Here is a 110,050-nt window from a genome sequence, read left to right as displayed (position 1 = left end):
TTTTACTCAAGTATGACAATTCCACCACTGCATAGGTCAAAAAGACCTAGCCCAGGGTGCCATCTTCAAGTCCAAGAAACTGATCCAATAGGTTTCGGTCGGTTGGGGCATCCTCTGGGCTGTGCTGCTGAAGCCTGCAATTTAGTTCCCTTAAACGTAATACGTATGCTTTTAGTCCCATCAGTCTTTTGCTTGCAACTATAAAACTGATCTTACTGTAAAGGGAATCTAAATGCATAAATATCTTGGTGGCTGTGTCGCGGTCCCCCTCTTACAGTACCTGTTGCTTAGCTTCCCTAATTAAGGTCCTCATTCGGATTTTTGTTCCTGTAAATTCTTGAATGCCTAAAAGCGCCTGAATCGGCTCTTTCCGTTCACCATACTTCAAATGACCATTAGGGCCTTTACATTTTCCTCCTTTGGCCGCCTTTCCTTCCAGTTCTCTGCTGCCATTGACTGGAACGAATGGCAAAAATCACTGATGCTGGACACTCATATCTCCCTCACTAACTTTAAGCACCAGCTGCCAGAGCAGCTCACAGATCACTGCGCCTGTACATAGCCCATCTGTAAATAGCCCATCCAACTACCTCATCCCCATACTGTTTATTTTTTTTGCTCCTTTGCACCCCAGTATCTCTACTTGCACATTCATCTTCTGCACGTCTATCACTCCAGTGTTTAATTGCTAAATTGTAATTATTTCACCACTATGGCCTATTTATTGCCTTACCTCCCTTAACTTACCTCATTTGCACACACTGTATATATACTTTTTTTTCTATTGTGTTATTGACTGTATGTTTGTTTATTCCATGTGTATTTATTCCAACTCTGTGTCGCACTGCTTTGCTTTATCTTGGCCAGGTTGCAGTTGTAAATGAGAACTTGTTCTCAACTAGCCTACCTGGTTAAATAAAGGTAAAATAAAAATATGGGCACCCAGGGTGCATCGGGGTATATTAGCATCATGTTTGTTTAGCTTAAAGCTGTCCATTGGTCAACTGCACACTGCTCCCAAAAACCCCATTCTGACGACTATGCCAAATGTCAGGCAGCCAAGGGTGGAATGTAGCCGTACTTCGCCACCTAGGTGTGATATGAGCCCAAGAAACTGAATGTAATAGGTTCTTGGTTTGGTTCTGGGTCACTGTTACACTGCTTCCTCCCCAAACCAAGAACCTGTTATTTTATAGTTATTCAATTGAGTTCCTAGGGCTCATATCACACCTAGTGGCGTAGTACGGCTAGATTCTAGCCTCGACTGTTTGACAGTAACACTTAACTTTGAGAATCCAGGTATAATACAACCTTTTATATACCTTGTAATCATGTCATCATTATACTTGGATGTAAGTGTTACTGGACAAGCTTCTATTTGAGTCACTAAATATGATAAAATAGTCTGGTAAAAAGTTTGCATTACCAGGTAAAAATAGACCTGAGCCACTAGGTTGTGGTCTGGCAGTGGGGCCTCATCACCTGTTGGAGAAAGTTACAGTAGATCTGTGAAAATGAACCTGTTGGGACTTGGGTCATTATCCACTGGGCACACCATGTCATTTCAGCTTGGATAATTGGGTAAAAGTCACCTTGTCCTAGAGAGATTTACACGGTTATCAAAACGTCACGCCAGGGTAAGCCTACACGAAACACAGCCCTTATTTGAATTATTTCTAAAATCCTTATGGGGAAAAAATGTATGGTGGAAAAATGATTAGAACTATTTCCCTGTTTGACCGCTGGGTTTTATGGATATTATGAATCATACTGTTGTACTCTGAGTGAAAAGTGCTTATCTCACACAGACAGATTAGTAAATCCTCTTGCTTCACCTCTTCTTCTCTGGCTATGTAGCCTACATTTTTGCGCATATGAATGTATTTCAAACAAAACAGTATTGTTTTGAATAGTATAGGATGTAGCTAACTTCATGCATGTTCCATCACTCCAGAAAACGCATTTCCACCACTTCAGAGTCCAATGGCGGCGAGCTTTACACTAGTCCAGCCGACACTTGGCATTGTGCATGGTGATCTTAGGTGTGTGTGCGGCTGCTCGGCCATGGAACAGTACTTGTGCTGACGTTGCTTCCAGAGGCAGTTTGGAACTCAATAGTGATTGTTGCAAGACGAGGACAGGGGAGTTTTATGCGCTTCAGCACTCGGCGGTCCTGTGGGTTTGTATGGCCTACCACTTCGCGGCTGAGCCGTTTTTGCTCCTGGACGTTTCCACATCACAATAACAGCCCTTACAGTTGACTGGGCAGCTCTAGCATGGCCAGAATTTGAGAACTAACTTGTTAGAAAAGTGGTATCCTATGATGGTGCCATGTTGAAAGTCACTGAGCTCTCCAGTAAGGCCGTTGTACTGCCAATGTTTGTCTATGGCGATTATACACCTGTCAGCAACGGGTATGGCTGAAATAGCCAAATCTACTAATTTGAAGGGGTGTCCACATACTTTTTTATATATAGTGTATATTCACATCATCATTATTAGCCTAATCATAATCACCAATAAACTGACGACTCCAATGACTGCGATGTGCGCTTTGGATGATGCTTGCAGTGAGATGACACATGCACAACGTCTCGAGCATAATGATGCTCTTGGGTGTCTAGTCGCACACATGCACTCAAGGATGCTCAACAATGGAACGACGTTGAATAATTAGCCTATATAGCTGCTTCCTTGTTTTCCAAATAATTAAACAATATTTTTGTGATGGATGCAGTCTTTTTGGGCGCTTGGAATAAGGATGCACGACAGAGTGCAACAATTGTTTTGAAACATTGTTATAAAAGTGTACATTTGAGATCTGGATCGAGCTTTTGTTTCAACTGATGTAGCTACAGCTAAGGAGAAAGAACTATGGTTGATTTGGAGAGCGAAGTACCCTGTCTTCCCCCGAGGTATAGATTCAGGGACTTACTTCTCGGGGACCAGAATTTACTAAATGATGACAGGTAGGTTGAGTTTGTTTGACGTGTTGGCTACAATTTAAAAAAGACATAATTATCATGTGGTTTAACATAGTTGTATATTATTTAAGCGTTTGCATCTGTGGAATCCTTGCACTTGTTTAATATCCAGCCTTACCCATGTGAAAATGCTTAGTAAATATGACATTATTCATTTTATTTATAGAAACTATTTATATTTCTCTTTAAGGGTGCAAGTCGAATTTTATGCCAATGAAAGTACTTTCAAAGAGACACTTAAACTGTTCTTCATCAAAAACCAAAGATCAAGTAAGTAATGTTTTTTAACTGTGTAGTCACAGTTGAAGTACACTATATGCTGTTACTATCTATCTAATAAATCTTATTTGTACTTTATTTTAAAGATATAGTAAAAATACACCCGTTGTATCAGTAACAAATAGCAAACTGTTGAACCAGTTATAGCAAAGGGGCCCAGAGATGTTCCTGGTCAGGTCACATGGTGAGGAAGTACTGACCCTAGGTATGACATTATAACCTCTCTGTCTTTGTCTCCCAGGCCTGAGAATACAAGTGTTTGACTTCTCCCTAAAGATCCTGAGCTGTGTCTTATACATGTGTCGCGTATTGACAGATGACCCATCCAAAGGACATGGCTGGTAAGGATAGTAATTGACTGTCTCGTAGGTACATGTAGATACCACCTGGTGTTCACTGAATTGTCACAGAAATGTTGCATTTTTATGACTACAATTTGACAACCGCCTCTAAAGATGGCCCTCAAGGTATAGTAATTCTCAGAGAAGAAACAAGGGATAATTAGTAGAGAATGTGGAAACTATTAGCCATTAACAGTACCAAAACCATGAAATGGAAAATGTTTTACTAACCAGGTTTCCATCCAGCCATTTCATGCGGCTGAATTACCTGTTGCATGAAAAAAATCACAATCGGGCTGATGGAAACAGAAAATGCCGGTTCACCTTTATAATGTCGACAGACAATTAGTTAATTCGACATAGTGGGATCTTTTTGTGTCGGTATAATTAATTATGCAAAGTTCCAAATACAGTAGGAATCCAATGTCAGATATTTTGTTTATTTATACAACTGAATAATGTGTTATTACTGTGCTTCATCGAATGGCAGAACTAAATGACCTGGATTGCAGTTGAGATTACATTAAAGTACATGGTGCAGGTGATCAATGCCATTTGAGGTTCTGCTCAGATTATTATAGCAATTGTGGAAATCACCACAGACCTGAGACATCCTATGCATGCTATCTTGAACATGATTACATAAAAATGTATTAATAGTTACAGTAACCTCAATGTGGCCATGTATGTGTCACACATTCTAAGGTTAAATATTACATTCGTTTGTAAGATAACTTTAGGCTATTTGCTGTATTACAAAGGTAATATTGAATTGTGTTCAGTTGGCAACGCAATGCAACCAAATATCAACATTTAAAGGAGTTGTATCTACAGCTTGAGTAGTTCCATCTGAGCCACTGGCTTAATCCCATTCTTTAACTTTTATTTTTTGAGTTTAAGTGGCGAATTCAGCATATAATTGGTTAACTTGTTGCCAAGTTAATAGGCTATTTATTGTATTTCAAAAGAGATATTGAATTGTGTTTGGTTGTCAATGCAACCAAATATAAACATTTAAAGGGGATTTATATTCTGCTTGGATAGTTCCATCTGTGCCACTGACTTAGTCTGGCTTTAATTCCAGTTTGTCTACAAATTAATAATTGATATGCTGGATTCATGTTGGAAACCCAAGGCCTATTGTATTGTATATTTGATGAATTCTGGGTTGAAATTAAACAATAGCTGTTGATGACTTTGCAAATGCTATATAGGCCTAAATGGCATCATTGATTTATGAGTGATCAAGTATGGTTACATTTCATTTGCTCTTAAATCTACCCTTTTGGAATGATATCAATAGCAACAGGGAATCTATTTAGTTTTTACGTGGCGATCTCTCAACAATCATTCTCACAATAGCTCATCGGTAATAGTCAGTGACAAATATCATACATAGCTAAGAAGGGCTGAACTTGGTTAAAACCCTGAATAGGAGACCAAAGGGTAGGTGTAGATAGATCAACTCTCCAGTAGGACGTTCTGTCCTGTGTTTTTTTTCTGATAGTGAATATAATGTTGAAGATCTGACATTGTTTTAAAGGTGCAAATTCAACATATTTCATACAAGGTTTGTCTATGTTGAAATTTGGTTACCATGATGACGTAATCCTGTGGCTGAAATGTCACCCTCAAAACAACAGTTTACATTGATTACTTTTTTCAAATCCAATGTATTCCCCACTTAGATTCCACGCCACAATATGTTGACAAATGATGTTGAACCAACGTTGATTCAACCAGTTTGTGCCCAATGGGATCAGTAGAGTTGAAGATTCTATGGAAACCCATTTAACTTGTACCTTTTATTCGGTACATGGGAATTTAACCACAGTTATTTTTATGTGCACTATGTCATCATGCACAGCCTTTTACCGCAATAAGTCAGTTTGATGGAAACACATCTCTGGTGGGAAAATGTCCGTATTTTTTAAATATTCACATGAAAATCTGTCGCCAATTGGATGGAAACCTAGCTAACGACAATGATTCTAATACTTTCATTTCTATGCCTGGAAACAGAGGAAGTGAATGCACTTGAACATGTACGGAATCATTAAATTCACTGTCTATCATTCTTTCTAGACTCTAGCTCAGTGTTTCCCAACTCCAGTCAAAACAGCAGTGAAAATACAAAAAACTGAAACACATTTTTGTTGTAGTCCCAGACAAAATGACCTGATTCATGTCTGGGACTACAACAAAAATGTGTTGCATTTTTTTTTTTTTTTTTATACATTTGCAAAAATGTCTAAAAACCTGTTTTCACTTCGTCATTATGGGGTATTGTGTGTAGATTGATTAAGAAAACATAATTGAATCAACTTTAGAACAAGGTTGTTTACGTAACAAAACATGGGAAAGGGGAAGGGGTCTGAATACTTTCCAAATGCACTGTATATCAGTACACTCGTAACAACCTAAGCATTAAGAAACTTCTATTAGATCAAATAAGTCTCGTATCAAAATAGCAATACATTTTTATATTGTCTAAATTCGACAGTTGTTGTCCCCCAGGCAAAAACTGGCTTAATAATTAATGATCTGCTTAATGTTGATAGATTTTAGGATTTTGATTAAACCCTCTTGCTGTGCCTCTTCCTCTCTGGCCATGTCTGTGTGGGTGGACTTTATAATGCTGGTGGACAGAAAGCATTGTAACCTACATCTGAGTCGCTTTTTGATCTGAGCTATTACATTTTTGTCAGCGTAGCTTCAATTGGGTTACTTTATGTAAGCTTTGTAAATCGAAATGCTTTTACAATACATAATTTTCATCTGGAAACATAAGAAAATAAGAGTTGGGTCACGTTGTACTCAGTTTTGATAAAATTATGAGGTGGGTACAGTCAGTTTCCTTGTCGTTGTCCTTGTTTTGAAATGGCTGTAGAATTTAATTTTCTTCAATATTATTGTTAAATATTTTGACATATTTTTTCTCTCTACAGCTGGGGATGCCCCAATCAAACATACATATTTTTAAAGATTGACTGGTGAGTGTTTACTCTATCTACTCTGTTAAATAAAAGAGAAGCATATCCAGACCTAATAATATCAATATTACCCGGTAACAATGCATCGAGACACACTCACTTAGAGAGGAAACATAGCAAAACAACGTGGTTCTGACCAAAAAAAATCGCCCGCCATTTTCCAGTTATTTCCCAACAATTCTACATGTTGAATTGGCACAAACAGCCACCGGAAGCCAGCAGGTGGTCGCTATAACACACCACGATGACTGCAAGCAATAGGACAGCCATCCACTGCTTTAGCTGTTCGCCTTTTCTAAAGCCTTGTCAGATGTTTGTAGTGGTTTCATGTCTCAACCCTACACCAGTGTCCCTAAATCCACTCTCATACTAGGGTACCATCCTGAACAGAAACATTGTCCTACTTAGTCTAAGTTTGGGGAAACTCCTGGACAATTTATTGTCTTTAATCCAACATCAAGCACAACCAATTAGTTATTCCCTACACACCGCTGATGGCTAGTCAATCTCTGGACATGATTCAAATATCTCTCTTCATCTCAATCTCCAGTTGTGAACTAACACACAGCTTTTTTCCCCACCAGGTCTCCCATAATGTGGGTCGAACGAAGTCTTCTAATATGGCCGTTACAGGTGAAATTTCTGCCAACAAATTGTCTTCATCATTTATTCAATTGTAGTTGTTTGCTAACTACTGTATACATGGGCACTAGGAAATTACTACTGTTTGTCGTTTATTTTCTCCGTTAACCTGCTTCCCAATAATTTTTTATAAGACTCGATGAAAACAAAGAGTCCATGCTTCTATTTCTTCAACAGGTGTCTGTGGCAGTTATCTGTCTTTTTGAAACTATTCTATTGACTTACCTGAGTTACAAGGTAAGTACCATCCCACTCCATAGGATGTCACTCAGTCTAAGGAAACATTCATTGTAATGTCTACTCTACAGTCATATCAATATCTATATACAAAGACAATAGATTGTGAAACAGATTAACTGTGATTTTTTTTTAACATAACCTTTATTTAACTAGGCAAGACAGTTAAGAACAAATTATTATTTACAATGACAGCCTACTGGGGAACAGTGGGTTAACTGCCTTGTTCAGGGGTAGAACGACAGATTTTTACCTTGTCAGCTCGGGGATTCGATCCAGCAACCTTTCGGTTACTGGACCAACACTCTAACCATTAGGCTAGCTGCAGCCCCAAAGGGAAGCAGAAGATAAACCCCCAAAAGGGCTAAAAGAGATATAAAGAAAGAAACATGACTGCTCTCTACTTTGTCCTCAGGGCAACATTTGGGAGCAGATCATTCGGCTGACGTTTATCCTGGAGATGGTGAACACAGTGCCTTTCCTGCTCACCGTAAGAGTTAACACACTCTAACAGGGCCTAGGATCAGATTTTCCATTTAAATAATAATTAAGAGGGGGGACCTGATCCTAGATCAGCACTCCCACTCTGAGACGTGAATATGGGCCCTGGACTCTAGCAAAACACAATGCTATAGCAGGGCTATAATGGTCTCATCCTATAGTCACAGCTAACACAGCTACAATGCTGAAACATTGTGATAACCTATCTCTTTGTATCTGGAAACATTGTCAGGAACGTTTTGGGCTTCTGTAGATGGGATGGCCTATAACGATCTCTGTGCTCTTTCAGATCATGTGGCTCCCTCTGCGGAACCTTTTCATCCCTGTGTTCCTGAACTGCTGGTTGGCCAAGCACGCCTTGGAGAATATGATTGTGAGTGTTAACCTGCCTCAACTCAGATACAGCTGAATCAGCATGTCGCTGCTGCCTCTGGACTGCTGCCTCTGGACCACACATTACATCTGGGAGGCAGTGGTTTGATCCCTGGTCCTGCCACTGCTCTATCCCTCTGTTCTGTCTCCCCATCTCAACTATGTGTATCTACCTTATTTAGCAATGGGGGAAAAAATTCAAAATCCTTTACAAAAATGCAGGTAAGAGGTTTACCAACCATCCATAACCTCTCCCTCCTAGAATGACCTGCATCGTGCCATACAGCGAACACAGTCTGCCATCTTCAACCAGGTGCTCATCCTCATCTCCACCCTCTTCTGCCTCATATTCACTTGGTGAGTGTGTGAGTGTGTGCTTGAATGTGTGTGCGCTGGTAAATTGCAGTCTGCATCCCAAACATGGGCACTTCGAAAACCAATTTTAAATTAAGCAAACAATTAGTTTCAGAAACGACGATAAACAACAACAAAAAAGATGTTAGCACTTAGACTGAGAGGACATGCTAAATTGCTAACTCAATAAGTGGATGGAGGAGGCAAAGCACCCTGCTTTGGACCATCTCTCCCACATCCAATAGGATCTTACGGGGTCAGCCCAGATTGAATTGCTGGCCATTATCTGTGGTTTTCCACCTCAGAGCTTCAAGCACTTACAGTCATTTGCCACTAATGCACCACGTCTGACATCATATTTCTGGGTTACCAAGTGTACAGCTCTGGGACCTATTTTCTTCAGTGCACTCTGTGTAAATGGCATTACAATGTCAATTACCTCGGAACAATTCCCTCAATATCTGGCTTCCTGTTGACTGCCACAAGACCATTAATGTAATGTGTGCTATGCCACAAAAGCAAGGTAGTGGCAGCAATTACTACTAGATCCTGGAAAATGTATTTTTAAGGAAGGTTGAAGGCACATATTCCAAAGAACCAACCCTGCACTCAACAGACAGTATTTCACTGTGTTTATTCACATTGCCTAGAACATTAAATATCCCACTGGGCACAGATGTCAATTCAACGTCTATCCACGTTGGTTCAACGTCATTTTGTTGAAATTACGTTTTAAAAAACATTGACTGAACTAGTGTGTGCCCAGTGAGATCATGGTTTATTTTGTTTTTAAGGTATAATGCTAGCACGATGTTGCCGTTGCTTTTCGTGACGGTAATAGAATGATGTCACAATACTGAATTGGTTTGTTATTGGTCAATAGACAGCTAGTCAGTAGACAGGTAGTCGAATGACCAGATGGAAGTGAAATGGAAGGACAGTGATTAGCTATGTTATCTAAGGTAGGGGTCACCAATCTAGGGGCAACATTTCGTGTAGGGGCGTGGGACCTTCCTTGATTTGAGGGATAAAAAATATATATATATTTTTTACAATTTGCAATTGTTTATACCTAAAACACTCAAATCTGCTATGCTTTAGGCTAGGAACAAGTGATAACATGCCCGAGGATGACTCGACTCTGATGCACATGGGAATATCTTTGTTTTGTCTCTATGGCATTGCAAAGAAATTGAGATGGCAAAGAAATTAGACTTTGCTTGGGAAGTAATCTTATACAATGTGTGAATCTGTCATTATCAATTGATCTTTCAAATGTGAAATAAAGTCATCCCATATGAAAAAAGCAATATATTAAAAGTCACATGTAGTACATTTGCATCTTTTCTCAAATGCAGGTAATGCCTTAAAATGTATTCTGAGGACTATATTAGTCATGAATGTGTGTTTTTTATGGAAGTGTTTCTGCTTGCATTTTGTATTTACAGTACCTTTTGGAAAGTTTTCAGACCCCTTGACTTTTTCCACATTTTGTTACGTTACAGCCTTATTCTAAAATTGATTCAATAAAAACAATTCCTCAGCAATCTATACACAATAGCCCACAATGACGAAGTGAAAACAGGTTTTCAGACATTTTTGCACATTTATTAAAAAATAAACAGAAATACCTTATTTACATAAGTATTCAGACCCTTTGCTATGAGACTCGAAATTGAGCTCAAGTGCATTCTGTTTCCATTGCTCATCCTTGAGATGTTTCTACAACTTGATCGGTGTCTACCTGTGGTAAATTCAACTGATTGGACATGATTTGGAAAGGCACACACCTGTCTATATAAGGTCCCACAGTTGACAGTGCATGTCAGAGCAAAAACGAAGCCATGAGGTCGGAGGAACTGTCCTTGGATCTCTGAGACAGGATTGTGTCGAGGAACAGATCTGGGGAAGGGTACCAAAAAATGTCTGCAGCATTGAAGGTCCCCAAGAACTCAGTGGCCTCCATCATTCTTAAATGGAAAAAGTCCAACAGGACAACGACCCTAAGAACAGAGCCAAGACAATGCTGGAGTGGCTTTGGTATATGTTTTTGAATGTCCTTGAGTCCATGCACTGTGTCATGGAAATTCAGTACTGAGAGAGACTTGGTCATTTCTTCAAACAACCATCTTTATTTAATAGTGATTAATTATTGCAATAATGAGTCTGGTCGTCCCCACAACCTTGAGTGTTGGACCGAGTAACCTAACCTTTACACAAATGCAGAGTACTATATATAGTGGACACTAACAATGCTCAGTCATGGTTGGTTCAACTCGCCTCATGCAGACCAAGGGGCATCATAAGCCACTCTGGGTTCATCCTGTCATTATCTGCACGTGGGTTGTTGTCTTAACTTGTTATGGATTGGGGGCAGTATTTTCACGGCCGGATAAAACACGTACCCGATTTAATCTGGTTATTACTCCTGCCCAGAAACTAGAATATGCATATAATTAGTAGCTTTGGATAGAAAATACTCCAAAGTTTCTAAAACCGTTTGAATGGTGTCTGTGAGTATAACAGAACTCAAATGGCAGGCCAAAACCTGAGAAGATTCTGTACAGGAAGTACCCTGTCTGACCATTTCTTGGACTTCTTTGTCATCTCTATCGAAAATAGAGGATCTCTGCTGTAACGTGACACTTTCTAAGGCTCCCATAGGCTCTCAGAAGGCGCCAGAACGGGGAATGATGACTCTGCAGTCCCTGGCTGAAAAACAGTAGCGCATTTGGATAGTGGTCGATCTGAGAACAATGAAACGGGTGCGCGCGTGCACGTGAAGGGTCCATTTTACATTTTCAGTCTTTGAACGAAAACGACGTCTCCCGGTCGGAATATTATCGCTATTTTACGAGAAAAATCGCATAAAAATTGATTTTAAACAGCGTTTGACATGCTTCGAAGTACGGTAATGGAATATTTTGAATTTTTTTGTCACGATATGCGCGTCACCCTTCGGATAGTGTCTTGAACGCAAGAACAAAACGCCGTATTTGGATATAACTATGGATTATTTGGAACCAAAACAACATTGGGTGTAAACTAGAAGTCCTGGGAGTGCATTCTGACGAAGAACAGCAAAGGTAATCCAATTTTTCTTATAGTAAATCTGAGTTTGGTGAGTGCCAAACTTGGTGGGTGTCAAAATAGCTAGCCATGATGGCCGGGCTATCTACTCAGAATATTGCAAAATGTGCTTTCACCGAAAAGCTATTTTAAAATCGGACATAGCGATTGCATAAAGCAGTTCTGTATCTATAATTCTTAAAATAATTATGTTTTTTGTGAACGTTTATCGTGAGTAATTTAGTAAATTCACCGGAAGTTTCGGTGGGTATGCTAGTTCTGAACGTCACATGCTAATGTAATAAGCTGTTTTTTGATATAAATATGAACTTGATTGAACAAAACATGCATGTATTGTATAACATAATGTCCTAGGAGTGTCATCTGATGAAGATCATCAAAGGTTAGTGCTGCATTTAGCTGTGGTTTTGGTTTTTGTGACATTATATGCTAGCTTGAAAAATGGGTGTGTGATTATTTCTGGCTGGGTACTCTCCTGACATAATCTAATGTTTTGCTTTCGTTGTAAAGCCTTTTTGAAATCGGACAATGTGGTTAGATAAAGGAGAGTCTTGTCTTTAAAATGGTGTAAAATAGTAATATGTTTGAAAAATTGAAGTTTTGGGATTTCTGAGGTGTTTGTAATTCGCGCCACGCCCTATCATTGGATATTGGAGCGGTGTTCCGCTAGCGGAACACCTAGATGTAAGAGGTTAACCCCACCCGCGCTTAGTTTCCCAGATGCAAGCATGATTTTGAGACAATGAGGGATTGTTCTACTCCTAAGCTATCTCTAGTAAAACACATTCTTGTCTATGCGATGCAGTCTTTAACTCATTTGTAAGCTTAAGCCATCTCCAGTGATCATACTGTACGCCCAAATTAGCTACAGGGAACGAGAGTGGAGCCCATGAAAACACAGACACTAGTAGGACAGAAATCTCTTACTATTAGTTAAATATGAATTGTTAACCATTAATACCAAATAGATCAGTTAAATACAGTTGAAGTCGGAAGTTGACATACACTTAGGTTGGAGTCATTAAAACTCGTTTTTCAACACCTCCACAAATTTGTTGTTATGCATCTAGACGTTCCACTAGCGGAACGCCTCACCAAATATCCAATGGAAGAACGTGGCGCGAAATACAAATACCTCAAAAATGCAATAATTTCAATTTTTCAACCATAAGACTATTTTACACCATTTGAAAGATAAGACTCTCGTTAATCCAACCACATTGTCCGATTTCAAAAAGGCTTTACAGCGAAAGCAAAACATTAGATTATGTTAGGAGAGTACACAGCCAAAAATAATCACACATAATCACACGCATATTTGTCACCAAAACCCCAAACACAGCTAAATGCAGCACTAACCTTTGATGATCTTCATCAGATGACACTCCTAGGACATTATGTTATACAATACATGCATGTTTTGTTCAATCAAATTCATATTTATATCAAAAAACAGCTTTTTACATTAGCATGTGATGTTCAGAACTAGCATTCCCACCCAAAACTTCCGGTGAATTTACTAAATTACTCATCATAAACGTTGACAAAATACATAACAATTATTTTAAGAATTATAGATACAGAAAGCGAAAGCACATTCTGCAGTATTCTGAGTACATAGCTCAGCCATCACAGGCTAGCTATTCAGATACCCGCCAACTTCGGGGCTCACTAAACTCAGAATTACTATTAGAAAAATGGTATTACCGTTGCTGCTGTTCATCAGAATGCACTCCCAGGACTGCTACTTCCACAACAAATGTTGTTTTTGTTCCAAATAATCCATAGTTATGTCCAAATACCCCCGTTTCGTTCATGCGTTCAGGTCACTATCCAAAGGGTAACGCGCGAGCGCATTTCCAGACAATTTTTTTTAAAACGTTCCATTACCGTACTTAGAAGCATGTCAAACGCTGTTTAAAATCAATTGTTATGCTATTTTTCTCATAAAATAGAGATAATATTCCAACCGGACAATGCTGTATTCATTCAAAGAGGAAAAGAAAAAATGGCGTGATCTTCTGAACGCGCATCTTCAATCTCTTTGTCACCAGGCAGTCCACTAACAAACTGTGCTCCTGTTATCTGCCCAGAGACAGGAGACGCCTCAATCCGGTTTCTGAAGGCTTTAGAGAGCCAATGGAAGCTTTAGAAAGTGTCACGTAACAGCTCAGATACTGTAGTTTTGATAGAGAAGCAACAGAAGGACTACAAATTCGCAGACAGGCCACTTCCTGCTTGGACTCTTCTCAGGTTTTTGCCTGCCATATGAGTTCTGTTATACTCACAGACACCATTCAAACAGTTTTAGAAACTTTAGAGTGTTTTCTATCCAAATCTACTAATAATATGCATATTCTCGTTTCTGGGCAAGAGTAGTAACCCGTTTAAATCTTGTACGTTTTTATCCGGCCGTGAAAATACTGCCCCCTATCCCAGACAGGTTAACAAGCTATAGTTTTGGCAAGACGGTTAGGACATCTACTTTGTGCATTACACAAGTAATTTTTCCAACAATTGTTTACAGACAGATTATTTCACTTATAATTCACTGTATCACAATTCCAGTGGGTCAGAAGTTTACATACACTAAGTTGACTGTGCCTTTTAAACAGCTTGGAAAATTCCAGAAAATGTCATGGCTTTAGAAGCTTCTGATAGGCTAATTGACATCATTTGAGTCAATTGGAGGTGTACCTGTGGATGTATTTCAAGGCCTACCTTCAAACTCAGTGCCTCTTTGCTTGACATCATGGGAAAATCAAAAGAAATCAGCCAAGACCTCAGAAAATAAATTGTAGACCTGGTTCATCCTTGGGAGCAATTTCCAAATGCTTGAAGGCACCACGTTCATCTGTACAAACAATCGTATGCAAGTATAAACACCATGGGACTACGCAGCTATCATACCGCTCAGGAAGGAGATGCGTTCTGTCTCCGAGAGATGCATGTACTTTGGTGCGAAAAGTGCAAATCAATCCCAGAACAACAGCAAAGGCCCTTGTTAAGATGCTGGAGGAAACAGGTACAAAAGTATCTATATCCACAGTAAAACGAGTCCTATATCGTCATAACCTGAAAGGCCGCTCAGCAAGGAAGAAGCCACTGCTCCAAAACCGCCATAAAAAGCCAGACTACGGTTTGCAACTGCACATGGGAACAAAGATCGTACTTTTTGGAGAAATGTCCTCTGGTCTGATGAAACAAAAATAGAACTGTTTGGCCATAATAACCATTGTTATGTTTGGAGGAAGAAGGCTGAGGCTTGCAAGCCGAAGAACACCATCCCAACCATGAATCACGGGGCTGGCAGCATCATGTTGTGGGGGTGCTTTGCTGCAGGAGGGACTGGTGGACTTCACAAAATAGATGGCATCATGAGGAAGTAAAATCATGTGGATATATTGAAGCAACATCTCAAGACATCAGTCAGGAAGTTAAAGCTTGGTCGCAAATGGGTCTTCCAAATTAACAATGACCCCAAGCATACTTCCAAAGTTGTGGCAAAATGGCTTAAAAAGTCAAGGTATTGGAGTGGCCATCACAAAGCCCTGACCTCAATCCTATAGAAAATCTGTGGGCAGAGCTGAAAAAGTGTGTGCGAGCAAGGAGGCCTACAAACCTGACTCAGTTACACCAGCTCTGTGAGAAGGAATGGGCCACAATTCACCCAACTTATGGAAGGCTTATGGAAGGCTACCCAAAACGTTTGACCCAAGTTAAACAATTTAAAGGCAATGCTACCAAATACCAGTTGAGTGTATGTAAACTTCTGACCCACTGGGAATGTGATGAAAGAAATAAAAGCTGAAATAAATCATTCTCTCTACTATTATTCTGACATTTCACATTCTTAAAATAAAGTGGTGATCCTAACTGACCTAAGACAGGGAATTTGTACTAGGATTAAATGTCAGGAATTGTGAAAAACTGAGTTTAAATGTATTTGGCTAAGGTGTATGTAAACTTCCGACTTCAACTGTACGTACTGTTTCTATCACAACTGTCAACTGTGGGACCTTAAATAGACACGTGTGTGCCTTTCCAAATCATGTCCAATCAATTGAATTTACCACAGGTGAACTCCAATCAGGTTGTAGAAACATCTCAAGGATGATCAATGGAACAGGATGCACCTGAGCTCAATTTTGAGTCTCATTGCAAAGGGTCTGAATACTTATGTAAATAAGGTATTTGTGTTTTTTATTTGTAATACCTTTGCAAAAAATTCTAAAAACTTGTTTTCACTTTGTCATTATGGGATATTGTGTGTAGTTTGATGAGAAGTAAAAAAAAAAATGTATAATCAATTTTAAAATAAGTTTGTAACGTAACAAAATGTGGGAAAAGTCAAGGGGTATGAATACTTTCTGAATGCAATATATGTATATATACGCTTTAAATACATTCCATAATATATTTTGGAATGTATTTCAAATCTATTAAATATACAGTACCTGTCAAAAGTTTGGACACTTACTCATTGAATGTTTTTTCTTTATTTTTACTATTTTCTACATTGTAGAATAATAGTGAAGGGATCAACATTATGAAACAACACCTATGATATCATGTAGTAACCAAAAAAGTGTTAAACAAATCAAAATATATGTTATATTTGAGATTCTTCAAAGGAGCTACGCTTTGCCTTGATGACACGTTTTCACACTCATGGCATTCTCTCAACCAGCTTCATGAGGTAGTCACCTGGAATGCATTTCAATTAACAGGTGTGCCATGTTAAAGTTAATTTGAGGAATTTCTTTCATTTTCAATGCGTTTGAAGCAATCACTTGTGTTGTGACATGGTGGGGGTAGTATACAGATGATTGCCCTATTTGGTAAAAGACCAAGTCCATATTAATGCAAGAACAGCTCAAATAATCAAAGAGAAACGACAGTCCATCATTACTTTAAGACGTGAAGGTCAGTCATTTCGGAAAATTTCAAGTTTCTTCAAGTGCAGTCGCAAAAACCATTAAGGGCTATGATGAAACTGGCTCTCATGAGGACCGCCACAGGAAAGGAAGACCCAGAGTTACCTCTGCTGCAGAGGATAAGGGGAGGCAGGTAGCCTAGTGGTTAGAGCGTTGGGCCAGTAACCGAAAGGTTGGTGGATTGAATCCCTGAGGTGACAAGGTAAATATCTGTCGTTCTGCCCCTGAACAAGGCAGTTAACCCACTGTTCCTAGGCTGTCATTGCAAATAAGAATTTGTTCTTATCTGACTTGACTAGAGTTAACTGCACCTTAGATTGCAGCCAAAATAAATGCATCACAGAGTTCAAGTAACAGACACATTTCAACATCAACTGTTCAGAGGAGACTATGTGAATCAGGCCTTCATGGTTGAATTGCTGCAAAGAAACCACTACTAAAGGACACCAATAATAAGAGACTTGCTTGGACTAAGACACACGAGCAATGGACATTAGACCAGTGGAAATCTGTCTGATGAGTCCAATTTTTTGATTTTTGGTTCCAACCACTTTGTCTTTGTGAGACGCAGAGTAGGCGAACAGATGTTCTCCGCATATGTGGTTCCCACCGTGAAGCATGGAGGATGTGGTGTGATGGTGTGGGGGTGCTTTACTGGTGACACTGTCGCTGATTTATTTAGAATTCAAGGCACACTTAACCAGCATGGCTACCACAGCATTCTGCAGTGATACGCCATACCATCTGGTGTGTGCTTAGTGGGACTATCACCTCCAGGCTGTGTAAGGGCTATTTCACCAAGGAGAGTGATGGAGTGCTGAATCAGATGACCCTGCCTCCGCAATCACTCGACCCCAACCTAATTGAGATGGTTTGGGATGAGTTGGACCGCAGAGTGAAGGAAAAGCAACCAACAAGTGCTCAGCATACGTGGGAACTCCAAGACTATTGAAAAAGCATTCCAGGTGAAGCTGGTTGAGAGAATGCCAAGAGTGTGCAAAGTTGTCATCAAGGCAAAGGGTGGCTACTTTGAAGAATCTAAAATATAAAATATATGTTGATTTGTTAAACACTTTTTTGGTTACTATATGATTCCATATGTGTTTCATAGTTTTGATGTCTTCACTATTATTCTTCAATGTAGAAAGTAGTAAAATAAAGAAAAACCCTGGAATGAGTAGGTAATGGCCTTGGGGGTAATGGCCGCTAAGTGATCTCAGTTCTGCCTTTTGCTGCCCTGCCCATAATGTGTGTGTGTGTGTGTGTGTGTGTGTGTGTACATAGTGTGTTTTTTTCTCTGTCCCTGTATGGTCATAAAGTGATACTCATGATGATGGTCACACACGCACCCTTGATGGTCACGCACCCTTGATGGTCACACACGCACCCTTGATGGTCACACATGCACCCTTGATGGTCACACACGCATGATGGTCACACACACACCCTTGTCTGGTAGTCCGTCAGTTATCATTTCTCAAAACAACATATATGTTAGAGATGATATTTAGATGTATAGGATGTAAAAAAATGTAAAACGGATATTAAATGAAATCACGTTGAGACACACTTATGTCTGTTTAGACAGAATATTCCTCTTAAGGTCTGTTTGTCCAGGCTGGTAAATGCAGGTTTACTGGAATGACGACATTGCTCCATGTAATCATTCCTCTAAAAAATACAATAAGTCCAAAGACTTATTCAGTTGGCCAAGTTTTACTAATCGATGTATTGGACCAGTGGGATCACAGGTTAAGCTACTTCCAATGTCAATACGACTGACCACAACATTCAACAAAAAAAACGATAGGATGGATACTATGTATTCATTGAAGGATTGAAAAAATACGTTTCCACAAAATGCAGAGCATTTTTACATAAGATTCATAAGGTGAATGCACCAATTTGTAAGTCGCTCTGGATAAGAGCGTCTGCTAAATGACTTAAATGTAAATGTAAATGTAAATTTTTGTTAATAAATACATCCTCGGATATATTTGAGGGCATACAGTATATCGATCATCATTAACAATAAAAAAAATCTAAACAAATCACATTTATTTGATCACATAAACATGGTTAGCAGATGTTAATGCGACTGTAGCGAAATGCTTGTGCTCCTAGTTCCAACAGTGCAGTAATATCTAACAAGTAATCTAACAATTCCACAACAACTACCTAATACACACAAATCTAGTAAAGGGATAGAATAAGAATATGTACATATAAATATATCGATGAGCGATATATGTTACAAAGAGATTTCAGGATATATGCCTGGCTTTGGGGAGTTCAGATGAAAGTCTTGTAGGTTTATGTTTCTTCTCAACTAAAACCTTATGGGCCGGTTTCCCGGAGACAGATTAAGTTTAGTCCCGGTCCAAAAAGCTCAATGAGAATTTCAATTGAAAGTGCTTTTTAGTCAAGGAGTAACATTCAAGGAGTAACAGTAACAACTGTCCGGAAAACTGGCCCTATGTGCAGTACCAATAGTTTTTCTTGACCATCTGTCTTAGTTAAAGGTTAAAGACCCAGTGTTTTTCCTGGTTTGGTCATGTGGTCTGGAAAAAGTCTCGGCCCTACTTCATATGTTTCAGTGTAGACACCAAGGGCCGATTTCTCCAACACAGATTAAGTCTAGCCCTGGACTAAAACACAAACTCAATGTAGAACCTCAAATGAAAATCCTTATAAATCAAAGACTTGGCTTAATCTGTGTCTGGTAAACTGTCCCCAAATGATGCAATGACACCACTCCATTCACAACCTCTGTGTTACTGCTTCCCTGTATCTCTGGTAGTATCTGTGGAATCCAGCACCTGGAGCGGGCGGGCAAGAATCTGACGTTGTTCGACTCCTGGTACTTCTGTGTTGTCACGTTCTCCACAGTGGGTTACGGCGACGTCACGCCCAACGTGTGGCCCTCCAAACTGCTGGTGATCATCATGATCTCAGTGGCCCTTGTGGTGCTGCCCATTCAGGTGAGAGAGTTGGCCAAAAACACACACACACACACACACACACACACACACACACACACACACACACACACACACACACACACATTGCACCGCACATACAGACAGACACACACAAAATTACCACACGGTTTGCTAAAGGGAAATCAACTGGACTCATTTTTGGACATCTAGGAAATGCCAAATCGATAGAACACATGCGAGTAGGGAGTCAGCTGAACCAGATGGTGCATAATCATGCTCGAGGCATTGGTAGGCCAAAAGTATCCCTACTGCTGCTGTTCTGCCATTCTCCCTGTAAACATATTGCCTTAATGAAGACAAAAACAGGCATTTACTGCCGCCTTTTTTATGGACACAATTTCAATGTTCTGTTGAAGCAGCTTTTTTCTAGTACTAGTCCTGGAGACCCAAAGGGTATGCAGGCTTTTGTACCAGCTAGCTGTAATAACACACCTGACTTGATGATTAGTTGACTGTATGAATCAGGTGTGTTGGTACTGGGCTGGAGAAAATAATAGCTCAATAAGACCAGGATGGAAGAACCCAGCGATAAAAGATAAATGCTTTACTCTATATTCTGAAATGTGTTGGATTGGGTGAACTGTATGCATTTAGCCATGTATTTAGCCTATTTGATTGATTTGAGCATTTGTTTTGCACAACATGAGCAGTATTATTAGTAAGGTGTGCCTGTGCTGGGCGCTGTTGGTCAGTTTGAGCAGCTAGCCTACCTGTGGATGGAGAGACAGAAGTCGGGGGGGAACTACAGCCGTCACCGGGCCCAGACGGAGAAACATGTGGTGCTGTGTGTCAGCTCCCTCAAGATAGACCTCCTGATGGACTTCCTCAATGAGTTCTACGCCCACCCCGGACTGCAGGTGTGTGTGTTTGTATGTGCGTGCATGCATGCGTGTGGGTTGGTGATTAAGTTGGTGTGTGTGTGCGTGCGTGTATGCTTGGGTCTTGTTCATTCAGGCACATAACAGGAAAGGTTTTAAAACACTTGGCAACAGAAATGTGCATTACTTATTGGACAAGTCCAGGTAGTCCCTCCCTGTTTAAGTCCATTTTTGTCTATTTGGTGTCTAATGAACACGACCCAGGCTGTTCCTCTGTGTTCCTCCCCATTCAGGACCACTACGTCATCATCCTGTGTCCGACAGAGATGGACCCCCAGGTTCGTCGGGTCCTCCAGATCCCCCTGTGGTCCCAGCGTGTCATCTACCTCCAGGGTTCAGCCCTCAAAGACCAGGACCTCATACGGGCCAAGTGAGTCACCAACACTAAGGGCTGTGTCTCATTTCGCTAAAATTGTTTCCTCTCTTTGGATCTTTGGTCTCCTTTCCTTCAACTGCACTGATGTGAAGAGCTGGACTGGTAAAAACCAATAGTGAATAGGCAATAGGCATCCACCATATTGCTTTCCTTTCACCTCTCCTATGTTTAAGATAGAGTGTGGGTAGGTATACAGTTGGAGATGAGAGGAAGCCACTGTAGAGTATTGAGATGTTACCTCTTAGTATTGAATGGCTGTCCTTCTTTTCCAGACTGGACAATGCCGAGGCTTGTTTCATCCTAAGCAGTCGCTGTGAGGTCGACCGCACTGCCGCAGTACGTACACTTGCTAATATTACCACTAGAACAAGTGTTAAATCAGTGGCAGACTGGGACCAAGAGACCAGCCCACTGGCCTAAGGAGTGACCAGCCCACCAGGCATTTGTCCAAACTATCAGAACTCAGGATAAGATCCAGATGCAGACAGCTAGAGTCACAGATGTTTATTGACCCAAAACAGGGGGCAGGCAAAAGACAAGTCAAAGGCAGGTAGAGGTCCGTAATCCAGGGCAGAGTCAATAAGGTACAGAACAGCAGGCAGGCTCGGGGTCAGGACAGGCAGAGGTTCATAAACAGGTCAGAGTCAGGCAGGTACAGAATGGCAGGTAGGCTCGGGGTCAGGGCAGGCAGAATGGTCAGAACTGGGGAAACTAGGGAACAGAACTTGAGCAAGCAGGGAGATGGGAAAACACACTGGTAGGCCCTGACAAGATGAACTGGCAACAGACAGAGAACACAGGTATAAATACACAGGGGATAATGAGGAAGATGGGCGACACCTGGAGAGGGGTGGAGACAAGCACAAAGGCAGATGAAACAGATCAGGGTGTGACACAGACTTTTTGTGTTAGATTGAGGTTAAATTCATATTTTGTTCATTGCTGAATATTCGTAAACAAAACTTGCTGATACCCAAGGCATTTTAGCCAGTGTACAGTAATATTATTAGATCATTTTAGTTTCAGCTAGTCTGATTATTAAAGAACAGATAGTTTCCTCTATTTGCCCACACCAGTAGACCATTTGTCTGTTGTTCTCTCTGGCAGAGTTCAGTCAGAACTGTACTTCTAGTGAGTGTAGGGCATATAAACTGAAAGAAATACATGAAGTGGCTTATAAGACCAGGCTAGAGTGGAGTTGTATTGTACTACTGAAACTAAAGACTAAGTCATAGTGCAAATTATACTGTGACATTCAGGAGGTGTCCTAAGCATACTAAGCATAAATGAACATTAGTGGCTTATGTAGCATTTGCATTTTATTTTTTATTTAACTAGGCAAGTCAGTTAAGAACAAATTCTTAATTTACAATGACGGCCTACCCCAGCCAAACCCTCCACTAACCCGGAAGACGCTGGGTCAATTGTGCGCCGCCCTATGGGACTCCCGATCACGGCCGGTTGTGATACAGCCCAGGATCAAACCAGGGTCTGTAGTGACTCCTCTAGCGCTGAGATGTAGTGCCTTAGACCCCTGCGCCACTTGGGAGCATTAGCATAATGTGAATAAACAACATGTGGTCATTAGGTCAATACAGACCTGAATGGGCACTAGCAAACCATATGTTAAAGGTAACTACTAGTTAGCATAGTTATAATATATATATATTTTTTTTATTGCAATAGCCCTCTGTGACTTTAAATAATATTTATCTCAAAACTGTGATTCATAAAAGATGTGTCTATAGACTTGATGAACTATGTCAAATTTGTCTAAAATCATAAATTAATCCGGAATAGGCAATGTCAGCTATACCACCCCGATGACACTGGGCCAATTGTGCGCCGCCCTATGGGACTCTCGATCATGGCCGGTTGTGATACAGCCCGGGATCAAACCCGGGTCTGTAGTGATGCCATTAGACTGCTGCTCCACTCGGGAGGCCCGTCAATATTCTGAAATAATATTTTGATCACTGTTCTGCAACATATGCTTAAACAATTAAAGTATTTGCTGTGCTAGACCTAATAGATAAGGTTTTATGTTCTACACTGAACAAAAATAAAAACTCAACATGCAAAAATGTCAATGATTTTACTGAGTTGCAGTTCATATAAGGAAATCAGTCAATTGAAATAAATTCATTAGGCCTTAATCTTTGGATTTCAAATGACTGGGAATACACATATGCATCTGTTGGTCACAGATACCTTAAAAAAAAGGTATGGGTGTGGATCAGAAAACCAGTCAGTATCTGGTGTGACAACCATTTTCCTCATGCATCGCGGCCCATCTCCTTCGCATAGAGTTGATCAGGCTATGAATTGTGGCCTGTGGAATGTTGTTCCACTCCTCTTCAATGGCTGTGTGAAGTTACTGGATATTGGTGGGAACTGGAACACGCTGTCATACACATCAATCCAGAGCATCCTAAACATGCTGAATGGGTGACATGTCTGGTGAGTATGCAGGCCATGGAAGAACTGGAACATTTTCAGGTTCAAGGCATTGTGTACATATCCTTCAGACATAGGGCTGTGCATTATCAATCAATCAAATGTATTTATAAAGCCCTCCTTACATCAGCTGATGTCACAAAGTGCTGTACAGAAACCCAGCCTAAAACCCCAAACAGCAAGCAATGCAGGTGTAGAAGCATGGTGGCTAGGAAAAACCCCCAAGAAAGAACGGAACCTAGGAAGAAACCTAGAGAGGAACCAGGCTATGAGGGGTGGCTAGTCCTCTTCTGGCTGTGCCGGGTGGAGTTTATAACAGAACATAGCCAAGATGTTCAAATGTTCATAGATGACCAGCAGTGTCAATTAATAATAATCACAGTGGTTGTAGAGAGTGCAACAGGTCAGCACCTCAGGAGTAAACGTCAGTTGGCTTTTCATAGCTGATCATTCAGAGTATCTCTACCGCTCCTGCTGTCTCTAGAGAGTTGAAAACAGCAGATCTGAGTCAAGGTAGCAGGTCCGGTAAACAGATCAGGGTTCCATAGCCGCAGGCAGAACAGTTGAAACTGGAGCACCAGCACGACCAGGTGGACTGGGGACAGCAAGGAGTCATCAGGCCAGGTAGTCCTGAGGTATGGTCCTAGGGCTCAGGTCCTCTGAGAGAGAGAAAGAAAGAGAGAGAAAGAGAGAGAGAATTAGAGAGATACTTAAATTCACACAGGACACTGGATAAGACAGGAGAAATACTCCAAATATAACAGACTGACCCTAGTCCCCCGACACATACGCTATTACAGCATAAATACCAGAGACAGGAGGGGTGCGCAGACACTGTGGCCCCATCCGACGATACCCCTGGACAGGGCCAAACAGACAGGATATAACCCCACCCACTTTGCCAAAGCACAGCCCCACACCACTAGAGGGATATCTACAACCACCAACTTACTATCCTGAGACAAGGCCGAGTATAGCCCACGAAGATCTCCCCCATGGCACGAACCCAAGGGGGGCGTCAACACGGACAGGAAGATCACGTTAGTGACTCAACCCACTCAAGTGACGCACCCCTCCTAGGGACGGCATGGAAGAGCACCAGTAAGCCAGTGACTCAGCCCCTGTAATAGGCAGAGAATCCCAGTGGAGAGTGGAGAGAATCCTAGTGGAGAGTGGAGAGAATCCCAGTGGAGAGAGGGGAACCGGCCAGGCAGAGACAGCAAGGGTGGTTCGTTGCTCCAGTGCCTTTCCATTCACCTTCACACTCCTGGGCCAGACTACACTTTACATAGGCACTACTGAAGAGATTAGTCTTCAATAAAGACTTAAAGGTTGTGACCGAGTCTCTGTCTCTCACATGGATAGACAGACCATTCCATAAAAATTGAGCTCTATAGGAGAAAGCCCTGCCTCCAGCTATTTGCTTAGAAATTCTAGGGACAGTAAGGAGGCCTACATCTTGTGACCAAAGCGTACATGTAGATATGTAAAGCAGGACCAAATCATAAAGATAGGTAGGAGCAAGCCCATGTAATGCTTTGTAGGTTAGCTTAAAACCTTGAAATCAGCCCTAGCCTTAACAGAAAGCCAGTGTAGAGAGGCTGGCACTGGAGAAAAATGATCAAATGTTTTGGTTCTAGTCAAGATTCTAGCAGCCATATTTAGCACTAACTGTATTTTATTTAGTGCTTTATCCAGGTAGCCGGAAAGTAGAGCATTGCAGTAGTCTAACCTAGAAGTGACAAAAGCATAGATACATTTTTCTGCATCATTTTTGGACAGAACGTTTCTGATTTTTGCAATGTTACATAGATGGAAAAAAAATCTGTCCTTGAAACAGTCTTGATATGTTCGTCAAAAGAGTGATCAGGGTCCAGAGTAACGCCGAGCTCCTTCACAGTTTTATTTGAGACAACTGTACAACCATCAAGATGAATTGTCAGATTCAACAGAAGATCTCTTTGTTTCTTGGGACCTAGAACTAGCATCTCTGTTTGTCCGAGTTTAAAAGTAGAACATTTGCCGCCATCCACTTCCTTACATCTGAAACACAGGCTTCCAGGGAGAAGAATTTTGGGCTTCACCATGTACAGTGGTGTGTCGTCCGCATAGCAGTGAAAGTTAACATTATGTTTCCGAATGACATCACCAATAGGTAGGATATATAGTGAAAACAATAGTGGTCCTAAAACAGAGCCTTGAGGAACACCAAAATGTACAGTTGATTTGTCAGAGTACAAACCATCTACAGAGACAAACTGATATCTTTTTGTCAGATAAGCTCTAAACCAGTCCAGAACCTGTCCGTGTAGACCAATTTGGGTTTCCAATCTCACCAAAAGAATGTGGTGATCGATGGTATCAAAACCAGCATTAAGGTCTAGGAGCATGAGGACAGACGCAGAGCCTCGGTCTGATGCAATTAAAGGTAATTTACCACCTTCACAAGTGCAGTCTCAGTGCTATGATGGGGTCTAAAACCAGACTGAATTGTTTCGTATACATTGTTTGTCTTCAGGAAGGCAGTGAGTTGCTGCGCATCAGCTTTTTCAAAATGTTTTGAGAGGAATGGGAGATTCGATATAGGCCGATAGTTTTTTATATTTTCTTGGTCAAGGTTTGGCTTTTTCAAGAGAGGCTTTATTACTGCCACTTTTAGTGAGTTTGGTACACATCCAGTGGATAGAGAGCCGTTTATTATGTGCAACATAGGAGGGCCAAGCACAGGAAGCAGCTCTTTCAGTAGTTTAGTTGGAATAGGGTCCAGTATGCAGCTTGAAGGTTTAGAGGCCATGATTATTTTCATCATTGTGTCAAGAGATGGAGTACTAAAACACTTGAGTGTCTCCCTTGATCCTAGGTCCTGGCAGTGTTGTGCAGACTCAGGACAACTGAGCTTTGGAGGAATACACAGATTTAAAGAGGAGTCCATAATTTGCTTTCTAATGATCATGATCTTTTCGTCCAAGATATTCAGGAATTTATCACTGCTGAAGTGAAAGACATCCTCTCTTGGGGAATGCTGCTTTTTAGTTAGCTTTGCGACAGTATCAAAAAGAAATGTTGGATTGTTCTTATTTTCCTCAATTAAGTTGGAAAAATAGGATGATCGAGCAGCAGTGAGGGCTCTTCGATACTGCACGGTACTGTCTTTCCAAGCTAGTCGGAAGACTTCCAGTTTGGTGTGGCGCCATTTCCGTTCCAATTTTCTGGAAGCTTGCTTCAGAGCTCGGGTATTTTATGTATACCAGGGAGCTAGATTCTTATGACAAATGTTTTTTGTTTTTAGGGTTAAGACTGCATCTAGGGTATTACGCAAGGTTAAATTGAGTTCCTCAGTTAGGTGGTTAACTGATTTTTGTACTCTGACGTCCTTGGGTAGGTGGAGGGAGTCTGGAAGGGCATCTAGGAATCTTAGGGTTGTCCGAGAATTTATAGCACGGCTTTTGATGCTCCTTGGTTAGGGTCTGAGCAGATTATTTGTTGGATTGCAAACGTAATAAAATGGTGGTCCGATTGTCCAGGATTATGAAGAAAAACATTAAGTTCCACAACATTTATTCCACGGGACAAAATTAGGTCCAGAGTATGACTGTGGCAATGAGTAGGTCCGGAGACATGTTGGACAAAACCCACTGAGTCGATGATGGCTCCGAAAGCCTTTTGGAGTGGGTCTGAGGACTTTTCCATGTGAATATTAAAGTTTAAAAAAAGGAAAATTATCTGCCATGACTACAATGTCCGATAGGAATTCAGGGAACTCAGTGAGGAATGCTGTTTATGGCCGAGGAGGCCTGTAAACAGTAGCTATAAAAAGTGATTGAGTAGGCTGCATAGATTTCATGACTAGAAGTTCAAAACACAGCTGTTTTTTTTGTAAATTGAAATTTGCTATCGTAAATGTTAGCAACACCTCCAGCTTTGCGGGGGATATGGTCACTAGTTTTTTTGTTTGTTGACATTTTAGTCATTTAGCAGACGCTCTTATCCAGAGCGACTTACAGTAGTAAATGCATACATTTCATGCATTTTTTTTTTGTACTGGCCCCCCGTGTGAATTGAACCCACAACCCTGGCATTGCAAACACCATGCTCTACCAACTGAGCCACAGGGAAGACTAGTGTAACCAGGAGGTGAGGCCTCATTTAACACAGTAAATTCATCAGGCTTAAGCCATGTTTCAGTCAGGCCAATCACATCAAGATTATGATCAGTGATTAGTTCATTGACTATAACTGCCTTGGAAGTGAGGGATCTAACATTAAGTATCCCTATTTTGAGATGTGAGATATCACAATCTCTTTCAATAATGACAGGAATGGAGGAGGTCTTTATTCCAGTGAGATTGCTAAGGTGAACACCACCATGTTTACTTTTGCCCAACCTAGGTCGAGGCACAGACACGGTCTCAATGGGGATAGCTGAGCTGACTACACTGACTGTGCTAGTGGCAGACTCCACTAAGCTGACAGGCTGGCTAACAGCCTGCTGCCTGGCCTGCACCCTATCTCATTAAGGAGCTAGGGGACTTAGAGCCCTGTCTATGTTCGTAGATAAGATGAGAGCACCCCTCCAGCTAGGATGGAGTCTGTCACTCCTCAGCAGGCCAGGCTTGGTCCTGTTTGTGGGTGAGTCCCAGAAAGAGGGCCAATTATCTATACATTTTATCTTTTGGGAGGGGCAGAAAACAGTTTTCAACCAGCGATTGAGTTGTGCGACTCTGCTCATCACTCACCCTAACTGGGAGGGGGCCAGAGACAATTACTCAATGCAGACACATCTTTCTAGCTGATTTACACGCTGAAGCTATGTTGAGCTTGGTGACTTCTGACTGTTTCATCCTAACATCGTTGGTGCCGACATGGATAACAATATCCTTATACTCTCTACACTCACCAGTTTTAGCCTTAGCCAGCACCATCTTCAGATTAGCCTTAAACGTTGGTAGCCCTGCCCCCTGGTAAACAGTGTATGATCGCTGGATGATTCGTTTTAAGTCTAGTACTGCGTGTAATGTAGTCGCTAGTGACTAGGGTTTTCAATACGGCGTCTCAGACCCCGTAACGGGAGGAGGAGAGACCAGAGAAGGCTCGGCCTCTGACTTCGACCCGTTGCTTAAATGGGGAGAACCGGTTGAAAGTTTCTGTCGGCTGAATGAGCAACACCGGTTGAGCATTCCTACCAGAAGCCATAAGAAAATTGTCTGGCTGCGGGGACTATGCGAGGGGATTTATACTACTATCTGTACTTATTGGTGGCACAGACGCTGTTTCATCCTTTCCTCCACTTAAATTACCCTTGCCTAACGATTGCGTCTGAATCTGGGCTTGCAGCACAGCTATCCTCGCCATAAGGCAATCGTTCCCCTGTAAATTAGGAGTACAGCAACTGCAATTAGAAGGCATAATGTTATTGTTACTACTTAGCTTTGGCTGGTGGACGTCCTAACGAACCACGTCCAGATAAAGCATTCGTGGTGAAAAAGTTGAATGAAAGAAGTCGAGCGAGGGAATAAATAAAAATATAAAACGGTAATTAAAAAATAAAAACCGTAAAGTTGGCAGGTAGCAAAGTAAGGTTAGCAACAAACCGCGCAGCAGCACGTAAACAAGTCTACAAGTTGAAACATGCTGAAACATGAGGTGATGGCAGCGAATGAATGGCATGACAATGGGCCTCAGGATCTTGTCACGGTATGTCTCTGCATTCAAATTTCCATAGATAAAATGCAATTGTGTTCATTGTCCGTAGCTTATGCCTGCCCATACCATAACCCCACCGTCAACATGGGGTACTCTGTTCACAATGTTGACATCAGCAAACCACTCTCCCACACGCTGTCTGCCATCTGCACCGTACAGTTGAAACCGGGATTCATCTGTGAAGAGCACACTTCTCCAGCATGCCAGTGGCCATCGAAAGTGAGCATTTCACCACTGAATTTGGTTACGACGCCGGTGAAGACAATGAACATGCAGATGAGCTTCCCTGAGACAGTTTCTGACAGTTTGTGCAGAAATTCTTCGGTTGAGCAAACCCACAGTTTCATCAGCTGTCCGGGTGGCTGGTCTCAGATGATCCCGCATGTGAAGTAGCCGGATGTGGAGGTCCTGGGCTTGTGTGGTTAATCGTGGTTTGCGGTTGTGAGGCCGGCTGAACTTCCTTCCAAATTCTATAAAATTATGTTGGAGGTGGCTTACGGTAGAGAAATTAACATTAAATTATCTGGTAACAGCTCTGGTAGACATTCCTGCAGTCTGCATGGCAATTGCACGCTCACTCAAAACTTGAGAAATCTGTGGCATTGTGTTCTTTGACAAAACTGCACATTCTAGAGTAGCCTTTTATTGTCCCCAACACAAGGTGCACCTGTGTAAAGACCATGCTGTTTAATCAGCTTGTTGATATGCCGCACCTGTCAGGTTGATGGATTATCTTGGCAAAGGAGAAATGCTCACTAACAGGTATGTAAACATATTTGTGCACAACATTTGAGAGAAATAAGCTTTTTGTGCGTATGGAAAATGTCTGTGATCTTTTATTCAGCGCTTTTATTTTCAGCTCATGAAACATGAAACCAACACATTTATATTTTTGTTCAGTATAAATCGAGAAACACATCCCAAAATGCTAAATTAGCCCTTGACCATTTAATAGTACTATAAAACAAAGCAAAAAGAAGTTTGGAGATTTGTATTACATATTTCAGTAATCTAAAGTTCGAATTAAACAATTAAGTCGTTTAAACACTTGTTGGATAATAACTGTAAAAATGAAATGCCTTTTATGGTGTCTGATGGAAATGACATAAATCCAGTTAGTTGCATGTTATGATAAAAAATAACAAAACAAATTTGGTTGTTCATTGTGTGATAGCTGAAACTTTAATGTTAAGACAAATATTTGTGGGGAAAAAGTTCATTTGAGTACCGTCTTTCAAGAATCCCTGGGCTCAGGGATTAGCGCAGCAAAACTGCGCTATGAAACTGTTCTGAACATGTCATTATGAGTAGATTCGCATTGAAGAATTCATGAAACCATGCCTCTAATTTCTGATACAGCAGTTTATTCAGTTTAGTAGTGTTCAAGCTCTGCCTGATCTGACTGGTTATAGCATGGTGGAGTTAAAATAAGTGTTTATTGCAAATTAAGTTGACAATACTATGATACACACCGGCAAGAGTATCACTTATACAAGGTAGACAGAGGGACTTTTGTATTGCACAAGCTTTGTATGACATCTGACATAAACATACCTCTAATAACAATAATACATTGCATTTGTAGAGCGCTTTTCATTTATTGAAGTAAATTCCAAAGCTCTTTACATTAAAATCAACCATTAAAAGAAAAAAGATTTAATAAAAGGGCTAAAAACATTAGGCGAGAAATTGAAAGATAGCTAGTAGCACAGTACTATACAAGATACACAAAATAATGAGGCGACAAGGACAAAACAATAGAACTTAAAACTAACGTATAAGACCAACAAAAGAGACCACAAAATGTATCACAATTAGCGAAAGCCAGTTTGAAGACGTATTTCTTGAGCTCAGACTTAAAGGCAGTGGTGGTCTGAGGCATGCGGAGGTGGAGTGTGAGCTCGTTCCAGAGCCAGGTCCCGAGACCCCAGAATGCTCGCTCACACATTGTTTTTAGGCGCCAATGTTATAACCACACTGCAGTGCATAAAGCAATGTAACTTTAAACAGCTCTAACAAATGTACCTCTGATGTGTTTTTGTTGTCTTGTTTGCCTCTAAGGACCATCAGACAATTCTGCGAGCTTGGGCTGTGAAGGATTTCGCTCCAAAGTGCCCCATTTATGTCCAGATTCTAAAGCCAGAGAATAAATTCCATGTGAAATTTGCAGGTAAAGACGGATGAATGTATTGTTAAGAAACGTTTGTTTAGATGATATGGGACCTTGGCATAGATTTTTTGGGAATATCCTGAATTGTGGCCCCAATAATGGGTTAACCCTTCCTTCTATAGTTTTGTATTTATATTTTCTCTATGTATTCAGGTTAGTCTCATTCAGTCCCATCCCAGTAATACTCTTTTTAAAACGTAGTCAAATTTTATTATTCTCCTTTGCCTTAGATCATGTTGTGTGTGAGGAGGAATTCAAGTACGCCATGTTGGCCCTGAACTGCATCTGTCCAGCGACCTCCACCCTCATAACCCTACTGGTCCACACTTCACAGGGCCTGTAAGTACACATCCACACTCATATCTAGTCAACACTTCAATGGTGTACACTCCATAAGATCTGCAAAGTACAGTAGGCAACCCACCAAGTCTCTACCCAAGTCTTTACTCTACCCACCAAGTCTACGAAAGGAAAAAACGCTACAGACCCTCATGTGATACCTGTTCAATTGTCTGCAGCGAAAGCCTAAACTAAACCCAACTAAACGGTTACACTTCATATGAATACCCTCTTCATTACTCTATGTGCTTCAGGGAGGGGCAGCAGTCTCCAGAGCATTGGCACAGGACCTATGGCAAGTGTTCCGGGAACGAGGTTTACAACATCGCCATGAGAGACAGCATCATCTTCTCGGAATACATGGGGAAAAGCTTCACCTACACCTCCTTCAAATCGCATAAGAAGTAAGTAGAAAACACCAATACGTTTGGGGGGGGGTTCCTAGGGTCAAGGGTCACAGACTTGCCATTAAACAGCCCTATTGACAAATGACCATATTTTCTTGTGATCCTGGTTCTAATGGTTAGATTTACTGTGCTATTTAATTTGTATCCATGGATGAGGACGGATATGTGGGCTTAAATGCTCAAGAAACACTTTTCACCAACAAATGTTATTTTATTCATCACATGCTTCTTAATCAACAGCTGTAGACTAACAGTGAAATGCTTACTTATGGGCCCTTCCCAACAATGCAGAGAGAAAGAAAATAGAGAAATAATAGAAAAGTAATAACATCTAATAATAAAAGTAATAATAAATACATAATGAGTAACGATAACTTGGCTATATAGACGGGGTACCAGTACCGAATCGATGTGCAGGGGTACGTGGTAATTAAGGTAGATACAGTTGAAGTCGGACGTTTGCATTAGAGGTCGACCGATTATGATTTTTCAACGCCGATGCCGATTATTGGAGGGCCAAAAAAAGGCCGGTGCCGATTAATCGGCCGATTAATTTTTTTTAGCTTTTTGTAATAATGACAATTACAACAATACTGAATGAACAGTTATTTAAACTTAATATAATACATCAATAAAATCAATTTAGCCTCAAATAAATAATGAAACATGTTCAATTTGGTTTAAATAATGCAAAACAAAGTGTTGGAGAAGAAAGTAAAAGTGCAATATGTGCCATGTAAGAAAGCTAATGTTTAAGTGCCTTGCTCAGAACATGGGAACATATGAAAGCTGGTGGTTCCTTTTAACATGAGTCTTCAATATTCCCAGGTAAGAAGTTTTAGGTTGTAGTTATTATAGGAATTATAGGACTATTTCTCTCTATACGATTTGTATTTCATATACCTTTGACTATTGGATGTTCTTATAAGCACTTTAGTATTGCCAGTGTAACAGTATAGCTTCCGTCCCTCTCCTCGCTCCTACATGGGCTCAAACCAGGAACACATCGACAACAGCCACCCTCGAAGCAGCGTTACCCATGCAGAGGAAGGGAAACAACTACTCCAAGTCTCAGAGCGAGTGACGTTTGAAACGCTATTAGCGTGCACCCGGCTAACTAGCTAGCCATTTCACATTGGTTACACCAGCCTAATCTTGGGAGTTGATAGGCTTGAAGGGGTGGGTATAATTTGTGGAACGTTCCAACAGGAATCTGTTCCAAAAAACGTAAAGTTAAAGGTTGCCTACCAACATCGCATACAAAGTAGCAACGCATACAAACCTAGCTAACTAGCTGCCGAATAGGCATCAACTCACCACGTAGCTTATTCTTAATGTTTGTCCATAGGCAACCAGAGTGAGGACAGACATTTTTCGGAATAAATGTGATGAGTGAAAAACGCAATGAAATAGACCACTCCCTACCCGGTATCTTATTCTGCCGCTATACAACTTTGTATGCGTTGTTTTTTGGAAACCTTGTTATTTACGAAGTTTTTGGAATAGATTCCTGTTGGAACGTTCCAGAAATTATACCCACCCAGGCTGAAGTCATAAACAGCGCAATGCTTGAAGCACAGCGAAGGGCTGTTTGAATGAATGCTTACGAGCCTGCTGCTGCCTACCACCGCTCAGTCAGACTGCTCTATCAAATCATAGACTTAATTATAATATAATAAACACACAGAAATACGAGACTTAGGTCATTAATATGGTCGAATCCGGAAACTATCATCTCGAAAACAAACGTTTTTTTCTTTCAATGACATACGGAACCGTTCCGTATTTAATCTAACGGGTGGCTAAGGCTAAATATTCCTGTTAGGCATTGATGTTTATGGTTAGGTACATTGGTGCAACGACAGTACTTTTTTCGCAAATGCGCTTGTTAAATCAACACCCGTTTGTCGAAGTAGGCTGTGATTCAATGAAAATTAACAGGCACCGCATCGATTATATGCAACACAGGACACGTTAGATAAACTAGTAATATCATCAACCATGTGTAGTTAACAAGTGATTATGTTAAGATTGATAGTTTTTTATAAGTCTAATGCTAGCTAGCAACTTACCTTTGCTTCTTGCTGCCCTCGCGTGACAGGTAGTCAGCCTGTTAATCCTTGTGGAGTGCAATGTAAGGCAGGTGGTTAGAGCGTTGGACTGGTAACCGAAGGTTGCAAAAACGAATCCCCCCTGAACAAGGCAGTTAACCCCCGTTTCTAGGCCGTCATGGTAAATAAGAATGTGTTCTTAATCTGACTTGCCTAGTTAAATAAAGGTGTAAACATTTTAAAAAATAATAATAATTATAAAAATAAAAAATAAAAATCGCCAAATCGGTGGCCAAAAATACCGATTACCAATTGTTATGAAAACTTGAAATCAGCCCTAATTAAACGGCCATTCCGATTAATCGGTCGACCTCTAGTTTACATACACCTTAGCCAAATACATTTAAACTCAGTTTTTCACAATTCCTGACATTTAATCCTAGTAAAGTTTCCCAGTCTTAGGTCAGTTAGGATCACCACATTATTTAAAGAATGTGAAATGTCAGAATAATAGTCGAGAGAATGATTTATTTCAGCTTTTATTTCTTTCATCACATTCCCAGTGGGTCAGAAGTTTACATACACTCAATTAGTATTTGGTAGCATTACCTTTAAATTGTTTAACTTGGGTCAACCGATTTGGGTAGCCTTCCAGAAGCTTCCCACAATAAGTTGGGTGAATTTTGTCCCATTCCTCCTGACAGAGCTGGTGTAACTGAGTCAGGTTTGTAGGCCTCTTTGCTCGCACACACGTTTTCAGTTCTGCCCACACATTTTCTATAGGATTGAGGTCAGGGCTTTGTGATGGCCACTCCAATACCTTGACTTTGTTGTCCTTAAGCCATTTTGCCACAACTTTGGAAGTATGCTTGGGGTCATTGTCCATTTGGAAGACCCATTTGCAACCAAGCTTTAACTTCCTGACTGATGTCTTGAGATGTTGCTTCAATATATCCACATAATTTTCCTACCTCATGATGCCATCTATTTTGTGAAGTGCACCAGTCCCTCCTGCAGCAAAGCATCCCCACAACATGATGCTGCCACCCCCGTGCTTCACGGTTGGGATGGTGTTCTTCAGCTTATAAGCCTCACCCTTTTCCCTCCAAACATAACAATGGTCATTATGGCCAAACAGTTCTATTTTTGTTTCATCAGACCAGAGGACATTTCTCCAAAAAGTTTGATCTTTGTCCCCATGTGCAGTTGTAAACCGTAGTCTGTCTTTTTTTATGGCGGTTTTGGAGCAGTGGCTTATTCCTTGCTGATCGGCCTTTCAGGTTATGTTGATATAGGACTCATTTTACTGTGGATATAAATACTTTTGTACCTGTTTCCTCCAGCATTTCCTCCACAAGGTCATTTGCTGTTGTTCTGGGATTGATTTGCACATTTCGCACCAATGTAGTTCATCTCTAGGAGACAGAACGCATCTCCTTCCTGAGCGGTATGATGGCTGCGTGGTCCTATGGTGTTTATACTTGCGTACTATTGTTTGTACAGATGAACATAGTACCTTCAGGCATTTGGAAATTGCTCCCAAGGATGAACCAGACTTGTGGAAGTCTACATTTTGTTTTCTGAGGTCTTGGCTGATTTCTTTTGATTTTCCAATGGTGTCAAGCAAAGAGACACTGAGTTTGAAGGTAGGCCTTGAAATACATCCACAGGTTTATTTTTTTTACATTTTTTTTTATTTCACCTTTATTTAACCAGGTAGGCCAGTTGAGAACAAGTTGCCATTTACAACTGCGACCTGGCCAAGATAAAGCAAAGAAGTTCGACACATACAACAACACAGAGTTACACATGGAATAAACAAACATACAGTCAATAATACAGTAGAAAAAAAAGTATATATACATTGTGTGCAAATGAGGTAAGATAAGGGAGGTAAGGCAATAAATAGGCCATGGTGGCGAAGTAATTACAAGATAGCAATTAAACAATGGAATGGTAGATGTGCAGAATATGAATGTGCAAGTAGAGATACTGGGGTGCAAAGGAGCAAGATAAATAAATAAATACAGTATGGGGATGAGGTAGTTGGATGGGCTATTTACAGATGGGCTATGTACAGGTGCAGTGATCTGTGAGCTGCTCTGACAGCTGGTGCTTAATGCTAGTGAGGGAGATATGTGTCTCCAGCTTCAGTGATTTTTGCAGTTCTTTCCAGTCATTGGCAGCAGAGAACTGGAAGGAAAGGCAGCCAAAGGAGGAATTGGCTTTGGGGGTGACAAGTGAGATATACCTGCTGGAGCGCGTGCTATGCGTGGGTGCTGCTATGGTGACCAGTAAGCTGAGATAAGGTGGGGCTTTACCTAGCAAAGACTTGTAGATGACCTGGAGCCAGTGGGTTTGGTGACGAGTATGAAGTGAGGGCCAGCCAACGAGAGCTAACAGGTCGCAGTGGTGGGTAGTATATGGGGATTTGGTGACAAAACAGATGGCACTGTGATAGACTGCATCCAATTTGTTGAGTAGAGTGTTGGAGACTATTTTGTAAATGACATCGCCGAAGTCGAGGATCGGTAGGATGCTCAGTTTTACAAAGGTACGTTTGGCAGCATGAGTGAAGGATGCTTTGTTGCAAAATAGGAAGCCGATTCTAGATTTAATTTTGGATTGGAGATGTTTAATGTGAGTCTGGAAGGAGAGTTTACAGTCTAACCAGACACCTAGGTATTTGTAGTTATGTCAATTAACCTATCAGAAGCTTCTAAAGCCATGACATCATTTTCTGGAATTTTCCAAGCTGTTTAAAGGCACAGTTAACTTAATGTCCTAACCGACTCGCCAAAACTATAGTTTGTTAACAATAAATATGTGGAGTGGTTGAAAAACGAGATTTAATGACTCCAACCTAAGTGCATGTAAACCTCCGACTACTTTATGTACATAAACTCAGCAAAAAAGAAACGTCCCTTTTTCAGGACCCTGTCTTTCAAAGATAATTCATAAAAATCCAAATAACTTCACAGACCTTCATTGCAAAGGGTTTAAACACTGTTTCCCATGCTTGTTCAATTAACCATAAACAATTAATGAACATGCACCTGTGGAATGGTCGTTAAGACTCTAACAGCTTCCAGACGGTAGGCAGTTAAGGTCCCAGTTATGAAAACTTAGGACACAAAAGAGGCCTTTCTACTGACTCTGAAAAACACCAAAATAGAGATGCCCAGGGTCCCTGCTCATCTGCGTGGACGTGGCTTAGGCATGCTGTAAAGAGGCATGAGGACGGCAGATGTGGCCAGGGCAATAATTTGCAATGTCCATACTGTGAGACACCTACGACAGGGCTACAGGGAAACAGGATGGACAGCTGATCGCCCTCGCAGTGGCAGACCACGTGTAACAACACCTGCACAGGATCGGTAAATCCGAACATCACACCTGCGGGACTGGTACAGGATGGCAACAACAACTGCCCGAGTTACACCAGGAACGCACAGTCCCTCCCATCAGTGCTCAGACTGTCCGCAATAGGCTGAGAGAGGATGGGCTGAGGGCTTGTAGGGCTGTTGTAAGGCAGGTCCTCACCAGACATCACCGGCAACAACGCCACTTATGGGCACAAACCCACCGTCGCTGGACCAGACAGGACTGGCAAAAAGTGCTCTTCTCTGACGAGTCGCGGTTTTGTCTCACCAGGGGTGATGGTCGGATTCGTGTTTATCGCTGAAGGAATGAGCGATACACCGAGGCCTGTACTCTGGAGCGGGATCGATTTGGAGGTGGAGGGTCCGTCATGGTCTGGGGCAGTGTGTCACAGCATCATCAAACTGAGCTTGTTGTCATTGCAGGCAATCTCAACGCTGTGCATTACAGGGAAGATATCCTCCTCCCTCATGTGGTACCCTTCCTGGCGGCTCATCCTGACATGACCCTCCAGCAGCCATACTGCTCGTTCTGTGAGTGATTGCCATGGCCAGCGAAGAGCCCGCATCTCAATCCCATTGAGCATGTCTGGGACCTGTTGGATCGGAGGGTGAGGGCTAGGGCCATTCCCCCCAGAAATGTCCAGGAACTTGCAGGGGCCTTGGTGGAAGAGTGGGGTAACATCTCACAGCAAGAACTGGCAAATCTGGTGCAGTCCATGAGGAGGAGATGCACTGCAGTACTTAATGCAGCTGGTGGCCACACTGTTACTTTTGATTTTCACCCCCCCTTTGTTCAGGGACACATTATTCCATTTCTGTTAGTCACATGTCTGTGGAACTTGTTCAGTTTATGTCTCAGTTGTTGAATCTTATGTTCATACAAATATTTACACATGTTAAGTTTGCTGAAAATAAACGCAGTTGACAGTGAGAGGACGTTTCTGTTTTTGCTGAAATTAGGACTGATCCTACATATTTAAAACCAGTCATATTTATGAGTATTCTAATACAGGTGACAAAATGTAGATCAAAGGGCAAGAGTAGGGCCTTGACCACAATAATAATAACAATAATAATAATAATAATGGATTAAACTTCTATAGAACTTTTCATAACAGAAATCCAAAGCACTTCATAAGCACAAAACAAACAAACAAGCAATATATCATGACAGGTCAACCAATAGATGTCAAGTCTTTGAAAGCTGTTCAGAGGATTAATTAATCATATAGCCACTGGACTTCCACTCTGTGAAGCACCCATTTGGGTGATGCGTCGGCAGCTCCGGGCAATAGAAAGCTCACCACAATGTTCAGAATAGTAGCCTGTCGTTCTCTCTACGAGCCCTCTGCCTCAGCACTCTATTCCTCCATCTCCAATTCCTCTTACGCTTCAAGCGACTCCTCATGACCATACCTGGAAAAACCTAGGGCCTTAGCAAACACTCTGGTCTCATCATGTGGTCAGGAAAAACTCAGGCGCCCAGTCAAATAGGCTTTGAATAGGCTTTCTCTCCCTCTGTTATTTTCCTCTGTATCTCCACTTTGTATAATCTAACACTTGCCCTATATCTCTATCTCTGTCCTCAGGTATGGTGTGTGTCTGATCGGGGTGTGCCGGGAGGACAGTAAGAGCATCCTGCTGAATCCCGGGCCCCAGTTCCGAATGAGCCCCAATGACACCTGCTTCTACATCAACATCACCAAGGAGGAGTATTCTACCTTTAAGACCCAGAGGGAGAGGATGGTCAGCCGGCCTAGCCTGCCAGTACCCAGTGTCATCGCCAGCATGGGTCAGTAATATGAGCTCTATTTCAATATCAAAATGTATGTATGTACTACGTAGTATGAAGTGATGTACACTAACAAGTGAGTAATGTATTGGACAAGTATAGTGTGCTAGTGTGGATATTGGTATATATTAACATGGATTATTCTGCGTTATTAAACTACAATTGGTATTTTTCTGAAATATTATGAATGAATTCACTTGTAAGACAGACACAGAAAAAATGCCAACAATTAATAGCATGTTGTAAATGTTGTGCTACTTTGTATCCTTGTTCAGGCACTGTGGCCATAGACCTCCAGGACGCAGGCAGCAAGCCCCGCTGTGGGCCCACTCTCTGTCTCCCCCCAGAGGACGTTAAGGGTAACAGCAGGAGGCCCAGCATCAGCCCCGTGCTAGAGGTGCCAGACACTTCCTATCTGCACACAGGTGACCTCTGTAGCGACCAATCAGAGGACGAGAACCTACCCTCTGACGAGGACCTATCAACTGAGGAGTATGTTTTATATTATTTCTATAAGAGGATGTAAGCCAAACTTTGCGCAAAAAAAAATATATATATATATTTTGGGAAACATTGATACCATGCAATATGTCTTACTTTTTATTCTCCAATTTAAAAAAAAAATGGGGTAAAAAAATAGTATGTAAGCCTTTTGGTTATTTCAGTTAGGGGTCTCCAACTTTGGTCCTGGAGTGCTACAGTGTGCACTTGATTCAATTAACTACAGATATAGGATCTTAATATGACCTATTTTGTCACAGCACAATAATCCTGCAGCAACAGGATTTGAACGTTTAGTCCAGTGGAGGCTGGTGAGGGGAGAACGGCTCATAGTAATGGCTGGAATGGACTTTATGGAATGGAAGGTGTTTAATTCCATTCCATCTACGCCATGCCAGCCATTACTATGAGCCATCCTCCCCTCACCAGCCTCCACTGGTTTAGTCCATAATGTCACTTGATCAGTGGTTAGGCTATTAGCTGGCCAAAAGTAAGTTACATATCCAATCATTTTAATATAAATGTGTGTTAGTGTCGGTTTTCAGTGAATTTATGTAAATCACAAAGCTCATCTGCATTTCCTGTGGTGCAAGAAAATTCTCAGCAACAAAAGAGTGATCAAATTAAGACCCTACACCTGTATGTTCTAGACTGAAGACCATGCATAGTTGATTGATTCAGGTAGGTTAGTGCTGGAACGAAAACTTGCACACCAGGTAGCTCTCGCCGAGACTGGAATTGGAGAACACCTGCAGTAGATGATGATTTGTGAGACAATAATGACATTTGTTTGGCTATGAATTTGAATGGGAGATCCATACTCATAAAATATGAATTGTGTGTCTGTTTATTTGAAGCTATGTGAAAGGCTATTCTCCCAACCTGCCCTACATCGGTAGTTCTCCAACACTTTGCCATCTACTGAAGGAGAAAGTACCATACTGTTGCCTCAGACTGGAAGGGGTAAATAATGCAAGTTACTTAATCAGTTCAAGCAATATAAGTAGTATTAAGTGATGTTAAACATTGGCACTATTGATGCTTGTTTCCAGACACAGATTAAGTCTAGACCTGAACTAAAATGCATGCACAATGCTTGTTTCCAGACACAGATTAAGTCTAGACCTGAACTAAAATGCATGCACAATGGGGAATCTGCTTTTTAGTCCAAGACTAGGCTTAATCTGTGTCCGGGAAACCGGACCACAAAGTATAGCCTATGCTATTTTAATTCAAATACATATTTGTTTATGTATTTGAATTAATACATAAAAAACAACAACATAAACATGTATGTTATTTTCCCCATAGGGTTGTCAGCATAACAACTTTGAGGATGCCAAAGTGTATAGCTTTAAGAACAAGCTGATCATTGTGTCGGCTGAGACGGCGGGGAATGGACTGTACAACTTCATCGTCCCACTTAGAGCTTCCTACAGACTAAAGAAAGAGCTGAACCCGATTGTGCTGCTCCTGGATAATCAGTAAGAACAGCGTTTTATTTGATCTTCTTACCCTTTTTATTGTGCTGCCCTCTTGGTCAGATCGCCATTGTAAAAGCGTTACAGATTTTCGTCGCAGGATGAAAATAATCCTGCATCAGCAAGATTTGAATATCTGAAGGAATATTTAGAATCGCCGCCAGGGTGCAGCTGGAAGCAGTGTTTGTATACAATGCAGTACCATAGCTACCTACGTTGTACCTTAGACTGCAGGTCTACTGGGTGCCAGTTCAAGTAGCCTATGTAGTTTTATTATATGTTCAAGGCAAGCAATAAGCAGAATAAATTAGTGGTGGAGTCAGTGTGGTCCAGTGGTTACAGTAGGCCTGTACTACTGTAGCCGGTGTATAACAGTTTAGCAATGTAAGGGCCATCCACGCCAAAGACCATAACTACTGTATATTGACAAATTATACATAGCCTAGCTATAAAACGTGGGCGAGCATCCACACTTAAGGTAAGTGTATTGTTCTACAGTAAGCCTATATCTGCCAATCAACTGATGGCCCAAATCAGCAGTGGTGGAAAAAGTACCCAACTGTCATACTTGAGTAAAAGTAACAACGCCTTTTTTTTTCCATTTTTTTTTTACAGAAATCCAGGGGCACATTCCAACATTTAGACATTATTTACAAACGAAGCATGTGTTTAGTGAGTCTGCCAGATCAGAGGCAGTAGGGATGACCAGGAATGTTCGGTTGATAAGTGCGGGAATTTATACTTTTGGTTTCATGAACAATTATGGAGTAAAAAGTCCAATATTTTCTTAAGGAATGTAGTGAAGTAAAAGTTGTCAAAAATATAAATGCAACTTAACTACTACTTTAAAGTATTTTTACTTAAATACTTTACACCATTGCAAATCAACTCATCCACAGAAACACAAACAGTAGGCTATTATCGGGTTTCACACCTTATGTGACAGTGGATGGGCTAACTGGTAGCCTACAGAATGTATTGGAATATAATCAAATAACAAGGGGCATATTGCAACCATCGATGGCACTAGATTATCGCCAGCTGATATCTCGTTAGACCGTCAATACGCGCACAGCTGAATTGCAACCATTATTGGTCACCTCATTATCGCTCCCTAAAAGATGATGTCAGTGTTACTTTAGTCTGGCCTGACGACTCACACTAAATTATTCCGGTGCTCTGTCGTTTGCTACAAACTTTAGTCTGAGACTGCCATCATTGAAATCGTTTGTGGTGATGAGGGGCGTAGCCTAGACTTGCTACTAAACTACAAAACATTTTGAGTGCAACATACAGCAATGCTGCATTCATTATTTATTTTGTAAGCTGAAAACACAGAGCCTAACGTTAGCTGGCTAGCTACTATGAGCATGTCATTGGAGGAATGGATGAGTGACTGACTTTTTCCCCTCATATCGTTTTTGATGGCTACTGCTAGAAATGCAAGTGTCATTTGGTTAGCTAGCAAGAAATGTGAATCAATTTCCTAGCTAGCTATGCTGAACTTGAACAACTCTTAGCGACAGTAAGCATATGTCTTTTTTTCCCTTACATTTATAAAACATACAATCTAACTGCAGTGAAGCCGCTCAACATTTACATTACATTCAGTCGTCTAGCAGACACTCCAATCCAGAGTGACCCAAGGGCACATTGACAGATTTCCCACCAAGCCAAATCGGGGACCTGCACCAGCTCCCAACTGCCAGGACACCAACCATCCAAGATCCCCCAACTGTTCCCCCGAGAGCCGCTCCTCAACCATCCGACCCCCTCCACCCCCCACAGTAATGAAATACCAAGGAATGTAGTGAAGTTGTCAAGTTCCTTAAATGTGCTGAGAATGTTCCAAAGGCAAGCAACTATCTGGCACCAATCCCAGAAAGTTGTGGGAAGGTTGTATTAAAAAAATAACCATAGGACAACCACTCGCTCACCAAGCTCTAAGAAACATATGTTTCTCAAAACGTTATGTGCTAGCTGCTAAGTGAATGTCAAATGAGATTGAATGGCTATAGTTTATCTTGAATTCAGCAAGATACCAATGAGCGCCCTTTTTGGTACTTTAACCGCAAGCAAATCAGCACTTCCTACCATATTTTCTCTATTTTATAAAAGCGACTGTCTCTTTTGGATATGTTGGGGTTGGGTACTGTGACAACAAAAATAACAATATCTGTTTATATGGACAATGAAGATCTATTCAATTTAAGTATATTCCATTCTATTCTATTATTTTCTATGTTGTGATGTGTTATGTTGTCTCACCAGGCCTGACACACAGTTCCTGGAGGCTATCTGTTCGTTCCCCATGGTGTTCTACATGGTCGGCTCCATCGATAAGTATGTGACGCACAACATCACCTTATAACCTTATCAATTATCTAATGTAGTGCATGTACTGCATTTGTATGCTATTAGTCTCCCTATCAAGAATACATCTAAAGGAAATGGACTGAGTGAACCGAAGTATCAATTTCTCAAAAAGGTCCTTTGTCCAAATCACCTTTCTAGACAGCCACTGAGAAACTATTAGTTACAATTCTCTCTCCACAGCGAATCTTTCAAAATATAGCTAGCTCATATGCAGGGCCCAGAGGTTTTCCTGACAGTTTATAACTACGGTCTGGAATTTTTCCTGATCTTTTCAAGTCAAGAAGTCAAATTCAAGTGAAGTGTGTGTGTGTGTGTGTGTCTCGCATAGCCTGGATGACCTCCTGCGCTGCGGTGTGTCCTTTGCGGCCAACATGGTGGTGGTGGACAAGGAGAGCACCATGAGTGCAGAGGAGGACTACATGGCTGACGCCAAAACCATCGTCAATGTGCAGACACTGTTCAGGTACCGGAACCATCGTCAATGTGCAGACACTGTTCAGGTACCGGAACCATCGTCAATGTGCAGACACTGTTCAGGTACCGGAACCATCGTCAATGTGCAGACACTGTTCAGGTACCGGAACCATCGTCAATCTGCTGCCACTGTTTAGATACCAAAACCATCATCATTGTGCAGACACTGTTCAGGTATCGCAACCATTGTCATTGTGCAGACACTGTTCAGGTATCGCAACCATTGTTAGTGTTTAGGTAGCGAAACCCTTGTTAGTGCTCAGACACTGTTCAGGTAGCACAACTATCGTCAATATGCAAACACTGTTCAAGAAACTGGACTGACCATTTCTTTTTCATCTGTTTCATCGGTCTCCCATCTTCATCTTTCAGTGGAACATCTTGGCTGGCATTTTTGTCTCGTGAATTTCTTTGTGATTTTGTACACTTACCTCATGTCATTCCTTCTAACTGCCATCTCTGCTCCAGAGGCAAGTCTTTCTACATTTTTAGGCATTCACAGCAAAGGTCTAGGTCTGTCTGTAATAAAGCCCTTTTGTGGGGAAAAACGAATTCTGGCTCCCCATTAGGTCGGCCTGGCTCCCAAGTGGGTGGGTTTATGCCCTCCCAGGCCCACCCATGGCTGCGCCCCTGCCCAGTCGTGAAATCCATAGATTAGGGCCTAATGAATTTATTTCAATTGACTGATTTCCTTACATGAACTGTAACTCAGCAAAATCTTTGAAATTGTTGCGTTAATACTTTTGTTCAGTATATGTAGGTGTCGTTCCTCATGCTGAACACATTTTCCTCAAGGACCCATAAGGTCCGTCAGGATACATTTTTATCAATCTTGGAAATTTTGGACAACCTTTGAAAATCGTACAGTATTCTCATGAACCATATGTTCGAAATTCTGTATGTAGGCCCATGGTACAGTTGAAGTCAGAAGTTTACATACACTTAGTTGGAGTCATTTAAAACTTGTTTTACAACCACTCCACAAATTTCTTGCTAACAAACTATAGTTTTGGCAAGTTGGTTAGGACATCTACTTTGTGCATGACACACGTAATTTTTCCAACAATTGTCTACAGACAGATTATTTCACTTATAATTCACTGTTTCACAATTCCAGTGGATCAGAAGTTTACATACACTAAGTTGACTATGCCTTTAAACAGCTTGGAAAATTCCAGAAAATGTCATGGCTTTAGAAGCTTCTGAAAGGCTAATTGACATCATTTGAGTCAATTGGAGGTGTACCTGTGGATGTATTTCAAGGCCTACCTTCAAACTCAGTGCCTCTTTGCTTGACATGGGAAAATCAAAAGAAATCAGCCAAGACCCCAGAAAAAAAATTGTAGACCTCCACAAGTCTGGTTCATCCTTGGGAGCAATTTCCAAACACCTGAAGGTACCACGTTCATCTGTACAAACAAAGAATGAGTTAATCGTTTCCTTGTTTTTTTATATCAATACCAAATTCAGTGTAGTTCACCTTAGGGACATCCATGCTAGTGATGACAAGTTGATAGGCCACTGTGGAGTGGATTTACAGTGGTTTAAATGGGCACGTAAAATCTGATTTTTGATTTGTCAATAACTCAACCTTCTTTTCACCAATAACTTAGTTTGAGAAAAACTAAGGGAACTTCTTTGGGATAGGGGGCGGTATTTTGACGTCCGGATGAAAAACGTGCCCAAAGTAAACTGCCGGCTACTCAGGCCCAGAAGCTAGGATATGCATATAAATTGGTAGATTTGGATAGAAAACACTCTAAAGTTTCTAAAACTCTTAAAATAATGTCTGTGAGTATAACAGAACTGAAATGGAGGAAAAAACATAAAAAATAAATCAGCATACCACTGATTTCAATGGCTGGCACTTTTATAATAGGGCGAAATCGACCCAGATTGCAGTTCCTAGGGCTTCCACTAGATGTCAACAGTCTTTAGAAAGAGTTTCAGCCTGGTTTTTGGAAAAATGAGGGAGAAGTTGTAGTTTTTCTAAGTGGCTCCCATTTTGGCTGTAGTGTTTCCAAGCACATGGCCAAGAGAGCGCGTTCTTTTTGTTTATCTCCGGTAAAGACAATAACGATTCTTCGTCTTAAATTGTATTGTTTATTTGCGTATTAGGGTACCTAAGGATTGATTATAAACGTTGATTGACATGTTTGGATAAGTTTATTGGTAACATTTGGGATTCATTTTGTATGCATTTTGAAGGAGGGAAACCGAGTGGATTATTGACTGAAGCGCACCCGCTAAACTGAGTTTTTATGAATATAAAGAAGGACTTTATCGAACAAAAGGACCATTTGTAATGTAACTGGGCCCTTTTGGAGTGCAAACAGAAGATCTTCAAAAGGTAAGTCATATTATATCGCTATTTCTGACTTTTGTGTCGCAACTCCCTGGTTGAAAATGATTTGTTATGCATTTGTGTGTTGGGCGCTGTCCTCAGATAATCGCATGTTTTGCTTTCACCGTAAAACCTTTTTGAAATCTGACACGGCGGCTGGATTAACAACAAGTTAAGCTTTATTTTGATTTATTGCACTTGTGATTTCATGAAAGTTAAATATTTATAGTAATTTAATTTGAATTTCGCACTCTGCAATATCCTCGGATGTTGGCCAGATGGGACGCTAGCATCCTAAAGATCCGCAAGAAGTTAAGACATGTACCTTGGGCCAAATTTGGTGTCCTTTGGTCCTATGGTTCATAAAAAGAAAATGTTTGCATATTAACGTACGTGGTAATATGCATCTGCTGGTATAGTGTGGCCATCTTTGAATGCATCAATGTTATTTTCTCAAACTAAAGACCAAATCTGACTTTTGGTCCATGAGATAAATATATTTGTATGATTATTCTAAGCATTAGTGTTACAAAGTCAAAACAGATGCATATTACCACATACGTTAATATGCAAACATTTTATTTTATGAACCATAGGACACCAAATTTGGCCCAAGGTACTTTTCACTTTGTCATTATGGGGTATAGTGTGTAGATGGGTGAAAAAAAGTTAATTTAATCCATTTTGAATTCAGGCTGTAACAACAAAATGTGGAATAAGTCAAGGGGTAGGAATACTTTCTGAAGGCATTGTACACCATAAATGATTTCAGACCATTTGATTTGCCTTAGTTTATCTTCAAAAAGATCCAAATCTCTTTTAGGAATGCGACTGATGTTACTTTTGGTCCTGTTTGGTGAGTTTTGTTGCAACCAAAGTAAGATTGTGGTTAGATAAACCAGAAATTAAGTTGCATGATTTTTTATTCAGTCAGACTTATTGGAGAAAATGAAGTCCAGTTGTGTCTTTGTGGATTTTGTTATCCTAGTCGGGCCTTCAATCAGTTGGGTTAGCTAGAGTTTCCTTGTTATGTCTCTCAGTTATCTTTCGTAGACCCTCTGGATGAAGGGGAAGGGTCGACGTGGCTCCTCTGGATGAAGGGTCGACGTGGCTCCTCTGCATGAAGGGGGAAGGGTCGACGTGGCTCCTCTGCATGAAGGGGGAAGGGTCGACGTGGCTCCTCCGGATGAAGGGGAAGGGTCGACGTGGCTCCTCCGGATGAAGGGGGAAGGGTCGACGTGGCTCCTCCGGATGAAGGGGAAGGGTCGACGTGGCTCCTCCGGATGAAGGGGGAAGGGTCGACGTGGCTCCTCCGGATGAAGGGGAAGGGTCGACGTGGCTCCTCTGGATGAAGGGGGAAGGGTCGACGTGGCTCCTCTGCATGAAGGGGGAAGGGTCGACGTGGCTCCTCTGCATGAAGGGGGAAGGGTCGACGTGGCTCCTCTGGATGAAGGGGAAGGGTCGACGTGGCTCCTCTGGATGAAGGGGGAAGGGTCGACGTGGCTCCTCTGGATGAAGGGGAAGGGTCGACGTGGCTCCTCTGGATGAAGGGGGAAGGGTCGACGTGGCTCCTCTGGATGAAGGGGGAAGGGTCGACGTGGCTCCTCTGGATGATGGGGGAAGGGTCGACGTGGCTCCTCTGGATGATGGGGGAAGGGTCGACGTGGCTCCTCTGGATGATGAAGGGTCGACGTGACACCTGAAAGTGGAAAGGTTGACGTGATCTTCTTCTTCATTACTGTGGGACAGTTCCACTGTCATAAATGTCCATGGTTAATTTGGGAATATCAAGTTCTGCGTCCTTATTTATAATAATCATTAATATCCTGTTCTCTTACATAGGGATAGGATCTGCACAGCACTGTCTTCAATATGGCTGATCTATCATTGTGGAAAATAATATACTGCTCAAAAAAATAAAGGGAACACTTAAACAACACAATGTAACTCCAAGTCAATCACACTTCTGTGAAATCAAACTGTCCACTTAGGAAGCAACACTGATTGACAATACATTTCCCATGCTGTTGTGCAAATGGAATAGACAACAGGTGGAAATTATAGGCAATTAGCAAGACACCCCCAATAAAGGAGTGGTTCTGCAGGTGGGGACCACAGACCACTTCTCAGTTCCTATGCTTCCTAGCTGATGTTTTGGTCACTTTTGAATGCTGGCGGTGCTTTCACTCTAGTGGTAGCATGAGACGGAGTCTACAACCCACACAAGTGGCTCAGGTAGTGCAGCTCATCCAGGATGGCACATCAATGCGAGCTGTGGCAAGAAGGTTTGCTGTGTCTGTCAGCGTAGTGTCCAGAGCATGGAGGCGCTACCAGGAGACAGGCCAGTACATCAGGAGACGTGGAGGAGGCCGTAGGAGGACAAAAACCCAGCAGCAGGAGGAGGAGCAGGAGGAGCACTGCCAGAGCCCTGCAAAGTGACCTCCAGCAGGCCACAAATGTGCATGTGTCTGCTCAAACGGTCAGAAACAGACTCCATGAGGGTGGTATGAGGGCCCGACGTCCACAGGTGGGGGTTGTGCTTACAGCCCAACACCGCCGTGCAGGACGTTTAGCATTTGCCAGAGAACACCAAGATTGGCAAATTCGCCACTGGCGCCCTGTGCTCTTCACAGATGAAAGCAGGTTCACACTGAGCACGTGACAGAGTCTGGAGACGCCGTGGAGAACGTTCTGCTGCCTGCAACAACCTCCAGCATGACCGGTTTGGCGGTGGGTCGACGTGTGGGGTGGCATTTCTTTGGGGGCCACACAGCCCTCCATGTGCTCGCCAGAGGTAGCCTTACTGCCATTAGGTACCGAGATGAGATCCTCAGACCCCTTGTGAGACCATATGCTGGTGCGGTTGGCCCTGGGTTCCTCCTAATGCAAGACAAATCTAGACCTCATGTGGCTGGAGTGTGTCAGCAGTTCCTGCAAGAGGAAGGCATTGATGCTATGGACTGGCCCGCCCGCACCACAGACTGTCCAGGAGTTGGCGGATGCTTTAGTCCAGGTCTTGGAGGAGATCCCTCAGGAGACCATCCGCCACCTCATCAGAAGCATGCCCAGGCGTTGTAGGGAGGTCATACAGGCACGTGGAGGTCACACACACTACTGAGCCTCCTTTTGACTTGTTTTAAGGACATTACATCAAAGTTGGATCAGCCTGTAGTGTGGTTTTCCACTTTAATTTTGAGTGTGACTCCAAATCCAGACCTCCATGGGTTGATAAATTGGATTTCCATTGATTATTTTTGTGTGATTTTTGTTGTCAGCACATTCAACTATGTAAAGAAAAAAGTATTTAATAAGATTATTTCATTCATTCAGATCTAGGATGTGTTCTTTTAGTGTTCCCTTTATTTTTTTGAGCAGTGTATATTAGTCCATTTGTTTTTTGTCTTGGTAAAATCCGCATAAATGGACATAGTGGTTTTAAAGCACAGATACTTTGATTCTTGGCATCTGTGCTTTGTAATTATTCAGGGTAAACAATCTCCATGACAAGTTCTTGGACAATGTTTCTCTTGAACAATGCTGGGATTATTTTTTTTTTATAATGACTTTTGTTTGGTTTTTTGAAATATTTCAATTGAGGTTTATACAATTATTGAAATAATAAAATATTCTTAAATATAAGTAATAATAATGACTTATAGTAAGATACAATTATGCTCAGTCCAGTATCATTAAAGGAGTAGGCCCACCTCCCCTTTAAGTGTCTCAAGTTTACTCACAGGTTTACTGATTGTTAGTTTATTATCCTCCGGATATGTAATACTCTTGTAATTTCTTTTTGCACTTGTTTGTCAATACTTTAGTCCTGAGGACATTGAAATGTGTTTTTCCGACATAGTTGTTCTCAGAAGATTTCAGTGGCTTTCTAGCTTTTCCTGAAGCTGATAAATCCTGTAATTGGTCCTGTTGTTGGAAAAAGTGCACTTCCTTTGAATAAAAAAAAATATACATTCGAAGCTTTTGAAAAGGACATTTTAAAAATATAGCACATTAGAGTGCATTCTGTCTGCTTAGAAATTTCTAGCAGGAGCTTAACTGCTGCGGTTTGTGCTCAAAATCATCTGCAATCATCTTTTCCACATGAACCATACGCCAAATTCACTCCAGATTTTGTATTTAGACTCATCATTGCACATAAAGGAAGATGGATAACAAAGCAAGCACTCTAACTGACCTTGTGTCCCTTCTGTCGTCCTGTGAACCATGTTCATTGCTGCTCGCAGCTATATTCTCGTCTTTCCTTGCTCCTTTCTTGACCTCTGTCCTTTGCTGAGTATTATTTTTCTACCCTTTCCTTCAGTAGAGTAGATATGGCATCAAGCAGACGTTTTCGTATGTGTTTCCAATCTTCCATTTTTCTCCAGGTGGATTGGGATATCCATTCCTCTGCTCTGGATTTCTTGTGACCAAGCACTTTTCCCCCCCCTCCTTCTTCCATAGCTTTGTTGAAGCTTTCTATGGTTAACTCCGTATCATCTTCTAGGATAGTAAACCTGTTATTTAGGATGACGTTGAAATCCTTCTTCACGTCTGGGTGTTCCAACTTGGATAGATCAAAACGATGTTTCCAGTTTGGCCCTCCTCAGCTTCATTCATATTTTTTCCAATCGGCATATTGTGCTCGCTGCTGATGTCTGCCATTCTTTTGACTCATACATCCTGCAGAGATATTCACTTGCTGTTTATCAGAATGTGGTCAATCTGACTTTCTGTCTTGCCATCTGGTGATTTACATGCAAGCTTGTGTATCCTTTTATGCTCGAACAGGGTGCCACCTATGACCGAGTTCATTTCTTCACACAAACTGCACAGACGTTCACCATTTTCATTTCTTGCACCGATGCCATATTTCCCCATTAACTATTTCTCTTGCATGATTGTCTTCTCCAACTCCTATTATGAGTAGGACATCATGCTTGGGTACTTCTATTTGTGCTTGACAAATTAAGAATGGAGTCCCCACTTGCCAGTCTCCTTTTTCCTTCAGCTGGCCATATTTCTTCTGTAACTCCTAACAGAGTTTGTATTTGTGCATCTGTTGTATTGCTTGAGCAAGGCGCCCCATTTGAAACAGTGTTCTGACATTCCAAACATCCAACTTTCATTTTGGATAGTCTCAATGACCTTGCGTTGCAATCCTGTCGTATTCAAATGTATCCACTCACAGGCCAGGCCCAGAGGGCCATGGCTTCTGGGTGAGAGTAGAAAATCCCCTTGTTCACTTGGGTCAAAAGATCCCTGCGTAAATGGTAGCTGCCAGGGCTGGTTGTAAAGCAGGAGAGTGATCTCTGTAAACCAGAGCTTCCCTGGCTGTAGAGGGACTCTAAGATGAGGAATGAGCCTTGTTTCCTCACTATGTTTACCAGAGTGGGGAGTGTCAGGCATAGAGAAGGAAAAAGCATAAGGCATCACCCTTGCCATTGGTGTGCTGGCATCACCCCCTCCCTCCCCCTGTGGTGCATTTTCACTACTTGGCGATGGAGTCGGCAAAAAAACCCTCAGGGTTGTCACTTCTAGCAGCGGGCTCTCTAGAGGTTGGAATACGCGTGTCATGCGCACCCATGAGTGCAACAACGCTGCCAAAGGGGCAGAGAGTGTGTCCCAGTAACTGGGATACCTCACAATGTGTACAAGGCATATGAGCAGTGTTATTTTCTGAAAAACATACTTGATCCTCTTAGACTGTGCCCCTAGTGAGCAGCAACAGGTTTGCAGCAATAGGTTTGGCTATACGGTGTCACCAAGCGGTGATATCGGCAAGACAGAGCAGCCGGCGGAATAACATAAGCCATCAAACAGTGTAGCTAAAAAGGAAGAAGGAAACATATTGGTTACCCAGACGTCCTAATCCTAAGCAGTAGAGTAGCAATGTGTCTGGTCTTTCTTGTCCCTACTCCTAAAATGAAGATTAACAACAGCAAAAGTATACCCAGCTGCTCACTCCTGTAAAGGGAGGTACAGATAGCTGTATGGGGCTCTGTCGCCTGATAAAGGTGCCCTAAGAGAGTGGGCTAAGGGAGTTAGCCAAGAAAACCTGTTCCTCACCTAGAGTGATGGTTCCCCCTCATGGCGTTCTGAGGTGTATTCGTGAACCTATTCAACTGTGTTCGCTTGCACAGAATGGACCGTTTTTAGGCAGAATGTGCAGGGCATAAGAGAAGGACCAAAACAGATGGCAACTGGCAATCCGTCATCCTGCTCTGTTAGTCTGAGACCGGAGGGAGAGCATTCCTTTTCAGGTTCCTGGCTGGAACCTGAAAAGGTGTTGAAGTGAGAGTCTAGGGGAGGGAGGGCACTTGGGAATGCAGCTCCTCTATTTTTCCATGTGAGCAAGACCATGAACGTGAGCTGCTGCACATGGAATCTTATTTATTTTTTCATAGACGTGCCTCCCACTGCCACATTTTAGTCATTTAGCAGACGGTCAATTTTCACCTAAAATGACATACCCAAATCTAACTGCTTGTAGCTCAGGCCCTGAAGCAAGGATATGCATAATCTTGGTACCATTTGAAATGAAACACTTTGAAGTGTGTGGAAAAGGAATGTAGGATAATAGATCTGGTAAAAGATAATACAAAGAAAACTTTGAAATGCAAGAGAAAGGCCATAATGTATTATTTCAGCCTAGGTGCAATTTAGATTGGCCACTAGATGGCAGCAGTGTATGTGCAAAGTGTTAGACTGATCCAATGAACCATTGCATTTATGTTCAAACTGTTGTATCAAGACTGCCCAAATGTGCCTAATTTGTTTATTAATAACTTTTAATGTTCAAAATTGTGCACTCTCCTCAAACAATAGCATGGTATTATTTCACTGTAATAGCTACAGTAAATTGGACAGTGCAGTTAGATTAAATCATTTATGCTTTCTGCCCATATCAGATATGTCTATGTCCTGGGAAATGTTCTTGTTACTTACAACCTCATGCTAATCGCATTAGCCTACGTTAGCTCAACCATCCAGCGGACGGGACACCGATCCCAATTAAGATGGCTAGGTGGGACAACCACGTATCACAGGCATAGTAAGGGGGGGTCAAGTGCAATTTTGTTGGTTCAGGATTTCTTTTTTTTGGGGGGGGGGCGGGGTGTCAAGGTGAGGAAGGTTATTATTTAAGATGCTCTTTGAAGAGGTAGGGTTTCAGGTGCTTTCGGGAGATGGGCAGGGACTCTGCTGTCCTAGCTTCAGGGGGAAGCTGGTTCCACAATTTGGGTACCAACACAGAAAAGAGCTTGGACTGGGCTGAGCGCGAGCTGCCCTCGCGTAGGGGTTGGAGGGCCAAGAGACTAGAGGTGGTAGAACGGAGTGCTTGGGTTGGGGTGTAAGTTTTGAGCATGGGCTGTTCCTCTTGCTGCTCTGTAGGCAAACAGCTTGGTCTTGTAGTGGAGTGCACCATAGAGCGGGGTAGCAATGGAGAACTTGGCAAGTTTGAAAACCAGGCGGGCTGCAGCTTTCTGGATAAGTTGTAGAGGTTTTATGGCACAAGCGGGGAACCCAGCCAACAACGAGTTGCAGTAATCCAGACGGGAGATGACAAGTGCCTGGATTAGGACTTCCGCCAATTCCTGTGTGAGGTAGGGTTGTACTCTACGGATGTTTTAGAGCATGAACCTGCAGGAGTGAGTCACTGCTTTGATGTTTGCAGAGAACGTCAGGGTGTTGTCCAGGGTCACGCCAAGGTTCTTTGCACTCTGGGAACACTGTGGAGTTGTCAACCATGGTGGAGAGGTCATTGAGTGGGCAGGCCTTAGCTTGAGGTGGTGGGCCGACATCCAAGCTACGATATCTGCCAGGCACGCAGGGTGTCAGAATGGGGGAAAGAGAAAAGTAGTTGAGTGTCATCCGCATAGCAATGATAGGAGAGACCATGTGAGGATGACGGAGCCGAGTGACTTGGTGTATAGAGGGCCAAGATCCGAGCCCTGGGGACAGCAGTAGTGAGCGTATGTGGTGCAGACATACAGTGCGTTGACTCCCTGACTTTTTCCACATTTTGTTACGTTACAGCCTTATTATAAAATTTATTAAATTGTTAGTTTTTTTCTCAATCTACACACAATACTCCATAATGACAAAGCAAAAACAGTTTTTTTCAAATGTGTATATATAAAAAAGAAAACGGAAATAACACATTTAAATAAGTATTCAGAGTCTTTACTCAGTACTTTGTTGAAGCGGCTTTGGCAGAAATTACAGCCTTGAGTCTTCTTGGGTATGACACTCAAGGACATTCAGAGACTTGTCCCGAAGCCACTCCTGCATTGTGTTGACTGTGTGCTTAAGGTCATTGTCCTGTTGGAAGGTGAACCTTCACCCCAGTCTGAGGTCCGGAGCGCTCTGGAGCATGTTTTCGTCAAGGATCTCTCTGTACTTTGCTCCGTTCATCTTTCCCCTCGATCCAGACTAGTCTCCCAGTCCCTGCCGCTAAAAATCCACACAGCATGATGCTGCCACCATGCTTCACCGCAGGGATGGTGCCAGGTTTCCTCCAGACGTGATGCTTGGCTTTCAGGCCAAAGAGTTCAATCTTGGTTTCATCAGACCAGAGAATCTTGTTTCTCATGGTCTGAGAGTCCTTTAGGTGCATTTGGCAAACTCCAAGTGGGCTGTCATGTACCTTTTACTGAGGAGTGGCTTCCATCTGGCCACTCTACCATTAAGGCCTGATTGGTGGAGTGCTGTAGAGTGACCGACACAATCCTGTCTCGGACCTCTATGGACAATTCCTTCGACATCATGGCTTGGTTTTTGCTCTGACATGCACTGTCAACTGTGGGACCTTATATAGACAGGTGTGTGCCTTTCCAAATCCTGTCCAATCAATCGAATTGTAGAAACATCTCAAGGATGATCAATGGAAACAGGATGAATACTTTAGTAAAAAGGTATCGGTGTTATATTATTTATAAATTTGCAAACATTTCTAAAAACATTTTAGCTTTTCAATATAGGGCATTGTTTGTAGATTGAGGAAAATCCTTTTTTTAAATCCATTTTAGAATAAGGCTGTAATGTAACAAAATGTGGAAAAAGTGAAGGGGTCTAAATAATTTCCGAATGCACTGTAGATCTTCTCCACAACACATAATAGGAGCGGCCAGCCAGGTAGGATGCAATCCAGGAGTGTGCAGAGCCTGAGACGCCCAGCCCGTCGAGGGTGGAGAGTAGGATCGGATGGTTCACTGTGTCAAAGGCAGCAGATATAGCTAGGAGGATGAGAACAGAGGAGAGAGTCAGCTTTGGCCATGCGGAGAGCCTCCATGACACAGAAAAGAGCAGTCTCGGTTGAGTGGCCCGTCTTGAAGCCTGACTGTTTAGGGTCAAGAAAATCGTTCTGAGAGAGACAACAAGACAGTTGGTCAGAGACAGCGCGCTCAAGTGTTTTGAAAATAAAAGAATGGATACAGGTCTATAGTTTTTGACGTCAGATGAGTCGAATGTTGGCTTCTTCAGAAGGGGAGCAACTCAGGCCATTTTGAAGTCAGAGGGGATGCAGCCAGTGGTCAGGGAAGTAAGGAATGGGAGGTCTCCAGAAGGGAGGAGGGAATGGGGTCAAGCTGGCAGGTTTGTTTGGCAGCCAAACCTCACTAGTCTCAAGATTTCATCTGGAGAGTGAAGGGAGAAAGAGGTTAATGCGTAGGGTAGTTCTGTGTGAGTGGGACCAGTGAACTCAATTGGCGGAGGAGCAGATGTCAACCTTCTTTTCAAAGTGGTTGACAAAGTCGTCTGCAGAGAGGGAGGAGGGAGGGTGTGCAGGATTAAGGAGAGAGAAGGTGGAAATAGTTTAGGGTTAGAGTGATAGAGTGGCTTTAGCAGCAAATACAGAGGAAGAGAAGGTAGAGAGGATGGAGTGAAAGGATGATAAGGAAGTTTAGTTTTCCTCCATTTTTGCTCAGCTGCCCGCAGTCATGTTCTATAAGCTCGCAATTAGTCACTGCCATGGAGCAGGAGGGGAGGGCCTAGCCGGCAAGGAGGAAAGGGAACAGTGCGAGTCATAGGGGGAGGAGAGTAGGGTTGAAGAGGCAGAATCAGGAGACAGAAGAATTTAGCAGAAGGGAGAGATGATAGGATAGAAGAGGAGCAAAGATTGCGACGGCACATGATCATCTGTGTAGGGGCTGAGTGGTTAGGGTTGGAGGAAAAGGAGACCGAAGGAAACAAAATAGTGATCAGAGACCTGGAGGGGAGTTGCAGTGAGATTAGTGGGCAAACAGCCTCTAGTAAAGATGAGGTCAAGCGTGTTGCCTGCCTTGTGAGTTGGAGGGGATTGGGAAAGGGTGAGGTCAAAAGAGGCAAGGAGGGAACAGAGAGAGTTGGAAAGAAATTAATCGAAGGCAGACGTCGAGAGGTTGAAGTTGCCAAATACGAAGAGCAGTGAGCCATCATTAGGAAATGAGCTTATCAAGGTGTCAAGCTCATTGAGAAACTCTCCAAAGGCACCTGGTGGGCGATAGATGACAAATGTTAAGCTTGAGTGGACAATTGACAGTGACAGCATTGAATTCAAATGAGATGGACAGGTGGGAGAGGGAAAAATAGAAAAATCTCCAGTTAGGAGAAGTGAGTAGCCCTGTGCCACCACCGGGACGACCAGATGCTCTTGGACTATGAGAGAAAATGTAGTCAGATGAAGAGAGACCAGCTGGAGTAGCAGTGTTCTCTGGGGTGATCCATGTCTCCAATGGTGCCTAAAAGGGACTGAAGAGCAGCATAGGCTGAGATTAAGTCTGCGTTCTTGAATGCTGATCGACAGTTCCAAACACTTTCAGATACCAGGATTTCCACACATGGGTTGTGCGTGCAGGATACTCTAAATTAGAAGGGTTGCAGCCAAGGGGTGGGGCGAGTCTGTAAAGCCTACAGAGAGGAGCGAACAAGTATAGAAAACACACACAGAGTTGCCAAAGTCACAAATGAGATCATCAGAAAATAACTAGGTAAGATACTAAAGTGAGAGTGGTGTGGAGCCTTCCTCTCTTTCCTTCCACGAACAACTCTACAGAAACATCTTAGTTTTGCCAACGAAACTGCCGCTGACACGAACTCCGCTGAGAAACCAGGGGAAACTGTACTAACACATTGTTTATTGCCTAGCAGAGGTGAAGAGCACACCTCCTTGTACTAATTGCCTAGGAGAGGTAAACCACTCCCCCTCCAATACAGCCACTGATTAACAAAACAAGTCACAAATGACCCCTTAATCCTGGTTGATGTGTCAACAATCATTTGCAAGTTATGAGCAATCAGCAGTTCACACACCCAGTAGGCTACTGGGAAGACAGGCAGCACTTAAAATAGATGGCCCTAGCTTGCAAAAAGACAGTACTAGACAGATAAAGACCAAAAATATACTTTACTAATTTTGCTATTTGATTTTGAATTTTAAGACCCCTTGAAGTATAAAAAAAAATATTGCAAAAAATGTATTTGATGAAAATTACTTTTTGGCTTTACTGTTATTAGCCCATACAAACGCATTGAATAACAGATTCACCACATGGAACAACAGATACTCGGGATGTCTCATGGTCTGACAAACACCACTCTAGCTCTGTCACCTTTCACCGCAGATGCGGAAGTGCGACATAGGCGGATGCGGAGGATCAATGCAAAAACAGATATCTAGCTTAAACTAACAGATTTTTATGGGGATTTTGAATTATGCTAATTAGATTTCCATGGGGGCGCGGACGTCGACCATAGGGTGTTAAGAGGGCGGAACCTTGCTGCGGCTGCCACAAAGGACTGTTTACCTCCAGGTTTGCCCTGGTTGAAGGGTCTAACCTGGGTATTGGCAGTCTGCTACGTCACCAGGGGTTTTGGTCCCCCAGAGTCAGCTTTTTGGATAGTTCCAGGAACCAATGGGCTGCCACGGGTCCCGGGTGTGCAGGGCAGGCAGAAGTTGAAGGCTTTGCCTTTTTTCTTACGCATGTCACACTTCTGGCACATGGCGGTGACAGGGGGCCAGAACAACTCCTTTGGTGTCACCGGGGCATTCAGGAAGTCCACTTTTTCTTTGCCTGACAACCTGGACAAGCTTAACCAAAGAGCACCCTCTCTCAACACCGCCAGGCTCATGGTACGACTACAGGTTTAGGTCTGTAATCTTACAAATCTTATCCAAGGCATCTGCATCATAATGTATCATAATGGCACCGGAGGAGATGGCTGCCGTTTTACGGTCCCTTAACCAATTGTGCTATTGTGTGTGTCTTTTTGTGTTATTTGTAACTTATTTTGTACATAATGTTTCTGCCAACCATGTCTTATGACCGAAAAGAGCTTCTAGATATCAGCACAGAGATTATTCACCCCGTACCGGACAAAACTTTTTCTTTAATGAGTCGGACGGGAAGGATTTACTTCAGACGCCCAACATGGCCCTCATCCCCGTCATTCGCAGGAGAAAGAGACAGAGATATTGGGGACAAAGGTCTGAGTGCCTTGTAAGGATCCGAGGGCGAGTGAGTAATCTTCCTCTACCATCGGTCCTATTAGCCAACGTACAATCAATGGATAATAAAATAGATAAACTACGATCATGTATATCCTACCAACGGGACATTAAAAACTGTAATATCTTATGTTTCACCGAGTCGTGGCTGAACGACGACTTGAATAAAATACAGCTGGTGGATTTTATGCTTTTTCTTCAGGATAGAACAGCGGCCTCACGTAAGACAAGGGGTGGCGGTCTATGTATATTTATAAACAACAGCTGGTGCACAAAATCTAAGGAAGTCTCGAGGTTTTGCTTGCCTGAGGTAAAGTATATCATGATAAGCTGTAGACCACACTATTTACCAAGAGAGTTTATATTCTTCGTAGCTGTCTATTTACCACCAGAAACCTATGTTGGCACTAAGACCGCACTCAATGAGCTGTATATGGCCATAAGAAAACAGGAAAATGCTAATCCAGAGGCGCCGCTCCTAGTGGCCGGGGACTTTAATGCAGGGAAACTTAAATCCGTTTTACCTAATTTCTACCAGCATGTTAATTGTGCAACCAGATGGAGAAAAAAAACTCTAGACTACCTTTACTCCACACACAGAGACACGTACAAATCTCTCCCTCGCCCTCCATTTTGTAAATCTGACCGACACTCTATCCTCTTGATTCCTGCTTAAAAGCAAAAACTAAAACAGGAAACACCAGATGATGCGGATGCTACACTACAGGACTATTTTGCAAGCACAGACTGGAGTATGTTCTGGGATTCATCCAATGGCATTGAGGAATACACCACCTCAATGGCATTGAGGAATACACCATCTCAGTCATCGGCTTCATCAATAAGTGCATCGATGACGTCGTCCCCACAGGGACTGTACGTACATATCCCAACCAGAAGCCATGGATTACAGGCAACATCCGCATCGAGCTAAAGGCTAGAGCTGCCGCTTTCAAGAAGCGGGACACTAATCCGGACGCTTATAAGAAATCCGCCTATGCCCTCAGACAAACCATCAAACAAGCAAAGCGTCAATACAGGATTAAGATTGAATCCTACTACACCAGCTCTGACGCTTGTCGGATGTGGCAGGGCTTGAAAACTATTATGGAATACAAAGGAAAACCCAGACGCGAGCTGCCCAGTGACGCGAGCCTACCAGATGAGCTAAATGCCTTTTATGCTCACTTCGAGGCAAGCAACACTGAAGCATGCACAAGCGCACCAGCTGTTCTGGATGACGGTGTGATAACGCTCTCGGTAGTTGATGTGAACAAAACCTTTAAAGGTCAACATTCATAAAGCCACTGGGCCAGACGGATTACCAGGACGTGTACTCAAAGCATGCGTGGACCAACTGTCAAGTGTCTTCACTGGCATTTTCAACCTCTCCCTGACCGAGTCTGCAATACCTACATGTTTCAAGCAGACCACCATAGTCCCTGTGCCCAAGGAAGCGAAGATAACCTGCCTAAATGATTACCGCTCCGTGGCACTCACGTCGGTAGCCATGAAGGGCTTTGAAAGGCCGGTCACAGCTCACATCAACAGCATCCTCCCGGACACCCTAGACCCACTCCAATTTGCGTACCGCCCCAACACATCCACAGATAACGCAATCTCAATCACACTCCACACCACCCTTTCTCACCTGGACAAAAGGAGCACCTATGTGAGAATGCTGTTCATCAACTACAGCTCCGTGTTTAACACCAGTGCCCACGAAGCTCATCACGAAGCTAAGGACTCTGGGACTAAACACCTCCCTCTGCAACTGGATCCTGGACTTCCTGACGGGCCGCCCCCAGGTGGTAAGAGTAGGCAACAACACGTCTGCCACACTGATCCTTAACACTGGGGCCCCTCAAGGGTGTGTACTTAGTCCCCTCCTGTATTCCCTGTTCACCCACGACTGCATTGCCAAACATGAGCAAGACAAAGGAGCTGATCGTGGACTACAGGATAAAGGGGGCCGAATAGTCCCCCATTAACATCGATGGGGCTGTAGTGGAGCGGGTCGCGAGTTTCAAGTTGAGTGCTCTGATTGACTGGGCTTTGTACGTCTTCTGAAAAATGGAGGCAGAAAAGCGCTCTGTCTGGCAAGTGGGGTCGAGGTAGTCAGCCAGCTGGGGAACATTTTGCATGTCCAGGCTAGGGGAGCCCCTAGCAAGGATCTTTCTGGTAAGGGTTTTTGCCCATGAGCCCTTTGCCTCCCTGTCGCAAGCTGGGACCGTGGTTACAGGTCCCTCACAGAATCCTGACACCAAGGGAGTGGGCCACTTGATCCCGAAGTCTGGCCACGGCTCGCTCGCAAATGTTGAACTCCAAGCTGGGGAGGGCAGACCCCCCCCATTCTGGTAGCAGGGTGACATTGGGAATTATGAAGGGGGAAGAACAGGGTCTTTTGGTTGCAAAGTTGAGGAGAACCACGAGATTAATCCCGTCATCATCCTCGTCATCCCCTAGCTGGCCTTCCCCTGACACCAAGTCGTCAGACAGTGAGTGGAGGGAATCTAGGCTATCTGTGACTTCGCCGCAGCTGGGCCCGGTCGCGGAGAGCTGAATCTCAGCCTTGGCCGGTGGCTTTGATGTTAGAGGGGCAGCAGAGACAGAGGTTTGTTTTAGCCGCCTCCTCAAACCCGCCCTAGTCAGTGTTTTGTAGTGATCAAAGGACTCGGGGTCATCGAGTGCTGCTTGAGCAAGTTCCCTTCCCAGGCAGTTGATGAATAGAAGGTGAAAATCTTTCCCTGCAATCATGGATCCCCAAGCGCAAGAACGTGGTGGTTTGAGTGCTTGACTTATCCTGGGATGGGGGAGCAGTGGCCATTGTGTATAGAACAGGGCTTGCTAATACCAAGGCTCCTGTTGTAAAAACAATGTGCCAGCAAGGAGGCTTTGAATAGGAGTAAGCTAGCTTGTTAACCTCTTACATCTAGACGTTCCGCTAGCGGAACACCTGCTCCAATATCCAATGATAGGAGTTTGTATTTCGCGCCACGCCTCGAAAATCCAAAAACTTCCATTTTTCAAACATATGACTATTTTACACCATTTTAAAGACAAGACTCTCCTTTAACCACACTGTCCGATTTCAAAAAGGCTTTACAGCGAAAGCAAAACATTAGATTATGTCAGCAGAGTACCCAGCCAGAAATAATCAGACACCCATTTTTCAAGCTAGCATATAATGTCACAAAAAACAAAACCACAGCTAAATGCAGCACTAACCTTTGATGATCTTCATCAGATGACACTCCTAGGACATTATGTTATACAATACATGCATGTTTTGTTCAATCAAGTTCATATTTATATCAAAACCCAGCTTTTTACATTAGCATGTGACGTTCAGAACTAGCATTCCCACCGAACACTTCCGGTGAATTTACTAAATTACTCACGATAAACGTTCACAAAAAACATAAATTATTTAAAGAATTATAGATACAGAACAAAATAGCTTTTCGGTGAAAGCACATTTTGCAATATTCTGAGTAGATAGCTCGCCATCACGGGCTAGCTATTTTGACACCCACCAAGTTTGGTACTCACCAAACTCAGATTTACTATAAGAAAAATTGGATTACGTTTGCTGTTCTTCGTCAGAATGCACTCCCAGGACTTCTACTTCAATAACAAATGTTGGTTTGGTTCCAAATAATCCATAGTTATATCCAAATAGCGGCGTTTTGTTGTGCGTTCAAGACACTATCCGAAGGGTGACGCGCCCGGCGCGTTTCGTGACAAAAAAATTACAAATATTCCATTACCGTACTTCGAAGCATGTCAAACGCTGTTTGAAATCAATTTTTATGCGATTTTTCTCGTAAAAAAGCGATAATATTCCGACCGGGAGTCGTTGTTTTCGTTCAAAGACTGAAAATTAAAACATGGAGTCGTCTCGTGCACGCGCGCACCAGTCTCATTGTTCTCAGATCGACCACTTACCAAATGCGCTACTGTTTTTCAGCCATGGCCTGCAAAGTCATCATTCAACGTTCTGGCGCCTTCTGAGAGCCTATGGGAGCGTTAGAAAATGTCACGTTACAGCAGAGATCCCCTGTTTTGGATAGAGATGATCAAGAAGGCCAAGAAATGGTCAGAGAGGTCGCTTCCTGTTTGGAATCTTCTCAGGTTTTTGCCTGCCAAATGAGTTCTGTTATACTCAGACACCATTCAAACTTAACTTCGGTCCGATATTCTTCTATGACCTTAGAATCGTGAAGCTAAAAACGGTCGGTCTTGTTGACACAAACGAGTGAACGTATATTAAACAAAACGAGAGAAGGGAGATATGCCGTCTGTGCTAGTGTGGTTAGCTTGCTTTCCAACGAGCTAGACAAGTTAGCTTATGCTCACGGTTGGCCTGAGAACAGTTAAGCAGGAAGACAGGGATCAAGTCATGCTGAGGAGAGCTTCAGAAAATGTAGTGATGAGTGAGAATAACCAGAGGGTGGGGCAAGTGGCACCTTATAAGGACGGAGGTGCTCACCTCATTTGCCACTTGATTTGTCTGTCTCTGACAAACACTGTGATTGGTTCTTCCTGTAGTGATCCGCCTATCAGCGAATCCCTATTGTGAGACATCGGAACAAGTATTTGAAAGAAAACCACTATCAATATGCAGACAGGGTTACCAAAATCACTGTTAAGTTTTTAATCTTTGGCAAAACTGTTTTATAGTCCAATACACCGGACCACATGTTCAGGCATTTTATGCAGGCATTTATATGATATTAAAAGTGTCATATACAGGCTAATGTTTTAATAAACCTTTAAACACAGTTTAACATTTTAGAGATGGGTTTCAAGATTAATTTTGATGAGAGGGATTGTAGATGAAAGACAGGAAAAGGTACACACTGCAGAGCTAGTTTCCTTGGCAACATTACCACAATGCATCAGTGAATTAATTAGTTTTCTGATTTATTATAGTTTTCATGTTGTCAGAAGGTTAATCAAAACATTTCAACTCACCTTAGTATTTTCACCAGACAACATAGAAACTTGCACAAACATGTTTTGAAAAACATCGATTTGGGGTTAATGTTTCATGAATTGCACCCACTGTTATTATCTAGCGATATGATATAAACTATATCAGGTAATTTAATATATAGTGTACCCCTTCCCTTTTTTGACATTTTGTTATGTTACATTCTTATTCTAAAATTGATTAAATCGTTTTTTCCCCTCATCAATCTACACACAATACCCCATAATGACAAAGCGAAGATAGGTTTTTAGAAATGTTAGCACATTTATTAAAAATACAAAACATCTACCTCGATTGCTCAGTTTGGCCAGGCGACCAGCTCTAGGAAAAGTCCTGGTTGTTCCAAACTTTTTCCATTTTAGAATGATGGAGGCCAGTATGTTCTTGGGGACCTTCAATGCCGCAGAAATGTTTTGGTACCCTTCCCCAGAGCTGTGCCTCAACAAAATCCTGTCTCGGCGTTCTACGGACGATTCCTTAAATTTCATGGCTTTGTTTTTGCTCTGACATGCACTATCAACTGTGGAACCTTATATAGACAGACAGGTGTGTGCCTTTCCATATCATGTCCAATCAGTTTAATTTACCACAGGTGGACTCCATTGAAGTTGTAGAAATATCTCAAGGATGATTAATGGAAACAGGATGTAGCTGAGCTCAATTTCAAGTCTAACAACCTGTTTTCTCTTTGTCATTATTGGGTATTGTGTGTAGATTGATGAAGAAAAACATGAATTTAATACATTTTAGAATAAGGCTGTAATGTAACAAAATGTGGAAAATGGAAGGGGTCAGAATACATTCCAAATGCACTGTATATTGTTTCTTCTCACACAGGTTGTTCTCCAGTCTCAGTATCATCACAGAGCTAACCCACCCGGCCAACATGAGGTTTATGCAATTCAGAGCTAAGGACTGGTACTCTCTGGCTCTCTCTAAACTGGAGAAGGTAAAATCGTCACTGAATGTACACAAACAGTACTTCAAGGCCGGGATATAGAGCAACACACTGGACACCGGACAAAGCACATTTTAAAACCCCTATAGGTCTTAGCCCTTAGATTGCCATATATATACTATGCTAATATATAGTACCAGTCAAAAGTTTGGACACACCTACTCATTCAAGGGTTTTTCTTTATTTTCACTATTTTCTACATTGTAGAATAATAGTGAAGACATCAAAACTATGAAATAACACATATGGAATCATATAGTAACCAAAAGTGTTAAACAAATCAAACTATATTTTAGATTTTACATTCTTCAAAGTATCGACCCTTTGCCTTGATGACAGCTTTGCAAACTCTTGGCATTCTCTCAACCAGCTTCACCTGGAATGCTTTTCCAACAGTCTTGAAGGAGATCCCACATACAGTATGTTGAGCACTTGTTGGCTGCTTTTCCTTCATTCTGTGGTCCAACTCGTCACAAACCATCTCAATTGGGTTAAGGTCGGGTGATTGTTGGAGGCAAGGTCATCTGATGCAGCACTCCATCACTCTCCTATTTGGTCAAATAGCCCTTACACAGCCTGGAGGTGTGTTGGGTCATTGTTCTGTTGAAAAACAAATGATAGTCCCACTAAGCGCAAACCAGATGGGATGGCGTATCGCTGCAGAATTCTGTGGTAGCCATGCTGGTTAAGTGTGCCTTGAATTCTAAATAAATCACAGACAGTGTCACCAGCGAAGCACCATCACACCTCTTCCATGCTTCACGGTGGGAACCACACATGCGGAAATCATCCTACTCTGAGTCTCACAAAGACACGGCGGTTGGAACCAAAAATCTCAAATTTGGACTCATCAGCCCAAAGGACAGAGAAACTTTTGTTTCTCTTTGCTTATTTGAGCTGTTCTTGCCATAATATGGACTTGGTATTTTACCAAATAGGGCTATCTTCTGTATATCACCCCTACCTTGTCACAACACAACTGATTGGCTCAAATGCATTAAATTGAGAGAATGCCAAGAGTGTGCAAAGCTGTCATTAAGGCAAAGGGTGACTACTTTGAAGAATCTCAAATATAAAATATATTTTGATTTGTTTAACACTTTTTTGGGTACTACATGATTCCATATGTGTTATTTCATAGTTTTGACGTCTTCACTATTATTCTACAATATAGAAAAGAGTAAAAAGAAAGAAAAATCCTTGAATGAGTAGGCGTGTCCGAACTTTTGCCTGGTACTGTATGAAATTGTTTAAAGATGGTAATAAAATGTATAATTTAGCCATTTGATTTTGAATTTTAGAACCCCTGTTGGCATAGCATTTTTTTATTAAATAAATATTTGATGAAACATTGAATTTTGGCCTTTACTGCTATAGGCTAATCCACAGAAACGCATAAAATAACACATTCTTAAATGGCAAAACAGACAGGAAAAAATGAATTATAAGGGACATGGTTTTGGAGTGTCTGTCCTAGATCTGAGAAAAATCTTTTTTTAGACCCATTTTTGGTCCCGTTATTTTTTGTACATTTGACCACGTATGCACTTTTTGCAATTTTTACGGCCCCGTACTTGGTTACCTTCTGACGATGAAATCATGACTTCGGTTATCTTCAGGTCGGAAAGCCGGAACACTAGAAAGAGGCCAGAGTTCCCGACTTGGAATTCCGAGTTGGATGACCGTTCAAAACTATTTTTACCAGTCGGAGCTCGTTGTCGCGAGCGCACTGAAGTCGGAAGTGAGAGATTTTCAAGTTTCCATTTCCCAGTTGTTTTGAACACAACATATGTCCCGGACATTGGCGGAGATGTCAGCCCAACCGTAAAGTAGATGCTCGTTATCGTCTGTTCAGTGTGCTGCTCGATATCACGCATTGGATTGTATAGGTATTTTTACTAATTATTTCTTCAAACTATTGTGTGCAGATGTCTGTAGCTCTATAAATTCAACGTTTACACCAATGTCTTGTTGTCTCCAGCAGCAAAGGCTACTCGCATTGAGTAGTCTTCAAAGCAAAGGAACAGATGGTTATACATAATTATGCAAAGATTGGACAATAGCCTACATACAGTACAAACATATTACTTTTCCATTTCCAAAGATACTGGTGATTAACCCAAGATACAGCCACCTCCCAATTATTGTCACCATTGATAAAGATGAGCAAAAAAATACTGTATAAAATAAATAATACAAATACTCAGCTATATTGTATTCTAAAAAAATGCCTTTAAAAAAATAATTTATGTGATTGGAAAGCACATTGGGAGGGATCTTAGACCATTCCTCGATACAGAATTTTTCCATAGCCTTGATATCCTTTGATCTGAGCTTATGGATTCCACTTCAATTCAAACCACAGGTTTTCAAAGGGGTTTGAGATTGCCATCGCAAAAGGTTGATTTTGTGGTCAATAACCATTCATTTTTTTTATTTTGATGTGTGCTTAGGGTTATTGTCTTTCCGGAAGATCCACTTGCGGCCAAGTTACAACCTCCTGGCAGAGGCCAGCAGGTTTTTGGCAAAAATGTCCTGGTACTTGCTAGAGTTCATAATGCAGCTGACCTTAACACGGGCCCCGTGACCAGTGGAAGCAAAACAGCCCCATATCATAAGATTCACGACCATATTTTACAGTATGAGGTTATTTTCAGCATATCCATCCTTCACTGGTGTGCATGGACAAAGTGCTAAACATTGTGTCATCTGACCATAGCACCGGGTTCAATCCAAGTGCAAATGTAAGTTTGCCTACTCCAGGCTGGTTGGTTGCTCTCAATAAAGGCTTTTTCTGGCAACCCTCCCAATGAGCCTATTGGCATGGAGGTGGTGTCTAATTGATTTTTCTTTGCCTCCCAAACCATCTTCCTTACTGCGCGTGGGGACAAAATACCCTCGTGTCCAATACCAGGCAAGTTTACCAATGTTCCAGTGGTTATAAATGTCTTAATTGTTGCTCTAATAATAGTATGCGTTTTTTTTTTTGCAGTTGTTTTGTACCCAATTCCTGAATTGTGAAGATCAACAACCATTTTTCTCTTCTTGTTTGTGAGATCTGTACTTTTTCCTATAGTGATGGATGACAAATGGATTTTACATGTCTTACCTAGGGCTGTTACAGTGACTATATTACCAACACACCAGCAGTCACGTGTCACAGGAACTATGCTTATCCAAAACGGAACTCTGATGCCGCTGATGGTCAAAGAGTACCAGGGTATGAGTTATAATACCCATAAAACCTAGTGGTCAAACAGAGAAATGGTTCTAATCGTTTTTCCACCATTCATTTTTCCCATGAGGGTTTTTAGAAACACTTAAAATAAAGGCTGTATTTCATGTAGGCTTACCCCAGCGTGACGTTTTGATAACCGTGTAAATCCCTGTATGACGAGGTGACTTTTATAGGCTACATGTTCCAAATGTCTGCATCAGTAGCTTGTAGGCTATGCATGGAAGCCCAGAGATGCTAAATGTGTTTATGTTAATTAAAGTAAATGACCTACACGTGTTTATATGAATTAATGGTCAATTACCGCAGAACCGGTAGTTATTTGCAAGACAGTTACCAGCTGACAAAAATTCTCTATTGGCTTTAAATGACTTGTTAAACTAAATATTTTTCTCTGAGCAATTGTATTAGTATAAAATAATCTAATGTTCAAAGTTTTTTGACCATATAATATAGCTCAGTATTTGTATTGTTTATTTTATACTGTCTTTATCTTTATCAATGATGGCAATACTTTTGAAGGTGACTGTATCTCATCGGTGTCGTTTCCAATGGGAGCAAATTAAGCATAGTGGGCAGAACAAACAAAGAGGTGGGCAGAGCCAAGCACAGGCTTACGAGATTCAAGTTAATGAGATGCTATTGGCATGTATTTCCATATTTCCGTTAGGGAATGCCTAATCTGTGAAGTGCGCATGTGCGATAACAATCTGCCCTTGCACTGCTTCTAAACAATGCCATTTTTTGAAACTCTTTGAATGGGTCAAGTCTACAAAGCTTAGTGCACTCTGTTCATAATATATTCTAGTTTTGGTAACAGAAAGCTCTATTGAGATCAAATGTTTCATCGATGAGAAAATGTTGGCCATGTTTAATCTAGCTCCATCTTCTCCCACTTCCCACCACTAGACTTCCTCTCTTCACCATATTTGGTGGTGAGAAGAAATTCTAAATGGATTCTACAGATTTATACACCCTGTGAGGCTATCCTAACATTAGTTTGTTGGTCTTCTGTGTCCCTGACTGGTATACAGTATGTCTATGGGAGCAGAAAGAGCTTTGTGATTCCTGCATGTATTGAAAAGCACTGTACAAATATGTATTAATATTACTTATTATTTATTAGAAAGAGCGGGAGAAAGGCTCCAACCTGGCTTTCATGTTCCGCCTGCCATTTGCTGCCGGGAGGGTCTTCAGTATCGGCATGCTGGACACTCTCCTCTACCAGGTAACCAGGCAGTAATAACCTGTACTGTACTGCAGCAGAGAGCATAGGAATGCTGTTGAATGTATACTCACTGTTGAGGTAGCTACCTAATTAGAGGTTTATGGTACTGTATACAGAGGCTAATCTCTTTAATTAGCCTACAGAGGCTAATTAAAATAAGGTTATCTCTGTGGCAGAGACTGGTTTTGCCAAAGGGCAAGTACTGGAGTGATTATAGTTATTTATTGCCCAAAAATGTACCAACCAGATATTTACTTTTAAAACCCTTAATGGAATATACACTGCCCCAAAAAATAAAAGGAACACTAAAATAAACACTAAAATAAAAGGAACACATCCTAGATCTGAATGAATGAAATAATCTTATTAAATACTTTTTCTTTATATAGTTGAATGTGCTGACAACAAAATCACACAAAAATAATCAAAGGAAATCCAATTTATCAACCCATGGAGGTCTGGATTTGGAGTCGCACTCAAAATTAAAATGGAAAACCATTCTACAGGCTGATCCAACTTTGATGTAATGTCCTTAAAACAAGTCAAAATGAGGCTCAGTAGTGTGTGTGGCCTCCACGTGCCTGTATGACCTCCCTACAATGCCTGGGCATGCTCCTGATGAGGTGGCGGATGGTCTCCTGAGGGATCTCCTCCCAGACCTGGACTAAAGCATCCGCCAACTCCTGGACAGTCTGTGGTGCAACGTGGCGTTGGTGGATGGAGCGAGACATGATGTCCCAGATGTGCTCAATTGGATTCAGGTCTGGGGAACGGGCGGGCCAGTCCATAGCATCAATGCCTTCATCTTGCAGGAACTGCTGACACACTCCAGCCACATGAGGTCTAGCATTGTCTTGCATTAGGAGGAACCCAGGGCCAACCGCACCAGCATATGGTCTTACAAGGGGTCTGAGGATCTCATCTCGGTACCTAATGGCAGTCAGGCTACCTCTGGCGAGCACATGGAGGGCTGTGCGGCCCCCCAAAGAAATGCCACCCCACACCATGACTGACCCACCGCCAAACCGGTCATGCTGGAGGATGTTGCAGGCAGCAGAACGTTCTCCACAGCGTCTCCAGACTCTGTCACGTCTGTCACATGTGCTCAGTGTGAACCTGCTTTCATCTGTGAAGAGCACAGGGTGCCAGTGGCGAATTTGCCAATCTTGGTGTTCTCTGGCAAATGCCAAACGTCCTGCACAGTGTTGGGCTGTAAGCACAACCCCCACCTGTGGACGTCGGGCCCTCATACCACCCTCATGGAGTCTGTTTCTGACCGTTTGAGCAGACACATGCACGTTTGTGGCCTGCTGGAGGTCATTTTGCAGGGCTCTGGCAGTGCTCCTCCTGCTCCTCCTTGCACAAAGGCGGAGGTAGCGGTCCTGCTGCTGGGTTGTTGCCGTCCTACGGCCTCTTCCACATCTCCTGATGTACTGGCCTGTCTCCTGGTAGCGCCTCCATGCTCTGGACACTACGCTGACAGACACAGCAAACCTTCTTGCCACAGCTCGCATTGATGTGCCATCCTGGATGAGCTGCACTACCTGAGCCACTTGTGTGGGTTGTAGACTCCGTCTCATGCTACCACTAGAGTGAAAGCACCGCCAGCATTCAAAAGTGACCAAAACATCAGCCAGGAAGCATAGGAACTGAGAAGTGGTCTGTGGTCACCACCTGCAGAACCACTCCTTTATTGGGGGTGTCTTGCTAATTGCCTATAATTTCCACCTGTTGTCTATTCCATTTGCACAACAGCATGTGAAATTTATTGGCAATCAGTGTTGCTTCCTAAGTGAACATTTTGATTTCACAGAAGTGTGATTGACTTGGAGTTACATTGTGTTTACGTGTTCCCTTTATTTTTTTGAGCAGTGTACAATGTGTTCATATGTATCCCAGTGTTCATAGGATATAATGCTAGTTGAATTGATCATAAATGCCCCTGTTTATTAAATTACTGTGCACAAAAACACTCTTTGACATAATTTCCTTAACTTTTCTTCTGTTTGTCCTGGTCTGCTTTCCCAGTCGTTTGTCAAAGACTATATTATCTCCATCACCAGGCTGCTGCTTGGCCTGGACACCACCCCGGGCTCTGGCTTCCTCTGCTCTGTGAGTTACTCTCTGTCGGGGTGCACCTCAATAGTCAAAAGTATCTTCCTTCTCATTCCAGATGATAGGCAAAAAGGCAAGGATTCTCTTGGTTCATCCCAATAGTATAATGTGGCTTCCTCTCCTTATGTCAGATGGAAGGAAAGAAGTAAGGAGGTTTCTGTAGACTATTTTAAGATGCACCTGTTGTACAGTAGTCCTATGTGTGACAGCACAGCAGTTAAGATCTGAGAATATACTCAGCAAACTGCTTAATGCATGCTTCCCTTGTCTGTCCAAATCCTTATATTGACAGGTAAGTGACTCCAGTCGGTGTACATCTCAAGGTTATAGTGTAATGCACAGTGTTTCTGGAATCTAGATCAATATGTTGCTGCTGCAAGGAATGTGTTTTTCCTGTATAGAGAAATGGCATTGGAAATGACCTCCTCCTCACCTTTTAGATGCAGATCTCCGAGGATGACCTGTGGATCCAGACGTATGGAAGGCTCTATCAGAAACTGTGTTCCACTGTCGGTGACATTCCCATCGGCATCTACAGGACAGAATCCCAGATGGCTGATTCCTCCGAGGTGCCCTCTAGACTCCAAGGGTGTTCTAATAGTTATATAATTTGTTTGGCCGTAAAATGCCAGTTTAGGTTGAATGTTTGAGTTAATTACATATTACAGCGACATTGATTATAGTGTCATTATGGTTCATTGAAGTCATTCTGTTGTGCTTTGTGTGTGTGTGTTTTTCTTCATTTGTTACGTTAACATGTTTAGTGTTTGCATGCTTTCATGATTATTTAAGCACATTACAACACAGTAAGAGTCATTGATATTATTCCTCTTTACTTTTTTATTTCCCCATAAGCAATGCGAGCCATACTCCCAAGTAAGTTCAGCCCCATTTATGAGATTCCATGATTTGTGAAAACCAATTAATATTCAAGCTGACATATGGAATTTGTTTTAAGATGGTCATACCATGGATCATTTAGGTATTTGATTTTTTAAATTTTAGTTCCCCTTTAGGGATTAAAAAATAATAAAAATCAATGTATTTGATCTTTAGTACCAAATCCCATGGCAACGTATTGAATAACACATTCATAAATGGCAAACATATCTCTAGGAGATACAGTTGAAGTCGATGGTTTACATACACTTATGTTGGAGTCATTAAAACTCGTTTTTCAACCACTCCACACATTTCTTGTTAACAAACTATAGTTTTGGCAAGTCGGTTAGGACATCTACTTTGTGCATGACAGAAGTCATTTTTCCAACAATTGTTTACAGACAGATTATTTCACTTATAATTCACTGTATTACAATTCCAGTGGGTCAGAAGTTTACATACACTAAGTTGTCTGCGCCTTTAAACAGCTTGGAAAATTCCAGAAAATTATGTCATCACTTTAGAAGCTTCTGAAAGGCTAATTGACATAATTTGAGTCAATTGGAGGTGTACCTGTGGATGTATTTCAAGGCCTACCTTCAAACGTAGTGCCTCTTTGCTTAACATCATGGGAAAATCAAAAGAAATCAGCCAAGAACTCAGGAAAAAAATTGTCGACCTCCGGAAGTCTGGTACCACGTTCATCTGTACAAACAATAGTACGGAAGTATAAACACCATGGGACCACGCAGCCATCATACCGCTCAGGAAGGAGACACGTTCTGTCTCCTAGAGATGAACGTACTTTGGTGCGAAAAGTGCAAATCAATCCCAGAACAACAGCAAAGGACCTTGTGAAGATGCTGGAGGAAACAGGTACAAAAGTATCTATATCCACAGTAAAACGAGTCCTATATCGACATAACCTGAAAGGCCGTTCAGCAAGGAAGAAGCCACTTCTCCAAAGCCACCATAAAAAAGCCAGACTACGGTTTGCAACTGCACATGGGGGCAAATATCTTACTTTTTGGAGAAATGTACTCTGGTCTGATGAAACAAAAATATAACAGTTTGGCCATAATGACCATCGTTATGTTTGGAGGAAAAAGGGGGAGGCTTGCAAGCCGAAGAACACCATCCCAACCGTGAAGCACGGGGGTGGCAGCATCATGTTGTGGGGGGTGCTTTGCTGCAGGAGGGACTGGTGCACTTCACAAAATAGATGGCATCATGAGGCAGGAAAATTATGTGGATATATTGAAGCAGCATCTCAAGACATCAGTCAGGAAGTTAAAGCTTGGTCGCAAATGGGTCTTCCAAATGGACAATCACCCCAAGCATACTTCCAACGTTGTGGCAAAATGGCTTAAGGACAACAAAGTCAAGGTATTGGAGTGGTCATCACAAAGCCCTGACCTCAATCCTATATAAAATTTGTTGGCAGAACTGTGAAAGCGTGTGCGAGCAAGGAGGCCTACAAACCTGACTCAGTTACACCAGCTCTGTCAGGAGGAATGGGCCAAAATTCACCTGACTTATTGTGGGAAGCTTGTGAAAGGCTACCCAAAACGTTTGACCCACGTTAAACAATTTAAAGGCAGTGCTACCAAATACTAATTGAGTGTATGTAAACTTCTGACCCACTGGGAATGTGATGAAAGAAATAAAAGCTGAAATAATTCTCTCGACTATTATTCTGACATTTCACATTCTTAAAATAAAGTGGTGATCCTAACTGACCTAAGACAGGGAATTTTTACTAGGATTACATTTCAGGAATTGTGAAAAATCGAGTTTAAATGTATTTGGCTAAGGTGTATGTAAACTTCCGACTTCAACTGTATAAGAAAGCTCAGGAAATATTATATATATATATTTTTTTTTTTACACACATTTAACAATTTCTTTGGGGTTGGCACAAAAGTAACCTCTATACATCCATACATTTTTTAAACTGGTACCGGTTATCTTCAGACGAGTCCCGTTTGTGTTGGTCGTAGGTTTGTGAGAGTCTCATCTTTCCATAGAGTAGTCATATTAGTTTGTAGGCCAAACCGTTTTCATGAGAAGACCGATTTTCGGGATGTCTCATGGTCTGATAAACACTGCTGCAACACAGGCACCTTACACTGCAGATGCGGAAGGCTGGCATAGCGGTGGATGCGGTGGACTGAGACGCAACCCGTGCAAAAAAAAAACATGTACAGTGCTGTGAAAAAGTATTTGCCCCCTTTCTAATTTTCTCTACTTTTGCATATTTTTTATACTGAATGTTATCAGATATTTAACCAAAACCTAGTATTAGATAACGGGAACCTGAGTGAACAAATAGCACAACAATGACATACTCATAAACAAAGTTATGCAACACCCAATGCCCCTGTGTGAAAATGTTGTCCCACTCAATAACTGGTTGAGCCACCTTTAGCTACAATTGCTCAAACCAAATTCTTCCTGTAGTTGTTGATCAGTCCCACCACGCTCTTGGAGGAATTTTGTCCCACTCATCCAAAAAAAAGCAAAAAACTCAAATATTTCAAGACTCTCAGTAGATAATTTAAAACCCCTTTATTCATAGGCTACTTGGCTAATATTTGTCCAGGATAGAAATATGCACTTCTGTGAAGCTGCTAAACCAGCCTTGATTAAGGGGAGGGTAGGTTATTCTTGTTTTTTTATCTAATGAAATGAAATGGGAGCGAGCAAATAATAATCTCGTTCCATGGGCATCCCGGCTGGATAGGCTGTGCTGCCGCTCTAAAAGTCAGTTAAGACCTGCTTTTGGTGGGTCTTGACATTTTTATTTTAGTGTTGCATGAAATTGTCACTTTTACGCTTGATTTTAAGGACACACCTCAAATATTACCACCCCTCCCACCTCAGTGCAAGCGAGCAGTTGATGTTAGACAGGTCAATTGCCAAACCTGGTATAAGGGGTGGAAAATTCTAGCGTGCCAGTTCTTACATGAAGAAATTGCAAACTAACGTGCATTTGACTCTTGCGCCTCCTTAGGATCAGCCAAAAATAGAGCCCTAAATCTCATTTTAGTGCAGATGAAGTTGGATTTCCTCTGCTGTAATATGTCTTGGTTAAATTGTGCTTGACAAACGCGGTGAGACTTGCCACTGGTCGTAATGTCAGTAAGAAATCATCGTCAAAACCACTTAAATTCTCTGGCCTCGCTCTTGATTATTTGTGAAACTTTTTGGGCATCAATTTAACTCCATATTTCTGTGTGTTTTAATTCACTTTGTTCTGGTCATTTCATTTTACCCTGTTTCACCATGGACATACTATGGACTTCATTAATTTATATGGCATTGTGTTTCGATTATACTCAGTCACAGCTCTCGATATGTGTCGAGGACTTTGACGACGCCAAGGAGCAGAACGACATAGAGCTTCCCCCTGTGGCCGGAGGGCTCCACCGCAGCTCCACCTCCAGCGACCCATTGGACGGGAAGGCCCCCCTGCTGAGGAGGAAGAGCATGCAGTGGGCACGAAAGCTGAGCCGGAGAGGCCCACGGGGGAACCAGAGGGGGGCTCAGAGTGGGGCCCAGCAGGGTCTGAGGGCCAGACGCTCGGAGAGACAGGAGCTGGCTGAGCTGGTGAACAACCGGATGAAGAGCCTGGGACTCTCTGCTACGGCTTATGGTGAGAAACCACACCTGAGGAGGGATGTTTTTGGGGGATTGCTAGTTGGATTTCCAAGACCTGGAATAGAAGGCAAAATACATTATGTGTTTGAAACATGATACTCTGGCTTAGTTGATGAATGGATGGATGGGTGGATGGATGGATGGACGACAGAGATGATTGTCAGTCAACATCGGACAAAAACGGACAATGATGAATGCATATAATTGAATACATATTAATACGTCTCAGTTTGGCCGCATTCATCATTGTCCGTTTTTGTCTGTCAAAAGTTTAAATTCTAGTTAACTATTTTCGGACATGTTGCATTTGTGGGAAAGGCAGACATTGTGAGGTTTTAAAGAACAATCATCTCCATTGTCCATCATCCGTCCATCTCCATTGTCCATAATCCGTCAATCCGTAAAATCTCTGGCTGGCCGTAGCTTAAATCACTTGATGTCCATACTTAAACTTCTCAAAATCTGCATCAGCCAATTAGAATCGATGACGTGATAGAACGCTACATTTGAGCATTTCCCATGAGATTGGTTGATTTAATTGACAATTTAAAAACACAATGCAGCCAGAAATACATAAAAAATGTGTTGAGCATAACACTAAAAAGTTAAAAAAATATTTCCATTGTGGTCCTCTTCAGCACATTTAATTTTTTACACATTCACAGTTAAATGCTGATCTGTAGTAAACATCACATGGTCAAAATAATTCAACAACTGTGCAAGACCAAAACAATAACACATTTTAATAGTCCACCAGATGGCAGTGGTTGCACTCCTTGAGAATAGCTCGCAGAACTAATCATCCAGCGTCCATCACTGTCCAAACCACGTTGGTGGCGACGACTTGCAAGTAGACTGGTTCCACCTTGCCTTGCAAATCTTTCCATTGCTTCGCCATCCTCGCTGAGTCAAGTCACCTCCCTGCAGCTCCTCAGTCGCCAGTCCCTGCTCTGAACCAGCCCGAGTAATCTCCCGGGGTGTTCTTCAGGCTGAATAGTCTCCCAATAATTGCACATAAAAACACAAAATACCCTGAACAAAAATATAAATGCAACATGTAAGGTGTTGGTCCTGTGTTTCATGAGCTGAAATAAAAGATAGCAGAAATTTTACATCCGCATAAAAACGTATTTCTCCCAAATTTTGTGCCCAAATTTGTTTACATCCCTGTTAATGACAATTTCTCCTTTGCCAAAATAATTCATCCACCTGACAGGTGTGGCATACTGTATCAATGAACTGATTAAATAGCATGATCATTACACAGTTGCACCTTGTGCTGGGGACAATAAAAGGTCACTCTAAAACACAATGCCACAGATGCACAATTAGCATGCTGACTGCAGGGAAGTCCACTGCGTGCTCGTCATTCTCACCAGGGTCTTGACCTTATTGGCAGGCTGGAGAAGTGTGCTCTTCACGGATGAATCCCTGTTTTAACCGTAAATGGCAGACAGCGTAGCATGTATGGCGTCGTGTTGGCAAGCGGTTTACTTAAGTGAACGTTGTGAACAGAGAGCCCCATGGTGGCGGTGGGGTTAAGGTATGGGCAGGCATAAGCTACGGACAACGAACACATCTGCATTTTATTGATGGCAATTTGAATGCACAGAGATTCCGGGACGAGATCCTGAAGCCCATTGTCGAGCTGCATGAGGCAAATGGTGGTCACACCAGATACTGACTGGTTTTCTGATCTACGCCCCTGATCCACGGCCCTTTTTTTAAAGGTATCTGTGACCAACAGATGCATATCTGTATTCCCAGTCATGTGAAATCCATAGATACATGTATTTCAATTGACAGATTTCCTTATATGAACTGTTGCTTAGTAAAATCTTTGAAATTGTTGCATGTTGCGTTTTATATTTTTGTTCAGTGTATAACAAAATTACCTGGCACACATAGCCCTATGCTAACACAATATCAGCTGGCCACGATTATTTCCTGTATCAAATTCCATATCAGTCAATCAAAGATCTTAAACTTTATATCCACCAAACAATGTGGTGGAAAAAGTACCCAATTGTCATATTTGCATAAAAGGAAAGATACTGTAAAAGAAAATTACTCAAGTAAAAGTGAAAGTCATCCAGTAAAATACTATTTGAGTAAAAGTCTACAAGTATTTGGTTTTAAATATACTTAAGTATCAAAATTAAATGTCATTGCTAAAATATACATAAGTATTAAAAGTAAAAGTATAAATCATGTCAAATTCCTTATATTAAGCAAACCAGAGGGCACCATTTAAAAAAAATGTTTTGAAGATAGCCAGAGGCACACTCCATCACTCAGACATAATTGACAAACAAAGCATTTGTGTTTAGTGAGTCCATCAGATCCGAGGCAGTAGGGATGACCAGGGATATTCTCTTGAGAAGTGTGTGAATTGGACCTTTTTCCTGTCCTGCTAAGCATTCGAAATGTAACGAGTACTTTTGGTTGTCAGGGAAAACGTATGGAGTAAAAAGTACATTATTCTATTTAGGAATGTAGTGAAGTAAAAGTTGTCAAAAATATAAATAGTAAAGTACAGACTACTTAGTAAGTAGTACTTTAAAGTACTTTACACCACTGCTTACAATAGGTCAACTTGGCCAACAGAGGGATATTTTAAACCTCAAAATTCAAGGTTTACCTTTGTTGACTAGGCTACCAGCTGGACGTGTTAGCATAGGGCTATGTGTGCCAGGCTAGCTCATGGGAAAAGCTAACATGTAGCGTTCTGTCATGTTCAACTACGTCGACAATTCTAATTGGCTGATGCAAATTTTGAGATGGATAAAAACTGTACGTTTTAAACTTTATCAAGAGTTCACAAGTATGAACAGGACCGATGACCACTAGGACCTATGATTGCTGGTTTTTTCCTATTCTAGATGACATGAGCGAGAACCAGAGCACTCATTCCCACACATATGTGTTGATCAACCCACCTCCTGACACCAAACTGGAACTGAATGACATAGTGTAAGTATGGCAGTAAGTAGTTAAGTACGGGCTAAAGACACACTCAAACACGATGTGCGGACGAAAGCATGAAACACCTAGAATCTCACTGCCAATAGGTACTTATCACAGTGGACGGCCATTCCGTCTCTTGCTACAACAGAAGTGGTACCTGCTGCGTGACGACCCCATAACAACGAACCTACCAATTAAAACAAAAAAAGAGGGCATTTTCTCCGTACATCCACGGATGAGCCAGTCACACTTCATGTGCAATGTAGGCTATGGGATGGTAGCACAACACTAAATACTTCCTCCAAGCTAGCTAACCACTGTAGCTAGTATTGACATAATAATTAAATCACAATGGATAAGCTACTTTCCATGAAACAGCTACCAGTGTTAGCTGCTGAGTTAGTGCAGTGTCCTTAGCTAGCTAGCAATGATGTGCTAGCTAAACATTTGGCTACGGGCTGGTACTGGCAGTATGGGATCATAGAGAGTGAATTAAATTGTTTCTTCGTCATCTTGCTAGGTAGTTATCTAGCTGTGGCCATCTGGCTAGTATCAATAAGGGCTTTCTACAAAATAGCAACATTAGCGCAGATAGCTTGGAATCTAGACAATAAGCAATACACACGGATATGCATTGCCAAACAACGCTACTGGCACCTTCTGGTTTATTTTAACAAGGCTGAGTGGCTGACGACTTCCAAGGTCTTCCAAGGAGTTTGACTGCCGACACTCTGTTCAATGTTCAAATGGTGTGTCAGATCATAAAAGTAGAAAAAAATCAAGAATGTCTCCTACTCGATATTACTCCCATTTCCGTATTATTTTGTGGATAAACAAATGTTTGAAAATATCATACCACTCAGAGTGAGAGGAATTCTCCATCCTGTTTTACAGGTATATCATCCGTTCAGATCCCGTGGGGTATGTCCCTAAGGCTGGTGACAGCAGGGAGAGTCTGGGAAGCAACACCTGTCTTGGGGAGCACACCAAGACGGAGTCTTCTTTCTGATCCATACCTACACACAACCTGCCTTTACAGTAGTATTGGGGTGTTAAAGGGATATTTCATTTTTTGCACTGCTACATCCTTGCCAGGAGATTCTGGACGTTAAATTAGAAAATAATAATAATAAAACGAGCTAAATAACCAACTAATGTGAAACAGTTAGGATGAAATGACAACATCGAAAATGAGCTAAAACTTGAACAAAGTGAACGATCCCTTTAATGCCATAATTATGTTATGTGCTACAATTCACATTGCATTGCGTAGAGCATGGGGTGGGGTGGGGCAATCAATATAATCTTGGAATGTATCATCCCCATACTTTATCTACTTTTCAATTAACATAGATATACGTGTGTCTTAAACGGTATCTCTCTCTTTCACAATGTGGCCTTTCCAGAGGATAAACTCAGTTTAGGAACTCATATGATTTTAAAGACACTCCATGGTCAGTCCCTGCCCATCTTCCAAATATGTCTGAACCCTTACCTCGTCAAATAGTATTTTAGTATGGTATAATCCCACAGCATTCACCTCCTCACCCCAAATATTGGTTGCCTTTCATGAAATAACCCTCACACTTGATCCCCTCCCCCCATCCAAATAGCACTGACTTTGCTGATAGCTACTTTATTGCAAAAAAAATGTACTTACTATGACTGAGATATGTGACTTTCCCACCTATCTAGCTTAAGATGAATACACTAACTGTATGTCGCTCTGGATAAGAGCGCCTGCTAAATTACTAAAATGTAAATGGTGGTATTTGTTTGCATGTTTGGGGGGTGATGACTGAACTGTTTGGGTTGCTATGCAAAAATCTGTCCTCATAGTTTACAGTATAGAGCTCGCCAGCTTGTAGTCCTAAAAAAACAGAAATGAGTAACCTCTGGTTCGTTCAACCATTGCTATGGCGGAAATGAATGGGGAAAGAATGGGGTTTTGTGATAAACGGCGAAAATAAAGTCTGAGGTTAACACAGGCTTAGGAGAACTTCTATACATTGTGTTCTAGAACAAAACTTATAAGATCTCATAAGCCTCTGTTTACCACAGACGTTATTTTTGCAGTTTATAAAAAAAATAAAACATTAATTTCCCCATAGGCTTTGCCCAACGAGCCATGGCAGAGTTAGTGCCTACAAAAAGTCGCCACATTGCTCTATTACCATTGCTCTCTATACCTCATGATATCATATTTACTGTTTATTTATTCATTTGTACAGTCATGTGAATCATGCATTGCACTATACTCACCTGTTGAATGTTTGTTGTCATTCATATTGACTGTCATAAATAATGGAATGTTTACGCTCATCATCTTTGCACACTTTGAATGCAAATAGATTTCTGAACTTGTGGGGAACTCTTTTCTTCATTAGCTTTTAAGTTTATTTAGACTGGGATTTAATGCAAGGCATGTTAGAGCACGGCACACTAACATACTTTTAAAGGAAATTATGGTTGAGCCAAAATGCGCAGTGTTTACCACGAATGCAATAGTACGATGGGGGAAATGCGGGGAAAATGCCTTTAAAAGGCGCATTTTCGGCTGTATAGTGCACCACGCTTTGCATTAAATTGCTTTTATATTTATTTGACAGGGACAGTGCACGTTAATCAACATTTTATCACGATGACATAAGTCATAATAGCATAATAGTATTCAAAAGTAGGCCCTACAGAGTGACCATAGAAACAACTTATTTTCTGTGAATATATATGTACTGTCATTTAGTTATTCTAGTCTGCAGGTGAGGAGTGTTTTTTGGACTCCGGTATTTTTTGGACTCCGGTATTTCCTGGGTCCGTGATGTGGGCGGTGCCAAAGGCATGGAGTACTGGAGATAAAGCTCTCTGTATTGGAGTGGGTGGGTGGGTGGTGGATGTGTGAGAGAGAGAGAGTGTGTGTGTGTGTGTGTGTGTGTGTGTGTGTGGTTAGATAAAGTTGTTTCTGTGTGGCATTAGACAAAGGCTTAAGAGCTCAGAGGAAGACAGTAGAAATCTCAGAAGAAGGGAGATGGCAGACTGACAGCTTTACAATGCCCTTGGGTGAGGTATCTAAAGTAGTACTCACATGTATTAGACAGTAAGTTACAGCTTAGTCGGTGTGATAAAATCACAACTGTCCAAACACAGACTGTATATGAAGTATATCCCACCCTGGATTGCCATCAAATCTGTAGATTTTTGGGGATGTCTTCTCTAATGTTATGCTTTCTTAATAGAAAGAATAGCTCTTGCATTAATTATCATTGATTTCTGGCCACTATAAGACTACCCAGATAATGGAATGAAATAATGCTTATAACAAACAACTTGCAAATTGGAATTCTAGGTGACAGTCCTTGGCAATGGCTTGTGATATGTCATCTCTCATCAACAAATAAAATCGGGGAAATGTTGCATCCTTCCTAGGACCAATAGCATTCTCTGTAATTCATGATCTAGAACACCAAATAATGATCTTGTGTTATGCTGTTTTCAATTTTTTTGCCCTCACCCTTTGAGATTCACACAACAACACACCCAACATCAGTGAGCCTCCCAAGGGAGATTTAGAACTGTACCGAGAACAAGACATAGCTGTTCTTTGATTTGCAGCACTAGCCTACATACTCCACCTCATTGGCGCTCCACAGCTGTCTCTGCCAATGCTAGAACATCTAAGTCTGAATTTACTCAAAGGAAGAAGATCAGTGAAAATCAACATAAAAAAATATTGGGGAAAGTAATCCAATGTTTTTTTTGTCATGATTTGGATTTATTCCGCTTCACTCCGCTTCCTTCACACTCTTTCATATTTTCCTTTCATTAATTAATAAAGAATTAATCAAAACACGTCTCATCAGCACCACTCATCTCATTCCAGAAACATCATCTTCAAAAAGAAACTTAATGAAGAGCCGCTAAAATGCGTACATGCCGGGAAACAGCAGGGGACACATAAGGTAGTGGACTAGCGGGGAGCTTAGTCACATTAAAAAGTTGCTAATGTCTTCGGAAGATATCTTTCACCGCTGAGGTGTCAACGCCTCTTCAAGTGGTGGTCTCCTGAGCCACAGCAAACGATCCCTTCACGTAATCTCAGTCGTTGTGGTCTCATAAAGAAATGAAACAACAACCTCATCTCTGCTTATGAGGGCAGCGCTCGCTGCTCGCTTGACACTTCAATATGCAAATTCAAGCCTTAATTGTAGCCACGGGAATCGTGTAAGTGCGAAGGAAGAAGAAGAGTCATCGGGGAAACGAACATCAAGGCCTGTGTGCTGACAGTGATGGTAGTTCAGATCTAAGACTCGATGGCATTTATTTACATGCCTGGGGAGAGAGAAGGGGGATAGAGAAAAGGAGAGAGAGATAGCGAGGGAGAAGGAAAGAGAACGTTTAGATCTGAGACTCAAGGGTACTTCTTTACCTACAATGGTGTGAGACGGGGGGAGAGAAAGGGGGAGAAGGAGAGAGAGAGAGAGGGAGGGAGAGAGAGAGCAGACTACAGAGACCAGCTGTCATGTGAAGGCACATTTTAAAGACACATTTTCAAAGACACATTTTCACACACTTTGTGAAATGTGTTTTATGTACAGTATAAGGGATGAATACTGATATCAGTGGTGACTGCTTTTCAATGGCTGTTCTATCCAATAGAATTAACCCTCGCTGCTCATGCACATACATAGTCGTACTAAAATATTGTCTCTTTCAAAAGTATTTTTTTGGGGGGGGGCAGGTCCCCCATGTACGGTACCTTGTAAAAGTTACACCATTGGTTACTATCACAGTGTTCATCGAGGTGACATTGTTGCCAACTTTGAATTGACACAATGACCAAAAAAAAGACTTGTTTATACCTGCCGCTAACATGCGTCATTTGCCCTGATCTTGTCCACATTCTGATTTTGCCCACCTTCTCAGAAATATGTCTACACATGGGATTAAAATGTGTCTCATATCCATCCACTGTGTTCACATTGTGACCAGATTTCCTATATGCAAATAATTTGATAGGTATTCTTAAAGAATTCTATTTTAAGACACATATTGATGCCGTAAGTCAATGGTGCCACCTCTCAATTACTTTAGACGGCGGGATAATGATGATAGAAATTGTTTCACTGTCCAGATCCATCTATACTTGTAAGATATCCAGACACAATGCATGCCTGACTACCTCCCGAGATCACAATCAGATCACAATGCATCTTTTAATCGTCTACAGCTGTTTTTAGGTTTTATTTATTCGCACCAAAGAAGATAAGTGAAAGACAAAACAGTACAGATAAAAACAAGGTCAAAACAGTGCAGATGAGTTTGGAAACCCAAAAGGGTTTATATGAAAACCACACCCCAAAAAAACGATGTACAATGATGATGTTTTGGCAATGTGAAGATATAAATGCCAGAGTATGGATCCTCTGTATCTGATAGAGAAGTGACAATGTGTGGTGCGGCAGTGGGGAGGGTGAAGGTTATCGGAGTGTCTTGTGTTGTATGCATGGATTTGGGAATGAACCTGGAAGAATCGATTGAAGGGTTTGGGTAGGATGTCTGGGAGGTATGTGTATTTGTAAATGAAGGTGCATAATTGGATATTGAGTTTCTTAAACAGAGGGGCAGATGGAGCCAAGTAATTAGAGGGGATGGCTAGTCTTGCAAATGTATTTTAGATGATGAGTAAATAGTCTAGTTCCATTTGGGCATGAGATTAAAAAACAACACTCAGCTTGATTGTTTCAAAATAAAAGATTGCTTTAAAAATAATCAATATAATGACAATCTTTTTTGAAACAAGTCAGCTGTCAGCTTCAATGATTGTTGACTAATTAGAAAATGGGAAGACAGTGTGCGTGTGCATGCACCCCTTCTCACCTGTGCACTCATTCACCCCCCTCAAAGATTAAAAGTAGTGGATTGTTGTAACTGTATTGGTAGACAATTAATCTACATCTACCCAATGCTTTTACACCTTTCAGAGGACTTAAGCTGAGTGGCCAGAGCTAGCATGAAATGGAATGCAGCTCAAAATGACATGGCTAACGAATGACAGCAGGATGCCTCTCGCTTCCGACAAGTTTAGGATAGGATGTCGATTGCTTTGCTATCTAAAATAAAAATAATTCTGAACTGCTGAAATTACTGCAATACTGTTAATATATTTTGATCACTTTTCATGTCATTTTGGCCAGATGATAGGCCTACTCACTGATCAAACAATATCGGAAGAAAAGTGTGAACCTCTTATGAACGTTAGCTCTGGTGTACGGCTACTTGTAGATTGTAAATTACAACTTTATACTACTACATTTATCATGACACAAGACGAGACCCAGATGCAGACACAGGAAGCAGATGGTTGGAGTTTAAGATGTTTAATAATCCAAAAGGAGTAGGCAAGAGAATGGTCGTGGACAGGCAAAGTTTCAAAACCAGTTAAAAGTCCAGGAGGTACAGAGTGGCAGACAGGCTCGAGGTCAAAGCAGGCAGAATGGTCAGGCAGGCGGGTACAGAGTCCAGAACAGGCAAGGGTCAAAACCTGGAGGACTAGAAAAAGGAGAATAGCAAAGGCAGGAGTACGGGAAAACCGCTGCTTGACTTGGAAACATACAAGACGAACTGGCACAGAGAGACAGGAAACACAGGGATAAATACACTGGGGATAACAAGCGACACCTGGAGGGAGTGGAGACAATAACAAGGACACGTGAAACAGATCAGGGTGTGACAACATTACTAATTAGCTAGCTAATTATTCAGTGTCTAAACCAGTCTGATTTCAGTGATCTGTAGCATGTTATCTTGAATAGGCCAAGTCAGCTACGACACTTAGGTCAGGGATGTTCGAGCTAGTGTTTTCAAATTGGGCATGCTAGCTAATGTAAAAAAAAGTGGAAATGAACTATTTTCCTTAAGTAATCATACAATATGTTTACATTACAATCCTTGAACCTTTTATAACAAATCTATAAGGATGACCTTGCTGATGTGTCCTCTACTGTACTTCCTATACATTTTGCTGATGATACCAACTTGTTTTATCACACAATAATTTCTATGCACTAATCAATGAAGCCAACTCAGGCATGGCAACATTTTCAGAATGATTCAGATTAACAAATTATCTTTAAATGTAAAAAAAAATTCACCTCCATTGTAATCACTGTTAAGAATAAGAAATATTGTGAGTAAGCATGAGAGCATCAGCTGTTCCGGATGACTGTGATCGCGCTCTTCGCAGCCGATGTGAGTAAGACCTTTAAACAGGTCAACATTCACAAGGCCATTGGGTCAGACGGATTACCAGGACGTGTACTCCGAGCATGCACTGACCAACCGGCAAGTGTCTTCACTGACATTTTTAACCTGTCCCTAACCTGTTATACCAACATGTTTCAAGCAGACCACCATAGTCCCTGTGTCCCAGAACACCAAGGTAACCAGCCTAAATTACTACCGACCCGTAGCACTCACATCTGTAGCCATGAAATGATTTGAATAGGCTGGTCATGGCTCACATCAACACCATTATCGTAGAAACCCTAAACCCACTCCAATTTGCATACACAATAAAACCACATTGGTGCTCATATACAGTGCATTCGACAAGTATTCAGACCCCTTGATAAAAAATGTTCCTCATCAATCCACACACAATAACCCATAATGATAAAGCAAATTAGATAAATTTTTGCAAATGTATTAAAAATAAAAAAACATACCTTATTTACATAAGTATTCAGACCCTTTGCTATGAGACTCGAAATTGAGCTCAGGTGCATCCTGTTTCCATCGATCATCCTTGAGATTGTTCTACAACTTCATTGGAGTCCACTTGTGGTAAATTAATTAGACATGATTTGGAAAGGCACACCTGTCTATATAAGGTCCCACAGTTTGACAGTGCATGTTAGAGCAGGAATTATCCATAGAGCTCCGAGACAGGATTGTGTCAAGGCACAGATCTGGGGAAGGGTACCAAAAGATTTCTACAGCGTTGAAGGGCCCCAAGAACACAGTGGCCTCCATCATTCTTAAATGGAAGAAGATTGGAACCACCAAGACTCTTCCTGGAGCTGGCTTCCTGGCCAAACTGAGCAATCGGAGAAGGGCCTTGGCGTTCCTCTGGGGAGCTCCAGAGTTCCTCTGTGGAGATGGGAGAACCTTCCAGAAGGACAACCACTCCACCAAATCAGTCCTTTATGGTAGAGTGGCCAGACGGAAACCACTCCTCAGTAAAAGGCACATGACAGCACGCTTGAATTTTGCCAAAAGGCACCTAAAGGACTCTGACCATGAGAAAGAACATTCTCTGGTCTGATGAACCCAAGATTGAACTCTTTGGCCTGAATGCCAAGCATCACATTTGTAAGAAACCTGGCACCATCTCTACAGTGAAGCATGGTGGTGGCAGCTTCATGCTGTGGAGATGTTTTTCAGTGGCAGGGACTAGGAGACTAGTCAGGATTGAGGGAAAGATGAACAGAGCAAAGTATAGAGAGATCCTTGATGAAAACATGTTCCATAGCGCTCAGGACCTCAGACTGGGGCGAAAGTTCACCTTCCAACAGGACAACGACCCTAAGCACACAGCCAAGACAACGCAGGAGTGGCTTCGCGACAAGTCTCTGAATGTTCTTGAGTGTCCCAGCCAGAGCCCGGACTTGAACCCAATCCAACATCTCTGAAAATAGCTGTGTCAGGTTAACATGAACTAAACAGAAAATAACCACCCACAAACACAATGAGAAAAACCCCTACTAAACTATGGACTCTAATCAGAGGCAACGAGATTCAGCAGGCTCCAATTAGAGACCAACCCCAAACAATACCAACATAGAAATAGATACCCTAGAATAAACCTAGAAATAGAAGAACATAACCCCAAAACACACTAAACAAACACCCCCTGCCACACCCTGACCAAACTACAATAACAAATAACCCCTTTTACTGTTCAGGACGTGACAACCAGTTTGCAAAGATTTGGTGAAGATATGCAGTACCAGTCAAAAGTTTGGACACAACTACTCATTCCAGGGTTTTTCTTTATTTTTACTATTTTTTACATTGTAGAGTAATAGTGAGGACATCAACACTATGAAATAACACATATGGAATTATGTAGTCACCAAAAAAGTGTTAAATATAAAATATATTTTGATTTGTTTGAGATTCTTCACCTGGGATGCTTTTCCAACCGTCTTGAAGGAGTTCCCACATATGCTGAGGACTTGTTGGCTGTTTGTAATTAATCCATGGAAACTTTTTGTAATTCCATCACTGCATCACTGCGTGCCTGGCAGATATCTCAGGTTGGATGTCGACCCACCCCGTCAAGCTCAACCTCGATAAGACAGAGCTGCTCTTCCTCCCGGGTAAGGCCTGTCCACTCAAAGACCTTTCCATCACAGTTGACAACTGAGTGAAAAGAACCTTGGTGTGACCCAGGACAACACCCTGTCATTCTCTGCAAACATCAAACAGTGACTCGCTCCTGCAGGTTCATGATCTACAACAGGATGTGACGCAGATCCTAGTCCAGGCACTTGTCATCTCCCGTCTGGAATAATGCAACTCGCTGTTGGCTAGGCTCCCCATTTATGCCATCAGAACCCTGCAACTTATCCAGAATGCTGCAGCCCGCCTGGTATTCAACCTTCCCATGTTCTCCCATGTCACCTGCTCCTCCGCACACTCCACTTGCTTCCAGTCTAAGCTTGCACCCACTACAAGACCATGGTACTTGCCTAAGGAGCAGCGAGAGGAACTGCCTCTCCCTACCTTCATGCAATGCTCAAACCCTACAGTAGTAGGAGGGCTGCTCCCAGTGTTGTTATATTGAACACATCTTCCACACTTACAGTTCCCTGGTAATGATAACCAGTTTGAATGAATGGTCAGGTTTTTTGGAAAAAATGAACCAGTGTTCCTATCGTGTGTGCCTGTCTGTATGAAAACAGAGCGGAATTTTCCACCAGAGGCTAAAGCATCGATACTGTTTGTGAAAGGCCGTTATTTCAGGATTGCACTTTTGATTTTGTTTGAGCGATGATTGAAATCTGTTTTAAAGCACAGTCGTGACATGCTGTCCTTTTCGGGCTTTTGAGCTAGAAGTGGCAATCTCCCACCATAATAATAGTCTTGTATCGCTTGCAGGGTTGATCATTTATTATATATATTTTCAATCCAAGCATACAGGGCGGCAGGTAGCCTAGTGGTTAGAGTGTCGGACTAGTAACTGAAAGGTTGCAAGATTGAATCCCCGAGCCGACAAGGTAAAAATCTGTTGTTCTGCCCCTGAACAAGGCAGTTAACCCACTGTTCCTAGGCCGTCATTGAAAATAAGAATTTGTTAACTCGCTTGCCTAGTTAAATAAAGGTTAAAAAAAAATACCAATAACATGATGCAGCCACCACCATGCTTGAAAATATGAAGAGTGGTACTCAGTGATGTGTTATTAGATTTGCCCCAAACATGACGCTTTGTATTCAGGACGTAAAGTATATTTCTTTGCTACATTTTTTTATTGTTGCAGTTTTACTTTAGTGCCTTTTTGCAAACAGTATACATGTTTTGGAGTATTTGTATTGTGTACAGGCTTCCTTATTTTTACTCTGTCATTTAGGTTAGTATTGTGGAGTAACTACAATGTAGTTGATCCATCCTCAATTTTGTCCTATCACAGCCATTAAACTTTCACTGTTTTAAAGACACCATTGGCCTCATGGTGAAATCCCTGAGCAGTTTCCTTCCGCTACAGCAAGTGAGTTAGGAAGGATGCCTGTATCTATTTAGTGTATTGATACACCATCCAAAGTGTAATTAATAACTTCACCATGCTCAAAGGGATATTTTTTTACCCATCTACCAATAGGTGCCCTTCTTTGCGAGTCATTAGAAATCTTCCTTGGTCTTTGTGGTTGAAATTCACTACTCGACTGATCTTTAATATCTCATTAAATATGTACATATTTGCATATCGCGCAAATGCATTTTTCTGGACCCTGGATGAAGTCAGTCAAAATGTTTTGGTTTCATTTTATTAAGACACTTCAGGACCAGACTAGATTGTGCATTTTTTTATTTATTTAACTAGGCAAGAACAAATTCCTATTTACAATGACAGCCTACCAGCGAACAGTGGATTAACTGCCTTGTTCAGGTGCAGAACGACAGTTTTGTTCCTTGTCAGCTCTAACCATTAGTCTACCTGCCGCCCCAAAATAAATACTGGATAAATACTTTTTTCATCTTTCTATCTGTAAAACACGAAAAGACATGCATGTAAAATGCATTTTTGGCCATTTTTACAGAGAGAATATGTTATCTAGAATTAAAAAATGGAGAACATATAAACAATTCCCTCTGGGCAAGTCTGGAGAATATATCTAAGGATAACCACACAACATGTGGTGAGTGCAAATGCTTCTGAAGCTGAGAAAAATGAGTTTGCATGTGGGAAGAGTCTGACTTTCGGGAAATGGCAGTTAAAGGCAAATACACTGAATTTAAACTACCAAACAACTATTTAGACCCAAACACCATATCTTCAAAGTAAGTTACTAAATATAGTCCAGTTTGTAACATTCTCTGTGAAATGGGCTTTGAAATTGTGTAATGTAGTGAGCTTTGAAGTTATTGTTGTGTCAATTTTAAAGTCATTACAATTCATTAAAATGTTGAAGATAGTAGTATGATAAACTAAAGAAAATATACATTTTCATCAAGTTTAAAAACAAATTAATATTAATGGACCAAAGTACAAAAAATCTCAAAAAATGTCATTTCAGCCTGTGGTGCCTGGCTTAATAACACTGCTAACTTAATTTGCGTAAACTTTTTTGAACTCCAAGCACACATGGAAATTAATTTGCTTAAGCTCTAATCATGCAAATGTGTTTATTTTTTATTGTGACACATCATCAGTGAGATTAGAACCTACTGTATAATCGTCTATTCTTTTCCCATGGAATGAATCCACTGCGCCATCAACATGGCGCTAGCATGCCTTGTTTTTTAATGCATTTAAAGCTGTTCATTTTAGTCTATTCAAACAGAGCCCATTTCAAAGGAAACAAGCAATTATTAAGATCAGGCGTGGCCAATTAGTGGGCATGGCCAACACACCTGAACACACTTAAAAAGATAGAGGATAAAGCAAGTCTGGTTGATTGGAAAACTGTGTTTTTAAACAACATTCTCTGAAAGTGAAAGTTTTCTTTGGGTTTTTATGGAAAGTTTTCTTAATGTTCTCAGAGCAATTTGAGAACATGACTTTAAATAGAACCACGAGGAAACCTGTAGGAAACTACACTGAGTTTTCAAAACATTAAGGACACCTTCCTAATATTGAGTTGCAGTTCTTGACACAAACCAGTGCGCCTGGCACCTACTACCACACACCGTTCAAAGGCACTTAAATCTTTTGTCTTGCCCATCCCCGTCATCTCCTCGCCGCCATCTACACTGATTGAAGTGGATTTAACAAGCGACATCAATAAGAGATCATAGCTTTCACCTGGTTAGTCTACGTCATGGAAAGAACATGTGACCTTAATGTTTTGTCCACTCATTGTATGCTGAAGTACTGAAATTCAGAGAGAAGAATGTTGTTTCTTAACTTTCTCTGAACTATTTGAGAATATTCCCAATGTCAAACCAGTCGGAGAACATTCCTAGGACATGAACAAAATTGAAATGAAATGTAATCGTATTTGAAATTCCTGGACATTTTCTGTAATAAAATAAAAAAATGTTGGTCAAGTTCTTTAAATGTGCTGAGAACGTTCCAAAGCCAAGCAACTATCCTGCACCATTCCCAGAAAGTTTTGGGAAGGTTGTATGCCAAATCACCATAGGACAACCAAGCTCAAAGAAGCATATGGTTCTCAGAACGTTATCTGATAGCTGGGGTGTGACTCAGAATTCTGAAACTGTCAACTTCCCTCACACAAGATGAGTTTACCTTGAGGGTATCACAGCTGAGTCAATTGATCAAAAGTTCATCATGTTCTCCTCAGATTCATGGAGATATTTCTGCCAAGCAAACGTCATTGAAAAGTTGAGGAATTGGATTTGGTCGTCTCTGTAAGTCTAAATCTCCAAATCTATTCCAACAATCTCACAGCAGAACTGCATATACAGTCATAAAGTGAGCATTTTCATCTGCACTACATATTATTCCTCTCCCCTCCCTCCCTCCCATCTCTGTCCCTGTCTCTTTCACAAGCAATGTACGGACGCGCACACACATGCGCCTCTCTTCTAATATCTACCATAATTAACATCTTCAAAAACAACCTGGATTACCTGGTTATAAATCTTGACAAGGATCCAAAAGACTTCCCGACATTTCAGTCTCATTTCATGTGTTGAATCTACTGCTGACGTGTTTGACCTTTGATATAAGGTCAAAAATGCAGTTCTGATAAATGTAACATCTGCATAATGGAGTAAGATACTCAACTTTTTTTTAAATAAAAAAATCCATCAAATATTGACTGTATTATGGCACATAAACAATTGTATAATGAGAGACCGAAAGTCCATGGAATCCAAACTTTTTGGTGGGACATGTAATTAATTGAATGTCAAATATAAAAAACTGTACTCCCCCTTACAATCTCCCATCAACTTCTAACATGGCTTTTACCAAAAGATGTGTGACGTTACTTATTCATGATTGATGTTTCCTAGAATATTAAACACAAGGCAGAAATGTTGGTTTGTACCAAAACACATAAACACGTGTCAAATGTTTTTTGTCCCGTGTCTATGATTTCCGACGATACCCCCATCCTTTTGATACATCGATTCACACGTTTTCCCAATAGTAAAGTCCAGGAGAAAAAAGTGGTTAGCTCAGGTAATTATATGAATATTCTCAGTTTCTATTTTGAAAGCAATCGGTGAAGTGACAATTAGTTGACACATAGATGATCCACTTCTCAAACACAGCCAAATGAAAACAGAACAGAACACTTCTGGGTCTGATGAGTGCTGTGTCTGAGATTTCCAGTGAGCCAGGCTGTGGTGTGAAGGAGGTCAGCACGGTGAATCCTCCTAGCTCTGTCTGGAGCCCTGGGGCCTGGGAACCAGGGGAGGGGTCATGGGAACAGCCTGTCTGCCTGAATATCTGCCTCCCTGCCTGGGGGAAGGACATAAGCACAGCAGCACCTGCAGAACAAATACTTCCTCTGACTGAAACACTAAAGCTACGGATTTGGAGCAAACGCATCCAATTAACTCCGAAATGGACCTGAGGGTGACACTGCAGAGATGTACATTCCTATCAAAGCTGAAAGCCTATTTGTGCCTCCCAAATGGCACCCTATTCCTTACATAGTGCATTACTTTTGACCAGAGCCCTATGGTCAAGTAATGCACTATATAGGGAATAGGGTGCCATTTTATACTCAACCTAACTGGGGAAGGGAAGGGAAAGATAAAAGTGTGAAGGAAGGGGAGAGAAAGCATTTCAGCACTTGAATAATGATGAGTGGGAAAGTTACAGACACACAAATATCATACCCCCAAGACATAATAACCTCTCACCATTACAATAACATTCTCGACACAGCTCATTCTAATATTTCTACTACTTAACATTGCATGTTAGTTACACTGTTTATACACACCACATATTTACTTATACGGTAAGCTCCAAATGTACTGGGACAGTGACATTTGTTGTTGTTTTGGCTCTGTACTCCAGCACTTATAGAGTTAAAATGATACAATGACTATGAGGTTAAAGGTCAGACTGTCAGCTTTAATGTGAGGGTATTGTCATCCATATCGGGTGAACCGTTTAGAAATTACAGCACTTTTTGTACATAGTCTCTCCATTTAGGGGACCAAAAGTATTGGGACAACTTCACTTATATGAAGGAAGGAAGGAAGGAATAAATAAATGAATAAAATGTTATTTTCGTGTCAAATCGCCAATTGGCAACACATCCCTTACACATCCCCAACACATCCCTTAAATAAACAAACATTACAATAATTCACTGTGGTAATTCAATTAAAATTCTTATTGCGGTGTTCTCTGCAAGCTATATGTGTATTCAAGTAGTAAAATGTTAAGTATTTGGACCCATATTCATAGCAAGCAATGATTACATCAAGCTTGTGACTACACATTTGTCGGATGCATTTGCTGTTGGTTTTGGTTGTGTTTCTGATCATTTTGTGCTCAATAGAAATGAATGGTAAATAATGTATTGTGTCATTTTGGAGTCACTTTTATTGACTTCTACATTAATGTGGATGCTACCATGATAACGGATAATCCTGAATGGATTGTGAATAATGATTAGTGAGAAAGTTATAGACGCACAAATATCCCCCCCCCCCAAATTGCAAACCTCTCCTGCTACTGTAATGGTGAGAGGTTAGCATGTCTTGGTGAAGTTGTGGTTTTAGGTCTGGTTTCTGTATGAGCACTTTGTGACTACTGCTGATGTAAAAAAGGCTTTGTAAATAAAAAAATGATTGAATTGATTTATTGTATCATTTATAATCTGGAGTACAGAGCCACAACAATAAAAAATGTGTCACTGTCCCAATACCTTTTTATTTTATTTAACCTTTATTTAACTAGCCAAGTCAGTTAAGAACAAATTCTTATTTTACAATGACGGCCTACCCCGGCCATAAATTGTATCTTGGAAAGTCTACACATTCTAGTTATCAGATTCACAAGGAATTGTTGTGCAATTGAAATGTTTAAATATGAAACTATTTGTGAAAAGATTAAATGTAATTTTAGCCTCCTAAATAAGATAATTGTTTCATAGTAAAATGTGGGCCCACTCAGTGGCCACGCCCAAGTGAACAGACATTGGTTGAGAACTATGAATCACGCCCTTCTCTCCCAGTACAAAACAACGTTGACGGAAGTCAAACTCAGTTCCCGATGACGTGAGGACTGGTGTCCATACGTTTAACAGGGCTAATTTCAACTACAAACTAACAAAATTAACATTTAGTTCCAGAAATGTTAGGACTGCTGGCCTAACGTTTAAAAGTGCGAATTTCAACTTTGAGGTGAATTTCGTCTAGACCAGCCAGAATACAACGCGAGTTGATTATAGCAACTTGGTATGAACTTTGAACTATTATACACTAAAGAATAAGTGATACCTCCTAGATGTCGAGTTATCAGCTGCAGCTGTAAACGTACGTCACCTAGGACGAGGACAAACAATCTCTGAAGAACGACAGGGTGCTTTAACGTATCCGCTCTACAGCACTACGACCAGAAAGATTCTTCAAAGGACAATGGTGATGTCTGCTGGGTAAAGCCGTCTTCCAGCTCTCATCCATCTATCAAGGCGCAGCTCAGAGTAAATATATATGTCTTGCATTTTGCTTTTCCGAATGGGAAGTTAGTAGAATGCATAAGATTCTGTATTTACGGTAGCATAGCTTCTCAAGGTCTGATCGACCCAATCCCTTTGTCCCTCAGTCTTCCTGCTCTTTCATTCAAACCCAACCCCCCTTCCTTTGTGTAACCAGCCGTCATATCGGGTTAGCCCACTAGGGGCTTTTCATGACATGATGAGTAATCGATGTTTGATCTATCGTGTGTGTGTGTGTATATATATGTAATTCTGTGTGATTATTTAGGTATTTAGTAAATAAATAATTAAGCCAATTTGTGTATTGCTGATTCAACTTATTAGCTAGGGTTCGTGCAGATAACCAAGTACTTACGACAATCAGAATGAGACCGATCGAGGTGACAAATAATAATTGACTGCTATTGATATAAAAGATCTTCAGATCTTTTAATAGAGAAGATAACCACTCTATATAAATTATTGCTTCCTTGGTGCCCCAGGTTATTAATGGTTTAATTGTTGCATGTTTTAATTCAATCACGTAATCAATTAAACGTTAGGTAATCGTTTTGATAAAATAGCATGTCATATAATATAGTCATAGTCAGACACGATATTGCATTTGGATTACTGTTACAATGCTATTTGGGTTGTTAATTGGATTCGTTCTTGTTGTTTTTCATTTTTTAAATTGATTATTTTATAGCATTTCGCTCCACCCGCTAATAACATCTGCTGAACTGTGCACCCGACCAATAAACTTTGATTTGCTACACCACAACAACTACTCTTGGAGGATTTCATTTCTGTCCATCGCATGTGATACAAATGAGATGACATGGCTGTCACGGTTGTCGTAGGAATGAGCGGACCAAAGTGCAGCGTGTGTGTCGTTCCACATTTTATTTACTCTGTGAAACTATGCAATACATAAACAAACTAAATAAACAAAACAACAAACCGTGACGCAGCGGTGAAACAAACACTACTCAAAATGAATCTCCCACAAACCCAGGTGGGACAAACACCAACTTAAATATGACCTCCAATTAGAGACAATGATGACCAGCTGCCTCTAATTGGAGATCATCTCAAACAAAGCCCAACATAGAAATACAAAAACTAGAACAACCCAACATAGAAATAGAAAACTAGAACATAAAAATATAGAAATACAAAACATAGAAAAACACCCCCTGTCCGCCCTGACCTACTCTACCATAGAAAATAACATCTTACTATGGTCAGGACGTGACAATGGCGACTCCTGTATATGCCAGCCTCTGTATGAGTACATTAGATTGCTCCCATCACCCACCTCAAGCCTCTACGAGCGTTCCTGCCTCAAAGCTGTCCAATCAATTGTGGAGGGAAAACAGTCCTGAAACTATCTGTCTGGTCATGTATTTGATATTCATCATAGTTTTGATGTATCCAAGCAAGGGGGATTTGTCACACTACAAGTGTTCACAATCACACTATTGAAACAAGGTGACAGTGTGTGAGAAATAGGTGAGCCAATAATTCTTCACATAATGAAATATTGCTATGCAGAGGAGGCTTGTCCAAGTAGGAAATGGGCGGTGGTCCTCCTGAATCATCCTTGTAAATGGATTAAAGGGGATTTTTTTTTCTTCCAGCAACTGTATATGATTATGTGTAACCACAACCATCACCCATGTCTAATAGATGCTGCAGAAATACACTCGAGATAATTGTGATGAAGATTGATGATGTAACTATAGAGTCACATGTACTGAGTGTAGCGCATGGGTGACTGTTGTCATTGATAGGCATTCTCACCTGTATCTCAATGATTCTCCTGCCTTCTTGGACTGAAACTTACATCAGATGTCAAATGAAACGCTCAACCTTGATAACAACCACAGGAGATGAATGTAATGCTTTATACATGCAAGTGTGAAATTGATCTGATGAACATTTCCTATGTGTCATACAGCAGACTTAGCAGTAGGGTGTCTACCAATGAGAATAGCTGCCAACAACATGCATGCATACATCTTAATTCAAAGAGATAAGACACAGCATCAACATACAGAGTAGTTTTAAAGACACAGTTCTTAGTTTGTGTTTCAGCCCAGACGTGACAGCCCCACCACTTGGTTTGCGATAAAGCTGAGGAATTGGGTTGAGGAATTGTAACCACTCTCAAATTCATAGATGGAGCTACTCAATGGAGTAATGGAACTAATCAATGTCAACCTTGTATTTTGGAGTATGATAGGGTAAGAGACCATTCTAAACTCAGGAGGCATTAACCTATATTCTTCAAGAAGCAATGGGTATTAATGGAAATGACCATTTAAAAAAAAAATATCGCAGATTGTGCCTTAAAAACTGTCCCTCCATCCTGACTAGAAAAGGGCAATTCTCTGTGGGCCAATTACAAGGTACTGCAGTAACCTTCTCTGGGTCACAGCACATAGATTTCCTGTTCCTTTTCTTTTAAGGGACACCAGGCGTTAGCGTATATGTTTTCCCCACTCCTAGCAGCTTCATTAATTTGAGTCGTAAATCAGACTTGGAGCCCATTATTAAAACAGTGTCCGGGAACTAGGGGGAGAGCATGAATATTTAAAACATTATATAAGCACACAAAGGGACTCTTTAAAGGAAGTAGCTAGCTGGTCTCTTCTAATGGTTTTCTGTTTTAAGTAGATGTTTCTAAAGGAGAGAGGAATAGCTAAAAAGCAGATACCTAATATTTGTGTCTGGTCAACCAAGAGTACTCTCATCTAAACATGAGACGATGCCAACACACTCCTTTGACAGTTGTTTACATGCAGTTTTAAGGCTAGCCACAAGATTGTCAAATTCCTTGCCTTAAAATCTACTCAAGTCTTGCTAATGCTGCGTTCAACCAAGTGGGAAGGTGTTATTTACCATTTGTGAAGTCGTAAATACGAGTTGGACGCATTCACATGCTTTGAACTCGCTACAAAACGCTGATTGGTTAATAGCAAACAAGCTGTTGTCAACCATAAACTAAAAGTACAACTTTCATGCAAATGAACAAATTATAGTGTTCAAAAACCATATTAACCGATTGCTTTGTTATAAATAATGTTTTGTTGTTGCATTTAACTGCCGAAAATGCTGTTATCGAGGTCATTTTCTTAGTAGGTGGGAGAATTCGGAGCTCACGGATAATAGCTCAGGGATGATAGACAAGTTTCCCACCAAATCAAATCATTGATATTATCCTTAAAGTAGTAGAAACAATAACGTGGTAAAAAAGCTGAGGGATATGGCTGGAGAAATGTAACCACTCTCAAATGTATAGAAAGAGCTATGGATGCAAGAACTGACCATCCATTCTATAAAATTATAGTTTTAACCATGTTTTGAGGCTATATAGTGCTTGTTTACATTTACTTTGTTTACAAACATTGGAGTAAAATAAGCTTACATTTTGGGTTATGAAGGGGTACGAAAGTTGAACTAAGCTCATGAGGCATTTATCAGTTATACTCTACAATAATCATTGGGTACATCATTCATTTAATTTAAAATGGATGTAGCAACTGCTGATTGCCACTTTAAAGGGACATTTCAGCTAAATTACAAATATTTATTTTGTTTCCTTACCTTGAAAGCAGTCTATGGACAAGGGTAGACTGTTTAACCCACACTTCGGTTTTGTTAATCTAGTTACTTCCACCATCCGCTAATATCAGCATTTTCTAAGCAAAAACTAATGTCAATGTCCCTTAGCATATGCATTACATGTTCATCTCTGAAAGGGATTGTGTAGTTCAGTGGCTTGAAGTAACTTAGTTTGAGATGATTTGGGTGTGACATTTTGTATGCTAAATGTTTACATGTCTAGTAGGTTCATCATATTAGAGGGATATACACAGAGACACACAGTAGATGTAAAAACAAGAAGGGAGAGACCGAAGGAGATTTGCATTGGCTACGGCCACACTCAAACACATGGACATGGATCCCACTGGGCACACCACATCATTTCAATGTGGACAATTTAGTAATATTTGGATGAGTCGTGATAAGTGAGATTGCCACCTATACTCAGCCACTCAAAAAGACAGCCAAAAGTTTGTTGAATTCCCAATGTGTAGGTGGCAGGTAGCCTTGCGCTAGAGTGTTGGGCCAGTTGCTGGTTCAGAGCCGACAAGGTGAAAAATTGGTCAATGGGCCCTTGAGCAAGGCACTTAACCATAATTGCTCCTGTAAATTGCTCTGGATAAGAGTGTCTGCTACATGATTAAAACGTTCAATGACAGAAATGTTTTTGTTTAAAATCTGTCACTTGATGATTTAATTTCTGAGAGACAAATAATGTTTTTTTTGCTAAATGCTATATGTCTGCCTCACTCTCAGAGAAATAAGTAGTACTGCTATGTTTTACACACTCAAATGTAACAAATAACAAAACATTTAATAAAGAACTGTACAAATTATACATTTGTGACATGAATATATAAAAAACAAATTCAATACAGTAATATGAGATCTGTATGTAAAATGTTTACATTTTACATTTTAGTAATTTAGCAAATGCTAAATTTACGATTTACAGTAAAATAGCTAGGTGATGTTCAGATTAAAAATCTGAAAACAGTAATGTTTTACACACACATGAAGGTACCTATAAACAATCATTTCTGATGAAAAAAACATAATAGTATTTTTATTTCCAAACTAAGTTTTATCACTGTGCTTCGTCTAATAGCACAACCAAATGACCTGGATTGCAGTTGAGATTACATTAAAAGTACATAGTGCAAGTGATTAATGCCATTCGAAATTCTGAACAGATTATTATAGCAGTTGTAAAGAGCTCCACAGATCTGTGACTTTACATGCTATTTTGAACATGCATGCTTTCTATGATTACATAAGAAGACAATTATAGTTACAGTAACCTCGAAATGTGGCCATGGATGTGTTACTCATTTTAAGGTTAAATAAATACTGTTAACCTACATTCGTTTTTAAGATAGCCTTAACTTTAGTCTATTTACTGTATTACAAAATAAATATTGAATTAAGTTTGGTTGACAACGCAACCAAATATTACAATTTTAAGGATGTACAGAGCCTGTAGAGACTTTTTCAACATTTTATTGCGTAACAGACAAATTTAAAAGTGATTAAATTGAGATTTTTTTTATCACTGGCCTAATGACAAAGTCCAATTACGTTTTTCGAAATGTTTACAATTAATAAAAAATGAAAAGCTGAAATGTCTTGAGTCAGTAAGTATTCAAACCCTTTGTTATGGAAAGCCTTAATAAGTTCAGAAGTAAAAATGTGCTTAACACGTCACATAATACGTTGCATTGACTCACTCTTTGTGCAATACTAGTGTTTCACATGATTATTTTCATATCTGTACCCCACATATACAATATCTGTAAAGTCCCTCAGTTGAGCAGGGAGGTTTTCCAATGCCTCGCAAAGAGGGACACCTATTTGCGAGGCAACTCAGTTGACAAAGAGGATGGAAACCGCTCAGGGATTTCACCATGAGGCCAATGGTGACTTTAAAACTGTGACAGAGTTTAATGCCTGTGATAGGAGAAAACCGAGGATGGATCAACAACATTGTAAACTCAGCAAAAAAAGAAACATCCCTTTTTCAGGACCCTGTCTTTCAAAGGTAATTTGTAAATATCCAAATAACTTCACAGATCTTCATTGTAAAGGATTCTAAACACTGTTTCCCATGCTTGTTCAATGAACATAAACAGTTAATGAACATGCACCTGTGGAACGGTCGTTAAGGCACTAACAGCTTACAGACGGTAGGCAATTAGGGTCACAGTTATGAAAACTTAGGACACTAAAGAGGCCTTTCTACTGACTCTGAAATACACCAAAAGAAAGATGCCCAGGGTCCCTGCTCATCTGTGTAAACGTGGCTTAGGCATGCTGCAAGGAGGCATGAGGACTGCAATAATGGGCAATAAATTGCAATGTCCATACTGTGAGACGCCTAAGACAGGGCTACAGTGAGACAGGACGGACAGCTGATCGTCCTCGCAGTGGCAGACCACGTGTAACAACACTTGCACAGGATCGGTACATACTAATATCACACCTGCGGAACAGGTACAGGATGGCAACAACTGCCTGAGTTACACCAGGAACGCACAATCCCTCCATCAGTGCTCCGACTGTTCGCAATAGGCTGAGAGAGGCTGGACTGAGGGCTTGTAGGCCTGTTGTAAGGCAGGTCCTCACCAGACATCACCAGCAACAACGTCGCCTATGGGCACAAACCCAACGTCACTGGACCAGACAGGACTGGCAAAAAGTGCTCTTCACTGACGAGTCGCGGTTTTGTTTCACCAGGGGGCGATGGTCGGATTCGCGTTTATCGTTGAAGGAATGAGTGTTACACTGAGGCCTGTATTCTAGAGCGGGATCGATTTGGAGGTGGAGGGTCCGTCATGGTCTGGTACGGTGTGTCACAGCATCCTCGGACTGAGCTTGTTGTCATTGCAGACAATCTCAACACTGTGCGTTACAGGGAAGACATCCTCCTCCCTCATGTGGTATCCTTCCTGCAGGCTCATCCTGACATGACAATGCCACCAGCCATACTGCTCGCTCTGTGCATGATTTCCTGCAAGACAGGAATGTCAGTGTTCTGCCATGGCCAGCAAAGAGCCCGGATCTCAATCCCATTGAGCACGTCTGGGACCTGTTGGATCGGAGGGTAAAGGCTAGGGCCATTCCCCCCAGAAATGTCCGGGAAGTTGTTTGTGCCTAGGTGGAAAAGTGGGGTAACATCTCACAGCAAGAACTGGCAACTCTGGTGCAGTCCATGAGTAGGAGATGCACTGCAGTACTTAATGCAGCTGGTGGCCACACCATATACTGACTGTTACTTTTGATTTTGACCCCGCCGTTGCTCACATTACATTTCTGTCAGTCACATGTCTGTGGAACTTGTTCAGTTTATGTCTCAGTTGTTGAATCTTGTTATGTTCATACAAATATTTACACATATTAAGTTTGCTGAAAATAAACGCAGTTGACAGTGAGAGGACATTTCTTTTTTTGCTTAGTTTAGTTACTCCACGATACAAACCTAAATAACAGACTGAAAAGAAGGAAGCCTGTACAGAATAAAAATATTATAAAACTGCAAATAATGTGGCAAAGAAATGAACTCTATGTCCTGAATACAAAGCGTTATGTTTGGGGAAAATCCAACACATCACTGGGTACCACTCTTCATATTTTTAAGCATGGTGGTGACTGCATCATGTTATGGGCATGCTTGTCATCGGCAAGGACTAGGGCGTTTTTAAGATAAAATGAAAGGGAATACAGCTAAGCACAGGCAAAATCCTGGAGGAAAACCTGGTTCTGTCTGCTTTCCAACAGACACAGAAAGAAAAATTACCCTTTCAGCAGGACAATAACATAAAACTCAAGGCCAAATATACACTGGCTTACCAAGATGAGTGGCCTACTTACAGTTTTGGCTTAAATCAGCTTGAAAATATCTGTCTTGCTATGATCAACAACCAAGTTGACAGAGCTTGAAGATGAAAAACAATTGTACAATCCAGGTGTGCAAAGCTCTTAGAGACTTACCCACAAAGACTCATAGTTGTAATTGCTACCAAAGGTGATTGTAACATGTATTGACTCAGGGGTGTTAATACTTATGTATATGAGTTATTGCTGTATTTCATTTTCAATAAATTTGCAAAAGATTCTACAAACATATTTTCACTTTGTCATTATGGGGTATCGGGTGTAGATGGGTGAGAAAAACAAATCTATTTAATCCATTTTGAATTCAGGATGAAACACAACAACATCTGGAATGAGTCAAGGGGTATGAATACCTTCTGAAGACACTGTACATAAAAAGACGGACCGTTTGTGAGTTTTTTTGTCTGACAATCATCTTCCATTGTCATCTGTTTTCATTCATCCGGCAATGGATGACTCCCATTGAAAAAGCATTGGCTCCATCCGAAATTCTTTGAACACAATATCTACCTGGGCTGAGCATCAAATCAAATCTTATTTGTCACATGCGACTTATACAGGTGCAGACCTTACAGTGAAATGCTTACTTACAAGCCCTTAACCAACAATGCAGTTTTAAGAAAAATACCTAAAAAAAGTAACAAATAAAAGTAACAAATAGTTGAAGAGCAGCAGTAAAATAACAATTGCGAGGCTATATACAGAGGGTACCGGTACAGAGTCAATGTGCGGGGGCACCGGTTAGTCAAGGTAATTGAGGTAATACACTCCACAAATTTCTTGTTAAAAAACTATAGTTTTGGCAAGTCGGTTAGGACATCTACTTTGTGCATGACACAAGTAATTTTTCCAACAATTGTTAACAGACAGATTATTTCACTTATAATTCACTGTATCACAATTCCAGTGGGTGTACATGTGGATGTATTTCAAGGCCTACCTTCAAACTTAGTGCCTCTTTGCTTAACATCATGGGAAAATCAAAAGAAATCAGCCAAGAACTCAGAAAAAAATTGCCGACCTCCTCAAGTCTGGTTCATCCTTGGGAGCAATTTCCAAACGCCTGAAGGTACCACGTTCATCTGTACAAACAATAGTACGCAAGTATAAACACCATCAGACCACGCAGCCATCATACTGCTCAGTATCTCAGTATCTTCTAGAGATGAACGTACTTTGATGCGAAAAGTGCAAATAAATCCCAGAACAACAGCAAAGGACCTTGTGAAGATGCTGGAGGAAACTGGTACAAAAGTATTTATATCCACAGTAAAACGAGTCCTATATCAACATAACCTGAAAGGCCGCTCAGCAAGGAAGAAGCCACTGCTCCAAAACCGCCATAAAAAAAGACAGACTACGCTTTGCAACTGCACATGGGGACAAAGATCGTACTTTTCGGATAAATGTCATCTGGTCTGATGAAACAAAAATATAACAGTTTGGCCATAATGACCATCATTATGTTTGGAGGAAAAAGGGGAAAGCTTGCAAGCTGAAGAACACCATCCCAACTGTGAAGCACAGGGGTGGCAGCATCATGTTGTGGAGGTGCTTTGCTGCAGGAGGGACTGGTGCACTTCACAAAATAGATGGCATCATGAGGGTGGAAAATTATGTGGATATATTGAAGCAACATCTCAAAATATCAGTCAGGAAGTTAAAGCTTGGTCGCAAATGGGTCTTCCAAATGGACAATGACCCCAAGCATACTTCCGAAGTTGTGGCAAAATGGCTTAAGGACAACAAAGTCAAGGTATTGGAGTGGCCACCACAAAGCCCTGACCTGAATCCTATATAAAATTCGTGGGCAGAACTGAAAAAGCGTGTGTGAGCAAGGAGGCCTACAAACCTGACTCAGTTACACCAGCACTGTCAGGAGGAATGGGCCAAAATTCACCCAACTTATTGTGGGAAGCTTGTGGAAGGCTACCCAAAACATTTGACTCAAGTTCAACAATTTAAAGGCAATGCTACCAAATACTATTTGAGTGTATGTAAACTTTTAACCCACTGGGAATGTGATGAAAGAAATAAAAGCTGAAATAAATAATTCTCTCTACTATTATTCTGACATTTCACATTCTTAAAATAAAGTGGTGATCCTAACTAGCCTAAGACAGGGAATTTTTACTAGGATTGAATGTCAGGAATTGTGAAAAACTGAGTTTAAATGTATTTGGCTAAGGTGTATGTAAACTTCCGACTTCAACTGTATGCCCGTTGTAACCCAGAAAAGGGATTTGCGGATATGCCAGGAGGCCCTGCTACTTGAAGAGGAACATCATGGGAAAAGGATGGCTGAGGTAATGTGTTCTGCTGTAGGAGAGTATAATGTTCCGCGATCTCGTCCACAGGAAACTGACTGGAAGCAGGCTTTAAAAAAATAAATCATGGAAGAGGTTAAGGACCAGATGAAGGCGCTCACAAGTGACATCATCCAGGAGCTGAAACCATTTCAAAGAGCTGACCCCACTGTGGCCGAATGGAGGAAGCCATCGTCCTACTCTAACATATGGGCTGAAGGTAACTCATTTTGCCACCGTTGCCAGGCCGAACACACAGCAAGAGATTTGTACATCATTGGTTACACCTCTGACCAGCTAATAAAAAAAGTTATGAAAAGCTATCTGTTTGTCGGCTAACGCGAATCACCGCTTCAATGGCTTTCATCCTTACAAAATTAACTAACTCAGTTATCCAGAAGGGTCCTATTTAACTTACAATGTGTATCAATAGCTTGTAAAAAGAAAGAAACAAATACTGTACTTAAGAAAATAGTGAATGACAGCAACATGCATTTGATGGTCAGTATACTTTTGTGTTACTGTATATGTACAGTATGTGGAAAAGTATATAAATCAAGCCCACATCTGGGCAATTTGTTTCTGTATTGTAAAAAAATGTAGCTTTTTGTCTGTCTGTGATGGTTGACGTCTGCCTGTCTGTCTTTGTGTGTCGGTCTGTCTGTGCTAGATTACGTCTATTGTAGTAGTCAATGTCAGTCTGTCAGTCTATCTGTGCTAACACACGTCTGTCTTTTTCTGTTAACTGACATTTGTCTGTCTGTCTGTATGTCTGTCTGTCAGCCTTTTCATCCATCCATCCGTCTATTTGGATAGAAGCATTTGCTAAATGGCATATACACTGAGTGTTCAAAACATTAAGAACACCTGCTCTTTCCATGACAGACCTACCAGGTGAATCCAGGTGAAAGCTATGATCCCTTATTGATGTCACTTGTTAAATCCCCTTCAAACATTGTAGATGAAGGGAAGGAGACAGGTTAAATAATGGTTTTTAAGCCTTGAGACATGGATTGAGTTGTTGTGCCATTCAGAGGATGATGGTGCAAGACAAAAAATGTAAGTGCCTTTGAGTGGTGTATGGTAGTAGGTGCCAGGTGCACCGGTTTTGCAACGCTGCTGGGTTTTTCACGCTCAACCAGTTTTCAGGGTGTATCAAGAATGATCCACCACCCAAAGGACATCCAGACAACTTGACACAACCGTGGGAAGTATTGGAGTCAACATGGGCCAGCATCCCTGTGGAACGCTTTCGACACCTTGTAGGGTCCATGCCCCGACGAATTGATGCTGTTCTGAGGGCAAAAAGGGGTGGGGGGAGCAACTCAATATTACGAAGGTGTTCCTAATGTTTTGGTATACTCAGTGTATATTATATTATTGTAATATGAATTATTATATATATCCATCTATGTGTGAGCTCTATCAGTTCAGATAGCCAGTCTATCTCCTCTGTGCCTCTCGTCCAGCAGCATTTCCAGCTCTGTGATCAGGCCTTTGAACTGGATCCTGTTCTCCGGGTCATTCTCCCAACACCTCCTCAGGGAGTATACCTGCGCACACGCACGCACGCACGCACGCACACACACACAGAAAAGAAAGGGAGAGAGATATGTATGAGTATGTTGCACGTCACTAATTCACAGGAGAGGCATTTGAAAAACAATTATCTCCATCAAAATGCGTTTGACAGAAATGCCTTCGGGAACATGTGAACTTTCATGTGCTTTAATAACAAACTTGTATGCCATCTGTAAATAAGAATATAATTGTTAAATTACGAGCCTAGTTGGTTCAGCCACGGAAAAATACAAGAACCTATTCGCTAGCCATGATTGGCTGAGATAATGGATGGGCTGGACATGCCGAGAGATGAGTTTGGATTGGTCTGCCATTTAGCATGCTTCTGTCTATAACTTGAGCTGCTCAGTATGTAGATAATCCTTGCTACTGAAGCTTTTTTGAAAGATATGTTAGCCATGGAGAACTGAAAAAGCATTGCTACTGCTCTCAACAACATTGCTGCCCTGAATTTAGCAGGCACTATATCGACAAAGATATAGCAGCATGATCATTACACCAGGGGCGTAGCCAGATGTATTTGTTTTGGATAGGCCTAGAAAAAGTTGGATAGGCATTTTTTCTACTTACTTATTACATTTATTTTGCGATGTGCACCGTATATTATTTCGTAATACAATCGTTTTATACTAGTGCATAGTACTTGGAGCAACCTCGTTACACAAATAATTACCTATCCCAGCATATTAAAATAAGACAGTAACTTTAGACCAGTTGCCAACTTGCCAACAACATAAAACTCATCTTCAGGCGCACTTTAATCTCAATGGGCAAACAAGCCTATGTTTGATGTTACAATTTATATTTATACCGCTTGCTTAAATGTTTGCTTTAGTAGGATATGTACCCCTCCTCTGTTCCCTGACATGACTGAAGCGCCATCGAAAGAAAATCCACACAGAGTGGGATCCAACTCCAGGGGTTGCAACACTTGAAGTATTTTCTGAGAAATTCCTTGTGCAGACAAATCAGTGGTTTCCATAAACTCAACAGCTCTTTCTTTAATCATTCCAGCATGAATGTATCGGATGCACACAGGAATAAGTTCTCGTTTAGATTGCTCTTTATATTCATCTGCTAGTATGGCAAAATATGTGGAAGGCGCAGAATGAACTTCATCTTTTATCCTCCACAGTAACAACGATGCTGCACACTCCAGCAACTCGTTCTGAATTTCGGGGCTCATAAGCGGGGCATTGCGAGGTAGCTCATTAAGCCTGTTTTGTATTTCTGAGTCATACTTTGAGATGAAATTTAAGATTTCTAAAAAGTTACCTTTGTTGATTGCCTCTTCGGTTTCTATATGCCCTCTGAGTGGAATATCCTGCTTTGCACACATTATAACAATATCTATGACCACTTTAACATGTGCACGGTTTCTTTCTATAAAATCCATGTTTGCATCACCATGTATTTGGTCCAACACAGTCCCACAACTTCTAGGCCCATGGGTCGCCTTGAAGGATTCAAATTTTGCAAGGGCACTAGCATGTAATTTGCTATTCTCGTGTTTGCAGCAAGCATTTCTTGTGAGTTTCCAGTTTTTAAATCCATCTTGTACAAATCTGAATTCGACATTTGCCCCAGGAAAGTGCCTACAAAACGTACAATAAATTGCATCTTTTGCTTTACTACACTCAATCCACACGAACTGGTCAATCCACCTTGAAGAGAAGCAGCGTGATTTGCCATTTATCATACTTGAAGGAAACTTTGCTAGCTTTGGTTGATTCATCAACTTGGCTGGTTCATCAACGACAGACAAATCTGTAGGTGGACCTACTGCAGGTTCACCCCCACCCGCAGCATCAAGAACGAGAGGAGACAGTGGGGTAGGCAAGCATGCCTGGCTCAACGTGGCATTGGCGGTTGTGATGGCGATTGCGGTTGTTTCTATCCTGGCGCCACCTGTTAATGTCTCATTCTGGAAGCTATCGGTAGATTGATCCAAATTATTTTCTGGCACACACTCCTTTTCCTCCAGACGTCTTTTTTTGAAAAACCTAGCAATCGACATTTGGTTTGCCATTGCTAGAACTACTAAATTACCTTAGCTGGTGAGTCAATTCGAGTAAGCTAGCGTTGTCAGGCTCAAAATCCTCAAATTTGCCCGGATGGTCACCAATTTTTCAACCCTTGTATTGGTCAGCACGGTAGTTATAACACCATAGGCCTTGTTGATCTCTGCACCAGACAGGATGCTCTTGCCAGCATACTTGGGGTCCAACATGTACGCTGAACTGCAGTTTCCTCTGCTTGGAGCAACAGTGAAGTGGGCAGTACGGATTTCTTCTCTTACATCGGCAAGCAGAGTCTGAACATCAGACAGGATGGCATCGTCTCCCTTAATCCGTGCAATGGCTACTGCTATAGGTTTCAGGAGTTTCAGGCTGCTTACCACTCTCTCCCAAAATACATCATCCAGGAGGATCCTCTTGATGGGGCTGTCCATATCAGCAGACTGTGATATGGCCATTTCTTGGAGAGACTCCTTCCCCTCCAGGAGACTGTCAAACATGATGACAACACCCCCCCCCCAATGGGTGTTACTGAGCAGCTTTAATGTGGTGCTCTTATTCTTCTCACTTTGCTTGGTGAGGTAGATTGCTGCTATATCTTGATGACCCTTCCTTCACAAACCTAAGCATTTCCTTGGCTCTTGTGTAGTGTATCCATTGTTTTCAGTGCCATGATGTCCTTGAGGAGCAGATTCAATGCATGAGCAGCACAGCCAATGGGTGTGATGTGAGGGTAGGACTCCTCCACTTTAGACCAAGCAGCCTTCATGTTTGCAGCATTGTCGATGCAAATACCTTCTGTGGTCCAAGGACATTGATGACTGCCTTCAGCTCATCTGCAATGTAGAGACTGGTGTGTCTGTTGTCCCTTGGGTCTGTGCTCTTGTAGAATACTGGTTGAGGGGTAGAGATCTAGTTAATTATTCCTTTCCCATGAACATCTGACCAGCCATCAGATATGATTGCAATACCGTCTGCTTTCTCTATAATTTGCTTCACCTTCACTTGAACTCTGTTGAACTCTGCATCCAGCAAATGACTAGATAAAGCATGTCTGGTTGGAGGGGTGTATGCTGGGCGAAGTACATTCAGAAATCTCTTCCAATACACATTGCCTGTGAGCATCAGATGTGAACCAGTTGCATACACAGCTCAAGCAAGACATTCATTAGATTTCTCTGACTCGGTTCCTCCATTGAGTAAAAACAACTTCTGATTCCAGGAGGACCATGAGCTGTTGCTATCGATAAGGTGTCTGATTCACCATTTTCACCTCGAATAGAAGTAGAGGGACTTTTGTCAGAGGTTGCTT

The 110,050-nt window shown here is 41.5% G+C and overlaps 1 protein-coding gene across 1 annotated transcript; it reads left to right on the top strand.

Moving 5' to 3' along the window:
• Window positions 1-2,629: 2,629 nt before the first annotated feature.
• LOC106568737 (potassium channel subfamily T member 2) lies at window positions 2,630-81,347 on the top strand. Its single transcript, XM_014139336.2, has 29 exons — window positions 2,630-2,969; window positions 3,175-3,254; window positions 3,505-3,604; window positions 6,553-6,597; window positions 7,182-7,230; window positions 7,417-7,476; window positions 7,892-7,966; window positions 8,267-8,350; window positions 8,612-8,706; window positions 19,531-19,711; window positions 20,425-20,589; window positions 20,844-20,980; window positions 21,259-21,322; window positions 31,208-31,316; window positions 31,547-31,655; window positions 31,910-32,059; window positions 39,086-39,288; window positions 39,564-39,780; window positions 40,647-40,752; window positions 41,101-41,273; window positions 43,542-43,613; window positions 43,975-44,109; window positions 64,776-64,887; window positions 69,258-69,359; window positions 71,388-71,471; window positions 71,915-72,043; window positions 75,699-76,011; window positions 78,899-78,989; window positions 79,878-81,347. The coding sequence occupies exons 1-29, from the start codon at window positions 2,875-2,877 to the stop codon at window positions 79,990-79,992; spliced, it is 3,450 nt and encodes a 1,149-aa protein (XP_013994811.1). The 5' UTR covers window positions 2,630-2,874; the 3' UTR covers window positions 79,993-81,347.
• The last annotated feature ends 28,703 nt before the right edge of the window (window positions 81,348-110,050 follow it).

Source organism: Salmo salar, chromosome ssa14, assembly GCF_905237065.1.
Source record: "Salmo salar chromosome ssa14, Ssal_v3.1, whole genome shotgun sequence".
Classification (NCBI taxonomy): domain Eukaryota; kingdom Metazoa; phylum Chordata; class Actinopteri; order Salmoniformes; family Salmonidae; genus Salmo; species Salmo salar.
The sequence above is the reverse complement of the archived record's forward strand: the minus strand, read 5'-3'. Positions and strand labels throughout refer to the sequence as shown.

What these genes read in the sequence shown, in the direction of transcription:
- LOC106568737 (XM_014139336.2), top strand. Translation starts at nt 2,875, where the DNA reads ATGGTTGATTTGGAGAGCGAAGTACCCTGTCTTCCCCCGAGGTATAGA. An exon ending in CAGTGCCTTTCCTGCTCACC is followed by an intron (nt 7,967 to 8,266) that starts GTAAGAGTTAAC and finishes GTGCTCTTTCAG; the next exon opens with ATCATGTGGCTCCCTCTGCG. An exon ending in CAGTGTCATCGCCAGCATGG is followed by an intron (nt 39,289 to 39,563) that starts GTCAGTAATATG and finishes ATCCTTGTTCAG; the next exon opens with GCACTGTGGCCATAGACCTC.